This window comes from Anticarsia gemmatalis, chromosome 4, assembly GCF_050436995.1.
Source record: "Anticarsia gemmatalis isolate Benzon Research Colony breed Stoneville strain chromosome 4, ilAntGemm2 primary, whole genome shotgun sequence".
In the NCBI taxonomy this organism is placed as follows: domain Eukaryota; kingdom Metazoa; phylum Arthropoda; class Insecta; order Lepidoptera; family Erebidae; genus Anticarsia; species Anticarsia gemmatalis.
In genome coordinates, this window is record NC_134748.1 from 5,881,728 (window position 1) to 6,006,398 (window position 124,671).

At 35.0% G+C, this 124,671-nt stretch overlaps 4 protein-coding genes across 4 annotated transcripts; 3 read left to right on the forward strand and 1 right to left on the reverse strand.

The window, feature by feature from the left end:
* Positions 1–14,617: 14,617 nt before the first annotated feature.
* cv-2 (crosveinless 2-secreting protein) lies at positions 14,618–61,697 on the forward strand. Its single transcript, XM_076113283.1, has 8 exons — positions 14,618–15,095; positions 34,771–34,966; positions 39,468–39,553; positions 53,432–53,696; positions 57,621–57,830; positions 58,133–58,374; positions 58,499–59,642; positions 59,918–61,697. The coding sequence occupies exons 2-7, from the start codon at positions 34,855–34,857 to the stop codon at positions 59,588–59,590; spliced, it is 2,007 nt and encodes a 668-aa protein (XP_075969398.1). The 5' UTR covers positions 14,618–15,095; positions 34,771–34,854; the 3' UTR covers positions 59,591–59,642; positions 59,918–61,697.
* A 335-nt stretch (positions 61,698–62,032) lies between these two features.
* On the reverse strand, positions 62,033–70,700 carry LOC142972296 (troponin C-like). The gene is made up of 6 exons (XM_076113284.1): positions 70,551–70,700; positions 68,931–68,961; positions 63,813–63,956; positions 63,242–63,361; positions 62,677–62,808; positions 62,033–62,328 (listed from the first exon to the last, which is right to left on the reverse strand). Exons 1-6 carry the CDS (start codon positions 70,572–70,574, stop codon positions 62,300–62,302), a joined length of 480 nt encoding a protein of 159 aa, XP_075969399.1. The 5' UTR covers positions 70,575–70,700; the 3' UTR covers positions 62,033–62,299.
* Positions 70,701–77,617: 6,917 nt separating this feature from the next.
* On the forward strand, positions 77,618–86,540 carry fu (STKc_STK36 domain-containing protein fused). Its single transcript, XM_076113285.1, has 11 exons — positions 77,618–77,895; positions 78,031–78,290; positions 78,575–78,743; positions 79,076–79,231; positions 79,513–79,700; positions 79,982–80,817; positions 80,896–81,002; positions 81,652–81,792; positions 81,993–82,087; positions 82,343–82,476; positions 84,024–86,540. The coding sequence occupies exons 1-11, from the start codon at positions 77,785–77,787 to the stop codon at positions 84,374–84,376; spliced, it is 2,550 nt and encodes an 849-aa protein (XP_075969400.1). The 5' UTR covers positions 77,618–77,784; the 3' UTR covers positions 84,377–86,540.
* A 12,062-nt stretch (positions 86,541–98,602) lies between these two features.
* Positions 98,603–103,956, forward strand: LOC142972674 (cytochrome P450 18a1-like). The gene is made up of 7 exons (XM_076113964.1): positions 98,603–99,011; positions 99,114–99,341; positions 99,426–99,541; positions 99,773–99,997; positions 100,843–101,056; positions 101,271–101,535; positions 103,035–103,956. Exons 1-7 carry the CDS (start codon positions 98,858–98,860, stop codon positions 103,387–103,389), a joined length of 1,557 nt encoding a protein of 518 aa, XP_075970079.1. The 5' UTR covers positions 98,603–98,857; the 3' UTR covers positions 103,390–103,956.
* Positions 103,957–124,671: the final 20,715 nt, after the last annotated feature.

The following is a 124,671-nucleotide window of genomic DNA, read 5'->3' on the forward strand; positions in this document are numbered from 1 at the left end:
AAATGAAAAGAAAACAATGACTAAACGGTATTCTTGTCTAATTATTGGTTGAGTCAATGACTTTTTAATTTCCTTCTAATTAGTATTGATTAGCAAGGAAAATTTTTAAGTATGTATTAGTTTAGTTTACGGAAAAATGGAATATCTCAGAAAAATTGTAAATACTGCAATCTCTGAAATTAACGTTAAAATATTATCTTTCTTAAACTACAGAGTTTTACAAAACTGCTTTTAAATACATCTGTTCAACTATTTATATTGTAAACCCTGCAACATTTCTAAGTATTATCCTAGGTGAGTTGACCTAACGCAGAGGTGTTTAATTTTTTTCACACAATATTACATCTGCAAATCGGTCATAAAAGTGCTTAACACATTTTGTATCGAATTCCGCACTTGTTAAGATCACTATCGCGTCCTTATAAGGCAACGTGCTCTACTGGATGATTTTAAATGTGTCTAATTACTGACAGATTGCTACAACGTCATTTAAATTCTTTGTAAAATTAATTAGTTTTTGTAGAAGTTGTAGTATTCTTGTTGCTAGAACAAACTAGCTCTTGTATGGGACAAAAATAAACAGTGTCCTTGTTACTCTAGGTAACAAACTAACTGTCTACCAAAATTGTACCAAATTCATTCAGTAGTTTTTGCTTAACAAACAAACATTTATCCTAACTAATGTTATAATATAAGTAGCAATAGGGGAAAACCACTTAATTGTGGTTTTTCAGAGATTAATCTCTACAAATATACAAACATTATCTATTTGTAATACTATTACAGATTGAAGAAAAACAAATATTGATTGCATAACTATATATCAGGTTGCGTAACCCTATTTTACTAACCTCGAGTTTTTGTCGTAGTGACTCCCGACATGACTCAGGTGCTCCTCGGCGCAAGTGGACAGAACGTGAAATATATTGAATACTGAACAAGGAGACATTACAATCTAGTTAATTTCATTATTGCAAGAATAAGAAAAATGCTATTGGAGTTGAAAGAGTGAAAGTTTTAAAGATATGATGTTTGAAAGGACTTTTCTCTGCTCTTAATCTTTGCTGACAAATGTGGAAAGTGAATAGTTGAAATAAAATGTCTGGGTCTAGAAAAAACATACAAAGGATTTTGTTTCGAAGTAAGATCGCTAAATCGCATTTCTGTCGACAATACGTAGTGGAGTCCTCGCAAACAAACTTATTCCCCTCATTTAACTGTTACTACTTGTTCGGAATAGTAAGCAGCTGACACACAATACATTTCCACAAAGCAGCGAGGAAATAACTTGCAGAGCACTTTACTAAAAGCTGGGTTCACATACAAAAAAACCTCTGAATAATACCAATATGAATACTGTAATGACTTATCTGAAAGTCATGTAGATAATCTATTGGCTGTGTGCCAAACAAAAATTGAACGCGCCCATAAACGCACGTTACTTTTATTATATTAGGCACAACTTAATTATATTAAAAGAAACTTTATTTGATGCCCTTCACACGAATGATTCATAACACTAGTTTTTGCGTTGAGTCTAGCTCACTAATTAGACGCTATGTGGGTTAGGCTAACTTTTAAATTTATGTCATATTAGTTGGTGTATCTGTGTCATATTTCGCATAAACAATTTATCGCGTGAATAAATTGTAGTCGGGAGCTTAACGTGAAGAAATCCGAGATAATCTTGATATAGTGACCGCTGGTTGCGATGTATGAGGGTCTCTTGATTAAGTGTGTATTTGTAATTATGCAGCAATAATTTAAGTAATATATGTAATTAACAACCTCCTGTGCGGATAATCGATCTGCGTGATTAAGCGATCGCTGTTTACATATATTATTGTCAAGACTGACTAGTTATATTATAACGATGCTCTGAGGATGTGGTGATCTGGTTTAAGGTTCTGGTTTAAGTAGTGGCTACTGGAATTAGCTGTTTAACGCGAAGTATTCAAATAAAAATGTGATTATTCCCGTTTTGGTCAATCCATATTACGGTATAAAACCTCCCATATGAATATTACTATAATAATTGATTCAAAATACGCTGTCTTTTTCTTCAAATTTAAACTATTTATGTTTCAATGGACATTACAGTTTTTGGATAAATTATGGTTTTCAATGGGTATTTATATTTAGACATTTCAAAGTATCTGAATCACAATAATGAATAATATAATTGAAACAAAGTTCATGGTCCAGATTTCCTGCTAAATTGTACAGATTTCCTTAAGCGAACGTGGATTGATAAAGAATTATTCATAATACCAGTATTTCCAAATCTTCCCTATGTTATTTGTACCAAGAAGGTATATTTATACAAATGGATGAATGATTTCCTTACCAACTGTGAACTAATTCAATTAGTTCATGCTGATACGTAAATTAGATCGTTTTAGGTTAGTTTTAGGCGATAAATTGTGCACAAATTTCGCACAAAATAACCTAATAGTGTCATATCTAATAGATAACATGTGTGTTGGTGTAACACCGGCCCTAAATAATAAATTGAGATTCATTGAGTATCTGGCACAAGTGCACGAACCGTCTACGCTATGTTCAGCGGTCTAGTCTGCGGGTACTTGATGATAACCTCATTATGCCGTTATTTATTCATTATGTAATTTTCCAGTGCTATTTTGTTATGTAATTCATTTTGGAAGCTTGAATTCAGAGTTACGTTTATTTGATTTTCACTCGATTTTATACTGTCTACGCAAAGAAGTAAGTATCTAATTTGAATCGTTGTTAGAATCTCTCGATTAAGGACCAGTGTTTGAAATTAAATTACTGGAAGTTACTTTTTACTTCCAAGGAAAATGTCTGAATAAAGGGAAGTGGTCGGTTTCCACGAATTTAGGCTGAGCTTTCTTTTGCTCAGTCTAATTATTCTAATTGCATTTTCAACAAAATCACAAAAAACAACAGATGTTTTTTTGTGATTTTATCATTATCACCAACTGTCATCATATAAAACGAATGAGTGGTCAAAGGATTCATTTTCTCTTTTTTATGAAAATAAACTATGCTAAAAACTATGTATCTGTAATAAACCAGTAAATAATTTATGCCATCAAAAACATTCTGTAAAAACCTCAAGTCTCGCCGTAAAAAGTTGTGAGATCTATATAATACCAAGTCGATTAATCTATTTAGTCTCTACTTAAAGGACCTTCTGTCTTAAGTTATTACGTATGTTATTATCATGCCAATTTAAAAAAAAATACCTTTAAAACAAATAGACCGACCTGGCCATCGCATGATTTGATTATTAGTATGTATCACACTACACAGCACGACGAGAAGTTAATGCTCCTGAAATGTTAATGGCGAATTTGTGTTTTCTTGCGATGACCAAGTCGATCTATTTGTTTTAAAGGTATTTTTTTTTTAAATTGGCATGATAATAACATACGTAATAACTTAAGACAGAAGGTCCTTTAAGTAGAGACTAAATAGATTAATCGACTTGGTATTATATAGATCTCACAACTTTTTACGGCGAGACTTGAGGTTTTTACAGAATGTTTTTGATGGCATCTCACTTCTTTTTGTAGAGCGAATAGAGCAAACATAAGTCCAATTTGTATGGAAAGCCGTATTTTTTTCATAATTCAACATATTTTCCTATGGGAATGTTGTTCAGTTTCATGGGCTAAACACCCTTACCCACCCTATACCCCCTCCCGTTATGTCTCATATAGTAGATACATATTTACACCTATTTATTTTATTTTCTACAGAAATAATAATTTAATTCATTAACTGCAAATGTAACCTTGTAATCTTATACATTTATATGGGATTACAAAGTTATTGTTGCAGTTAGTGTATTTAGAAAACTTGACCGAAATTAGAAAATATTGAATTTTTCCCATGATTAAGACACTAAACCCTATTTGTATTCTAAATTTTAAGCTTCTAAGTCTGCTAGAAGTACCTTAGACTTTTGATGATCGGTGAGTCAGTGAGTCAGTGAATCAGTGAGTGACAAAATTCAAAATTTTAACAAGTTGTCATTTTTAAACTACTGGTTCAAATTGACTGAAATTTTAAATATACCGTGTTTATACAATGACTGATTAGTTGCTGAAAATCCAGGCTTCTTGTTTTATCCACTACGAAATTATAGGGGTGTCAAAAATAGCCCGAATTGCTTCGAGAAAAGGATGTTACGGCCGTGCCGCTTTTTTTTTGCTCGACTTGCGGGGGCACTTCCGTGCCCCCAGATTACAATAATAGAATTTAGCACAATAGGTCAATGATATCAAAACGATTTAGTTTAATAATACATCATTTATCGTACGACTCGTCTGAATTCCTGTAAGGACATGTTCTACAATTGCACAATCTTTTTAGTTTATTGTTAAAAGATGACTAGTACCTGTAGCTTTATCAAACCTTTTGAAACGATAAGACGATATTATATTTTAAGGTCACATAATAATATAAAAAAAAACGAACACTTTTTTTTATTCTTTAGTTTTCCATTAATTTGTATGCCATCGATAAGTCGACGCACAAACTTTTATACTACATTGTTCAAAGATAAGACAAGAGACCTATCGTGACTTATTGTATTCGCTACAGATATGATATTCTATCTAGAAATATACCTGAGCTTTTAGGTCATCGGAGTAAGATCCCATAGCAATCAAATTCGAACGTCTAGGAGTGTAAAGGTGATGTAATAAGTGGCTAGCAACACACGGGTAACCCACTGTTATTAGGCATTTTGTATGTGAGACGCACTCTAAATTGGCGAGTGGGTACATACTCGGCCCATGTATTACACCCATACAAACATGTAGACGTTCTGGCCATGATCACCTGTGAACGCACCTGCGAAACGGTTTTTGATGATTTGTTTAATATGTATGTCTGCACCTTCGGTCCATAAGTCTCGGATTAGGGAAATACAGACGACTGGTTACGAAAACTATCATAACTTCTAGTAATATACACAGGATTAATTCTATTGCTAATTGTGGGGAATAACCACAAATAATAATATGCAATGTACATATAAATAGAAAAGGAAATAAAGCTATGAATATCGAACGTCTCTGTTTTATTTTAGGAAGATGTGACTCCTCTAATTTGCTATTTCCGTTATGCCCAACAGTTTAAGATAAAACTTTGCACCAATTAGCATTTTACATTATTCAATGTGGGTTTTTGTCTATAGCGTTTGGTTATTTTTCAAGGTAGAGCAGTTACCAAAGAAATCAGAATATCAGATATCTATCTATAGCTGTAAGCTAAAGTTACTGGCTCTACCAGCGCTAGTGCAGTAACATCTTCGGAAAAAATATTTATGTAGACTTAGGACTCGTTAGTTTATGTTTGATTATTTGTAAAGTACTACAATAAGTCACGATAGGTCTGTACGGCGGTTATCAAATATTATATTGTGATAAGATCCTAAAATTACATTCTCGCACGTGTCGCAAATCGGCCGCGTGAACCTAATGATTGATTGATGCCATAGACACAAGTTGAATATTCAACAATTTATAAGCCGTTCTACAGACGAAAAATGTATTTCATACTGGACACCGGACAGTTGATAGTGGCTGATGTATTAGCATAAACGTTCTTTATACAAAGCCGACGGCGCTGGCGCCGCGTCGCGTCGATCATATTAGATAGAACACGGGAAAATTACATACCTCGTCGAGATACTGCAAATAAACAACTATTTGCTACATAATTGCCCTCGTTTACCTATTTGAAGTATATTAACACGGTGTATTTTTATTCGCCGCCTATCATTATTTTGTTTATTTTCCGTCGCGTGCATTATTAATCAGAACCTAAGGACATGATTGCTCTCAAGGTGTATATTTTCAAGCGTAATTGCTTGTATTGTACGAGTGGTAATGCGTTACTTTGTTTAAATCATTGTAGTGTGGTTCGCTTGTTATGTGTTATTATTTATCGATTTACACAATTTAACCGGGATTCGTTAGGTATGAACTATGAACAGCGGTAATTTACTCAACGAGTCGGTATCAAAGCATACTTGTGTTAGCTAGGTCGGTTATTACCGGCGCCATTATCACTTTACTATAGTAAATCACATAGATCGATAATGTCAGATAATAATCTGCGCGTTACAAGGATCGAGTGTGAATTGAGAAACCGCAAGCTCGGCGTAGCATGCGTGCATACGTCTGGCAGTAATATTTTAATAGATATTTATGTACCAGTTGTATTGATGTGTTGTGTCGACTCTGAATAAATTATACTCGTGTCGCAATAAGCAATTAATGGCCAATTTCGGGAAGATGAGTTGCCTGTGTATTAATAACACTATATCATAGCGAGATGACTAAACGGAGTGTTGAATTGTGATCTCAGGTCATTTACACTGTCTGTGGGGAACCACCTCGAGAATGAACACTCATATTTTTCAGTGTAAACATCAACTAGCCATCGATCAACTGTCAATTAACTGATTGATCGATCAGATTAGCCGTGTCATGTATTAAATATAGTTTACTATCATCATGTCAAAGTAAAATGATGATAAATTAATGACAATAATGAGTTACAATAATACATGTTATGATACGTAATGAGATGGGTATGTAGAAAATCCGAAGGAAAACATTAACTTCTTTACCTTTTATTATTTTTTATCATAATATCATGCCTTTTTCTCGTAAGGGTAGGTTAGAGAGACTAAAAACGCCACTTGATACGATCATTACAAACTTCCCCCGCCTTTATTCTCATCCCTACATCATTACCATTCATCTATGTACCTTTTAAATCCATATCAACTTTTATTTATTCACAATATTATTAAATTAAGCTTTTATAACACCAAATACTTAAACAAAACTAGGTTCTGATTACTAAGAGCGCGTGATATTAGCGTTGTGCTTACGAAAACACAAGCGTTTCCTTTGATAGCGGATTATATTAATCAAATGTTTGCCATTCATTACTACGTGGAGAACGTAAACACGGCTAGATAGGCTAAGGACGTAAGTGTTACGTACAGGCGACTATTCATATATTCGTTGTTGAAATATGACGTTTAATTAAACGTAAATCTAGTATTACATTGTACTAATTTTCGCAGGTAATTTGTTAGTAGTCATTAGCCAATCCTCTAAAGGTACAAGCCGTACGTTTAGTGATATTTGATCGCATAGAGAGTCAGAATTATGAGCAAAAAAAATTAAAATTGTTATGAGAATCTAATTTGGATGCGTAAACGAATTCTGAAACATAAAACGAGTAACTTCTTTTTTGGTTATAGGGGACAAAAAAGGACATATACTGGTGTCCAATATGTTGGGATATGTGTTACAACGACTATACCAGCTCTCCTGTGCGTTTGTATCAAAGATCGATTGTACGAAAATGCATTGAATGTGCATGCGCCGTACCTTCAAGTTATTAGATTCCTTCTATCGCCTTTATGTTACAACACGATACTTTACGTCTCCCATTAGTATCCTACCTTAGCTAACCTACATACTTACTAGTAATAATCAATTTTAAAAATATACGCGTGCTTTATGCATTATTTATCAGACGCAATCAGTATTCGTTACTGATATAACTTCTATAATGTGATGTTTTTGTATGTAGCTATTGACACTAATTGGTAGCCACATTGATCTACAGTCATCCGTAGATCGATAGATAGAGCGTGTTACGTTGATTTTCATGGAAACCGACTTTGTTAGATTTTCCAAGAATTATTTAAAGCCGGTATTATGTTATTCGTGTTATGTAATTCTTAGCTGATCATGAATTCCCAACATAATAGATGTCTTACAGAATACTAAGGTACCTAAGGTAAACACTAAATCTATTACCAGAATCATAATCGCATATTGATTTCAGAAGTGTGTAGTAATACAAATATAAAACTAAATTAGAGTGATTGAATAATAAAAAAGAAAAGATTTCGAAGCATGACGCCTTGTATTTGCTACGAGACTTTTTGAGTAAAGCTTTGCCTACGAAGTTAAAAAAACTGCATTAAATCACATTTTATTGCCCAGGAATTCTCGCTAGGCTGTTGCATTAGCAGGTAACCATAAGCTATGGATATTGAGGTAGGTTTTTTCTAGATATTTTCTTTGTCAGACAAATCCAAACGCGAATTACTAACTCCAACAAGTTATTAGTCAATTGTATCATATTACAGCTATTATTAGTTACTTTTATCGGGCAAACGGTGACAGGACGAGATCTATTTCGAACTCAGACCACACACCGAGTGACACGATTGGTTTATACTTCTGCAAATAGTATCACAAAAATATTATCATAACCTTTGAATAAGATGCCAAAGAAATATATTATAATGTTCAACAAAATATGTACAAACAGCTGATAGATCTAATATTTTGATATAATTGCTCACAATTCACATTGGTATAACATTAGAGATATCGTTAAAAATTATATTTTCCTATCAATTTATATGATTTATTGTTTTGTTTGCTGTGCGTGTGAAGACAAGTCTACAAGTCTTCACCACATTGGCTAGTGACTACGGTGTAAATAAAACATTTTGTATTCTTTTTATATTGGCTTTCCGGCTTATTGTTATCAGACCAATAGGTTTTCAAGTAGGGATTAGCACTTCCGTTTGATAAAGCCGACTTGCATGTTAGATTAATTTCGGTTATTGATTTTTGATGATCAGTAAGTATTTATGGCACCATTAAGATTTAATGATGAAGTCTATACTCATATAAAGACTGAGATAAGAGTATAATAATAAACAACTTATTTATAGCCGAGATAGTGAATAATTTCATTCCTATATAATTATGTTTAGCCGCAGTATGCGTGTTGATGACTAAAAATAGAGACGAGTTTTGTTACAAGATAGAATAGGCTTTTACTATAAGCTTAGCTCATTTAGCTTATATTTACAAGGCAAGGAGGATAAGCATTGTCTTAAAACATCAATACTGATGCCAGCATTTTTTTGCATAAACAAACACAAAAAACCGTATATGCACAGTTATACACAGTTGTCAAATATGCACAGTTGAAAAATTGTACTTACTATAATTTTATTGTTTTGATAAATTACATAAACACTAAAATTTTAAAAAAGTAATTAATTTAAAAATATTTTTTAATTTATAATTTTCTTTAACTTGCAAAACATTTGTCTTATAAATTGATAACCATGCTCATGCAAGCGAATTATGAATGTATTATTTATTTAGTGTTGTCAGAAGTAATCTAAAGCTGCAATAAACAGATAATTGTGAACATACCTGGAGATGCATATCGGTCTTTAACGAGTTATCCAAAAAGCATTACCAATTCGCACGATCGATTTAGCGATACTGAGAAATTTGTAACATAAAGATATGAACCGTAAGACAACGACAAGAAAGGTGAAAATATATTTATTTTTTTAAAACGGTAACGAGAGTCAACAGAAAAGTATACCGCGATTAAGCATCTGCTATTACTTATTTTTCTTAGGTTGTTTAAGTGTCCTAATTCTTGCCAAGGCCTCAAAAATTGCCAATATAAAAAACGAGATTGCAAGATGAAACACTATTCTTAATTGCTTCCAGACTAATGTCGTAAAACACTCATATTTTCAGCGAATTTGGTCCTAACTGAACCTATGTAGATGTCGAGGGCTATTTCATTAGAAATATGTGCATTGTTCAGGTAGACCTTATTGCTAAATACTATCTGCGGATTAAGTTCTCCGTAGTAACTTAATCCTATATTTAGTTAATTTGTATGAGCATTTACGAGAATTTACGTCATTCGTTATCATGGTGACGTAGACACAGTTCCCGTGGGCAATACGTTGCATCGCGATGAATAACAGAACTAAAAACAGCTCTCAATATGTTTAAAACGCAATATATATATTGAAAATGTATATTAAATTATTATGATCCTGTCTCTAGGCAGCAACGCATCTTTTCTTTCTTTATACGGCCACTTAAAGTTTCTGAGTTTTTCTTTACGCGCTAAAGCAAACGAAACGACTAAGTAATACCATTTTCCTTATTTTTAATAGACTTTGTAAAACAATATCTTATCTGCAAACAGAGATTCAGAATCCGATAGTCGGTAATCGCTGCAGCGTGTTTACAAAATCAAATTTATCTAAAGATCGTTAGATTATCATAGGCAATGTAAAACAATAGTTATTTTGATGTTTTCGTTTATAGACATGAGTTTCAAAATCTAACATAATGACTAATGTACGCAATTGTATAAAGCACATATCTATAAACTATAGATTGCACAAGTGCAACAGTACGTTTTGCATTTGCAGTGACACATTCACGGCAGACTAGAGTCCCTTTGTCTCGCAATACAACAATACATTTTTTTTCTTCATCGTTACGGCTTACTCAGCAGGTGAACTCAAGCTTTTGCGGCCTACTCTTTTTGATATTATCGCCATAATTTGCATGGAGTTTGTAGTGAGTCAGAACCTCCTATGACTAGTTAGGAAGATCCAAAAGGCACTACACAACTTCGTGTGACAAATGTGTATTGAATACTGATTAAATGCACGTGAATTCCTGAACAAGTGCATGAGTCACAGAGTTTACGTTCAAGTATCAAAATAATATTTATCTTTGCAAACGGATACGGTATCTTAGCGGATATCCGTATTTATGTGAAGAAATTAGATAGTGATCGAGAGCGATCAATGCTCAATCTCTTTTGTGTGTCAAGTTCATTAAAATTATATGGGAGTGTTTGACAAATATATTAGTAATTTTTTTTAACGTTCAAGTATTTAGTAACTAATAACGCTACGCCAAAAGACTAACATAATGGGAGAGACCTTTTAGGCGACATCTTCGATGTCAATTCGTCATAATCTTTTCGCTTGGAAAACTTATAAACAACCTTGTTAAAATATCAAATTGAAAAGATTTGACATATGATAATAAAACGATGTCAGAATTCTTAAGATAAGACAATAGTTCAACTTGCTTGGTAACCCAGTAAATAGTAGAAACAATTCACACGTCTTTAGAGAAATAAAGTGGACTAAAACTGGAATCTTTGAATAGTACAAAAGACGTAGGAAAAACGTAACATCGGCTGAGCTGATTACGTATCGGTAATTGACGTTGTTTGTCGTCTGTCAGTGCGCTGTGACGTTGACTAATGTCATATCTACACTACAGTAAGAACTGCACCAGACATGTGTACATGCGCTTTTATAAACCTTTTTACTTGTATTGTTTACATTTTTTATCTGTCGCTGCTGATGTAGTAGTGTTTCACAGGTAAAAAAGCAATATAACATATTTTTTTGATACAGATTGGCCATAAACAACATTATTGTACTTTTTTGTTCCCATTTTCTCATCTCATCTTCTTTACTCAGGAGCAGTACTAAGCTCTGGCTGGGCTGAACCTTTAGATCTTGTCATCATTAAGGATGTCGAGATGCCAAACAAACAATCTCCAATAAATGAATATTGGGACGGCATAAGTTCCACGCTACTGTATCGAAAGTTCGCGATCGGGCAACTGATAGCGACTTGCCTAAATAACTTAGCAGTTGACCCCTCGTTTTATCTACAATGTGCAATTTCTTCGAACATCGTTACCGAACGTCTGATACCAGCCTAAAGCCAACATTGATTGGAATTGAATCAGCACATATTATATGAAGTTGTTATCTTCAACAGGAAAAAAATGTACAAGGTATTGAACTGCAAGTGCCTTTCATTCAATATTCCGTCTTTGTTGAATTCTTATTATGTTATTCATACTGCGGCGTGCCTCTGAGCTCTTATCTAACTTTATTGAAGAATTTTGTACGTGATGGATAAATATTTTATGTCTTATTAATTTGATATTGATATATTTTTTAAGAGTATCGGTGCTCAGTATCTATCTAAATAATTGTGACTGTTTTTAAAGTGAGTTATTTCCCGTAAAAGCGCTTACTGACTCGCGCTGAAAGTTTCGACTAAACTTAAAATAACAATACCTACATATTTATTTTTTTAAAACATCGGGTAACGAAATATGTCACCTATTTATTTATGATTTTTATATTAGTTTTGGTCATTTATCGTTGATTAATCATTGATTGAAGGTGTCTAAATTCGGCAGAAGTCCGCTAAAGATTGACAAAAGAATTCACGATTGTCGACCAGACAGTACAGCTGCTTTGGATATTTAAGACCAAGCTTATTAGGTCAGTGAACTTGAGAAGTAATGATGCAAATATAGGTCACTCCATGACATGACGGTCGCAGATTCACATAAACTTGCCTGTCACCTCGCCAGGCGTAATATGACTAAGAAGAATCGGTATTTTAATTCGGTTAAATAAGTTCATGCTGGTTCAGGTCATAGACCTGTGAGAATGTGTCTCTTCTGATAAGACATACCAACGTTTAATTTAGTGAATAAGTGACCTCAGTAAGTCAAGGCCTTGTGTAATTATTATAATAATATTTTGTATAACAGAATTCTTCGCAAAAGGTCAGATTTTGTCGTTGACATACTGATTGCTGTTTTCATTAGTCTTCTGAATGAAGAACTCTGAATTATTACCATTATTAATTATGTTTTGGGAAATATAATACGGAGCATAACTATGTTATTATAATTTACGCAAACGTAATTGATTTTGCCCCTCTTTCAGTGTAATTGTAAAAGTATTTCTTTTCGTATCGATTAAATGAGGCTAGCTGTCAAGAACCTGGTCTGTTCCTGAAAACAAACCTCATCACGTCTAATATCCCTTTAGATCTTTGAAACAACAAATCTGAGATACTGCCACAATTAAAGCGTTTTAATATAATAGACTTTATCGGCACAGAATTAGTATAGATGACACTGAAAAAGGGTATACAATAGGTACCAATATAAATGCACAAATGAATTGTAAGCTACATAACCATATCGGGGTTTCATTTTAGTTTTTATTAAAACTGGCAATTATTTAACTTGTAAGCTTATTTTGATTGCGTAATCTTAAAGCCTTATTCAGGATGCGCCAAAAAGCTACCTAAATCTTAAGAATTTGTATTTCTTGATGGGCGTCATTTATAACTAAAAGATTTGCATGATAATTCAGTGGGAAATCCAATAGATAAATGAATTAATAGCAATTTATCAAAATGTAACGAATTATCGTTGTTATTTTTACAATGTTTTATACTTTGAACAAACTAAACATCTAACAACTTGAAAAAATGAATGATATGATGATCGACCCAAATACTCGCGCGATAACAAAAGCCAATTAGTCATTAAATAAGCGTATGAATGATAATGAAATTTCCGAACAAGCAAATAGCAACAACCTATTATGCCCAAAGCAGAGCAAAGGTCACCCTATTTGTAGTTTATCAGTGGAATGGTATCTTGTAAGTAACTAAATTTGTTTTTCTTCAAGTTGATTAGACCACGTTTAAAAATCTGAAGGTTTCAACACTGGAAGCTGGGGCATAGTCCTGTAGAAAACTGTTGTGGAAAAAGTTTGTGCGCTTAGTTAAAAAAATAACCTTTTCGTAGCATCTTAAAAGAGAAGTACTTGGTCGTAAATTAGAAAAAGTGTATTAACATCCGGGATTTATTTTCATATATGTATGTACGTTGCGTATTACATAAGGCAGCTTTTAACAGGTCGTCACGTGAAGCCAAAAGCTCTGTGTTTAAATAACGACGATAGTTATAACCTTCCTTTTTATATTACTCAACAAGCGCATGTTTGGTTTGTAGATATCGTTCAGCGAATTCATTGAGCGCTTATATTTAGTTCGCAAACTAACTGATAATTTGCACAAAATCTGTATTACACATCAAAAAGCACGATGGCGCTTACAGATGAGGCATTTCCGCAAGTTTTTAATACTTCAGCGACTATATGTTTCACATCTCATATGTATTGAGGAATATGTCTTTATATCTGACTAAATTGGTAAATCTGTGATATTCAGAAATACATTTTATTTATTGAGCTTCACGTGTCATTAATTTCAATGCGATAATACAATCGTTAGGCGTTTCCTCCATGTTATCCATCGTATTTACATGTTAAAATGTTTCATTCAATAAATTCATACTGTAGCTATTGCCACGCTGCGTAATATAGAGGATTTAAATAGGTATTATTGACGTCAAAATTACAAGCCCGGGTATTACACGGATGTTGATTAACATAAATTAATGGTCAACATCATTTGTCTTCAGATACATTACACAAACTGAACATTATAATTTATATTGTTGAACTGAGACTGGTTATCTGCCTTCCCTCTACAATCTACATTCATTGGTCAAGCGGCTACGGGATACATAAAGTGGAAATTGTGAACACGGGAACCATAAAGTGCAGGAAATCAGCGCAGAAAACTGATTTCCTAAGTGAGTTGAACGAATTATGTACCACTGTGATATTTGCTCCCTGCTCCACTTGTGAGATAAGGGCATCTGGGCCCATTAGTGGATATTTATTGCTTCGATATGTAAACTATCTGACGACATCCTCGTAAGTTCGATTGACAAGTGATATTTAGTGGCGCTGATTTGTGAGTTCCTTAGTACGTTTATCGTAGTATATACGGGCAGTGTGGTGGCGTGGCGTGGCGCGCTAGGTAGGTGGTGCGGTGGAGCGGTGCAGCGGTGGCGCGCGCGGTGCACGCGGTGCAGTGGTGGTGCGCGGCCTGCAGGCTGGTGGGCGCGGGAGGCTGCTCGGAACTGGTCCGGCGCACGCGCGGGGCAGAGTCTCGCGGCGGCCGGCAGCGACGCGCCACCGGCCACGGATCGCCACTCAGTGCACGCGCTGCCTCGCCGCCGCCAGTCTGCGTGGCCGGTCCGCTCGGCTACGATCGTACTCCGCTGTCGACGTATCCGACGCACACGCGACATACACGTTAATTACATCTGCCACTAATAAAAACGCAACTATTTTAACGACCTACGAAAACTTCGCATATATTCCGCACACGTGAGTTTCGCCACAGCCGCTTCTGTTTACATTTTCCAAAGGTGCTATTTTTTTGTATTACCGAGTTACTTCTGAGTGCATCGCAAGTGAAGTTAATATTTTTGACGGTGCCGGAGAGACCGCGAATTTTTATTTTGAGGTAAGAAAAAAATTAATAATAAATTATCTGACTATTGAAAGCCTTCAATAGGATATGTTTGTGTGGTATGCTCATTATGAAAATATTTTATGTTATATTAGAAAGTCACTTGCACAGCAACGAAACAAGTTAACGTACTATAAGTAAGCAAGTAGGTACTCGAGTTGATGTAACCTCGTTATGTTGGGGCAAGTTAAATAATGTCCGATTCTTCAAACACATTTACATATTTGGCTAGTTCGGAATCTCAAATATATTTGAATCAATCATCGTTTTCCTTGTTGATAATACCTAGCATTTTTTACTTCATTATAAACAATCAGTAACGTACTCGCACATATAATAACAAAAGTGTTGGGAACTCGTCTCGTCGATTTGTACGTGAAATTCCGTTAAACTTATATAATGTTTGGAAGCGCAGTAGTGTCGGTCGTAGTTCGGCTATTACTAAGGTAACACAACTATAAACCAGTTAATGATGTGGTAACTTTAATATAATATTCATCTACTACTAACACGAGTAGGTACGTATACGACACGCGCATATTGCCACGAAGTTATTCGAATGCCACTTATCATACAAGTCGAATAAATTTAGAAAGCTATCAACAGAAATTAAAATATAGGCAATAACAAATAAAAATCAGTTGTCGCGGATATAGTCGTAACTCAAGCTGACTTTAATTGATTAAATTTATTTTTAATTGGCTTATTATAATTATAATTCAAACGTATTTGGAGTTAAGTTCGTTATTCTCATAAATTCATATTTTTTATGTTCCGGAATTTGAGTTAGCCGGACACCACGTTGTTGTTGTCAACATTGAGAAAGAAAACATTGAAGTGTACAAGTGTTGCGCGCGACAGTACCGGCTAACAAATATTTAATTTGTTTGTTTGTAACGTAACGCTAAGTTATGTGTAACTATTGTTATAACTGCTTAGTTGTTTTACGACATCTACGTAAAGTCATATCATGAAATCATTTGTGTTCAAGAGAGTTGCATCACATTATGAAAAGGGTCGATGAAATGTCTCACTGAAACGTGTAATTAATTAGCTTAAGTACATGTCTGGACATGAAATATAATTGTCGCTTAGGTATCAGCTGCTTATAAACAATATATAATACTAGCTGCCCCGCGCAACTTCGCTTGCGTCACATAAGAGAATCATAATTTTTCCCGTTTTTTGTAACATTTTTCACTGGTACTCTGCTCCTATTAGTCGTAGCGTGATGATACATAGCCTTCCTCGATAAATGGGCTATCTAACACTGAAAAAATTTTTCAAATCGGACCAGTAGTTCCCGAGATTAGCGCGTTCAAACAAACAAACAAACAAACAAACAAACTCTTCAGCTTTATAATATTAGTATAGATTCATTCGTGAGGTTATCATTACCAACTTGTCGCGATGGTATACTTTAACGATCTTTATGCTTGGTTGCTGAAAAGGTTACATACATATACTCGGTGGCCACCCGATTATCTCCATTCAGTTTTTATTATAATTAACAGGGTTGTTAATATAAAACATGTATAAGTGTGAAAAAAAAATCTAAAAAATATTCTTAGTTTTCCGAATTTCGCTCACCCCAAATTATAAACTTTCCTGAACAAACAAAGAAAATATACTTACTTCAGTTGTTATTTCTTTTCTGCATTTTTTAGCCTTAGTTAGTTTTCTTAACAACTTTTACCAATTGGTTTATCACTTTGAATTAAAGATTTTTTTTGTGTGTCTCTATTCCTAGGGTTTAAGGAAAAAGTAGGCGTCGTATGGTATTAAGATTTAAATTTATTTAAAAATTTCCCTAGGTGTTAACAAAGACATTTTAGGAAAAAGTTTTATACTTAAGGTAAAAATATTTAGGAAAAATAGTTTATAACCATTAATCAAATAAATTTCTTCTTCTCGCAAATATGTAATTTTAAAGTTATAATACGCTTCACTTATAAATTCAAAAAAATGAAGCGTATAACAGTTATTCATGATTATTGTAAGATTCATATTTTTACACAATTATTCCAATTATGTTAATTTATAGAAGAACTAACCTGCACAAATTCGCAGAGATAGACGAGCCTTTATTTTAGTAACAGGTATCCCATCGTTTTACAATTTTAAAAGTACAAATCTTATGAGCTAAAGGCCCAGGAAATAAAATGAACCCAGCCATACCGCCGATGTCAAATAGTACTATATTCTGTTTAATTCAAGTACTTACATAGAGTTGCGAAATATCATACTTAAAAAAATCACTTCCTACACATCATGATCATCCGCTATATAAAAGCAGATTTCTCCACTATTGAAAAACTCACTCAAGTCCTTTGTTCTGAGTTTTTTATCCATATGATTCACGTCGCAGACAAGAGGCTATAAACATAGATACATTAACTGCGACTAGAAGTACTGCCTGTGACGACACACATGTTTCATCGCTTCAGCGAAAGATTGTGACTAAGCAATCATTCATACGTCGCCTGTAGTATTACACTCGTATCTTAGTACTACGACTGTTACTGTTACATATTTATCATATGTATTACGGGTATAAGTGTACTTACATAAAGAGCAAGACTGTAACATAATGTAATGTCACGTTTATTATCTACATGAAATATTGTCAAGCAAGTGTTGAGCTAATGAATACGTAATAAGACGAATTATTATAACTAAGACTGTTAGAGAGTAATTAGTATCAAGCAGTTTCTCCTTGTCTATACGGATATGGGTATCTCAGGCAGATAACAATTTTCAGCAGTCTCTTCCGCTACCGCCGAAGTACAGACACAATCTAAGAATAATTTTACAACCTCAATTCACATAAAGTATGGATTAGAGAGTAATCTTTTGAGCCCTGCTAATTACAGCAGTTTTATCTCTTGAGTTTATCAACAAAGCTTAGGTCAAATTTAGGGTACCTGTATTTCTACTCTTTCTATAATTGTTATAACTATGAATGGTAGAAGTTACACGGTAAATTGGGTGGGAAATTTGGTAAAAAAAGAATTTTACAAAATTTCACGATAATGTACGAGTATGAATGTTATATTATCATTTCAGCTAATTTGTATTTTATGATCTCAACGTTTTTTATTCTGTAAATGCTAGCCTCTAAATTTTATCAGCCTATTATAAAAAATTGCAATGCCTCTTGTCAGCGTGATTGTAAACGTTTGGAATGTAACTTACTGTAAAAATACGCAAATATTAATCACTAATTTATATAGTTGCCGGTATAATGAGTCATGTTAGTATAAGTTTAGAATAGATTAGGTGACGATATCTCAAGTCTCAAAGGTTGCTTTCTTCGTAAAAGGCTTTTAAAAAGTCGTGAAGTTTTAAGTGTTCGTGCAACTTTTGAGACTTCGTAGCGTGCTACGAAAGGCGGCAGCATTTTGTAGATATCAAAAATATTTGGGTTAGACATGAGATAATTCCGATTTTTTAATGGTTGTTCAATGGGTAATTCATATTAAGTATGAAAATCTTTGACAAAAATTGTTTTATGGCTTGAGGAAGTTTTCTTAAGATATCATGTATTTTGAGTACCTACCTATTTATTTCCTATGTAATTCAATCTACAATGCTAGTATGTACACCGTAACCATAGGATATATATATTATACAGGACTACATACATTCTGTTGTATAGGACAACAGTGACTTCTTTGTTGAAAACTGACGTCTTACACTATCAGAACAAAGTTTACACAGCGTTACTAAAGGAACCTCTTTTGCGCGAATTTCAATCCGTTTTTAATATTTGCCATACGGAGTGGCCTCCGCTATGACTATTAATATCCGTGTTGACTCATCATATCCCACGGGAGCCGTAAGAGGTGACTAATATGTCTTATTCATCTACGGTTCGAATGAATAGTCATGAGATATAAATTCCTTAAAAACAGTGTCATTCATCTCCTTCATATCAATATCAACCTAGTAAGATACGGTATCCGATATGAACTAAATCCATACCGGAATCTAGATTTGGATCACAAAAAATGGTAATTACCGTGTGCAATTTTCAATTGTTTGCTCTCGTTTACAGAAAACAATTTTAATTGCGTAGTTATTATTGTATTGCAAAAAATGCAGAATGGAAGCGTATTAAACAATAAAAGTCATCGAAACGTACAAAAATGACTATTTTCTTATTGTTCTGTACGTCTTAGTAAACTTTATTAATGTTTTAAAAAGCCCTTTGTCTGCTAATACGCAACTCATACCTACTTATTACCATTCTTGGCTCGGCAATGTAAATTGAGGCAAAATTGTCTTGGTAAAAACTTATGCCATCAAAAACATTCTGTAAAAACTTCAAGTCTCGCCGTAAAAAGTTGTGAGATCTATATAATACCAAGTCGATTAATCTATTTAGTCTCTACTTAAAGGACCTTCTGTCTTAAGTTATTACGTATGTTATTAACATGCCAATTTTTAAAAAATACCTCTAAAACAAATAGACTGACCTGGCCATCGCATGATTTGATTATTAGTATGTATCACACTACACAGCACGACAAGAAGTTAATGCTCCTGAAATGTTAATAATGGCGAATTTGTGTTTTCTTGCGATGACCAAGTCGATCTATTTGTTTTAAAGGTATTTTTTAAAAATTGGCATGATAATAACATACGTAATAACTTAAGACAGAAGGTCCTTTAAGTAGAGACTAAATAGATTAATCGACTTGGTATTATATAGATCTCACAACTTTTTACGGCGAGACTTGAAGTTTTTACAGAATGTTTTTGATGGCATCTCACTTCTTTTTGTAGAGCGAACATAAGTCAAATTTGTATGGAAAGACGTTTTTTTTTCATAATTCAACATATTTTCTTATGGGAATGTTGTTCAGTTTCATGGGCTAAACACCCTTACCCACCCTTTACCCCCTCCCGTTATGCCTCATATAGTAGGTACCTATTTACACCTATTTATTTTATTTTCTACAGTAATAATAATTCATTAACTGCAAATGTAACCTTGTAATCTTATAAATTTATATGGGATTACAAAGTTATTGTTGCAGTTGGTGTATTTAGAAAACTGGACCGAAATTAGAAAATATTAAATTTTTCCCATGATTAAGACACTAAACCCTATTTGTATTCTAAATTTTAAGCTTCTAAGTCTGCTAGAAGTACCTTAGACTTTTGATGATCGGTGAGTCAGTGAGTCAGTGAATCAGTGAGTGACAAAATTCAAAATTTTAACAAGTTGTCATTCTTAAACTACTGGTTCAAATTGACTGAAATTTTAAATATACCGTGTTTATACAATGACTGATTAGTTGCTGGAAATCCAGGCTTCTTGTTTTATCCACAAAGAAATTATAGGGGTGTCAAAAATAGCCCGAATTGCTTCGAGAAAAGGATGTCACGGCCGTGCCGCTTTTTTTTTTGCTCGACTTGCGGGGGCACTTCCGTGCCCCCAGATACTTCATTGTAACGGCTTTGTCTCATGTAACACAAAGACTGGGATTTACCAACATTTATAGATTATCATAAAGGATTCACAGACCATTGTCTTTCTTCATAAATAGTTTGAGCGTTATTATTTATCGGTGACACCAAAAATAATACCAGACTCTTTTTAGATTTTAGCGTCTAGTGTCGCGCGGTCAAATTTGGCCTGTGTAGGTTTTAACAATAGTAGGATGTTTAATTAATACAAAGTGTTGGAGATAACCTTTTAAACTGAAAGATAAAGCGAGCAATTTCACTGAGCGTTTCTCACGAACACCCGGCTAATTAAAGTTTACTCGAGTACGTGTAAGTTAAGACTATCCTGTTGAGCGTGTACGAGTACGACGCAGTTAATACTTACAGACATGTTTACTACTTTCTTGTTGAACGAACCTTTTGAAAACCTCGTACAGTTATAGTCACAATTTAGTTTGAGCTTAGACTGTATTCGCCGACAATAATTATTACCTTTCAGCCATCCGTTTGCTTAACTGACCGCCTTTCGACTTATCCTAATTATGTGCCTCGCTAGTTGCATAGACGGTGGGGCTAAATGTTGCCTTTATGCGATGTCAGCGCTACAAAGTAAGAAGATGCAATGAAAAGGAAACTTATCGTGTAAAATAATGACTACCTATTAGATTTAGTAAGCTTCGATTAATTTTAAGGAACTTGAGAATGTATAAGAGAGAAGTATAGGTAAGTTCAGATAGGTTCAGATTGTAGGATCTAGGGAAAATATATTATACCTGTCTACAGTGTCTACACTAAGCACTAACATAACGAAAGATCCTTGTGTATGTTTCTAGGAGGTAGTCTTTTTAACTACTATCTATACTAAATCGATTTTAAAAATCTTTAGCAACAAGAAAAGTAATAATATTTTAATAGGCATTATGAGTCTAGATTTCTAGAAGCTTTACGATCCGAATATCGTTTTTTTAGGAAGCGTTTCATATTTTTTTGGCATAGACAGTAAGTAGATGTCAGCAGAGAATAATGAACTAGATACATGATAGATTATAGTAGTTAGCCATTAACCACATTTTTGCTAATCATCGTATTAGTCGAACTTATTATTATTATCTGTGTTCTTGTGTAATATTCTGGTAATAAAAGGTCAATTAGATTCTATGTACAGTCGGAATTATAAGACGAAATAACAAATTTCAAGTTCTTTCAACTTTTTATGATGCAATAAGTACACGATGTAATATCACCACGTACCTATAAGGTATTAAAAGATTCTATTTTTCCACCGATTTTTGTTCTTGCCTGATCCGATAATCCGTCTTAATGGCTTATGTGCACAGTGTACTGAACATAATCTAGTTGCTACAGAATACTGATTTGTGCAACAGATCCTGGTCGTGCAGAACAATACATCTACCTTTATCACACGTGGAACAGATTATGACAGGTGTACCTTTATGTCAACAGAATACGATGATGAAATACCCAAGCAATTCAATTGGCAAAATACTACTTATCGATTCACGTCAGTGCTTAGGCGACGTAATCATATCATAATCAGTAAACATTTAAAGAATTTGCTTATCGTTTAGTCACCCTGATGAGGAAATGATCACAAATAAGTACAATTGTTTTAATAATCTTAATTGCTTGATTATTGAATTCCATACAATAATGTCTCCTAGTGATGTAACCCCAGATAACATTATTTATAATACAGGTAAATAATGCTATGACATATCGGTATATAACATTCCTACATATTACTTTTAATCTGTGTTGTATCGATATTTTATTGGTGATATTAGTTTAAAGGTTTACATCATGTATAAATCATATTGTTACCTACTTTTGGATGAGCAATGAACTGTTGTTATGTCTTTCTTCTGTATTAAGTAGCACGTGAATGTCACTAAAAATGTAATAAAAGCGCATTCTTAAATAATATTATGAAGAAGATTACGGTATTGATCCTAAATCTGTAAACATGGTTTGCACATACTAACACTATGTTAGTTTAACGTTGTCTGACCTAAAAACAGTATTTCACTGTTAATGTCATCGACAAGTAGACGAGTATACAAAGATCACGAGGACCCATCGAATTCGACGCTCCTATAGATAAATCGTCAAGTCCCACGGCCTTTGGCTCTTCATGCGGCGAATACTTTTCAGCGCCTCATTAAGCATTATCGAGGCCATCTCGCGTTTATCGCGAGTACATCGAACAACATGCCCACTACACTGACGTAGCAATATGTTCACACTACTTCATACAGACCAGACCGTCCTCTCCCGGACCTTTGCCAACTTGAAATATAATAATGCATTACTTGTCCACTTGTCCCATTTAAAATATTTACGACGTTTTAGATATACTTCATGATTAATACACTTTATTCATAAGAAGTTTCGAACATAAGTCATTCATTTTATTTTAATTACAACTTGAATGAATAGTCGGCGACCCCCCTTATCAGGAGTCAGAGTGGCGAGTGTTGGGCTCAATCCGAGTTTATGAAGTTGTGCAACTGTAGGTACTGCCGCTACGTAAATACGTATGTATTGATAATTATAGTGGAATATTACAACGAATTTTTCATTCAGAATCATTCCAGATTAATGACTTTGTGTATGTTAATTATTTTTGTTGAAGGATAAAATAATGACGTTTTAAATATAGCCAGAGTTAACCTTAATTAATTAATTACAAAAGGAAAATCAGTTGAGGATATAATTTGTTATCGTTTCGTAGAATGAAGGAGGCCCACTTCCCCATAATAATATTTTATTTATACCTACCGACAAAACAAATTTAATACAATTGTATTAATAAAAAAAATACGCACATGAACTTCATTAAGGATGAATAGGTACAGGAATTTCCCTATAATTTATTATAGAGGTATTACAAAAAATAATAATATTATTATAGTAACCCAAATATTTCAATGCGGTTTATTACTAGCTTTTTTGAGGTTTATACCAGAAGAACCTAAAGATATAACCCTTGTTAAAACCGAAATTGTCAATGTAAAGCATTACACATAATTTACGTATTGTCTTCATTTTGTCTACATCTCTTTTTCTTTGGTAAGTAAATGATCGCGAGTTCAAACTTATGAGAACAGTGGTCGTTACTTAAACACAGTTTATCATAGCTAGTATCTATTAGCACAAACAGAGGTAATCTTGTAATCTGCATTACCCAACAGATTTACAGTACAATTCATTGTGGTTACATGTTTTAATATTTCAACAAGTCAAACAATTGATAAAAGAATGTTAACTCGGCGTGTAATTATCGTTCAATCTGTAGTGCGTTATGTTTAGCGATACATATTACACTAAACTAACGCGTTTAAAATGTAGGTATTAGGATAGGGTTGTTCAAGCTGAGTTCTAAAAAAATTCATTATAGTTCTTTGTGATTTGAAAATCGTATCTACCTATATCAATAAAAATGAATCGCCGTATGTGTTGCTAAGCGCAAATCTCAATAGCAGCTCAATCATTTCGTATTATCGTATTTGTAAAATTTTCTTTAAGACACGGGAAAGGATTTTATGGAGAGAAATGACCAAAAAAAATTGCAAAGGAAATATGTGAGCGTATTTGTGTGTGCTGAAGTTGAGTACTATTATATAAATGATTAGGAATTGTGGAACAAAAATATAATTTTGAATAAATAGGGTCCTATATGCTATGCATGGTAAGAGACCCGTGTTATGTCATGACACAGGTGACGCCATAGTCAACTGTGGTGGCTATTATATGGTTGCTTTTAAACTGAGATCATAGAAGGATAGATACATTGTATTCTCAATTACAGTCACAATCAAGACATAAATACAGATTACTGAATACATCATCTAAATTAACATACAATAACAAATCATTCAACACAAAGTTCAGTTATAAGAAATGTATTTTCTTCTATTATACATACAACTACTTATATGCTACACACAAGAGGAATTGTTGCAGCACTATTGCGGTAACACACCGCGATATTGGTATGGTGAGACTCGGTGAGAGTGACAGCCCTGGTTTCGGGTAGCTGGCGACAATCAGGCTGCGTGGGCACTATCGCACGGCGCGAGGTCGACTCGCTCACCCCGATATCGTCGCCCGCCTCATTAGCTCTATTAATAATTCAACTCATATCTCAACCCTATTGTTCTGCCAGATTATTTTCCATTCGTTAACTATACGGTATATGCTATGCAACTTTATTATCTCTTGTTACATTTTGTTGCTCGCTCTCTGCAACTTCTTTGTTTTCGTATACAAAGGTATTGCCTTTTTTGGATGTGGTCGCGTGAATGGACGGCCGGTGGATTGCGATAGACCTTTATAGGAGATGTGACAAGTGTTTACTACTCGTACGTATCGTGCAGTGTCTGGCTTTGTGTTGCACACGATACTTTTATGTAGAGACTCTTGTCTTGCATTCTTTACTGCTGTATTCATACAGTTTCTCTTTTTACAATTGAAAGTTGTTGTTATATCATGCTTTTAGTTTGCACTTACAAATTCATAAATCGATATATTTTGTTTTTGGAGAGATAAATGTTTGTGTGAGAGATAAACGTAAATAATGAATAATACCTCTTAGCGACTCATCGAATGCTCTTGACATTACAAAAATGTGTCCGAATAATAAGCGTTGTTACATAATGCTGGGTAGGTATAGACTATGTAGATGTCAGGTGATAGGCTAGGTAGGCGTGACCAGGTGAGAGGGCGTGGCAGCACACCCCACACCCGCCACTCCCACTCCTGAACAAATCGATGACGACTTTCTCAATAACCTCCCATATTTGACCTCTACATCATCTTAGCTACATATCTACATTATGTACCCCATATTAAATTCCATATAATAAAATGCTTTTATTATGTTCATAAAAAATAAATGCATTAAGAATATCAAAAATGTATTTGTTGTTATCACGCAGTCAATTTTATTTATTTACTATTTACATGAATACAAAACAATCAAAAGGAACTTTTATTTCGTTACCTTATTGGGCTAATCTGTATAGAAAATCTATTAAAATAGATTTAATAGATTATTAATTATATCGTATTGTAGGGATTTATTATAACAATTAAGCCTGACGCTTATTTATGTTCCATTTCAAAAGTACTTCTCTGCTCTCGTAATTTATTAATTTTATTACTTAATATTTTAATAATTAATAACAGGTCGTTAGATCTAAGACACTAAACATTTTGCTTTGCGAGACATTAATATTACTGCTTGAATATGCAATTGAAATTAGTCGTAATAAATGTAATTGGTTCTGTGACAAATACTTTGCATGGCATTTAAGGAACTTTATAATGGACTCACTGGACTAAATGTCACGATAAAACGCGTTCGTAAACAAAACTTGTAAAAGTAGTAGAGGATAAAAGAAATACGAAGTAAATGAATCAGATGCGAAAGGCGGAATGACAGTCGCAATGCAACTTGATATAAAGCAACGTCCAATGCATTTAATATGCCATATTCATTGAATGCAACAATCACTGTTCCAATCAATCAGCATACAAACAATATGTTTATATCCATAGGACTTTATTTCTCTAATTCAATGTAAATAACTTGAATTCTATGTAGATTTTTACAACTTCCGCATTCAACGCGAATTCCAAAAGCCTGATTGAACAATGAAGAATGGCAAACCGTTTTATTACTTACTTATTTGATGGTTTGATGTTTCAATAATAATTAACGAGGCGAATTATTAAAATAATAAACAATTGACCTTTGATTTTAAGTATGTTTGTAATTTAAATTCTTCGCGTGATGTCTACTGGTTCTAATAAAAATATAGGTACTCATTAGTTTGGAGAGTACTAAAAAATATGCTTCCGCATAGTTGGCAGTATATTGACCACTTGTTTGTCTATTTTCGAATTCTGATGCCTAATAAAAACAAACATTAAATCATTTTAGATTTGGATGAAACAGCCTTGTCATTGTCAACAGATTGACCGTTAACAAACGGCTTTGTCTAATTTTCGGTATCTTATTTCTAGATTAATCTAACCAAAGTGCTTCGCACACTTATATGAGAATAAATTTAAGGTGATTTTTGCCTCAAAGCTTGAACCTCGTCCTGAAAGTATATAAGAAGAATAAATTTCTATGCTGTAGTATCTAAAAATTTGCCATAATAGATACTACTATAGATTGAATTGATTGGTTGTTGAAAAGCACACTACCGACTGAATGATCAGAGAAGTACAAGGCTTCAGATGTTTAAACTTTTAATGCATAAGTAGGTACACCAAATCAGACCTTATTTCTATGAGTTGGAACCTCTTTGCTACGATCCCTGCACCTGACAAAATATAACATTACGTTCATGCGTAACATAAGGTTATATTAATAGGTGGGATATAATACACGTAAGACCTTAATGTTAACCCCTCACACATAATAGCATTGATCTATACAATCATATGAATTAACTAGTAGTATAATAGTATTATGTTCATTGTTAATGTCTGCTTCTAACAAATGACGTACACACGTATAAGTAATTTGTAATAGGCTTTACGTTCAATGCGACAATAGAATCTACCAACAACGTGGAGTATTTCCTTGTGTAAATCACTACTACGAGTTCCTGATCATATCATAATTATTGGGTAAAGTATGAAATGTACTACTATTACAACAACGCATAATGGGTCTATCCCACTAGTCCCGTTGAGTTGTCCCGTGACGGGACAACTGGCACTATTTTGTCCCAGTTGTCCCGTGGCGGGACAAGTGACACTGTTTTGGTGCCAGTTGTCCCGTTGCAGAAAAATCACGGGACTAATGGGACAGACGGAAGGGTCAAAACAACTGGTTCCACTGAGTTGTTGTGTGACAACAGGTAGATACTTGGTACTTCGGTAAGATAGCAGATGATAAATTGTACGCTACTCTATGTAAACTTTAAATTCACAAGAAGTTTTTTTACCATTTGGGCTTTTCACTTTATAATTAAATTGACAAGAGTGTCTATATCTATGACCTTCCATACCATAAATTTAAAATGCATATCCGAAATTCCCTACTTGAAAAAACATAATATAAGGAAACTAAAAATATATTGTTAACAGCCCCTGAAACAGCTCAAACACTCAAGTCAATTCAACATGTACCTAATGTAATTTCAACTTATCTACTAGAAATTAAGTAAAAATGTACTACAACACAACGTATAACGTCTGCTATCTTACCAAAGTACCAAGTACCTGTTGTCACACAACAACTCAATGGAACCAGTTGTTTTGACCCTTCCGTCTGTCCCATTAGTCCCGTGATTTTTCTGCAACGGGACAACTGGCACCAAAACAGTGTCACTTGTCCCGCCACGGGACAAGTGGGACAAAAAAGTGCCAGTTGTCCCGTCACGGGACAACTCAACGGGACTAGTGGGATAGACCCCGCATAATGTGTACCTGTAGACCTTCTAACTGGAAAATCACTTCACACCAGCTTGTATCTCATATTTTATTGTGGAAATTTTGCAATGAAAAATAGAAGTTATTAGCTTCCATCGGAATTGTAACCACAAACATACGTTTTTCGGGACATAAAAGTATCATGATCGTTTTTCGTATTTTTGAGCTGAAGAATGTGACATACAATATAATTACTACTCTTTATTCCCATAGGACCAGACTGACTCTACATACTGCTTTAAACAAATATTCTAAATCCTTTTACCACGGTGATGAATGGAATGTATACTTGTAAATGGTAATGAAATACAGCGAACGTAATGACTAATAGTGATCTCCGTGAGCGCGGTACTTAATTGTCATTGTATTGTATTAAAGTCGTGAGTATGATGACCTGTCTCAGTAATGTGGTCTCGAGACTGCAGTCAACACATCCCGGTGTTTGTAGACCCACTTAATGGACATGTTGTGTTTCGGCTGTTAATTCAATTAGTGTCCATCCCGCCTCGCCAATCAACGGTACTCATTGTTTTTACACCACAATGAAATCTTGTGCTACACCGAATAGTCCATGATTTCTATTTTAGGGCCGCTCGTAAATTAGGTTCTTGGAGTGTAAAATTGAAACAGATATGCATAGCCTCTCAGGAAATACCCATTCGCACGTAGGTACGAACCAAATTTATCTTAGATCTACAAACAAAAGGTAATTACGGATTCACCTTCAATATTTGCTGAAGATAAATCGCAGCACAGTGGCATAATGATAATCGCAGTATTAATGAGAGTATAAATAACTTGGCCACAGTACGGGTTCTATGAACGCGAACATTACGAACCTATGCGAGTGGAGTTTTTGGACGCATTAGTAACAGGCGGTCAGGTGAGTTTTTCAGACTTTGCTTTAAAAATAATGTCTGTTCGTGATAAGCGAGATTATAGAGCTTATTAAGGCAAACACGATATTTATACACGTAGAACTGGTATCGGTTCTTTAGAAATATGGAACCACATACGTAGGTACATTGTTGTCGTATTATTTGTCTTATTAAATTGTCGTCACTACTTTGTGTACTTAATGTACATAGAGATTATTATCGCGTCATTAGGAGATATTCAAACAAAAATACAAAGGATTATGTAAAGAGCGTTATATCAGGTTAACGTCTTTGGAGAGTTGCAGACGCGTCAGGCTTGATTGGTATACGACTTACGAGGCAAAATGAGGTTACGATGACGTTTTCCTGCTACGGAGTGTATGTAGGTGTAGGTATTATTTTACCGAGTACTGCACCCTGGAAGTGTCGCCCTGCGATCATCGAACCTGCTAAGAAAAAACCTGATCTTGTTTCTCTCCGCTTGTACAGTTAGCCGCGGAGCATTAAGTAATCGGAGCCGAGAGCGACGAGATAATGTTGCGCACGCGTGAAATATATCCGAGCGTTTTTATTGCGACCGCGTTCCGCTCCCGGACTGGTATGCGCGTGTCTCTGCGCCGAAGAAATTCTGTCGACGAGTGGTTTGCCTCACGGCGACCTTGTCGCGCACACGCAGCCTCCGCCCCCCTCCCGCGCGGTCCCCGCCAGCCAGCGCCTGCGTCGCCGAGCCGGGCGCTCCTCCGTTGCTGCCTCTGTGAAAGTAGGTGACGGAGCTCGCCGCCTGCTGCGGTGCCACCCGTCTTCACACTCGCTCGCGGCACTTGCGGGCCCTACGCCCGATTTTAAAAGCGGCTTTCTAAATGTTCTCGTATGTTTGTACCTGTATGTTACTGCGTTAAATATATGGTCAGTCTACACAGCTGTCACAGAATGTTATGTTGATAGAGTCACTCGGCTCTCTTGACTTTATTTGCACGTACGGCAACTTTACACCAATCTTATCGAGTTAAGACGTGACGGATAAGCTAAGAACATTTGTATAATTGGTCTAGTACCATTAATAGTCATAATATTGGACTACTCTTATAGGTATGACAGACTTTCAGCCATAGCTTAGTATAACTTGGTGACATCGATTTGAATTGAGAGTTCCTAATAAGTTTTTCACAAGATGTCATGAAATAGTAGTTAAAAGTCAGTTTTGTTTAGTTAAGCTTGAGGAATTCTAGTCTGTACTAAGACTGAATACATACAATACAAACCATCTCTCTTAAAATAAGCTTCTGGACATCGTGAAAGCTACCAATGATAGAGCCGAATATGCGAGTTAAAGGGAAACAACCAATTTCGAGTAGCAACCTCATAACACGATTAAGAAATGTGTATGTTCTTGTGACGAACAACATACGAAATGTTCAAGGTATTTTTATCATGGATAGATAGATAATATAATTGATATAATTATGTACATTACGTCGTCGTCGTCTGGTCGGAATATGGCGAGGGTTGTTTGTTCACCTTGTTATTAAGTAGGTGATTCAGGCCTGATTGCTCTTATTTAATGTCTAATCAAACCTCAATAGTTCTTGAGATCGAGTCGGTAATGTAACACAGTTATTACCTTATAGGGGCACAATGTCGTGGAAAAATAGCATTTTAATTAGGTATATTTATTCGCTAATACTAGTCTCATGAATTATAAATGCAATTAACCGTAATCCCTAGCTTGTAGAGATTGTAGGATTTGTAGGTTAGTCAGACTTTACATGTCGCATGTAAAATTTATTTTAATTCTGCCCGTTTATAGGTACTCGTATGACTTTATGTTCTTAGTTATGATGTTATCAGTAGCACAGAGTAGAAAGGACCAATATTGAAGAAGGACGATAAAAAATAACTAGTTAGGATTGTTCATCTTAAAGAATTAAAAAGCGCTTTATTTACACGTGAAAAGGATGAGCAATATTTCCAATGAAAACGAAAATATTTGAGAGTCAACAGTCGATAAACGTCTCGCATTGTGCTCACAATATTGAATATGAATAGAATGCAGTTATTAAGAAGTGGGACATATTTGTTGATAAGTTCTGAATTCAGGTCACAATAACAAACATCAATCATTTTGGACAGTTATTAGGGAAAAGATTAGGGTCTACGCGACTAACAATTGCTGTTGAACTGATGGACTATACAGAATTCATCATTGGGAAATAAGTTTTTGTTTTGTGTCATCAAGAGAAAATTATAATAATGAGTTACAACTCAGAGTCAAAGTCACGGGAAGATGATGTTATAATCGGTTACAACGAAATAAAATGTGGGACTTTCTTTTTGCAACAGTTATCGGTAAGCTGGTTGCACAACGTGTTCGGAGAAACATTCCATTGTGAATAAAGTCCGCGTATGACAGTAAACAAATTCAATCAAGTGCTTAGCACGGGCTTCCAGGATTCCTTGCGCTTACTTACTCGACATCTCTTCGTAGAACCTGTGGTCTCTCAGCCTTTTAGTCAGTTGTCTTTACATTTCTTGCGCGACTGGTCGACGGCTCTCTGTGATGCTTTCCAACACACAGCTACGTGCCATGTCTACAGATTTGAAAGTTAGTACCACTATTATAACATATAATATCAATATACATGTGACGAACAACATGCGGCTGTACAAAACCCAAAGTCTAGTCAACAACCGAGCTCATACAATTTATCGTACGTATTATCTATGATTAATGTAAGTTAAACTGTGAGCAGTCATTAAGTAACAAAGCATCAGCGATAACATTATACTCGCTAGTATGCTAATAATGTGTTTGTTATTCTTATATCAACTTAAACTTTTTATCGCTTCTATTGTCCGATCGGTATTTTCTCGATTAACAACGGGATGATTGACATGTTGGACAAAAAATAAAACAATACTAGTAGCGTATGCGGTCGCTACCGGCTTTTATCTGAGATTCTCGGAGACTGTTGCCATTGATGTGTTTTGTTGGCTGATCTCCTCGACTCTTCGCAGAAACTACTGATTAATATTGTCGTCACTTGTTCTAGTTTCTTAGAAAACTAGCTTCATTCTTAAGCTTCAATCGAATAAAATGCTACTTATTGCACCTCTACGATTTTTTACATGACAATTTTTTCTGTCGCGTGAGTTCCTGAAACGGTAATACTGCTGAGTTATGACGGAGTTAATCAAAGTTTTTTGTAATTAGCTGAGGTATGCAACATTCAGCTTTTATAAGTTTAGATTATAATCCGAGCCGAATGAATATTACCGGTGCGTTTTCTTTATCATTTCAATTAGGATTCGTTAACTCGTTCCGTGTTAATAAAGCGTAGCCATGTTTTATTTGCATTCTACAAAAAGTATACTCGTGTTAAGCGATTCAATTACGTTTTTATGTATTCTTTTTGTAAAGTGTGCCTAAAACGCATTACCGAGGAGGATCTGGAACCGGAACTAGCGTAATTGACAATAAAGCTGTGACGAGATTCTCTGGGCGAAGGCGAGCGTCGATCGGCGTGGCCACTCGACTCACTCGAGCGCCGTGTAAACGCACTTAATATGAACCACTTTTTGCTTCACTGTGTTATTATTAATGAATAAATGCTATATGTCCGAGTACTCGAGGTCAACGTACGTGCGGAATGCTGTAAAAAATGCGTTAAGGACATCAGCCCGGCATTCTATCAACTGTAAAACCGATGTTCCACTATGCGCGGGGTCATTAATTCTCTCATTAGCTACGAATAATTAATTAGTCCGTGATTGGCGGTATATATTTGCTGTGATGTAATGTTTTGTGTTTCGGGAATTCCGCGTAGCAACAAACACGTAATACTTGATCATGTTGACAATACACGATATTCAAATATTTCTAGTACTTACTTGTGTGGAATTCCTAATCTCTCTTTATCTTCTCAGACAGTTAGAAATGGAGATAAAAATATGTAATTTAATGCACATTATTATTTGTATTATCAGAGCTTAAAATATTAATCTAACGATATTATTACATAATATATTTACACTAGGAGATTACCTTGGACTTATAGAATTATTAAGATTGTCTCATAAATATTAGGTTATTTATTGAAAATAATAAGGCATTTATTGATTACATATCTTTGCAATTACATTCCTTACAGTACGAGTACGTTCCACGTGTCTAAGTGGTGTGTCGTGACGTACAACAGTAAATAAACATTCAATCAACAGTCATGAAGGAAAATATAGTTGATGTGTTCTATGAATTTGTCGTCTAAAGTTAAACATAATGCCATCAAAAACATTCTGTAAAAACCTCAAGTCTCGCCGTAAAAAGTTGTGAGATCGATATAATACCAAGTCGATTAATCTATTTAGTCTCTACTTAAAGGACCTTCTGTCTTAAGTTATTACGTATGTTATTATCATGCCAATTTAAAAAAAAATACCTTTAAAACAAAAAGACCGACCTGGCCATCGCATGATTTAATTATTAGTATGTATCACACTACACAGCACGACGAGAAGTTAATGCTCCTGAAATGTTAATGGCGAATTTGTGTTTTCTTGCGATGACCAAGTCGATGTAATTGTTTTAAAGGTATTTTTTTTTAAATTGGCATGATAATAACATACGTAATAACTTAAGACAGAAGGTCCTTTAAGTAGAGACTAAATAGATTAATCGACTTGGTATTATATCGATCTCACAACTTTTTACGGCGAGACTTGAGGTTTTTACAGAATGTTTTTGATGGCATCTCACTTCTTTTTGTAGAGCGAACATAAGTCCAATTTGTATGGAAAGACGTTTTTTTTTCATAATTCAACATATTTTCCTATGGGAATGTTGTTCAGTTTCATGGGCTAAACACCCTTATCCACCCTATACCCCCTCCCCCGTTATGTCTCATATAGTAGGTAACTATTTACACCTATTTATTTTATTTTCTACTGTAATAATAATTCATTAACTGCAAATGTAACCTTGTAATCTTATACATTTATATGGGATTACAAAGTTATTGTTGCAGTTGGTGTATTTAGCAAACTGGACCGAAATTAGAAAATATTAAATTTTTCCCATGATTAAGACACTAAACCCTATTTGTATTCTAAATTTTAAGCTTCTAAGTCTGCTAGAAGTACCTTAGACTTTTGATGATCGGTGAGTCAGTGAGTCAGTGAATCAGTGAGTGACAAAATTCAAAATTTTAACAAGTTGTCATTCCTAAACTACTGGTTCAAATTGACTGAAATTTTAAATATACCGTGTTTATACAATGACTAATTAGTTGCTGAAAATCCAGGCTTCTTGTTTTATCCACAACGAAATTATAGGGGTGTCAAAAATAGCCCGAATTGCTTCGAGAAAAGGATGTTACGGCCGTGCCGCTTTTTTTTTGCTCGACTTGCGGGGGCACTTCCGTGCCCCCAGATAGAACATTTCTGAGGAATTTCCTTATAAATGTTTACTTTAATGTCTTAAAAGCTCATGGATAATACAAATAGAAACATCGGTGTTGTTCTTAGGAAAACCTACACTCTTATGATGTTTCGCCTGCTCTAGGAAGTCGATTGATTTTTGCAAGTTGATAGCAATTTTTTTCTATTAAATATTTTGCAGAGCTAACTGAAATTACACTGAGCTTATACTTACTATATTAAAAGTACGACTTCGTCATTGTTATTTACTTCAAAAACGTAGCCAACGCGGAAAGCGTTCGAAGCAACATGGTGCTGCAGAGTTTAAACCATTTCATCCTATTCTCAATAGATGATACTTATGTAACATATGATCAACGATAATTATATTTTTTGTTAGGTCAATCCTGAAAATGGAGGAGATTGTATAAATGATGTTGTTTGTTTTGTTGTAGGTGTTGCGCTCGTGTGGCGTGGCGCGAGAGTGTGATGCGCTGCGGGCGGGGGTCAGGTCGCCGGCGCCGCGAGTAGCCGCGACCATGCGGGACCTGCGCACTGCCCGCACACCCGCCGCCGCCTTACTGCCGCTACTGCCATTACTGCTCATCACTGCCACACTCTCCGGTGCTGACTCCACCTCCTCTGTGCTCAGTATGTACCATCTTATATCCGTGGCTAAATCCGCATTAGTGCTTTTTGTATAAAATAGTACCCTCTGTCTTTTCTCCAGCATATACGAGTACCCTCACCCTACCAAACAATCAAGTATTTTAGGGGTTTATTTCTGTAATAGCAGCTTGACATATTTGCCCGTGTTTATGAAAGCCTGGGCCGGTGTACACTGATACCTATGTAGACAACACACCGTATAGGCATGAGTAGAGTCTAGCCTACTCCTTAAAAGGTAGACAAACTCACTTGAGAGTTGTAAGAGATTAGACCACTTCAGAATCATGTAAGTAGTCATTGTCACTAATACCAATAAGTTTCAAGTGTATCCCAGTGACGTATCTTGCGAAGGTTAATTGATTACCTCAAACTCCATAGTTGCAGCTGAAAGTAAGCTACAATCCAGGATTGATTGATATAGCTCAATTTTCACGGTACCTACACTTTACCTGAAAACACATACAAGTAGAAGTTGTACTGAGTAGGTAGTTTACACAAATATAACTTATTAATTTAAATTAAAAGTATGTTTAAATATACTTATATGCCAATGCAAACGTAGTTGCAGGTATAAGCTTCTTTATGATTGAAAAGTCAAAACTATGGAAACCAAATTCCGATCATTGGAATACTACAAAATTGTGCAAATTAAGTTATAAAGTAAATTTTTTAAATTTGTAGTTGACAGGTGTACCTACAATTCAGCTCAATAAGTTATATTGAACTGTTTGTTTTGATTGTAAATAAGAACGTTTATAACAATGTATAAGGTAACAATAAGGTTCGACAGGTCGGTTGCATAAGGCACGACAATCGGTCCGTTGTGAAACCGCGGCCGTACACCGTTCTCACATAGATCACACATTCGTTCGCCTCTCTATAATGTGCACATGTTCTTTATTGCTCGACTAAAACCTATCAACTACAAATACTTGTATTTTCAAACAATCTTCGTGTTGGCTTAAAACTTAAGAATGTTGTTTCATTACGATTTTCTTGAGAACTTTAAGAACTACTTTGAGTAAGGATTATTTTATCGTTATAAATAATACAATTTACCTACCTATCTTTAGTAACACAAGGAATTTGCTTCGGTTAAAACGAATCGTTACACACTTTAATAATAAACCACTTGGCAACAAGAGCTTTCTGCTTCTATGATATATTACGAAGCAAAGATTTATTGACAAAAAATTTAAATTGACCCACGAAATGAAATGAGTCTTAGTGAAATAGAAAAACAAAATTATATGAGAGAGAAGATTGCGGGCTATTTGTCATGAATAGTTTATTATTTACGTAATATACCTCCACAAGTTCATTAGGCTTATATTCAGAAGCCATTGAGATCAAATTGATAATGATAGTCGCTTTCAGGGCGAGTCGCCGGGAGCTTACATGAATAGGTGCTTACGTTATTATCCTGAGGCTTAGTTACTATCTGCGATCGCTGGCAGGAACAACTTTCTAAAAATTATTCTCATCTAGTCACCATTATCAGAATGATCGATAAATGCAGTTTAATAATTATAATCAGACGTGACTGCTTAGGTATCGCGATTATTTAAATACCTGAAACGGGGCAATTAAATTTCACGTAAAATGTTAAAATTACGGTATATTTTCGTTATTTGCATAATTTCTTGCCACTTTCCGGTAATAATATCACTTACTGGTAATCGAATTCCGCTTAACTTCTCGCTAAACATAAACTTCAAGAATCATGATCGCACCAAAATTTATAAGGAAAATTAAAAAGTAATATTAATTTTAACAGATTTTATGATTACTTAATCTGGTTTATTTATATTATTAGCACTTAATGTTTTTATTTATGCTACTTGGGAACACCTTTCGGTTATATAAAACTTATATATCATCAAGAAACCACGAAGCTTTAAAATTTAAATGACCAGAAGTAAAAAAAAAACGTTTTTCATAACTTGAAACACATGAACATACAAAAAGGTAATTTACGTAATGGACTTACAACAATTTCGTAAATCAGAAGACCATTTTTCTTTCATTGATTGTCATTGAACCCAATTCGAAAAGTTTTATTTCATCACAAAGATCAATATAATTGCAGTATAGCATTACATTGAGAACTCAAGTCTGTATAAACAGTGAGTAGCGCCGCTATCCTATTAATCCATCGACGTTGATACAGATCAATGGAGCAATTATCCCGACATACACATGAACAAGCTGATTAAGGAAGAGCCGAGGACAAGTTCAGTGTCAGACCACGACATTGCGCCACGACATTGATGCGCGATTAATATTGCTTATCTATCAATCGTTATCTACACTCATCTAATACATACTGAGGACAGTCGTGACGAGCATTCGACTTTGTTTCAATCGATTGAAGTGTTTCTATCAATTATATCATCAACCGCTTGCCTTCTTATATGGAAGACGTCCAGACCAAACGTGAATATTATGGACAAAATGATTGTAATTCACTTTCATCCTCTAAAACCTTTAGATCACGTTTTTTATATGTTCCTTATGTGTAAACAAATCAAAGCCTTACAGCAAGTAAGCTTTTGAAACTGTATTAATTAGTTATTTAGCATAGACCCTATGTTGAAAAGTATCCTTTGGAAGTGCTAGTATTTTTTTATGCCTTAAAGATTATTGCACGATTAATTAGTTGAATATTTATTTGTTACTAAAGGTTTAACAATTATTTAACTACATACTTGAATTATCTTCTTAATTAGTTAATTTATAGTTTAGCGAATATTTATAAAACAGTTTACCTTGAGAACTGATCGTTGCCATGAGATGTGATGAAATGTATATAAGTACATACAGTTTACGCTCACGAAAATCTATAAGGCATAGTTGAATGTGTCGTACACACACAATTGGGTAGAATGGATGATTCATTAGTTCTTAATGAAGACGATATTTAGAAACAATGCAGCGATATCTCTGGATTAGACGAACATATTCTGTTAAAAAATAAAGCACATTTAAATATTAGCGATGATCGTAGTCGAGGACGAGTAAACATTTGGTGTGGAATTCTCACTCGTAGACGAGCATATATTAATTACCTACAAAAATATTTACGCGGGCCGCAGGACAGTGCGACCGGTGGCGCCCGAAATGGCTACGTAATAAGAATGCGGATCCGTGGATCTAAATCAAGGTAACATGTGATCAGACGGCCACGACACCGACACTGAGACGCAATGTCGATGTCATCTATACGAAATTTGACGCGATGATACGATATTTTGTGACGATATCGTTAGATTACTACGGAGGCTCAAGGGACTTTGTTATCTCTAACATCTAACTGATTCGGTAAATAACATAAATATCTATGATTGTATTGTATACTTATCGTTATATCGACATCAGTTCAAACGTATGTTATTGACGAAAAAAAATGTATTTTCTCAACATTTCGTTTATTTGTGTTATCGTCATTGTCATGCTGCGGTGTGTTAGATGCATTCAGATAATTATATGCAAGAATTATAGTCGTAAGAGCACCGTTGTTATAGGTTCCGATTCCGTAGACAGTATTTTTATATCGCTGTTTCAATAATAGCTCTCCAATTACATTGGAATTTGGCATCACGAAGGACGACAACATTTGATTAAGCTGCTCTATCAATTTATCTCTTCTTTGCTATTTATATTATTTACAATTATAATCAATTTGCTTGTCGTATAGTTTATGGCAGTGATTCGGTTGTATCCTTATTTGTATTGTTGTACTTGTTAAATGTGTGATACTGATTAAATATACACAGAATAACATACATATTATGTAACTATAACGGTACCAATTTTGATAACGTAATATAAAATAGTTCGTAGTATCGCAAGGCCACTTTAGTTTATATCATTGCTCTGATTCTCCTTTTCTGCATTATCATTGCCTACACCCGTAAATTGAATTGGTAGTTACCTCCAATACAGTTGTAAAATAAACTTGCTTTGAATAACAACCATTCTACTAGGTTTGAATTGCAGCATATCTATTATAGCGAATAAATTGGCATGTATACAATGGTCAGTGCAACTCGGTGCATTGCTATATAGGACAGTCGTTTCCCACGCGAGTTGCTTAAACCGCAGCCTCCTCCGCACGGCTCGTGGTCATTCGTACGACACTTGGCACTACTTGGCAGGTACAACGTGCGTGGATCGCAATCATTCGCCTATATTCCTACTCATTATATTACACGTTTGTCACCGGCATGGGCAGGTGCGACGTGTTTACGACCATCTAATGCTTCATATTGTTCATTATTATTATCAACTACGCACAGTTTTCCGGGTTTGTCTGTTTTTAATTATCGATTGGCTTCTAGTTTAACTTCTAATTACGGCGCATCTTATGTTATGTGGTTTGATGTGGACTTTGCCTAATTAATTCCTACTACCAGTATTTGCCTCAATAACTTTATTCCGTGATATGACTAGCTTGTTACAAAGATTGTTATTGTAATTACAGAAGGGGCGAGACAGCAGTGCACTAACGAGGGAGAGCCTGTGGCGTTGGAGCAAGTACGGAGCAGCTGCTTCCACTGCGTCTGTAAGGTAAGATAAAGACAATAATCGTAACATTTTATATCTTTAGACATTCACCTCGAATACGATGCAGTGCACGGACTTAGATACCTATAAATTATACGACGAACTGTCAATAACATAACAATAAAGGTTAATATGAGACTTGTAATCAAACTATCGAGAACATATCTTGTCAATAACCTTTTGTATTTTCTATAATAGGCTGACTTGTCCTTGATATCTGTCAATGACGGTCGTTTACCTATAGTTGCGAGCCATGTGGCATATAACCATGTTGTCTAAGTGTAGAGTTACCTATATTTTTATACAATTCTCATCACGCGCTCGAAGGGTCCGAAAAACCAACGACCATTAAACCGAAGGTTAGTCTATTTGCGATTTGCCACCTTTGATTTATTCAAATTCCAACGTGATTGTCGGCGTGTGTTGCTTACAGATAGTTCTCAATTGAGTGTGCTATACGCGCGAAGAAATATAATCGTGTTTGATTGTTAGCAGCTGTAGCAACTGCCATATTTGTGCTTATCTTACAGTTAAAGATGAGACATCGAACTATTACATACTTTGTAGATATGATCCCGCGGAAGTCGTAAAAGTTGATTGAAGTTGGAGGCACCCAGCCCTAAACCTATAGGTAGATGTATTAATGTTCAATTGATTGGCCACCCGTGATTTTATTCTATTATCGTCGTCCTACTTTACTCGTAACGATCCCTTTCGTGCTTGAAATACGGTTGATTTGTATTTATTTAATTATATTTGACGTTTTCTAACATGTTTCTGATAATGAGCATTAGCATCAGTGCCGTTATGATAAAACTCATTGGCTCTACATTTCCATAAGATAGAGTTAAACAATAAAAGTTGCAAATATATTTCAATAATCACGAACGACTTATTTTCTTATTTATTTATTCATATGGGGTCATGGCATAAGTAAGAATCACACTTATCTTATGTATATTAATCTTGAATTAATATATTCCTGTTTCAACAGCCAATCATTTGAGTTCGATGGTAATTGGAATCGGTATTATTTGACATTTGAAACGTGAAGGAAAAGTTTAATGAAACCAATCCGATTAACATAGAATTTACATGATTAGGCCGTCCATTAGAAAACTCAGTCCGACTTAATAAGGTATATTAGTAATACACGCAACACCGCGAGGAACTTCGAAGGTACTCTTATACGTTTAACAGTTTTAAATTGCTTATATAGATTAATAATAGATAACTGGTTATAGTTCCTACTGTGTTAATGTGAGTCAAAGTTGAAGTGTGACGAACACTACCTATATTGTTTGTTTTGCTTTTTCAAAAGTCTACGCTTAAGCTTGCTACACATGCTACACATTCTCTGATTTTGGACGTATGAATATATTTTATTCACTTAAAGGTATTATTTCAATCTTTAGATAGATAAGCATGATTGTATGTATTTAGGTAGCTACGTATCGATAATAGAAATTACACCAAAGCATGCAGGGCAACATTTTGCGTATATATAAAGAATGAACTACAAGTCATTTGAAGAAATTATCGCTCCAATACATAAAAATTCTCCGAGCCGTAGTTAGTAACAGTACAATAATCTAAACGAGTTACGCACTTATCGATAAATGTTTAAATAAATGTGAGGTGTGAAATACAGTGTATGAGACTCGTAATTGTCTCTGGCTCATACTTATGGGACGTTTGTATGCCCACACAGTGACCACTGTCACCAAATCAATTTATCACGCACCAAGTTTAGAATAATAATTCAAAGGCGCGCGTGCTACAAGCTCACACCTAGACAATAACTAGTAATTTGATTAGCGTACATTTCTTGGAATTTCTAAACGAATAGTGATGTGCTTTTCATGGTTTGAAAACAGCGTGTTAGGGCCTCTACACAAAACAGTAACTAATTAAAAACTTTATCAAATATACCTTGATATTTGAGCAGATAATTCATTTCACCCGCTTCTATTTTTTAAATAAATCAAAAATGTAATCGTGGGAGATATGAATCGACTGTGATTGTGTTTTTTTTTTATCGTTGATGTCATCTGCTAATCTAAGGAATGATAATTTAAATTACACTAAGGTTCGTTTACCTTTTCTTAGATGCCTTCTTCTAGGTAGGTACTTAAGATATTATATGTACATTGTAGTGGAATATTGTACAGACTTTGTATAGAGAGTTATCGGGTGTTATGTAAGTGTTAATCATTATTGTTACTTATAATTTGACGTATGGAATGCGAATAACATACATACATACGTATAAGCAGATAAGCTTAAATCTCATGCAGGTAGAGTCTGTTAGAATGAATGAAAACTTCTTTTAATCAACTGAAATTGAGACCCTTTTTATGTTTTACACCTAAGAACACGGTAGTATTTATAGAAAAAGGTGTTAAAATTCCATATCTAAGAAAAAATATTCCGTACCTAAGAGAAATTATTCCTGGAAAAGCGCCTCATTTGAAACAAAGACCAGACATTTTACAGCAAGCCAGACTAATAGCCGTAACCGGTAAATAGTCTTAATAAGCTTTAAAACAAAAGCTAGACGTCGAGGCATCTTAATCGTTGAGTGCTAATTGCTTGTTGGAAATGAGCGATGACGTCACTATGACGTCATGATGCGAGGGAGACGCGTGCCGGCGCTGTCCCGGCCCGGCGACCGGACGACGGATGGCCCGCTCGGCGCCTGCGACTACGTTGCGCAAAAACTACCAATGCGGAACCTCTTGACAAGCACTGCGAGCACAGGAATCCGACGCAACTGTTCCTAACATACCATTATTATTTATCCTCGACCGCATTCCTCAATTTAGGTTTTTATTTCTAATAATTACTCAGAGATCCGCCTTCGATTTAATAACGTACCGACTCTCAATAAAAGTCAAACTGTTTGGTATTTTATAAAAGAACAAAAAATATAATAAATTTGTTATCGTTGCACAGCTGTTGGCGTCGACACGACATCAGTATGTATGTAGGAATACCGCGTACGTAGAGGTAGATATATAATGGTATTTCCCAGCCGATCTCACCTCGTCGGATGACTTGCGCGGAATTCGAAAGCCCATCGCGAGATTTATCGCTTATTCTGAATTAAAATATACATTTGCTTACTTAATGGGAGTTTTTTGTCACGTGTCACGTAGCGACTATGGAACACCATGGTATTTTTTATGATTTATCAATGTTTTTGACATTGAAATGTGCACAGTGAAGCCGTGTGAAGATAAGTAGTTAATAGTGTGGTTTTTTGAGTCGGATTTAACAATGTCAATGTTCCGTATGGTGCGGGCGTCGTGTTGACCCGAGGGTGCCATTAGTCTTGGTTTTTATACAACCAGTAGCCGGTTGATAGCATCTCGCAGCTCCCGCGCACCGCTTACTTTAATGACCGATGCCATTTATCGACTCACGGATTATTATAAGCGCATGCCTCACCGTTGTACCAAACGAAACTTAACATCACTACGATTTAAGGAAGTACATACATATACTAAATCATTCGATATCACTTACGCAATGACACGGCCATATATGGCACATAACATTCTACATGTATTATGATAGAAAAGGCAATAAATTAACGACATACCAAACTTGTGATCCAGTTTTACTATTAGCATACGAGATGTTGGATAGGTATATGTTTGAATTGCTAAACTTTGTTTAATTAATAAGTCTATTATAATTTATTTAGTTTTGACATACATTCCAACATGTAAAATGCAGATAGTGGGACCCGAAATAAGATCGTAGCACATACAAACATGAAGGTAAGTATACAATTTTATAAGTTGGCGGTCATTACTGTACCTATGTTGTGGTTGAAGGGAAAACATCATTTGATTAATCAGCTTTGTTAGTAAACGCAATTAATACAGCCAAGTTGTTGCTGTCTGCGGTTAACGCTGTGTTGTGTATGACACACCTTGTAGCCTACTTACACCGCTTTCTGTACATATAATGACGAAGGTAAATAAAGAAGTTCACATGAAACGTGAATTGTAAATTTCAGGATACCATTATATCAGGCTGCAAAGCCGTTTCTGTAGAGAAAAGTAATCAATTGAAACAAGAGTCTATTGCAATTAAAGCATCCATAACAATATTGTGTTGTACCCTTTTTTTTTTTTTTTTTTTTTTTACTTGGTTAATGCATGAAATTGCATCCCCAACGCCCGGGGGAGCGCTGGGGTATGTGGGGCTCTCCGAACCAGAAGGGCAAGGCCTACCCACTAAACCACCAAGGTGTTGCCTCCTCGCCGCTTAGTGCCGAGGCCACGGGAACGCCTTAAGGCACACGTCCGCGGCCCCGACGCGGCCGTCCACAATGTGGACCCGTCCACAGTGTGGGACGACACCCCAACACACGGGTGCCGTCCCCCCACATGCCCCCTAGTGCAGTGGCCAGAAAACTCCCCCGAGTTCGCCAGCCAGGGGGCCTTCGGAAGCCGGGACAGGCCTCGCACAGATGCGCAGCTTGTCCCGGCCGCCGGCGGCGGAAAGGTGTGTAGGCCGCCGCCACCTCCTCGTCGACCAACGAGCCCGAAAGTGGTAGTCTGCCCACTCCCAGGCCTTGCGGTCCCACCACCAGCCGCCATGGGTTAAGAGCCGGGTCCGACCGCCCGACCCCCGACTCCCCACGGCAGCCCCACCATTGCCGCATCACGCGGTGCGGCCCCGCCCAGTCGCGGAGGATAGGGTGCCCAGCAACGACACACTAGAACACCTCTTCCTCCGCGACTAGCCCCTCCAAAACCAGCCGGACCTACGTCGCCTCGGCCCAGCCGGACCTACGTCGAATCGGCCCAGCCGGCCGGCCGCTTTGGTCCCAGACAGGGAAGCGGCCTCTCCAATGGGTCTCTCTTCGCTTCACCGCGGCCGAAGTGCGCCCTCACCTCAAGGCTCGCGGCTACTAAGCCCCCCCACCACAGCAAGGTGGAGACCCGTCGGGGGAGATTGTGTTGTACCCTGTAACAGCAACACCCGGGTCTACACACTAACAGCTAGAACGTGTCCTAAATAAACAGTAAAATACTCACAACCGTAATGATAGCTGTAGATTTTCTTCTTGACAGTATAATTGAATCATGCCTAGTAAATTCCTAACGTTGCAGTTGGCAGGGTGTAGCGTTGGCTACCCGCTCTGTTGCCTGATAATTAAGTAATGTTACATGAGTGGCTATTTTTGTCCCAGCCCTGCAATCTATTAATATCTCGTAAATTGTATTTTATAGTTACAAGTAAATTACCAACTCAAGTACCTGTAATGATCTCGCCGCGCTCGACTCGAGCCAGCGACGGCGGTACCCGAGTACCCGACCATCCACAGATAACAGGGGGATATTTTAAGACTATTGCTCATAACTTCAAATCCGCGTTATCTCATATCTGATTCATAAGTTATTTACAACACTTACGATTAGTTGGAATTATTTTATGAGGTGTCTGAGGTAGCAACTGAAGCAGATGCTGGTGGCTGTTTCGGTGTTCACTGTTTAGGGATAAGTAGAGGTAGGTTCGTGATGTGTACGCATTACTAGTGAGCTGTATTTAAATGTGAAAGTGGGTGTAAGCGATGGCGGTGGCGGTGGCGGAGGCGGTCGCGAGCGGGGCGCACGCGCAGGTGCCGCCGCGCGCCGCTCGGCGAGGCCTTGCCGCGAGCGCGCGCGCGGTATGCGGTCGCACCGGTTCTTCTAGCAACGCGTATTTTTTACACGCCACACATCATCGACATTGTTGTTATGTTTTGCTATGATGCAAAAAAAATCAAGTTTAATTCAGTTGCAGATATTTACACGGACTTTGAGCCGTTATACTGAGAATTAAGAAGACGATTTTGTTCTATATCCGCCTCTATAATTATTATAATATTTACAGTTAGTTGCTAAGTCAAAATTTCGTGTTTAATATGTGCTAAGCTTTTAGTGCATACTTGCTGCATGAGTCATGTTAGTTTTTGTTTGTGAATTTATTTTTGCGTTACTTAAATTTAAGTACAGTTGTAGAGAAGTTAAAATTTAAGTACGACGAAATGTGGTATTTTATACTAAATTCCTCAATCAATAGGATGATGTTTTTTTTTCTTTTCTACCCTAATAGCTATTCAGTTGTGCAATTAAAAGTCAACGCGAGCACAACAGGTTAATATCAGATAACGTAGCTCATATCAAATGAGTATATCAAAGCGTAGAGGAGGCGCGTGTCGCGTGCAAAAACTGTTGGTGGACGTCGGACGAAGGCGCCGGCGCGACAGCGCACGCGCAGCCCACACTCGGCCTTCGCTGTCGCCGCCCCGGGATCATTTACTCGCCTAGATACTATTACAGCCTCTAAGTACCTGCCTTTAAATGTGTATAATTAGCACTCCATTCTAAACTAGATAAATCTACATAAAAATAATTATATCAAGGATTTTGTTCTGATTACATTGGCACTCTACTTAGCTAACCTTTTAATAATACCTGATTTTATGTGGTAGATGTTTTATCTTTTTTATACCAATATTAATTAGGCGACGTGATTCTGACACGAAACAAATTGAAAAGAAAACCAAATTACTAAGTTTTTCTGTCCGGAATTTAGTAATAATATTAAAATAAACATATACTTGTAAAACCTGTTCGATATCATTTAGGAGGATTTTCCAAAATAAGTTTATTTCATAAGGATACCGTGATTCAAACCGTTAATTTCGGGAAAGTTTTGGCGCGGTAACTGGCTGCTTTCTTCGTAGTGCTGTTGTTGACGTGACCTGCCTGGGAGTACCCAAATGTACCTTTAGTTTCAAGAATCTACGTCACAGAGTTAGTAATACTAACAAGTTTGCGGTTTCTGCATGCACCGTAAGCACGTTATATTCAGTCCGACACACTGTTTCTATTAGGATTAGTTGGTCTTGAAAATGTAGAGTTCAAATAAAAATCCTGTCCTGAAAGTACCACAGATTTTTACAAAATTCTCGCGTTTCATATAACTTAATGTATTATTGTTTAACTAAATTATATTATGGTGATTAGTTAGTGGAAGTATGTCGCAGTATTTCGGTGGCCACTTCCCGTTATTGATAGCGGAGGCAATGACTATCCATCGCTTCCTGGATATTTGCGTAGTGACCTTACAAATCATGGAATTATATAGGTAATATCGCGTATGAGCGGAAATTCCGTCAAATACCACAATCTCAAATTGGACGCAAATTATCGGATTTTGATATTTAGACTTTGTACCTTTTGAGAGAGTATAAATAAGTGGTTTTATTTTTTTCATTAACATGATAAAAAAACGCTTATGTTGTAGGGGCCCAGCCGACAGTCACATACCAGCTATGTTACAAAGTTCCAGGTAGTTAGAAAACGTGATGATCATTAGCATACATTTGTGTACAGTAAGTACTACACAGCAGAAGCTCGGACCACAGAGGTAGTCAAATTGTTATGCAAAGTGTCGATCGCTATACAGACATACGTGTATTATTCTGTAATATTTTAATTGGAAACTCTGTTTCTATGTTTTTTAGAATGTAATATTGTGGTGAAGATTTTACTACGTGTCTGCATTTATTTCAAGCCATAAACCATAATTACGAAGTATATAAATACTACTTGACTTCGTAAAAGTATAATATTTTTGCTAAGAAAGAAAATACATGGCATGTTTACTGTCTGTTTAAACAAAAGCCATCAACTGATTCGATGAATCTATGCACAAGACGAAATGATCACAAGTAAATATTTCCTACATCTCAAAAAGCAATAAACAAAAATATTATTTAATGATATGCAGTTGCTAGCTTATTATAGATACTTTATATTACGTTATTACATATTAAAAATACCTGCGTCGTAGACTTCCTTCCCCCGCGATACACCTGCCCGAGTGCGATGTGATTAAATCGAAGCGTAATTTCTGTGCTTGATAATTTCAATCCGCAGCTTTAGTAGTTATATTACAAGAAATACTGGATGTGCTGTATAAAATGTGGACGTTAACATTCATTTAAAATGTTTATCTCTTAATTTACATAATGGAGTCGCGCTCCACACAGACTGCTCGGGGACGATCCACACGATGATTCTCGTTTAAATTTATGTTAAGCACCTATTTGGTGGCTGTTTTGCGATATCCATATAAGCACATAACATACATTTTATGCTCGGATTAAATATTTCTCCTCCTTCTGGCAGATATTTTACGTAAAATAAAAAATAGTATTTGTATCAATTTGTACCTAACTCTATCTGAGAAAAGGAGCTTATAATTATGTTTAAATCTTTGTTTAATAAGAGTGAAAGCTTTACATACTACACTTCAAGTTGTATTAAAATTTGAAGCATTGCGTAGACAGTAATTGTCTTTGTTCGTAATCAGTGCGATCTCGTAGAGGCTCGTAGCGTTATCGTAGATGCTATCTTAATGGTCAGTGTGGTAATAAATACATTATAGTATTGTTATTTCTATATGTTTTTGGTACTGTCTACATTACACGATATGCTACTTATATGAAAACTATTAATACTACGTATAACGACCAGTCTATGCTATCTGCCTCTAACCAAATTCTTTCTACTACGAATGCATTCCAAATCTATTTTCGATAAGAAAATATTTTTAGAATTCCTTGAAAATTCAGTTAATCAGTATGACGTCGAACTAAACTATGTTTGTTAAATTCTATGCCATCAAAAACATTCTGTAAAAACTTCAAGTCTCGCCGTAAAAAGTTGTGAGATCGATATAATACCAAGTCGATTAATCTATTTAGTCTCTACTTAAAGGACCTTCTGTCTTAAGTTATTACGTATGTTATTATCATGCCAATTTAAAAAAAAATACCTTTAAAACAAATAGACCGACCTGGCCATCGCATGATTTCATTATTAGTATGTATCACACTACACAGCACGACGAGAAGTTACCTGAAATGTTAATGGCGAATTTGTGTTTTCTTGCGATGACCAAGTCGATCTTTTTGTTTTAAAGGTATTTTTTTTTTAATTGGCATGATAATAACATACGTAATAACTTAAGACAGAAGGTCCTTTAAGTAGAGACTAAATAGATTAATCGACTTGGTATTATATCGATCTCACAACTTTTTACGGCGAGACTTGAAGTTTTTACAGAATGTTTTTGATGGCATCTCACTTCTTTTTGTAGAGCGAACATAAGTCCAATTTGTATGGACAGACGTTATTTTTTCATAATTCAACATATTTTCCTATGGGAATGTTGTTCAGTTTCATGGGCTAAACACCCTTGCCCACCCTATACCCCCTTCCGTTATGCCTCATATAGTATGTACCCATTTACACCTATTTATTTTATTTTCTACAGTAATAATAATTCATTAACTGCAAATGTAACCTTGTAATCTTATACATTTATATGGGATTACAAAGTTATTGTTGCAGTTGGTGTATTTAGAAAACTGGACCGAAATTAGAAAATATTAAAATTTTCCCATGATTAAGACACTAAACCCTATTTGTATTCTTAATTTTAAGCTTCTAAGTCTGCTAGAAGTACCTTAGACTTTTGATGATCGGTGAGTCAGTGAGTCAGTGAATCAGTGAGTGACAAAATTCAAAATTTTAACAAGTTGTCATTCTTAAACTACTGGTTCAAATTGACTGAAATTTTAAATATACCGTGTTTATACAATGACTGATTAGTTGCTGAAAATCCAGGCTTCTTGTTTTATCCACAACGAAATTATAGGGGTGTCAAAAATAGCCCGAACTGCTTCGAGAAAAGGATGTTACGGCCGTGCCGCTTTTTTTTTGCTCGACTTGCGGGGGCACTTCCGTGCCCCCAGATCACGTAATTTTCAAAGTGAATCACCTGACTGGAAAAGCGTCTAGAAGCATTAATTAACCTATTTTTTCAGTCTAGTCTTTCAACAAGTCTAGTGAGTAACGTAATCAGCTGTTACATGCTCATTTATCTCTTATTTCTGGATCACTATTTAAATAATTCTTTACAGTTAGAAACAACTTCAGTATAAGTTTATATTGAGATAGGTTCGTGAGAAAAAGTATACCGTATGGTATCGAATAATTGATTCTAAGTCATACAATAAATTAACCTACATTAAGTAGAATATTGAGCTGTGAAATATTCGTGTGTTATATGTATTATAAACCGTCGTGTTCTACCGAGAATCATGACTGAGAATTCTTTAAACATCATGGATACGTTGATTGATACTGACTGTGCCTCCGAATTCTCGAAAATATGAAACCATGTGAGTAATTCACTCATCGTGTGAGCGAAGTATATCTATAATATAGACTTTTCCAGTGAACCGCACAATTTTCACGTTAGTTACGTACCTCAATTTGTCTGACCAAATTTGTATTCATAATCTGTTCTATTTTGTTCGGTGCCTACACATTATTTATAACAAGTAATGGCCAGTCGACAGACTTACTGTTATTATACAACGTCTAACGTAAATATTACGCTATTTGAGGGTGATTTCAAAGAGAGCCGCACGTGAAATTCGGCCGAAGTATTGAAAAGCAATAAACAACAGAGTTCCCGCGACCTCGTGTTTTAGTCCGTTATATTGAAGTTAAGAATTACAAAAAAAAAGGAAATCAAGATACCTATTCCTAACATCCTATTTGCTTTCCATTAGTGCATCTACATAGACCATGTCGGTTGGTGTCTAAATCTACATCGAAATTACGTACAAATAAACACAAGTGTTGATCAATATTGAAGAAGATAATATTTTGCTAGAGGTCTTAAAAACATTTTTTTGCAAACCAGCTAAAGTATATATTCATTTCATCTTTCATTATTTGTTGTCATTTTGGTTAGAAAATACTCAACGGGCACTCATGGATAAAATGTATGGTTTTTGTCAAACTTTTAGTATGTCTGGCATTTATTTTACTTATTGTAATACGATTGTGCTGTTGGCAGTCTGCCCTAAAGATCTACAGTGGAAGCCTTTTTGCTTTCAAGTTTTTCATTATTATTTTTTTCTTTGATCTACAAACGCATCCTTGTAGAACGGTTTCAGGCGTTGTTCCAACTAGAGTATTACAACAAAAAAGGAATAGTGACTTATTTTACTTTTTTTATTCTTTTAAGTATTCTTATAATAGTACAATATATCTAGCAGTTATAATAGTAGATTGAACTATTGTTAGCGTTACTATTGTAAAGGCTTGTTGAAATTTTCTTTTTCAATTGTCTTCTGTACTTTAGACCTATACAGAACGCGGAAAGATGTTGGCGTTGAGTTCTCATTAGTAATGCTTACTTACTTGATAATTGGCTTTTAAATACATAAGTTTATACGTCATGACAAAACTCTTCTACGTCAGTCAAATTACGCACAGAACATTTTCACTAGAAACACACTATTTCAATTAACCTAAAGCCAAATAGGATTTTATATTTATTGACGTACATCGTGTCCTCCTGCACACCTCTTGAAGATAAGTAGATATCAATGCCGGCTGTATTTCCGCGCTCCACTCCCGCGCAGCCCCGAGCTGTACAAATTAGGACGCCATAATGTTTGGTGTTAAAACGTTTGATAAGTTTACAGATTTGTGCAAATATTAGCCTCTAATATTGATCATGTCTGCGAGCTCAGATGCTAATAAGTTGCTTGACTTCTTTGATTGTTAAATAGTTATTATTAACTATTCATTTCCTAGTTCGCGCTTAGTGCTCTCATAGTTGAAGAATTTTTAAGCCACTTGTTACTAAGCACAGATGTTAGTTCCACTTCACTTAAAAGTCAATAAATATGCCAAGGTTTAAACTGGATCGTGATTTTACAATCGTCTATAGATATTCCTTTGGTTAGTCAACTAGGGTTCAGAATTTGTATTCCAAACTGCGTCCACATGGGGATCTATAGTACCTACAACATATATTGCAGGAATTCTTGTCAGGTTGTTAGCCTACGAATACAATAATAACCTGTTTTCCTTCAGTTAACCTTAGTAGTTACCGCTATCGTATGAACATACGGTTACAATACTCGTTGTGTTTCAGTTATTTTCCTATTTTTATCAGTTACGCGTAGAATTATTTGTATTTGATCAACTTACCTATTTCGGTAGTTGTTAACAATATTAGGTAAATAAGTAATAAAAATATGTGGGACATATTTATACCTTGTTACATTGTAAAACTAAACTAAGATCGTAACTGAAACCATTGTAAATTATATTATTCTTACATAGATATGACTGTTATGTATTATGCAATTATATGCGTCAGATCTAGAGAGCAATAAAGAGAATTTATTTCATCCATAATTGTCCCTATACAAAAGTACGTCGACGAACATAGTTGTAACAGTGGTACTCGAACCTACCTACTGACGAGTTATTATGTAGAAAAGCAATTAACATTGACTTCGAGTAAGCCACGTGCTCATGCAAATGCACTATAGAACAAAGAGCCGTAAAATAACGCATACAATAATTATGAGAATGCTTTTTGATCTTATTATGGACGAACACGGTTCGTAGTGCTAGTGTCGGTACTTTGTCATAAATTACCGTTACATGAGATAACATTAATTAGTCTTATAGCTTTATGTTCGTCTACTAGTTCCGTTTGTATCGTCGAGTGACGATTTTAATTGTACTCGTGCAATGTCGGATGAATCATTGCATTCCTTTGCTTGGACTGGATATGACCACAACCGTGCAATATGTGGCTAGCTACAAAAATTACGTAAAAGTGTTGACATTTTTTAAGTGTAATAGATAAATTTTGCATAGTTGGAACTCGACATTAATTGTATGATGTAAATGAATCAGAACTCCAACCAGAAAAGTTCTTAGATACCACATTGAATTTTTGGTATGTCATCAAAGTTATATGACGTCAACGTATACATTTCCCAATATTGCAAATTGTGGGTATGTTTGTAATATCGTTCTCGAACATTAAAAAAACATAAAGTAAACCAATCAGGCTGAGAATTCTTATTGCTTACTCGAGAATATAAGTAGTAGACGTATTTAATGGATTTGTTCATTTCTAATTGAACAAAGCAGCGTCATAAAAGATAAAACAAATAAAATAAAGTATCAATAAAATGCCGAATACATCCATGGTGGATTAAAATTGTAAAAAAAAAATACAAACAAGGAGAGAACAAGGAAAAAATACGCGGAAATCTCATCCGGAACAACAATATCAACCGTGTGGCTTATACGTACTCCTATTCGAACATTAAAATATTTTGTCAGTAATAAAAATATTTGGTTTTACCCGATACCATCATTCGTTTATTTTACTGCTTAATTTTAATCAAGCTAGCGTATAATTGGTAAAACAAAACGATTGTACCGAAGGTATATACCCGACGTTGTTTCATGTCGTGCTTTGGCCTTAATTGTAATTGCTTATCCTATCAAAGATCATAAAGTGTGGTGTTTAACATGTTGAATTTAATCACCATTAGTTGGTCTTTATGTCACTTCGTTGTTTGTTTGTAAAATATTGTGAGTATAAATTTATTCGCCATTGTCACTGACTGACGACAATCTAAGAGTTATGTTATTTATATAGCAGACCTACAGCGAGGAATGCTTATGTGTGCCTGTGATGAATGCTGACATAAATGCGAATACTGAAACAATTAGTATAAGTTTATTCGGGCCATTTTCTACAACGGTATGCTAGTAGCTCCATTCATTATTGTAACAAATAGATACTGGGAGGGCTTGGCTTATCTTTAAATTAGTCGGAAATAGATTTGTATTCCACAGCGTCCGCTTCGTCTTTTGTTGACTTTGTCTAACTGCAGTATTTATTTAGCTATTGTAAGCTATTTATATGTATTTTGAAACTCATGTTTTAAATTCGTACTCTTTATATTTCTAGAACGGCTTCGTGGATTGCCGGAGCGAAGAGTGCGGGCAGATGGGTGACTGTGCGGTTCTTATGCCAAGAGAGGGTTGTTGCGCCAAATGCAAGGGATGTTGGTACAACGGTACTGAAATTGCGTCCCATACTGAATGGAACGAAGATAACCGAGTGTTAAGATGTGAAGCTGGAGTGATCACGATTACCAAGCCGGAGTGCTACGTGCCCTGCGAGAGGCCGAAACATCAGAGACACACTCATTTTAACTGCCCTGTCTGTGATGGTGAGTAATACATAGGTTCTTGCAAATTTTGCCATTTATGGATTACATTCGCAATATGTTATAAGTACATGGGTGTTACAATATTTTGTGATATTTAATTAAATACGAATTACCGAAGCATTTGACCTGACAAAAAGTTTAGATAAACAAGAATGTAATATTTTACAGAAAATTGACTCTTATTTATTTATTTACTTAGCTATTATTTTCGAATTATTCGAAGTCATGTCTTTGTTACCAAAAATAATTGAGAGGAAATAATTCAGCAGGTTCATGCTATATTTTCCCACAATAATTTAGGAGCATCCACGTTATTCAACATATTATAATTGGTGAGCGGTCGAGGCGCGCTGGCGCAGCCGTGTCTCGGAGTGCGCCCACCCAGACGCGCGCGCGGCAAAAAACAACCACCATAATCCCATACAAAAACAAACACAGGCCGCCACGCGAACTTAATAAAACCATAACGGCAAGCAATTTACCTGTGCTTCCAAACCTTAACAAGTTTATTAAATTCCATAACAAATAATAGTAATTTACAAGATGACGACTCGATATTGCTTTTGAATATTGCCGACACATTCCAAACTATCGTTTTATTGCCCGTGTTTATATTTTATTAATTACTCGCCAGTCGCTAAGCGGAGAGATCAAGGGAGCATCGGACATTGCACTGCGCCTTCAAAATAGAGATATTATAAGGTGTTAAAAGTTTCTCCTTTAAGTCGTATGGAAGCAGCAGAGTAATGCATGCTTGGTCCCTCGATTCGCCCACACACCGCACGATGTCAACCGACAGCGGAAAACATAACATAATATGTAACGTGACATAGCAACGTGATAGACAATGGACCGCTCTGCCATAATTCCAATCCCGTTTCTTGCTCCATACCGAGTCAAAGATGACTATTACAACAACAGAATAATTTAGTCATCTACTGAATGTAATTTAATATATCACATATTGAAGGTTACATGCTACAAAAAAAACTTGTTATACAATTATTTGCTATTCAATAAGCCGTCTATAAAAGGCTTGCCATGTGGTATGTACACAGAGGTGGCGCCAAAGAGTAATTACTCTGAACGTAGATGTTGTATAAACAACAAAAGCATTTAAAGTCTACATGCAATAAAATCCTCGATGAAGCGCGAACGCGTATTATAGAGCGTTGATTGTTCATCAACATTTTATTTGTAACGAAAATGAACACAGATTTTTAATTGTACTTTCGTAATGAAGGGCTCAGAAATAATTCTGAAATTTAATTCTGCAAATCGGACCACCCGTGAAGCGTATTTCGCGAAACCGCTTCCTCTATCGGAAGCCTACTCTATAACTAGAGATAAAGAAATTGACAACGAAATGAGGTCTTATTATAGTCGGCGGGGGTTCGTTAAAATTATATTTGTGGTGGTCTGTGAGTCTCCCACGGCGTTGCGTCTCTATTATTGTCCATAAATCAAAAAGTTAACAACCTACTTAAAAGGTTGGGGCGGGTGGGTTTTTGTGCGGTGGTCAAAGCGCCGCCGCCGCCGCGGCTGCGGGGCCTCGACGTGTGCCCTCTGTTTGTTTGTTTTACGATCCCAACAGTGCATTAGATTTTTTTCTTTCAACTTGTTAATTCTTCACGATTCTTGTCTTATCAACATGGGAATTGTTTTTATTGAGCTTAAGTGAAATGTGGCCATTAGGAGATTTGGACCGTGGACACTTTTGTCTATTATAGCTATGCATTGCTATGCTATCTAGCTGTGCATTTTGCTGACGAATGATTTAAATTGAAGACTATTCGTTGTTGGACTGTATTTTTAATAAAAAAATGGAATAAACACTCAAATCTCTTCTAGCTAATCTAAATTCACGTGTGGTTTCAAGCTGACCACGTATTATCAGGTATGCCAGCGGCAGCAACCTGAGAAAATGAAATAATTAACTGTGATGTACTAGCAACGCGTGATATGAATGTGTAAATCTTTTATAGCCATATTAAAGCGTTTTAAGCCGAAATTCAAACGAATATATTCTTGCTAAGTGCATGGGCGTGTCTGTTTAACATTCAAGCACAATGTTTGTAAGATAACACATCCTTGTGGCACTTTGAAAAAAAAACTGTATCTTTCTTTTTATAGAGCTTACAAAAAAGGCTCTCATTACATTATAGACTATTAGTGTAAATATAAGAAGAAGTGGAACGTACACGGCTCAACAAGTATTTAGTATAACATAAACCTTCGCAGCTCTACTAAGCCGATCCAAGAGCGTATGACTGTGTTGGGGTATATTGTATGACAAAGCACATCGCTCATATAAACGGCGCGCACTGACGATGAATACTTAATTGTTTGCCTACAAAAGGACAGCCTACTTTGTGTAGTCGTCTCTAGTTTTACGACAGACACTTGACCGTTTTCATTGTCACAATTATGCGCCGACGCGGCGGTCCGCGCGAACGGCGCGCAGTGAATTGAGTGTCCGTGACTGTTGAATGAAACGCATTCTATTCTAACATGGTCACAAAATAAATACAAATATTACAGTATACACTGAAGCTCTAAACACTTTATCATTTTAAGTGACACGCCGAGTACTGCACAGTTTGTCAAAGCATTACGTTATTTTATATGGGAAGAATAATATTATCTACGCTCAAGAGCGACTTTATATTCTCTTCCCATTGGAATACCCAACTGGTTAATGCGAGCTGTTCGTATATTCTACTGTCGTATATTATTGTATTCTACTCACAAATAAATGAATAGTAAATATGGCATCACGTTCTATTATGACAACGATTGCAACACTTGAAGAAGTAGAGCTCTGGCACTCTATTGCTATAGAATAAAATACCAGTTGGAAATGTATTCAAAAAATCAAACGTTTGTCTAGTGTCGCAATAGTTGTAGTACGAAGCCTTTAAAGCGGAGTTGCTAATGTCGGTATACATTCGGGTCGGGTACAGGTGGCGAAGGCTGCGGCGCAGTGGTGGGCCGCGGCGGACTTGCGAGTTGCGCCTGCGCCGCGGCCGCCGTCCACGCCGCGCCGTGTGCGGCCGTCCGCACTACGTCATTCATTAGCCCCTGATTGATTCATCGTCTACCCGCACTAATTTATGGAGTTTGCGCTTTGCCGCAGTCACTTCGCCGCCAGAGGCCTCTTTCCCATTTAGCGAACAATGGCTTTGATTTTTGTTTTAAGCTTTTACTAATCTACAGAGTATGTTGCCCCTAAATGGAATCTCTTTTGTATTCGCATTCATTTATTTGCTAAAAGGAACTAAGAGACTCTCGATATTTTACGTTGCCATAAATTAATGATAATGAATTCGTGTATAAAATCTTAAACCTGTAGAGTTTAATGTTTAGTTTAAGGGACGCTTCGCTTACAATTTAAAGCTCTACAATTTTAATAAAGATGAATTTTATCCGGTTTATTCGTTGCGGATTTACATACAATTAGCATTATTATTGATTCCACGTTATCTACTCTACATTAATTAAACATTCACAATCAATTAGTTTGTAGCGCATTGAATGTCAATGTGTCAAAGGTACTTTGTAATGTAGCAGTAGGTGAGAGGGGTCGGACATCAAACAAGAAATCGACTATCCGCCTAATGATTACTACCTAATAATATATGTTTAACTAATTAATTTACTTTAAGATAGTACTAGTAGTCTGCATGTAATCAATTGTAAATAGATAATAAATTTAACCATATACTAAGTTAAAATTTTATGAGCTTGGGTAAAACGGTCCATAATTTTCTTTGAAGCTATATCTACAATATAATAGCATATGTTATATTATACTGTATTACTTAATTTATCGTTTTAAAGGCATATCTATTGTCAGAAGGTCCGTTAAGAACTTTGAATATAATACTTATATAAATATTAAAATGCTTTGTCTGTCTTTTTCAGAATGCGTGATCAATGGTCAGCGAGTGTGGGAGGGTAGAGATGTGCGTATTCCTGAAGAGCCTTGTTTGTCATGTCGGTGCGTGCGCGGTGCCCTGTCGTGCGCCAAGCGCGCCTGCCCTGTGCTGCCGTGCACCCGCGTCCAACAATATACGCCACCGGGAGACTGCTGTCCTCGGTGCATGCATCCCACAGCCGATAAGCTGTTACCAAGTAAGCATTTTACTGTTATGAACACATTACCCAGTTTGCGAGGTCTGCTCCTGGAGGTAGAGAGTCCAAGACTTGTTCGTATATTATGTATATTCACGTTGTCAAATAACAATACACCTAGGTGGATTAGGTGTGCATTCAAGTCATAAATTTTATACAAATACTTTTCCTTTCCTTTTTAATTTCAAGGGATAACTGACAAAGTATTGTGTTTCAAAGTAAATAAATATACTTAGGTTGAATATTACACATACGTCGATTTTATTTTCTTTGGATATTAATAATATATTTTTATTCACCAGTTTCACGCAACATGCCATGTGTGATTGGCAAAGAATACCACGCACACCTGAGCCCCTTCCGAGTAGATCCTTGTACGGACTGCACGTGTCTAAATGGTACAGCAGTGTGTACCAGACACACGTGTCCCGTCCTCACGTGCGGTGCTCGAGCTCTGCCGCCCGCGCCAGGAAAGTGTTGTCCCGAATGCCCACAAGTTGAAGAGGCTAAAGCAGCTTGTGTCATCGGCAGGAAAACGTATCAGGTGAGTTTTCGCTCAATTTAATAGTTCTTGACAGTATTGTTAAGATTGCCATATATCAAACCTGTTTACTGAAATCAGGAGTTTTTGATAACCCATAAGACTTAAGATCGTCTTATTTTTTCAGGATGGTGAAACGTGGCAACTGGACGCATGTAAATCATGTGAATGCCACGGTGGCGAACCTCGATGTGCCATGGAACGATGTCCAGTGATCACCTGCCCTCCCGATCAAACCCTACAGCAGTTACCCGGCCAATGTTGTCAGAAATGTGTCGATATTGATGGAATTTGTACCGTGTTTGGCGATCCCCACTATAAAACATTCGATGGGAAATTTTATAGCTTCCAAGGTCCTTGCAAATATCAACTGGCTTCAGACTGCGTTAATGGCACTTTCTCGATAAGAATATCAAATGACGCGAGGAACACTTCGCATTCATCTTGGACGAGAACGGCTACTCTACGTATCGGCGCTACTAAAATTAACATGGGGAAAAGAATGCGAATAAAAGTGAATGGACATAGAGTACAAGTTCCACATAAAATAAATGGAATTGCCGAGATAGCTCGTAGCAATGGCTCTGTTCTGTTAAAAGCAGATATTGGCATACAGATGCTCTGGGATGGTGATGGTTTTCTGGAAGTGACTGTTTCAAGTGTGTATAAAGGGAAACTGTGTGGTCTATGTGGTAACTTTAATTCAGTAGCTAGAGACGATTTAAAAACTCGCGACGGTAGATTACTGAATGATACGTGGAGGTTTGGATCCTCATGGCGGGTTGGCGGGAAGCGTGCATGTACGCGGCGCCAGAAGCCCCCGGGTGTGAACGCCAAGTATCGACAATCAAAGGTGCTGAAGGCTCGTCGACTGTGCCGTGGATTTTTGCGATACGATGCGTTTACAGAATGTACAACCAAAGTCAATCCTCACAACTATAAAGAGGCTTGCGAGGTAGATGCGCGAAGTTGTTCGGGGACACGCTGTCATTGCGCGGCTTATAGAGCGTACGCCCGCGAGTGCTCGCGAGTCGGTGCAGAGCCGCGAGACTGGGCGAAGGTTGCGTGGTGTGAAGGTCCTCCGCCGCCGTGGCTAAGCCGTCATCGTAAAGGCCCAGGGCGTCAACAGAACTCGCAAGAAAATAAATTATTTGACCCCAGCGTGATACCGAAACCGAACAATAGCCGCTCCAGGCCCCCGCCGCCCATACTCCAATAAAAATGTTTGCGGCGATACTTCTACTAGTCAAAAGCCAGTATGGCGACGTGAGGTAAATATACAAATATTTTATACCAATAAATTCCAATGATATGAAGTAGACTCGCATCACACAGCTTAAAATAACCGCGATATTTACACTTCCATCCAATTAATATGTTTATAAGTTTGAATACATTTTATTTATTTGTATCCGTTGGTATATCAAAATAGAATATGTTTTGGAATATCTTGCATTGTTGCAGCTGTTGCCAAGGTTTAACATAATATAATAAATAATTGTAATTTGTAAGGATTCTTGTTAATATATTGCTCGTTTTGTTTCAGAGTATTATGAATATTTCGCAACTGGACTGTACGTGGGTTGCGTCTGAAAGACACAGCCAGCTTTAAAGGAATGAAGATCTATCTACTTAAACAGTATTCATAAAACTATATGTAGTTAGGTAAACAAGAATATTATAACTAAGACCACCTGTAAGCTCACTATTGCCTCGCCGATTCCGACCAGCGTTCTCTTACTCATTCCTCTAGAATTTATAATGTTTATTTAGATCGGGACACCGTACTCCCATAGCGCTGCAGGGCCTCTACGGCTGTATTATATTATACAAATTGAATCGCTTTAAAGGCTCGATATGTTCAATTTATTGTTTTTGTGCCTTCTTTGTGCTGGTCGTTAATTAAGTGATAGGCAAGCACTATGTTTTCGTTTATGAAGATAAATTAGTAATTTATTGCATTGTAATACTAAACGTTTCTGCAAAATGTGATAATTAGCTTTGAATATTCAGGCAAGAGGGGACGTTTGGTAAAACATAGTTCAAATTGAGATCTCATCTGTAGGTAGTTCTTTACGAAATCTTAGATAAATCTAGCTATCCGAAGCCAAGATGCTAAAGAGATTGTGAGAGATATGTATAGATGTACAATGTACATACATAACAAGTAGTGCATTACACTCTAACACTAAGGAAGAATAGCTGTTATGTTTTAATCGAAGACTCTTTGTAAAGCTTAGTTGTTAAATACGTTACCAATGAATTTTTAATATTTGACTTTGATGTATGTAAAATAATTATATAGCTGGAGAAATGTAAATGTGTGTTGTAAGGTATGTCCAGAATGTCCACGGTTCGCTCGGACGTGAGACGCCGCGGCGCGAGCGAATGCGTCACGTGGAGTTTATGTTTCTTGTGAATGTGCAGAGTGCCATCAAACGGCGGCTAAAATCTACTAAATTGTGATAATGATATCTATCATTGCCTCATTGTTCTACGATAATAACTTACTTATACAATATTTACTATATTTATATGTATGTGAATGTCCCTCAAATTATGCTCGTAATAATATGATGATATATTCCACAATATTGTATATAGGGTGCTTCATGTTAGTGTTCTAAGCGTTAATGTTGTCTCGTGCACGTCTCCTTATACTTCACGGTATAGTGACAAGACAGCTTCCTTCATGTTATATTATCGTACACGTTATTTATTTAGTAGATACTTACTCGTATAACAGTTGTAAAAAGCCGCTAAACTGTTAATTCTCTCTTCTCTTATATTATTTAAACTGAATAATTCACCAAGACTCCTTTATAATAACTATTACGAACTACTTATTTTGTATTATTAAGCAGGGTCTACGTTTTATGTAGGCTTTTAAGTTATTTAAGAGATTTATTTGATATAATTAATTTGATAAGAAAATTTTATGTTCAGCAAATGTGTCCATTGTTATTTAACTTACCTACCATGGGAATGAGTTCAATGAATCTTATTGATTAATTTGTAATGTCATATTAACAATGTAAAAGAGTTGCATTTAAATGAGAAAAAATATTCTTCTAGGCCTATGTCCTACATGGTAGGTAAAGATGAAAGCCATACAAAACTATTTTATATTAATGTCAAAGAATATGTTGAAATCTATAATGTGGTATTTGTAACTGTGTCATAAAGTAGTGAATAATCCTCATTCTGTGCGTATATTGTACACGTTCTGACCCAAGATACGATAACGTTATGAATGTTATTTACTTACTTGGCGATCCCGATTGAATGAAATCGATGAACAAAGAGTTACGTAATAAATAATAATTATTATCGAAATGTGTTTTAATTTGCCTCACTAATGTTAAAATCTTAAATATAACTGTTAGAATCGTAGTGTTATCTTCAATGGTCCCATTACTTGTCTCTGGCTAACCGCCAAATATCTTAAAGTTTTATGTCATCAAAATTATCTAGGACAATTTGGCGTCCGCTTTAAAAACAGGGGAGTCATTATATTTATCTTGAATAGAAATCTTAAGAAATGAAAATGATATCTCAACATTCTCGACACGAATATTATTTTAAGAGTTAGCGTTCTTACACCACGTTGCGTTCTATATCGGTCGAGTGTAGTGGTTTGTGCACCTCATTCAAACATAGGTAATAGAATAAAAGATTTATTAATATAAAGTAAATATAAACATTATACGCAATCACACACATCAATTAAACAAGAACAAAATATTATTTTGTACAATACATACATAATACTTTAATGATTGATCAATGAAATAGGTGTGATGTTTTCATTCCATCATAATGAAGTGATCTCGTCCAATGTTCCCAAGACTCGAAAGTTGAAGTACCGAAACGTAGATGCCTTATTATTAGATCATATAAATATATAAAAATGAATACATATAGATATTTATTCTCCTGTCATCATCTCCATGAACTCTGAAACAAGCACAGAAGATCGGTCAAACATTATAAGCATATACAAATTATTACTATTGGTTGAATGTCGATTAATATGCGCTAATGTTCAGCTCTACATAGAATTGGCTGATATCCACCCGCGGGTGAGTCACAGATAATATTTATCATGTATGGAATATACTACACTGATCTAGAAAGAGAAAAGGATTATAGGACAAATCTACTGCAAACGTGTAAAGAAGAATCTAAATGAAGAACTACTATAGTGTTTGATAACACAGCTGTAAACGATTTTTTAGATCTATCTAGATCGAGAAGGAAACGATTTTTTGTTGTTGTAGAAATTGTGCATAAATTAGGTAATACCATCGAAGTCCACAGTTCCGCTGCCGTCAGTATCGATCTCCTGGATGAGTCCGTCGAGCTCGTCCTCGGTCAGCTGCTCGTCCAACTCGCGGAGGATCTCGCGTAAGCTTGATGTGGGAATGTAACCGTTGCCTGAAAATAATTCCTTATGTTAATAATCAATTTTCGTAAAAACTGTACGTAGCTGTAGGCCTTAATGATAGTTTTCATACGTCCAACTATGAGTTTATTCAGTTTCCCGTGGAATGAGTCTTAGGATCAATGAAAGATCATCGGTTGTATAAAGAAGATTTTTTTTATAAGCTGTGAATATTGATTTTGCAAGTAAAATGTCTGGAGTAGAATGACATTGAATGTTTTTGAGATCATGTTACAGTAAAAATAAATTGATGATTCGATTGACATTGGCCTACCGTTTTGAAATTAATTGAGACTACTTTAAACAATCACGACTTTTATTGAGCATCTGGCATCTTCGCGCAGTAACTGTATGTAACATATACCTAAGTGGAAAATATTCAATCCAGTTGTTAGAGTAATGATGATCTGTGTTAGTTAGTCTCACCTTCCTTGTCGTATAATCTGAAAGCTTCCCTAAGCTCCTTCTGCATGGCTTCCGCGTCCTCTTCAACGATGAACTTAGCGGCCAGCGTCACGAACTCGCCAAACTCAAGACGGCCAGACTCTGGAAATATCACAACAAATATTATTTATATTCTCAAGTACAGTTGCAAAAATACTTATTTTACGAATCTCATTAATAACAGTAGTAAAAACTGCCTGCACTGCGTAAAGTAATTTTTGCTACGACGTCATTCGCTAGACTGCGTAGGTTTGGAACCTAAAATTGGACTTTACTGACCTAGAATCGTCGACATTTTGTTCTTATTCGATTTTTGTTCACATTTCGTTTTGTTTATAACTGCAATTCGTGGTACGCAATTTATTATTAGCCAAATTTTTTTAACGTGCACGAAATGTAGATATCATGAGTATTACATATTTAGATATTTTATTGATTTTATTATATCTTATAGCGCGGGGGCAAAAACACGGGATGTAGTTTCTGATTCAATTACAAAAACTAATTGAATTAACTAACATGAAATAAATATTATACAAGATATAAAACTCACTGTCAGCATCGACCTCTTCGATGAGTTCTTCAAGGATTTTCTTGTTGAATGGCTGCCCCATCATCCGAAGGATATCCGCGACAAAGTCGCATGGGATGCTGCCAGAGCGGTTGTGGTCGAAGCCATCGAACGCCTTGCGAAGGACTGGAACAAACGAATCTTGCTATAACCAATCCACTGGAACATTACGTAACCGATGTTTAGATTAAACGGCTGGCTATCAGCACCTTCGATATTGAGCATATGATGTGCCATGCTGTCGCTTGATACACTAGATTTGGAAGGTTTGAGGTAACTTTTTGGTACAAAATGCAGGTGGAGACTAGAAATGCAGTGTTGCACTGGCAATAAAACTAGTTAAACTGATCGTTCGACTGGGCGGTTAGCGATGAGATTAGGACATCGGTTCAATGCACTGAGATGTGGTGCGAATAAGTTGTGCAATGCAGCTATTTCGGTGCAGGAGCATGGTGCATCGAGCCGCCGCCGCCGCCGGCCGCCGCGTGGCGCATGGCTAGTATGTAGGACGACAATAAATAACAAAAACAACAGCAAGATACGGCTGCAGCATGCCATCGTATCAAACGTGATGCTCGAAACGATTAAAATAAACTATCATCAAAATATTCATTATTATTAATACGCGATACATTTGGTTGAACAAAACTTTCCAGTTCAAAAATAATCTTCAGGAAAATAGAATATATTATGTAACTATTCTGAGATTTTTCAAATAATTAGTAAATATTCACATAGAGTTTCCATTTCAGTAAATTGATTTGCTTGAGTTTTGCCTATACTAACAAAGAAAAAAAGTTTTTCTATTTCTAATTAAAAGATAGCTTGAGAAAGTTCCTTTAGTGATGTTAAATGGAACTTATGCATATTGAAAGTAAACGTAAACTCAGTTCGTTTCAGATTCAGAATGTAGAGACTGATAGAAGTATGCGTGTAATGTCGAGGTGCGTAATCACCGAGCAGTCACATCGCAATTAATCTTTCATCCATTCATGTTTACATTAGCGCCGCTTGCACAAACTACTTACCGTTCTTTACACTTACATATTTCGGCACAAGGTTTACGAGTATGACCCTAAACTATATATATTTCTGACGTCGATACTCTTCAAACTGATAATATGTACCTACCTCGTGATATAAGTAATAATCATTTCCTATGACTAAACGACTGTAATAAATTTTTCATCATAATTTTCTTGACTTTTAGTTTGATAGCCGTAATAACGCACTTGCGTCATCAAATTTCATATAAATATATCAAATGTTAGGTGGTTCACAGAAATAAATTCTTTCAGTGTTTTAATGACTCGCTTGAGTGATAAATAGAGGAGGTAATTTTTTGCTCTTGCTTTACGAGATGATACCAAAGGCTATATCTGTCACTTCAAAGTATACAATGGGATTGAAGTATGTTCATTGTCTTATAAAACACTATACTTCCATTTTTACGATTGATATTGATATGTTGACTTTTGATGTAAGGTGCGTCGGAGCTGCGCAAGCTCTCATAGAACGTTGCGGTGCGATGCGGCAGCGCGCCTGCCGTGCGTGGTTGAATTTTATGCGCAACCGTTTTAGACATGACATACTGAACGCAGCGCACGGCTACTCTGTTGCCCATATAACTGCTTCGTATCTGCACTGGGTTCTGTACTCGTCTTAATGATAAAACTCGCTTGAGTGAAACGAAGCAACACTCCATATAATTACGCAAACACGCAACTACGAAATCGTTAATCTTATTTGTATTGAGAATTACCTAAACTTTGCAAAGTATTTATGCGTCGCTTTCAATTATCAAATTAGTATAAAAACGCCAAGTGCATGAATCATAACACTCCTTTCAACTTGTTACAAGACGTAACATCCGTTGCGACGGGCTAATAAATCTAAATCCGTGGACGAAGCACATCTCACCGGAATAAGTTTCCTCAATTATTCTGAATGACGCGAGTTGTTTTGTGACAGGCGCAATTAGAATCAAGGGCAGAAGCGACAGTAAAACATTTTATAATCTTCTAATTACCGTTGCATCTTAAATAGTTCTTTATAACTGTTTTTTATTATCAGTAGACCGCGATAGCGCAGTTTCGACAACATTGTGCAGCTGTTCCATGATATTTTGGCAACAAAATAGTTTTAAAAACATGATTTTTATTTTTGCCAGTGTTAATTTTAATAGTCAAGAGTTCTTGGCAGTTGTCTCAAAGTCCCATGAGTTTTATTACATTTTTTCTAGATTTTAGCTGTTTATTAATTACCCACCCACGACCGTTGCTTGCGAAATCGCTACAAAGTGCTACGAACTCGCTACTGGTATATTGCAATCTACTGCATAGTCATTTGTGATTTAACTTTTTATTAATGGTATTATTATGGTTCTAGTTTGTTTTAAATAAATACTGTTGAAGATAATGAATGAGACCTTGTGCAGCTTCCACGAAAAGGTAAAGATCTAATATCGTAATGATATTCAATTAGAAAAGTTATATTATTAGAAGCAACAAATGTAATACATTACAATGATAAACAACAGGAGCGTGTTCTTAAAACGATGTGCCTATTTACTAAATTGGGAGTTACATGGGACAGCTATAAATCACAGTAACAAATTGCATTTAACAATATTTCGTGCTCTTGGCTAGTAATGTTCACGTCCACCGCTGGACTCGCATGATTTAGCTTCGTTGGCAGATACGTTTAAAATAACGTTTGTGTACTGTTAATTCCACCCATTTAAACTTTAATACGAGTATAACAGACGTAACCGAGTAGGCGGTACTCATAGAAGACCGAAATATTTAAAATATTAACTTACTTAATTTCACTTCTGAAAGAACTATTTATAACTGTGGAAATTCGTAACAGGAAAAAGTTATAATTATATTTTATACAAGATTTTCCAGCAACTCGAAAATAAGGGCATTGATATTAACCCAAATGACGCTAACCCAGTCAGAATTTACGCTTCAAATTAATGTAGTATATGATTTGTTTTCAGCATTTCATATTTTGGAGCGCAGAATGACATTTTATTATAGTATTATTTATTATTCCATTTAGTACCTACTCATCTAAGACATTTTCCCCGAACGCCAACAGTTTTCAGTTTGTGTATCGCAATGTCATATTGTTTATGTTACAGTGGATGTAAACAATGTGTGTTGTGTGTGCAAGCGGTTGTAAACATTACAAATAGCAGCAACTGCTCAAGAACACTGAAATAATTTTATTCGTAATAAACATTAAAGCGGCGGCACAGCGTTAGCATTCAATTAGTCATCGTTGGAAATATCGATAATAACTTGGGTACAAACTAGATATTTCGGAGTTCGTTGGATATTGGTTCCACGTTATTGGTTAAACAATGACGATAGCACGTTCTATCTGATTTCCACGGTACATTGGCCGGCTTCCAAGCGTGTTGCCACGCTGCCGCGCCCGCCCGCCCGACCAAACACCCAGCCGATTTTATGATACGCTCAATAAACAGCATTATGTTGCACTCTCTGATGTGTCAAGCAAGTTTCGATAACTTACGAACAGAGCGAAACCAATTAATTACATCGTCTAAATATGAATTCTATCATATTTAGTTGGGTTAAGGTTGATTTTATTTTATTTTCGAAAGCTTTGATTTGCTTATGTTTTGTATACGTGACTTCAGTTGAAATAACTCTATAACTAATGCGTTAAGTAGTATCAAATAAAATGTAAAATCTAATTTCGGGAGACAAACAAAAAGATTAGTTTATTTAAAGAAGAAGTATGACCCCCGATAGAAGTTGTGGATAATCTTTTATAATCTCAAAGAACATTAAAACGATTTAAAACATTCTTAGCGTTTGCGAAACAAACACTGTTAGAGAATCTTTATTTTTTCAGACGTTTGCTCAGAGAAAAAAATCTATTTTCTTATAATAACACAAACAGAGAGAGCATCCGTCTGTCTATGTTTACATAAGAAAACGGTTTCATTTCTCTCAGACAAGTTATTATCAATGCTTGTGAATTTCCAACCGCAATTTAACTTTATTTTATTTACGACATTTACTAGTTGGCAATGATACTACATTAAATAATTATTCTGTGTATGTAACATGTAGCGAAACACATTCACACTAGTACTGAAATTGTTTTTAACATTAAATTAATTAATAGGTATAATTTCTTATTAAATCTCAGTTGGCTGGCTGCGAAAGTGGACGTGTTATAATTAATTTATTACTATAAAATGAAACTCGTAGATCAAGCTGTTCACTGTTCGTCGGCGTCACTGTAATTATGAATAATGAATTGCTTTGTCGTCATATAATTGATATCGAGTATGGATCTTAATAGCCCTTGTTAAACATCAATAGGCTGCTTAGAACAAAGTATGCCCTTAATCAATATGTATTTTGTAGTATAATGTTGAATTTATTTGTTGATAATTGAAAATAATGAAAATGTATGAATGAGAGTCACGCATGGTGTATTTTTATGATAAAGATTTTATGCAGATATTGTTCGTTAATGATTGGAAAATAACAGTATTCATTTTGCACTAGTGAAAATAAAGCAAGAAACATTCTGTACTCAATTGTAACCATTTTAACACGGGTTCGTGAGATTATTTTATTCATGTGTAAAAAGAAAAGCGTATTTAACTATTATATGTAAGAACAATTCCGAAATGATTTATCGCTAATGAATTTTCGAGTCGAAATTCGATGTCTAACAATCCAGAACGACACAAGACAGTTTACAAGATAGAGTAATTTTATATAGGTATTTATGAAACTTTACAAATGTTTTAGGTTAAAGCCTGGATATTTTGGAGTCTACATTGTAGTAATTTTCCTTCCTCTATTTATATCTTGTTAATTAAAAACACATGCAAATTTTGAATAATTAATTTCTTTCGGCGCAAGCGTTCACTTTTATAAACTTTATCCTCTATTGTAGCGCTGGCTCTACGCCAAAACTGAGCTTGCGTTTTTTCATCATCTATGTAAACATTATAGCATTCACATTTTCATGTTTTATTTTAAAAAATCTTTATTTATTAGATGGTTCGGATTAAAAATATCTCCGGTATAAGGTTAGTGAACTTACCGGCAATTTGTTCTGCGGGGAGCTCATCAGCCTGAAAATAAAAACATAAATATAAAACATGACCAAGTGTTTAATTCATCGTAATAAAATTGTAGACAAATAATAGCCGCTATAAAGTTACGCGCATCTCAATGTCTGTCTGCATTCTTTCATTCAGTAATGTTTCATTAACTATACGCCCGCTGAACATAATGTAAATAGAAAATCTTTTCTAGATTACCTACGCGGTGGAAAATTATCGAGATGTCAAGTATCTATGCTAATAAATAGAGGTGATAGTCGCAAGTTTGTCCGTGGGATTGCGTTACTAAAGCATAATAAATTTATTTTATGTGCAATTGAAACCAAAATAGATGCGTTGCTCTTGCGTACTTGATACTCAGTTGAATCTGAGCGACGCGGAATTTTTTAAACATTTGCATATCAAATTGTGATGTTGTTCTAGTTTGTTGCATACCAACATCTTTAAAATATGTGATGTGCGCCACGTTAATGTCATTCCAACATGATGTTTATTAACATATTCTGAATTAACTTGTAGGTATTTACACGAACTAACGCAATAACTCAATGTTTTATCGTTAATACTGTTGGTGAATTACTAAAGAATTGTAAGTATAAGTCATACGCTACTTTTATGTTAGCTTCATCAAATATTATAAAAACATTAATTAACCAACAGGTAACTTATAATTATATGTGTTAAAGATTTATTTAGTAAAAAGATTATTATAAAAGCAGGAGAGTCTTTTCCCGTACTGTGAAAACCTGATTGCATTCAATTGGTGAGTATGGTTCAAGAAAATAAATAAATAAATCCATTAAATTATTAATTGCCAATTTTCTGTGCACATTACCCGAGGACGGCGATGCTTTAATATTTTTTCTTTGTATATTGTATAGTTTGATTAAAAATTTAAATTTTGAAAAATGCAATAAATGTAAATATTTAAAATTATGGTAACAATAAAATATTGATGTTAAAAATTAAATAAGTAATAGAACTGTAATATAGAGATTCAATTTGAACTTGTAATTAATAAGAAAAAACACTGAAGCAAAAAGCATGTCGTTCGGAATGCTCTATAATTTTGTTAAATAAGCATGGACTTGGGTTATATATACTTATTTTCTTTTTTTATTCACATTCTATCTGTTTACTTATTGTGTACAGATGCAATAACAATTTGAAACTCTATTTTAATTCCTAAATAGTTATCAATCCAGAAATGTTCAGCTCTATCAAACAACTTTCAATGTACCAAAAAAAAATGTTTGAAAGACATACTTAGACATATGGACAATGTTACTTGTCTTGAATACGACAATACGTCCATTAAAATGTTAGAAAAATAAAAAAATAATAACGCTAAGTTAGTTGTCAGTCCCGCGACTGGTGTCAATCAACCGCGATATTGTTCGGGTATTTACTACGAACACACGCCCGCAGTGACAGCACCTGTTAGCGTCCACTCATCAGCTTTCACTATTTGTTTTCTTCTCAAATATCCATTCATATTTCATTTCCGAAAATTAGTAACGTATTCAAACGCACGCATTTTTTGTTTATTATTTAAATAATGTTAAACTGATTTTATTTCATTCTTTGGAGACACCTACCCAGTCTTCAGTATCCAGAACCATGTTTGATGTCACTAGTTAACACTATGAGACGCACAACACGACTGCCCGCTAGTCTGAAGTTTCCAGCGTTCAGGGTTATTTCTGCTGCCTCACGGGTTAGGCTGGCCTTTCTGATACTTTCATATATACGGGCGGGAGAGCGGCGGGCGGGGGGCGCCGGCGGCCCCTTTGGCCCCCGAGTCCTCCCCGGTTTCCTGCGCCGACGCCGACCAATCGCGTGAGCCTCAAACGGCAGGATGCTAAAGTATTTTTAGTAGAAACGTGGTTATGAAAAACGTAAACAAGCGGTGCGTGCGATGCCGGAGCGTGTAATGTACCGCCCGCCCCCCATAACCTCGCCGCCCGCCTAAATGAGCCCGCTACAGTTCTGTCATAAATGAGAATAATTAGGTATAATTTTAAAGCCGTTTTTCATGTGTAGGACGTGTGTTATTATGATGTAAAGGAAATTGCAGTATTTCTTTTATCGACTGCGCTGTTATTAATTATTATAGAAATAAATTCTATTAGTACCGGCTCACTTTGTTACTACCTCTACCTACGTATTTCTGAGAACCGAGAAATATTTTCTGAGTTTTGTTAGTGCAGTTATTTTACTTTTCTGCGAAATTTGCAAGAAACAATGTGTTTTTGCAGTCGTTACTACCTTAGGAGAGAGTATATAAATCATTCTATCAGTAGGAATTAGTCACCACGGCTGTACGTGTTAATTGGACAAGTGAGTAATTATAATGTAGGTACGTGAATTAATTCGAGCCCACGCAATGAGTGGTCTATTTTATTTAGTGGCGTCAATTGTTACGGGATATCATTTCTGCGCTATAAAAATTGAGACTAGAGTAAAAAATTACATCACTATCCCGGTTCGAGAGTAGACGGGACATTGTATGAAGATATCGATGGCTACTACTAGCTACTGGCTGTTGAAAATCTTTACACACAACGTACACCTGCTCATGGTACCTAGTTTGTTTTCATGTGCCGCAAAGAAACAAGTTATTTACGGAGTTTACCAGAATTTCTGTACGTGTATGTTTTTAAGTTAAACAATCCGGGATGATTTGGAACGAAGGACAAACAAACAATCATGGATCATGAGATAAACGAACGTCAAGTCTATGATTAAGACAAATTAAAAAGTTTTAAGATTAGTATTTAAGGATAGTTTCATGCTGATAAAATAAGCACTGGACAACACACCAAAAATACATATATATATATATATATATATATACATATATATACATAATATATATATATACATATTTGTACATATTTTTAGAAATTCAAATACTTATCTATGCACTGTTATTCGAATGTAGTTCATGCAGATCTTATGAAATAATAAAATGAAAATCCATCAGTAAATGTCTGAGATTAAAAAACTAGAAGTCTTTATAACTGCAAACAGAAAACCAGTGTTTGCAGTTTAAAAGAAAACGGACTCTACCTAGGTAATGCTAAACATTCTACTAAAGTAATAGTTTCGGTAAATAGGTAACGCTGTAGTGTCTTCTGTAAGTAAATAACAAAGCCTCATGATTTTACTGCATAAATTCATGATCACCTTGCTATTTCTCTATAAGATTAACAGTCAAATCATGGTTGATAACCAATACTTTGTCCGTCGCATTAGATACACAGCGAAAACTAGATCTATAGATTATAATCGTGTGTGACAAATGTAAATCTGTCGGCTCCAATTTGTCTCGGAAATGTATGAAAAATCCTCAGTATTTTATTGGAAAGATTTTTTTTGATATAGAGATATTACGATGTAGGTATAAATACATTTATGTAGGAAACACAAGTATTGCTTTACTATCTTCGGGAAAATATGAACATTTTTGAGTTTCTATGATAGTTTGAAAGGGCCATTGATAAACTTGTGATCTTGAGAATTACTTTAAATACTAATATATTATATTCTGTTCGTAGAAGCCAAAACATTGAGAAGAGAAGTTAACACTTCAATGACAAGGTATTTTGGTTGAACTTCGTTTTAGGTAGTTTATCAATAAAAAATAATAAATGTGACACGAAAACACATTTGAAAAGTGACAATCCATCATCACGCAGATGATGCATATATGTTAAAGTGAATGGAGAATTGGCACAAAATTAGTTGGTGGCAATAACGTCCTTTCGACCCTCGAGCGTTCACCTGGAGCGCACCAGAAAAAGTATTTGGAACAATGACGTATTTCTTGTATTTACTTATTTTTTTGTTAATAAATCCTTGTCCCGCGTAATGCACAGCTATTTATATTTTTCCGTGTATTTTGGTACGATTTCACTCTGATTCATTTCGTTTGTATTTTCTTACTCCATAAATTTTTCAAAGTCTCATTTCTGCGGAGGAAAAGTTTGTATAAGAAGTGCGTTTCAGTCCACAGTGATTGATTTATGATGAGTCTAAAAGTAGGGAAATACTCAGCAATGATATATTTTCCAAATTAATTACTTATGATGTATGATTAGAAAATTATCAAAATGATTCTGAAATTCTTAAGTCAATATTATCTTACTAACATGTCCGCGATAAAAAATGTGATTCGAAGAAGTGTTTTTATACACAACATGTGGGCTATGTAACATTAAGGAGAATGTTGCCAAACATTAGTCTGCCTATCCGTCATCAGTTGATTGTTTAACTAAACGTTTGCGCAAATATACACTATATTTATTTTGGATTCCTAAACTCGAATTTACAATGTCATCGTGGATGGAGACGGACATATAATTTACATTTTATCTGGTCAATGCAGAGACGAGACCAGTATACACCGTAAAATATAATAATAATATTAATACAACTGTGACAGTGCCTCTTATTCTTCTATGTATTAATAACTCTGTGATATTTCAACAGGTTCAAATCCAGATAACATAATTTATTCGTAATAGTGTAGAAATTAAATAATGTTATATAAATTTATAGCTTGTGTGTGCAAGAGAGTAACGTTATTCAGTGGTGTAATGTAATGGGCGGGTGCCAATACAAATGTACTGACCATAAATCAATCCCATTTTTATGAGTACTGGAAAACTCGAGACAGGTTATTTTGAGCAACAGTTATGAAGTCCGCAGTTCGTAAAACAATTTGAATTCAGGACGATCGTAACTACGTGTTCAATGGAAGAATTATACGCATGTGGAAATAATTTGGCGAGTTTATGGATAATATGTTTACTGTCGGCTCCCTGTCTCTGTAAAGGGAACAAATTGTGGAATTGACGATACTTGGTAGGTCTTCGCAAGTATCGTTAAATAAATACGGTTCATATAAAGTATAAATTATAAGGATGTCGCACTAAATGTCTTAGCAATCTTGGCACCCTTGTAGTAGAGTGTATTAATCTCTATCGATGCTAACTATTCATGTAAACTGTGGACAAAAAAAATCCAAAACACGTATCTATTTCTTTTAAGAGCGAGCGATTAAAAATCCTCTAAACAAATAAGAATGCCGTGAATATAAAATAGGTACAATCATATTTTTCGCTATTTTCCGATTTGATTTCTAATTTCGTTAATCTGAACGAAAGCAAGCCACTGAAATGTTTCATAGTGGTTCAATGACCCATGTAATAATTTTGTCTCATGTGAGCTTAAATTCAAAGGGTCATAAAATTTCTTATTCACAAATTAATTTTGACTTCACCAACAGATCGTGTCGTCTCTTACAGTAAAAACAATTTTAACACATATTATTTATATTTTATCACTTATTTTAACGCGTGGTTTTTATTTTAATGAAGTAATTTTCGATATCATTAAAATCAAATGAAAGTTATTGAAAACTGTTATAGACTTTTAATAGCGGCTATAATATATTCGTGGGGTTTCATTCGTTGACTTCGAGCGGGATTGGCAACCGCAACCTCAGACCGTCACGATCATAAATATTCTAGTAGAGTCTCATACCCAGTTTATACAAGCGATTGCTCGACACAGGATGTAAAGTGCGTCTGTGACAGCCCTAGCTACTTGTGCATTGTACCGCTATTCTTAACCCTGAGAAGGTAATGTAGATAAAGGAAATTGCCTCTGTAAGGATTTATGTTAAGGATCGTAACAACTGTAATTTATCCGTGACCGACCATTATGCTCGTTCTACAATATTGCGAAAACATGGCGCAGTAGGTATGTACTTACATATCTACCACTGTACTTACTTTAGTAGTACAGTAATCAAAATACAGAACATCTGACACATGATTCTGCGTAAAAATAAAAATATTTTATTATTACAGTAACATCATACGGTGAGACGTCTAGAGTGACAAGCTGACAGACAGCCGTGCTCACTATTTAATGTAACATCTTGATTTCTCGAACTAGAGCGGTAGAGCCGGTAGATAGAGCAATGAATAAAATATATATCTTTCTAGGAATATAAACAGGCATCTTATTAAAGGGAATTTAATTTGTACAAAAATATATTGAAATTATAGCATTACACTACTTTATACCAATACCATGAAGGTTGAAGGTTGTCTCGTCGTTAACGTTTTAACATTAAATAAAGTTTAAAAAATAAATAACATTATTACACATTAATGTCTAATAAATATACATGGCAACAGTTTTTCTTAATAAACTGACAACGTGCACCTGTTATTATTTGAAACTAGTTTTACATTTTATTTCCCGGATCTTATTTAACTTTTACACATTTTTCTGACATTAATACTTTTAGTGTGCTGTATAGTGTACTCATTCATGGCTCAAATTATAGTCCGGCTAGTAAAAATCTAATAATTTTGCTTTTCACTGCCATCATTTTATAATCCGGGTAAATTTCCACGATACAAAACCTTTTTAACGATCTTAACATAACACAAACACTCGGTTCATTCGAGTTGAAAGACTTGGCTCGCTATTGTGTTGTTATTTGTCATCGACAATGAGCTCACGAGATGTGAAAACTTAATGGTGATAATGTGTGCGTATTATTGAAAGTATTTCCACTTGTGTGGCTGCCACTTTTAGCTACCATAAAAATAAAGAAGGAAATCAATTTCCCTACCTAGGTACCTACCTAATTTTGGTAACTTTTTCTTTAAAACTTTTAACATCAAGTTGTAAACACATATTGAAAACGGACGCTAGTTTATTTTTTGTCTCATTTGTAAACAAAGAGGATATTTTAATTTGAGCGTTCAGTTCTGAGCATATTTCTTTCAACGTATCACATATCATAGTTACTGTAAAAAAATATTAATAAAGGGCTCACAAGTGAACGTTAATAAACGACATGATTAATATATTAACCACTGATTTGTGTTGACACAGTATGATTTATGTATTGGCAGCAGTGAACCCTTTAAACTGCCCAGTTACATAGATAAATGTGTGCCAGACCTTTTAGCTTTATATTTGCGTTCGTTTGTAAATCATTCATAATATTTTGTTCGCGCCTACGTTTTATTTTAATGTGAATTATGATTTAGCAGTTAGGTACCTACATGTAAAAGATTAAGGCGGAGACGTAAATATATTGATTGATATTGCTTGGTGGGCTTTTTAGTTTAATGGCATCATCCGTTTAATGGTATTTATATTTTCGTTAAAATAATTTACACGAAGTTGGAAGTGAAAAGGGTTATTACATTTTAAATTTTAGGTAGGTACAATCCCTACCATTTGCGTCGTCCTAATAAGTCGGTAGATACAGTTTTTAATTAAACGCAACGTAGAAAGCTTGTGTCTGCGTATATTCTGAACATTGTATAACTAATATTGTATATTATTATGCCTATGAACTAGAAAATTACACATTTTAAAATATACTTGATCACACAGCGAATTCGATATTCGCTTAATCTTCAGCAGCCAAGATTTCAGTTTAGATGTGCCTATCTCAAAAAATGCACTTTCAGAGTTGATGTCACTGCTAAAAAACTAAGCAATAAAGAAAATCAACATGCGATTGTGCCAAGTTGTGTGTGTTGGTGATGTATATCTATTTTGTTTTCTTAGCTATTATACAATCATGTAGATAGGCAGATTTGAAAACCGAGGCTATCCGAAACAATTAAAGTAGATTTATTACCACTACATTGTATTTTTAATTTCCAATCTTGCGAAATGAAAAATAAAGATTGATTAGACAAAACAGCGAGTTACTAAAATCCCTAATGTACACATCCGCCCACACGGCTCGGTCTCATTTGTTTATAGAATTGTGCACGTCCGTGGATTGCGGAATGATATGTTCTGCGTGAAATAATGCTCGCGTCCGAACTTTAGCCCACTTGGTGTTTTATTGTGTGTACGCGATTCAGAGTTTTATCTCGTACAGCTGGTTGCCGGATAATCAGAGTAAAAATAGCCTTTAGACAACAAAGCATCAACAAATCCAACTCGTATCGAATACCGCCGTCGCTGTCGAACGGTCGGCGTTGCGCCGTGCGGTGTGCCGTAACAATTTTATGATCGTTCTAAATTATTAAAATAAATATTGTTCTATTTCCAGAGTAATTTTTATTTTTACTCAAAATGGCAGATGACTTTGTACTATATCTATCGTAAATTGCTGTAAAAATATGTAAGTCTAAGTTTATATGTGTGCCTGGATAGACTTTTAAATGGTACCTAGGTATAACAGCGAAAGTTAGATACTTGTGCTTCTAAAACTTTATTTTTTAATTATAAAAAGAAAACCTGCGTAGTGAACTTTACAAACAATTATAAAATTACTGTAAAGCTCAGTAGAGTAGTTGGGTAACTGTCGTGGTAGTAATCAAACTAACAAATTGAAATCCTGGATCGATAATGGTATGGTCGAACACTGTCTATTAGTACCATCCTACCTGTCTATTTTGTACCATAACAGTTGATCAAAAACGCATTTAACTATAAACTTCAAACAATTTTGTATCAAGAGTAAAGCCATTATACAATAATATATTAAGCGACTACAAATTAAGCTTATAATATTCTTCCTATTTTTTAATAATAGAATTTCTGAACGAATACAATTTGACAATTTATTGTTTACATGTCAACGTCAACTTTGACACTGACAGCTCTATGTTTCTTCGCTCGCTTCAGCGTTCGAAATGTTTGTTTCAAGCTTTGTAACTTGTTTACGAATTGATTTGAATTTTGTCTTGGATAAACTCAACTTTGATTGTTAATTACTTGTATTTTTGTATTGTACTAAAAATATGAAATCATTTGAGTACTAATTAAAAAAACAATATGGAGAGCTACGTTGTGATATCCTTTATTGGGGAAGGATCTTTTGGTCGTGTATTTAAGGCTAAACACAAGGAGACAGATGCAGTAGTGGCTTTAAAAGTAATAAGAAAGGTGTGTACGATATAACCTACTCTTACGTTAACCTATTTAGCAAGCACATATTCTTACCAGTAACTGGACAACTTACTGTATGTACATGTTATAATATATTCAGTATTTGTATCTCTTTTGTGCTTATTATTTCAGAAAGGGAGATCGGTAAAAGACTTGAAAAACTTGAGGCAGGAATGTGACATACAACGGCAGCTTAAACATCCGAACATAATTCGTATGATAGACAGCTTTGACACTGAATCAGAGCTGGTTGTGGTGACAGAGTATGCTGAGAAGGAGCTACACAGTATACTAGCTAAAGAAGGCTGTCTCAATGAGGAACAGGTTAAGAAGATAACATGGGATCTTGTGTCTGCTTTGTATTATTTGCATTCACATAGAGTGCTTCATAGGTGAGTTACTGAAATATCTTGTATAGACAGGTCTTGTTATAGATAGGACTAACTTACCTTGGACTGATGTAGTTTTTTAACTACTATGGTTTTTAAACAATATAATCCCTTGTACATATAATACTAAATTGCTAACAGGTCCTAAACACAATGAGAATGTTATGGTTTATGATAATCAATTTAAAATCACTCTAAAATGATTATATCCACTCTTATCCACTTGTTATGTAGTAATTCCGATTCTTTACTTTTCTAACAAAATTTTGATTTTCCTACTTTAACAGGGATTTGAAACCACAGAATGTGTTATTGGACAATACTGGATGTGCCAAATTGTGTGATTTTGGATTAGCCAGGATCATGACGAATGCAACTCACATACTCACTTCCATCAAAGGCACTCCACTATACATGGCACCAGAACTGATTGAGGAAAAGCCTTATGATCATCAGGTAACTTAGACATAAGTTGAATATTATTAAATTGATAATGCAGTCTTCGAAATGTTTCCCAAAACACAAAGACAATAAATAAAGTAAACTAGCCCTGTTAAATAATTAATAGTTACTGCCATTTAATATTGTGTTAACTGTCCAATTGTGGAACATAGCTTACTTACAGATGGACAGGCAGAAATCCTACCAAATTCAATTCGAATTTGTTGATCTATTCTGAAATGAAAAAAGGACACACAAAATGAAACACTTTTTATAAATAAAATAAAATGGAATTAGCAATGATTGTTTAAAACAATTTTTGTAACTGAAGTGTTTTATATTTTCAGGCTGATCTTTGGTCTTTAGGATGTATAGTGTATGAGCTAATAGCCGGCCAGCCACCCTTCTGTACAATGTCAATATGGCAGCTAGTGAGGATGATCAGACACAAGCCTGTGCAGTGGCCCAGCTTCATCAGCACTGATGCTAGGTCTTTTCTACAGGTATGTATACTTTCCAAATAAAGCTGCACTATATTGAATTAGTTGACTACATCGTTGTTTACCTCCAAAATGCTCTTTGAATAATAAGACTTAACATTGTTTTTTTATCATCATCCAAAAGTGAAAACTGTATGAAAGGTATGATTTTATATAACTGAATATTATAAAAAATATGGCTAAAAAAGTATAATATACATAATAGAACTTTTTCACAGAATAATGTCACAATGATACAGATGCTTTCATGATTACTTATACACAATTGTGTTTTCTTCTTATAGGGGCTACTCCACAAAGATCCAATGAAAAGAATGACTTGGCCAGAGATATTAGAACACCCATTTGTTGCTGGTCATGTGACAATACTTCCAGAAGATGTACAGAGTGAATCCCCATTCACAAAACCTTTGACTCATAGCCAACAAGAAGCTAAACAACTTCAGAGAGAGAAAGTTAGCAGTAATACTAGGTAAGAGCTTTATGTAAAATAATTTTGACATTTTATTTAAGTAAGTAGTTATGTCACATAGTAAAAAAAATATTCTTTAAAAATATCTCTGCAACTGATAGTGGCTAGGGTAGCCAGTTTAATTAAGATAAATCATCTGCCACTCTTTATGTGTTCAATGACACAAACTTTCCAATTTGGATAAATCCACTGATAATTACTTGGTGGAAAAAAATCGGACATGATTTTTGCCCGATTTGGCACTAGATGTATACTAATGGACCTACATATGGTATTTGCAGAACAATACCAGAAACAAAACCCGAACCTAAAGAACATGACCTACGGAATGTTCGAGTGATGCAAGCAATGGAATGTGTACCGATGTCTGACGACGACAGTGTCAGAGCCACCAGTGCATTCAGCGTTCGAGATAGTCTTAAAACTGATGACGAAGACCAATCCCTCCCCATCACAGCTGCCAACGCCAAACTACTGCGACATGAGTACAATGTACTCAATAACTCAAATCTCGTTGTATGCAATCTAGAGAACAATATGGCTCAGCTAATGGCAACCAACAAAAAACAAACAGATCGTAATAAAATGGACAAAATCGATGAAGAAAAACCTAACACCGAAAAAGAAAAACCAGTTGAAGAAGCTAAACCTCTAAGTGCCAGTGATTCTAAGAAACAAGAAATTCTAGAAATTAAACAGAAAGCGAAGTCTGTAGATACGGCGTCACAAAGTTTGGAGAATCCTAAGAGTTCTACAAAGTGTAGCAGTGATGTTAGTTCTGGTCTCAGCAAAAGTGTCCCGCCTTCATATAAGCAGAAGATTCTACAATTTTCTCGCGACAAACTCCGATTTGGCAGTGGAGGGAACAAATTAACTCGAAGTATTAAAAGATCGTTCCACTTCAGCCGAAGTTGGGATAAGAATAAGAATGATAGTCAAAGAAGGACCAGTGAGCCTACTATTGAGGTGCCAAGTATTATAGATGATAAGGAAAAAATATGTTCTAAAGAAGAGAAAGACGAGGATGTGGAGAAATGTGAAGTTATTGAGGAGACGTCTGATGACAAAGACGTTGCTGACAATGACAGGATCCTAAGATCTGAAGACAAAAGTGACGGTAAATAACCCTTTGCAAAATGTAAAACCTATTAATTTTTCTTAATGACATTTAACGTACATGTCTCTCTCTTTCCAGTTAAAGAACCATCATCAATCGAATTAGAAGAATGGGAGGCATTCCTCAACTCCAACATCAGTGAAGTAATGGACGGCGATGTGGAATCTCTTACTCAACTCAATATGGTACGTAAACATCTTCTCTAAATAATACACAACATTGTTTATTCGGTTAAGTTTATATTACGTTCAGCCTCGCGTATGCGTCATACAATCCGGCTTGGGTTTAATTCGAGGCGAATGTTATCGCACATTATAGCAGTTTGCTAAGTTTAGCCGTAATGAGTCATAATAAACTTTCATTTAGAATATCAGAGGCAGGGCAGACACGTACGCCCCGTACTGATGTTTGTTTGGGCGTAGACGGTAAAATGTAGCCAGTGACGCACGTCCTGAACGTTCATGCTATTTGAATGCCAAATGTTGATCTGGAATAGTTATAGCGTTTGCAGACTTTATGAACCTTGATGAACGTGCCGTGGTAAGGTCACGGAAATATCGTATGAACTTTTTGTTACATTGCATCTACAACAAAATGAATGATAAGTTCTGAACATGCCCAATTATTAGTACTAAGTGTTCTAGATTCAGTTTTCTACTGATTGCCTAAAGGTCTGTGGTCCTGTAGGTTCGTAAGTGCACATATGAACATTTAATTGTGAGAGAAAGTTTTGTTCAGCCGAATAAACTGATAACTGGTTGAGATACTCTAGGGGACATTATAGAGCTTTTGAAATTAAATGTATATATTAAGATGTAGCACGTATATTTGCAGGTGAGCATGGTGATAGGCGTAGTGGAGAGCGCGGCGCGGGCACGCGGTGGTGGCCGGGTGTGCGGCGCCGTGGCCGCGCTGCTGGCGCTGCCGGCGCTCGCGCACACCCTGCCACGACACACGCTGCTCAACATACAGGATGTTAGTGCTTTAGTTGTTACTATAGATAACAACATAAATATTGTAACGGTTCTTTTTGACCTTACTCATTTGAGATTTACAAAACTTGTTCTTTGAACCGCTTTATTGATCCCAGAGGTTTTGTAAGAATTAAATTTTTAAAGGCAATAGTGTGAATTTTATATGAATAGTTATCACCTTTGTGCTATATTTGTCTTCAGGTATACCTGGAAGCCAAAGTGGTGTACAACTTCGTGGCAGCTATAAATTCGCTCATGAAAGACAGCAAAGACAATGACGATGAAGCTGAAGATAGGTAAAAAAATGCACTTATACCTACTACTAATTAAAAAAAAAGAACTTTAGAAGTTGTCTGCGCAAAATACTTCATTTGAAAGCAATGTGCTCCATTTTTTTCATATTTATCATTTTTATAACATCTCACAGCTTGTTTAATGCTAGACAAGCGACTTTCAGTTCAATATTTCTCTTTATACGGGATTTCATACAAAGAATCGAAGGATCTTGCCTCAATGATCTATAATCTGAGTTATAATAATGCATGTTGCAGGTTGCAGGGCGTGGGTCGCATGCTGGAGGTGTGCGCGTGGCTGTGCGTGCGCTCGTGCCGCGGCGTGCGCCAGCTGGCCACGGCGCTCAGCGCATACAACGCGCATCCCGTGTTCACCACCTTCCTGACACACTGTGAGTACCCGCCTGTCCTCGTCGAATAACCTTATCAATAAACGCTTGCAATATTATAACAATATTTTGCTTTAAGCGGATATAATGCAAGTCTTCTCTCTGTGGGTTCATTGAAATTTGTCAATGGCCAGAGACTTCTGTACAGTTTAGGTGAGAAGGAATGGTTGGAAATATTTCTCGCGTACAGCTGTTTATTGACAGAAGAGTTTTACATCCTAATGCAAATCTTCGTAGCCAAATACCTATAGGTTTAATTCTCATTGAACTTTGATTGACTATCACCCTATATTTTACATGATTGTTAGCACTGCCATTCAATAGAAGTATTTTTTTAATATTTATGCTACAAAATAAAATATTAATAATATTCAAAGAAGCAATGACGTCCTAATGTAACTTTCACATAAAGGTCAGTCATAAACAAATTAGCGTCGGCGGTACACATGATACGCACGACGCACGTCTCACGTCGCCAAATTACAACTGACGGCTTGACATAATGTAATGTATGATATTATTTAAACCGAATTATGTCACTTCGCTTTCGGATCTCCAATTAATTTCGACTTCCTGTCTGGCGGAGAGTAATATCGTTAGTTTTATTTATAAATTAACCGAAGTCCCGAACGACCTCCTGCTTTTTTCCCCTTCAATGAAGGATTCTCAAGTTTATAGATATTATTAAACACCTACGTCAATATTAAAGGTTAAAGTGGTCGCCATGGTAGTTGCCGTCGCACCGGATTTATTGGTTCATTGGTTCATGGATCAGATAATAATATTTAATGAGTTTTGAGGTGCAAAGATTATGAATCGAAACTAAATTCGTAGTTGGTTGTACTTTTTATGTCTTAGTGTGCTTTTTGCTGTGTCTTATTACGCCATAAAGCCTTTGAAACGGTGTAGACGACTGAGAGCACGCAAGACGTACCTATGGATGTAAATGAAGCAAGGGAAGTTAGGGATTGTATTTAGAGGCATTGTTTGATCTCTGTATACCCCTACGGCAAATAGGCATTGTTTTATGTATGTAATAGTGCAACCTATGTGGCTTCTAACATTAGTGATCTAGTTTCAGTATCAGTTGTTTAGATACATATCAGATCGTTGTAGCGATTAGCCTAAAGAAACACTTGCATTAGTCTTATCGTTTTGATTAGAAGTAACCTAAATAAAGTTCTTTTGCACGTAACCTCGTGTGCAATTCTAAATCGGTATCTTCTATGCATTGTTCTTAAACGGTGTCAATAGAATATGTGGTATAAAACAAAAAATATTGATACGTTAGAAGACTATTTTGCTGAAGTGATGTCTGTTATGGGTCCGATAACCGCACGCAGAATCATTCTATTGATCTAAGAATTCGAATCAAGGTGCAGTAGCGCACATTACTTATGTAAAAACCCGTGCCACACGCACATGAGTTATTCCTGATTAAGCGAGTATAGTGAACTACCCTAAAAATTTCAACATTGCTTATTTATTATGTTGTTACCTACATAATTGTACCCTAAGCCAAAATATTGATCTTTTTCTTTTATTTCCAGATTCAAAATCACCGCGAATAGTGCTAAACGTGGTGGGGCTCCTCATAACCGTTCTACAAGACTTGCCGGAACACGCCGATGTTGTGGAAAAAATACTGTTCGAAACAGAGAACTTTAACTTCATGTCTCTCCTCGAACAGCCCAGTGATGCCTTAAGAATGAGAGTTTGTATTCTCATCAGTTTATTATGTACTTTCTCCTGTACGGCCTTTTCAGTGGCGATGGAATCTAAGTGGAGTAAGAAAGAATCTGATCGTTTAGAAGCTCTGCATACGCATTGCAATGTAACTTTGAATAGAGCTGCTAGACTAGCTACTAAGGAATTGAGTAATATGCCTTTTTATATTAGCTAGTGTTTAAAGAATAAAGTCGGTAAAAAGCAGTAAAGGTACAAAATGTATGTCCTTAGGAGGTGGTTTACCGACTTACGAAGAGGGTTTTTCTCTAAATCGTGCCAATCATTATATTGAATCTTTTATGCAGCTAGATCCCGGATGAGAGACTTATTTAGAGCCTGTATTTTTTATTGAAGGAAAAACGGAATAAATAAGAAATATCTTATTCTTAATTAAGAAAAGTTCTTGGGGTTTATAAAAATTGCTAATACTATGAAAATCCTATTGTTTTCATTCCTAACATTAAGCTTAGCAGTAATTTGACCAATGGCAGGAAAAAGTCGTTTAGATTATAATTTTTGACATTATTCATCGAATATTACTTGTATAGTAGGTAGTACTTTCCGAAATCAATATTTTTAAGGAAATCTGAGTAGTATAAGAGTTGAAGAATAAGTAATGTATCATATTATGATAGAATCTCACCCGTCCTTTATGAGTTGGTTGTACTACTTAAAGACTTCAAACAGCATGGCTGCTCTTTAGTTAAATCGCTATAAAATCCTAGATTTCATAAAGCTAGTTTAGCACTTATATCTTTACTGCCAATTTGTAATCTCATTTTGTAATCTTGATAGTTAGATTCGAATTTTACTGATAATTCATTTCATTTTTACTAGATATACTTATCAAAGCATTTTGATTTGTGTAATTTCAAAATAAGTGATCCAAGCGCAAAATCAGTAGTTTAAGCATTTATAATAATAACATGTATAATGTATAAAGGTGGCCCACTATTTTATGGCAAAACAGTATAACAAGCGTGATATGTATGTATGGAATAGGATGGATGTATAAAAGTGCCAATACTTTGGATTAGACATTATATTGGACAGTTATATTATGCCGTAGTTAATAGTTATAACAAACAATTCCTTATTGAAAAATAACATGGAGATTATTCGCAGTAAGTAATTATGAATGACACGGTAACACCACCACAGTGTACAATGGACTCGACACCACAATTCTTAGTAACCCTGTAATCGCATCGACCTGTATCTGTTAGCCATTGAAATGACTCATTGGAGTCATTGGTGGCTTGAGGTACACGCCTGCATCATCACGTCTTCACATTGGCATTTTACTACGAGTTATATTGTGGTTAGAGTAATAAATAAATGCTTAGAAAATTCTTGATCTTTAAATGTAGTTATCAGGAATTCTTTACGACTAGTTTACAGTAGACACTGATCGTAACGGTAGTGATCAAAATATCGTTTCTCGAATCAAGTCTTTGAGATTTTTTGGACATGCAACATGTATTTTAACTTAGTTAAAATACCCTTAATAACACCCCTTGTATAGGAAAGACCTTAGAAGTAATAAGGAGTAAATATTAAATTTTAACGAATTTGTTTGGAAAGTTATCTTATCGAATGATGTGACACTGCCCGTTAGATTATTAAATTTTCTCTACAATAGACATGTACGTTGTACAACTGTACATATTAGTGTAGGTAGGTACATAATATTCAGATTTTCCAGCATAAATTCTAAATTATTCTAGCTAACATTATGAACAGAGTATGAATTATTAAATGAACTTAATAAACTAACTTAAAACGTTCTTTATCTAAATTGTATTCGTGATATTGGAACGAGAGATTAGAGTAGGTAGGTACGACTTGCAGTTGACCAGCCGTGAACCACACCGCATACAAATCAATGAAGGGCCAAAGACTTCGCAAGGTTAGATAACATTACCAAATTTAAAATTGGAATTGTTCTCGAACGTTTTAACCATTGATCAATAGAACGGTCACACGGTTCATGGCAGGTCAAATATGGTACGAACTTTTAAATAAGGTTCTATTGTAAAGGTACAAGTTAGAAGTTTGTTTCGTTTTAGTAAGCTACTTGGAACAGGATTTTTTATGCCTGTAATTCTTTTGTATTGTATCTATACCGAAATTCAGTTTAGAAATTGAATTTCGATTTAAGGTAACATTTTGTATTATGCATCAACATCATTACGGGAGGAGCCCTTTGCCCAGCCGTGGGACATTAATGGGTTAAATTTATTTATTATTTATTAATCATCATGTTGTGGCAATAAAAATAAAAATAAAACTGGGATGTAAAAGACTAAAAATTGTGAAATAAAAACGAGAGAGAAAGAGTTGGTGTTATTATTGCATGCAGCATTAAGGACTGGCTAAATATGTCGGTAAAACTGGTAAAGAACTAAATAGCCTTTTTTACTTAGTTAGCTGATACTCAACAATCTAGGCTTTGTTCTATTTCAATCAATTAAACAATATTTTGAATGGAATATTGAATAATTTGAACAAATTGAATATTAACTTATACCATCCATAAAAACAACGATGATCATTTAATTCCTATACTTCTGCATGTATCCTGTGATTTGAAAATAAGACTGGATTTATTTTGAGTGTGATCTTGTAAACTGGAGGCCAATTTTACTGAACTAAGCTCGATGGATTTTGAAAGTAGATCGATATCATCGAAGTAACATTTATGAACCAGCGGCGTTATCACGTATCTCAGTTGACAACTATAATTAATAGTAACTATTCAGTGCATTGCTGCTTTGACAAACCGTGTTAATCCATATAATCTAAGAGAGAAAACAATGCACAGCATAGTGGCTTTCAAATAGTCGTTAACTGAAACTTGATAGCCCCCTGTTCAAATTATGAGAATAGGCCCTCTGATTGGATCAGATTGATATATTTATTATTAAAATAAAATATATGTAGTTGTAGAGGTAAATATAGTGAGTAAAATTATTACATTATCTTGCAGGCCAGTGCCACAGTAGGACTAGCGCTGATAGGTATACTGACTGTAGTTGTACGCAGCGATTTGTGAGTACATTTTCTTATTCATATTTTGAATTGTATCGCTGATGTTTAAGGTACCTATTGTATAATATGTATTATAAAAAAAATATTTTCTCTGAATATTGAATCTGTGCATCTTTTTATAACGTAGTGAATATTATAGGGTAATACAATTTATCATTGTAAAGGTGTGTTGAGATTTCAGAAAACAATAATTATTGAGTTGTGATCTTCTAATGACTTGTTTAAATCCTATAGAGAAACTAGAGAAAAATAGAAAGATCTTTGAGATTTTTTTAATATCGTAATAGTTTTATAAACTGGTTAATCAGAATATTTAATTAGAAAATGCGCCCAGTAGACCACAAACACCTTTTTCTGTTTTCCAATAAAATGCTTAAATCTGAACACGCCTGTATTTTATTATTGGTAGGGTAAAGCACCCAGTAGTCAGCCCCCAACCAGTAGTCAGCCTTTACAGGCTTTATATCCATATAATTAGTGTAGAAAATAGTAAAGACCAATAAAATAATCATTAATCGAATCTGTATAATCTTATTGACTAATATGCACAATTACGATTCGATAGCATGGCAGGTTGACGTGTTACACTCATTCTTATGAACTGCCATGAAAGACATGGGCAAAAACGTCGCCATTGCTATTTTTTTGTTAAGGATTCGTGTTTTAGTTTTTGGCATGTTTTTAAATGAATTTGATGCAATATGGAACGAATTGATATTTTATGCTAGTATTTAATAGTTTATCTTCGATAAAATCATGCATTGCAGGCGTTTTATTTGTCTTTTGTATTATAAATTAACGTGGCCGACTATTGGGTTTGCAAAATATGAGGTTGATCCAGTACTCGGCCATGAGTGGCTGACTACTGGTTTTTTTGCAATTCTCATATATGTGGTTGAAATTAACAGGGCGAATACTTCTCAACATAACTATTGCGTTGAGCTAAACTCTTCTAAGACAAAAATAGTATTTTACCAGTAGTCGGCCGCATATAAAGTCAGTGAATTTCATGAGGCCGACCATTGGACCTACATATCCCATAGTCGGCCGTCAGTTTTGCTAAATGAAATTGGGTCTTAAATCCTTTCATTAAGGTTCAAATTTGTGGACGGCTATGTTGGCACAAAACTTAGTTACTTGTTTTCGAATAGTATCATATCAAAAAGACCAAAAGATCTGTATAAAAAGGAATAATTGTCATGTGCTATGGTGGCGATCAGAAATGTTATGAAAATCATGGAAACGAGTCGAGTACTTGGCATTTCACACATTATTATGACACTACAAGTCCGAAATCGTTTAATAGTCGCACAAATGCCCCGTACCATACGGGGCTTTGTAAGCTAGACTAAGTGCACTCCCAAAAACAAATGACTGCCTTAAGAAACTGGTCACGATATGCTGGAATCAGCTTCCAGTTTCACCGGATGCAGCTGAATAGCAGTGTTTTACATGGAGCAACTGCCTATATGACTTCCACAACCCAGTTACCTGGGCTATACCACGATTACCATAAGACTGGTTATCAGATTTTCAAGCTTCTGACTAATGGCAACGATTGCCAGAGATCCTTGAATGCCCGCCGGGACCTACAATTTACCATGCCTTCCGAAACACGAAGGAATTTTGGGAAATGAGAAAAGAAAGGAATGATACCAGTCACTTCTATCATCTACCTTCTATTTCCTAGCCTACCATTGACTTATGTTTCAACACATCAAGAAAGCTAAAATAGTTTTATAGAAGAGAGCATCTTTTGTAGATTGGGGAGAGTTGAAAAACAGAAGGAATAAAGGAACAGAAAATAAACTTTTATCGCTGTGAACCGTGTGAAGAAAGATTGACTAGAAAACATTTAGAAATCAATTACCTAAGTGCTAATAATATAAATTAAAATCTTGAAAACCCCCGATTTCACAATATATTTTTTTATTTCATACTTTTATAGGTTGGTGGTTAGGTTAAGCCATTCTGACTTTCCCACCACCAGCTTTCTCAGCATGCGAAGCCATTTGAGACCCCGTCCGAGTAAATTGGCAGACATTCGGTTAATCTCCCCACTTTAACCCACTACAACTTTTAAACGGCTCCACCGATTTTCATCAAACATGTCTAAAAACACTCGCACATATGTCACCTTTAATTTAAAAAAAAACTAAATTGAAATCACTGCATCCTTTCGGGAGTTATGATGCCATAGACAGACAGACACGTCGAACCTTATAACACCCCTCTTTTTGCGTCGGGGGTTAAAAATTAATGGATGCATAAATTGTACTGCATGGTATTATTGCAAATGTGCTTTATTTCCTGGAGATTTCAATAAAAATATATTTAAAATAGAACATTTGTATTGAGTAAGTAAGAGGCTGACTACTGGGTAAGACATGGCTGACTACTGGCGAAATGGGGCTGACTACTGGTAAAAAGTGCCATATTTTGTTTAATGTGGATTTTTTCCATAATAATCTTATAAATATGGTATTTTTTTTTTTTCTTAAAGTTTAATAAATTACCTTTCATACAATGACTAATGATTTTACATCTAGTAGTAAATGTTAAAAATATGGCTAAATCAAATTGACATTTTCACTAAAAGGCTGACTACTGGGTGGTTTACCCTAAGTATAAAATAATAAAGTAGTTATTTATATACCTTTTAATGTTTTAACTTTTTATTGATATGCATTTATAGCAAGTTACGTAATTCGTCCTACATAAATTATCTCCTCGTTTACATTGAATGTGCGAAAATTTTAGGCTGTTCCACATAGTGCCATGTTAAAAATAATATTTTTGAAAATAAATTCCTTATTATATTACATTGTGTATGATTGTTTTGTTTGTTTACCACTGACCGTGATTGTAAAAACAAATTATAGTGAAGCAGTGATGTTTACGTCGTGTCTGTAATTAGATACTCCACTACCTACCTCAAAGTGTTAATGAACTCGTCAGTCGAATGCGATGACATTATTTATAAATAAATCGAATATTATCGAGCATGGGTGTTGTGATCGAAGATCAAAGACCCGCGTGTTCGGTTCGTGTTATAGTCGTTTGTTTTGAGTGCATTTTATGGCAGATTACATAAGGGAGGTGATCGGCCGGCCTCGCCCGGTGCGCGCGTGCATTCACCGATCATGCACATTCAAATTCACAAATAAGCATTTAATACCTTAGTCGTCGGCCACGCAACACTCGAGATGTGTTCTACGACTGCACTTTTAAAAGATCAAAGTCCGATTAAGTGCATACATAAGCACTTACAACTATAAGATGAGTGGGTATTTCCTAGTAATTAATAGTTATCTGATAAAAACTGGTAATTGAAGTAATTTGACGTCAATTTGCTTCATATTAAAAAGGCATTAACGCCACTGATTTCTAATTAATCATAACTATAGTTCATTGAACTATGATTGAACTCGATGATGCATTTCTAAAACGTCATCGATGACTAATAAATCTATGCAGATAGACAACTAGTCCTGTCCTGCACTCTATACTCGGCAACGGGATCGCCCCCTTTTATATGCAACTTGACGAGAGAAATGTGGGTGCGAGATAGGTACTTAGATACTAATAGGTACCTCTGCTTCTATTTAGAACCATTCCGTACCCATGTGCGATGTCCGTGCAAACGTGCGTGTCGTCCAAAAAAAGCAGTTTGTTAGAGGTGTTTTAACCTTTGTAAAATTTATTTTCCGTTAGGTAGGTACGTTATTGGCACGCATAGACCACTTATGAAAAGCAATAAGAACTGGAGTATGCCTTTAGCTGCGTACTTTTAATCAGTTATTCCCATCTGTACTTATTAGTATACTTATTCTAAATAATGCTTTAGTTATAAACTTTGTCATGACGACGAAAACTGAAAGAAAATAGGGGGATTTTGTTAGGAGAGGCGGTGCATTTTTGCAGAGAAATTGATTTCTTTTACCGAATCAACTGCAAACAAACGTTTAGTAAATATTTTTAGAATAAAACACTAGATATTTGTTTTATTTTTATAGCATTAGCAAAACTTAAAGCTGACAGCGACAGATTTTGGAAACAGTCGTAAAATATAACTTCCAAATGTGAAGATAAATGTTTACGTCTAGAGTCCAGTCTGTAACTCACAATCATTAATTAGATTGCGAAGCCATAAATTCATCTACGAGCTCCTACTTTCACCAGTCAACACAGAACTATTAGGAAATCCTGAGTCACTCGTCGTATAAATAAGTGCTATCGTTCAATCACGAAAACAACAAACAAGGTATTTGTGACAACAAAGTAATGTAGGTACCCGGTAGATTAGCCTCAATGGTAAGCTCCAGCTCACAATGAGAGCGTCTGTCTATGTATTGTGTGTTGATGAACTCTAGTCCAATTCCATTGCACTATTGACGTCAACACAATTGTTCCGGAATAACAATCACCCGTATCTGGTAGCATCCTAGATGGAAACATCCCTTTGCAGAATTTACTGCCGCATTTGTCGTTATCAATGCGATTTACAAGGAAATTTCCATTCACATCTATTCATGGGAAAAAACCGGCTACAATGTAGTAAACCACCTACCTAATGCGTGTCTACGAATGTTGAAACTTGTCGAAAAAATGACTGAAAACGTTGTTTGTTCAGTTTGAGATATTGGATTTCGTTCGAGATGAATAAAAGCTTGTCTAATAATGATTGATGGCTACGATAAATGGTCCACCACATAAGTATACTGAGTAAGTTATTTGTTAGCTACGACCAAAACAATAGCAAAATTTTTCGAAGGCAAAATAATATTAGCATGGCAATAGCCTCTACCCAAAACCAATCAATCACATGTTAGGCTGTGCTCAGATAACTCAGTTAAAAAGGTGGTGTATCAGAATTTAAAAATCCGCACTGATTCTGCTGATTGCTTACAATCCTTATACCACTGGTACCTAAGTAGACAAGTTTCAGTCTCTCGGACTCTTTGAGAGACTGCACTTAACTGCACCTACAGATTTAATGTCGAATTACAAACACGATGAATAGTTTCACTAATGAGTTTTAACTAATAATGATTATAGTAACAAGTGTTTTTAGAAAAATATATAAGTACATGGAAAGCCCTATTTACACATTCTTCTCAAAAAAGATAGAGACTGGTACCAATTTTTGCAACCAACATTATCTATGACTAAAATATCGTTTACTGAAAATTCTCATCCATCATTTTTGATCTTTGATAGCGACTCCCTATCAAGATTATAAAAATAGAAAGGCTCTAGAAGTGTATATTTTGGAAAGAGCAAGAAAATAATTCTGTCAAATTTCTTCTAAGAAAAAGTAAGAAAAACAAAAGTTTCCCACTGCCATAAAAGCTTTGAAGATTGTTTCGATCGTCCTACGGTTAACTGAAATATATATTCCCGGCGCCGATAGTCCGTTTGGATAAAAGGCGAAATAAAGTTGCGAAATCTCGAATCTAGTAAGGAGATAAAGAGAAATGAGAACAAATTCGATATCTCGACCATTTTATTAGATGTTATCGTTCTCTTAGAAGTTTCGAGATGCCTTCGGGGCTTGCACCGACGGGCTACTGTATATAAAATTTATTGCGGTGTGAAAGCGTTCACGTCTTTTCCTGCCTGGTTAATTTTGCTAAAAAGAAAATTATTTTATTACCAAATTTCGTCTTCATAAAGCCCGATTCCTAGAACTTGGTTAAAATAATAATATTATTACATATTAGGTAACTACCCGAGTGAATATGTGGACCAACTTTTGTTTTATATAATCAATTTACGTTGTCACATCAAAATTAGGCTAAACTGATAAGTAATCTTTTAAAACATCGACAGGTACGATTAACTCTCGAGGTCAAAATATTATCGACCGATAGCGTTTTTTATCGTAAGAAAACACACAAAAACTCTGATCACGTATGTATTTGCGCGATGGCAGCGAGTTCATCAACCTCCGCTCACTGTACCATTGGGTCACGAGTATTTTGACAACGCACCGCGGAAATTATCTAATCGGCACGCGGCCGCGAGGACACCGGGTCAACGACTCCCGACCGTTTGCAGCGGCTCTTGTACCGCCTCGTCGAAAGTGAAATGTGATGTACCGATACAGACAATTAGGATGGCCGAATTTGTTTATTGACGGGTGGGTGGTCGCCAGTGGTCACTGGACACTTGCCACAGCTGTGCGCCTAACCAAATATGGAATTATTTTTGAGTTTTTACTTGCTTTCAGTTACACAACGTACTGTTTAAGAAATCGCACTTGAGACACTCAAGTCAACAATACACAACTGTTGTTTGTGTACGTCGGGGTAGAACTTATTGAGATTCAAGATGGACGGTCTACGGCAACTGCCAACGTAGAAGCTTCGTAGCAGTTGGAAGATGTTGGGAACGAACGGTATTTTTTGTTGTTAAACCGATTCTTCCGTGTCTTCTATACTATTTACTGTTGAATATTGATTAACTGTATAAACCTGAAATCATAAGAAATTACAGAATTGAGGCTATATTCACGACGACGGGTCTTTTAGACATTCGAATATCGACAATGAAATATGAATTCTTAAAGTAGTTGAGGTACTACAAAGATTTTTATGTGTTTTGTTATAAATACAGGTGAGAGCTTCAATTAAAAAGTGAGATGATTGTCTTATAATTCGTGCAATTTTACGCGTGAATATGCCAACAAAAATACAACTAGTTCTTGTGTCTTAGCCTTAAGAAAAATATACGTAATATAGGTTAGTGCCATTTGGGGTCGATGACACTTCAATACTTCGTCGACAGATTTGTAGGCATAACATAATACAGTCGTAAGAATTGATGACCCACATTAATGCTGTACTAGAATTTAAATGTATGTATGTACGTAGTTGTTGAATGTCCCGCGGTAATGCCTGCCACAACGTTAGCAGTCATTCCTTTTGTGCTTCGATTATAACAGCAAGGGTTAAAAAAATACATGTAATATGAATAAATGTGGCTCAATAAATAAGGTCGTTTTACAATGTTGGATAGTTCAAAATTCTTGGATTGTATGATTTGAAAGACCAACGACAGAACTACACCACGCCATTATAATTTGGTTTATCGTTCGTTGATATTTGATCACAGATCACCAAAAATGATTTAGGATTTTTTCAGAAATTAAGCCTTGCGGTGAACAAACTTAATCACTTCTAAAAATTATATATATATAATAGACCTACTTTTATTTAAAATTGTATTTATTTGTTAAATATTTAATGTCTATTTGTCAAAATAAACAAATTAATTATTACGATATGTTTTTTTATAATCAGTCGAATTGCGTATTTTACGTAACGGCTTGAATTTGTAATTATATTTTTTCGCCTATAACAAGTATCTATACATGTAAGATTTTGTAAGTTTTGGTACAGTGCAACGGTTAAGAAATCGAAGTCAAATAAATTGATCTTTGTTTTAGAAAGAATGATCGCGAATATTGTTCTTTATACATATTTTCTATACATTCGAAGTATGTTACATTTCATAGACTCATTTGAGATTTGGAACATAAGATAATTTTATGACATGACTGATTTCACCTTTATAATGACTTCGAAACATTTTCTATCAATTCTTACTTTAACCATCCTATTTGCCTAACTAAAGAGCTACCTAAAGCGATAAAATCAAGCTTTGTGTAATGTGAATTGCCTCAAAATTCTCTAACGGAATTCGGAAAATTAACATTTTTCAAACATTAAGATGCTGTTTAGTATAAAAGGTTTTTCGTTTATTGCTTCTGAAATAAAAGTTTCAGGTTTACAGAACCTAATATCATCATGTAGTAAATGATCATAGAGGTTACGATGCAATATATGTATGTACATATAAGTTAATGGGTGTTTTAAGCCGTGCATATATTCAATTTGTTTATACAGGCTTTCGAACACTTACGAACTTCGTCGGTAAAACAAATGGTCCTTACTATCCCTAGGTCAATATCATATTAACTCGTTGAGCAAACGAGATACGTCAAAGGGAATAAATAATTTCTCTTATATAAATGTAATTGGCAGGACGTCAGTAAGTTATAAATAAATCGCTTAGCAGACTATTTTATCTTAACAAAAGCTTGGTAAACGTCTAGAGAGTTTATTTTTATCGCTAATTAAAGATGAGTGAACTGTGTACAAGCGGTTATTGATCATTCAAATGACGTATTATAGTGCGTAATCGGCTTTGTTTGTATCAAACGTCACTACAATGATTACCCAGAAAAATATTAAGTTGATATTAGTATTGGAAAACAAAGGTTATGTAATGTAAACCTCACTGCGTTATGTGTTGGGAAGTAACGCATCTCGTCATATACTGCATATCGTGTTGGAATATCGATCAAAGCAGCCCTTTTCTTGAGATTGAAATTTATATTATATCTGCTGCAATAACTACGAAATTAGAATTATCTCTTTATCTTCTAAGTATTTTCAAAACAAATCTAATAATTTATAGACCGATAGTAGCCATATAATTGCACAACATTTCTCAATTCCTATGTCTTCGATTAATGATAATAATTATTTGATCGGTTATTCACCCCGTCCACCGCGTGCGCTGATGCATATTTATTATCATATTAGTTAATTGCCACTCTATTCTAGAGATGGGAAACAATAGAAGCTAGTGAATCGATTTATGGGCTTAATTTTTGTGTAGTCTTTATTTGAGCAATTCTCATCGGTGTACGAATCATTCAATTGAGTTCAATTTAGCACGGGCTCGTATTAAATATCAAACAAGTGTGTTTTTATTGCAGAATTCTCTACTTCCTTGTTACCTTGCATCAACAACACGGAGTACTTATAAGTCTATTTATGGAGATTGAAACATGAAGTCGAATTATAACGATTATACGTAATTTTGGAAAATATTTGAATCAACCACAGTTCTGAGCCAACATTAACATTTGTAAACTCCATTATAGTTAAAGATAGTTACGTAATCACAGCGCTTCATGATACCCCACCGTAGCCCCAAAATTTCCTGTAGCTGATTAATATGGTATCGAATATTATCATCGTATACTGCCTGCTAAAATCTATGTCATATTACATACACACATAGGTATACAATATACTTATCACTTTTTATCAGAACGACACACTAAGAATTAGTTGTTCACCTACTGCCGAGGATCAATGCAAGCAAAACAAATAGCCGATTGTTTTCATAAAATAATCGCACATCAGGGCGATGACTTATTCATTACACCTGTCAGAGTTCAAAGAACTGAGTCAGTGGTACGAGTTAGGTCATACAGTCAGGAAACACGGCGGCAAGGTCGCCGGCTCATCGACTTAACACACTGCATCTCATCTAGTACAGGTCGATGGCCGATACCTAATTACTACTAGTAGTAAAATTTCTATCAAACTATGATAGTATATCGTTCGAATCGATGCACGAAAATAAACTTTATCTCTATAAACAGTAAGTATATAGTGAAATAACAAAATTACCACGTGTTTAATTTGCTGAGCATAACACACGAACACACGAATGAACGTCCTTGCGAGCACGTTGAACCCGGAATACTATCGTTGCGATAAAGGTCAATAAACTGTTATCCAATCTCGACAGCTGCTTATGTAAGTCCTTCATACAGTATAACGAGGTGACCTTCGTGGTTAATGCCCCCTACATTATCTCGAGCGGACGTCAACCGACTTAGCCTATGTTACGCTAAGCTGCCGGTGCAGCATGATTCACTAATGCATTTTTGTTTTGTACTTCTACAGTAGGTCAATGGGATTAGGTTCAATCAATACAATAAGTTTCGATGTTTAAACAACTTTTCCCTTGTAGAGTCGATGACAGCGTCGCCGCAATGAAACAGAAGACAGAGAAAGCAAGCAGCACTTGACTCAGAACTGCACGCTAGAGAAAGCTTAATAGGATATCAACGATAAGTACGACCTGTAACCAGACCTTTGACCTTTTGTGAGTATATAAACAGGGATATGAACTGGATACTGACAGAGATATCCAAGCATTTCATTTATTAAGTTGTGTCTCCTCATTCTTATTTTAAGACACGAAAAAAAATTAGAAGATTTAGACCTAGCACGTATATAGGCAACTGCTTACACATAACAATTGCTTAGACAAAAAAAATTGCAAGATTTTAAAATTATACACCTGAGAAGTACTTTCGACAAAATTTTAGGATGTCAAATTCGAAAATCTTATTTATACAAATGAATGCCTTCCTTAACAAGTATTGCCTTATTCAGTTGCCACAGTTTTACTGGTTTTTTGCCACAAAAAAGGTTCTGTGAATGGTCACCCATTAAGTAAGGCGTGGAGAATTAATGACGACTTACCTGGTCATAGACCTCAAAGTATTTAGTCTCTATACATTTAAACAGATGACGTTTACACGCTTTAGTCACAGTAAATCACTTCAGGTACAATACGTGGCGTGAACGACCGACATTGAAGGCTCGTGCGAGTGTGATTCTCTGAATAAGATAAAATATAATACTACGTAGAGTATGTAGTATAGAAGCGTGTTTGACACACTTCATGGAAATTTAAATTTTCTATAGAAAATGAAATTAGAAATACATAAGATGTTATCAAATAGGTTTAAAACATGTCATTGGACTATTACACCACTTTGTACTCGTTGAATTAAACACTTAAGTAAATAAACTAAAGTTACTTAATGGTTTTTATATTACTGAGACACTTTAACTGCATTTTAAATACAACGACTCATTAGCGTTTTGATTTATTACTTATTTATATATTGATAACATAAATATTATATTTAGGACCCATGTAATGATTTGAAATTAGTCCATTAAATTAAGAGCCTTATTTGGCGTAATATGAATATTAGTATCTCCAATATAAGAACTCCATTTGACGCTTTCGCGTCAATCACTTTGGTAATCAAATATTAAAGTTAAGAATATATTATACAATGCATAAGTAATAAAAACATGATACAAGCTGTCCACTAATGCATTACATAATTTTAATTTTACAGTAACACGATAAAGAAATCAGCCTACTTTATAATTAGACCAGTAAAGAAATACCTAGTATTTATTTTCAGTAATTATGTAACGCCTTGAACAAATATGATTACAATATTACGACGAATGAATGATAAGGTCAACGAACTCTTATACAACCATCCAAACAACCGATAAATGTATATCAAAAATATACGCTAGCAAAGTCAAGTTGCATTATTATCAGCGAATATATGCGAAAACGTGATATCACGACGCGCTCTTCACTGGCCCAATCACCTATATATAAGAGGATATTTATCTAAGCGCTTCACACACAAACCAGTATTCTTTTCCGCAAGTTCATTTTTGCAACGCTCTTCTTATAAATCACATTATATTTCCTTGTTAATAGTTCTTTGAACTCGTTGAGACTAACCCTCAAAATAACCAGTAAAAAATATTTTGCCAATTAGTATTTGATTTATGGTAGTATTCTGTACGCAATTAGCTTCATAGCTTTTGAATTTTTTGTCAAATCACGAGTTGTTTTTCAAAATATTTTAGGAACGTGTTTTTGACCTTTCCCCTATTTACTTCAATTCAAAATAATGGTAGAGTCATTTACTAAAGAGCTTAAATATTTCCCTATATTAGTAGCAGTCCTGTTACTGACAAATACAATGTTGCAATTTTTTGCTATTTCTACGTTTCTATTTTGGGCTATCATAAAAATAGGCCTCTACTACAAACGGCTCCCGCCAGGTAAGCTTTTTATATTAAGAAAATATTGTTATGACAGCGGGTTATTAATTCGCTTATTACTTTAATTACTACATCATGTTATAATATTCTACTTTTTTCTAGGACCATGGGGTGTACCATTGCTGGGTTATTTACCGTTCATGAGTAACAAACTCCCGCACAAGCTCTACATAGACATGTGTCATAAGTACGGAGACGTTTTCTCCCTGCAGTTGGGCACCAACTTGGTTGTCGGCATCGGATCCGCTAAATTACTTAAAGACTTATTCAACAGACCAGATTCTACAGATAGACCTAAAACTCCTCTAAGCTCACTTTTAGGCGGACTCGGTAAATGTCATAATAATAATAGTATTCATATTTATTACAGATTTTTCTTGCTTTACATTATTTAACTGAGTATTTCTTTTCCAGGGATAATAACGAGTGATGGATGTCTGTGGAAGCGTCAAAGAACATTCCTGCATGAAAAGTTCCGATCTCTCGGCGTTAAGCTGTGTGCAAATGATCGCTTCGAAAAATTTGTTATCGTAAGTTTACATTCTAAAGTTTTAATGGTCCGTTGCATTCTTACAACTCTTATGTATTATACATACATACATACATAAAATCACGCCTTCTTTCCATAGGGATAGGTAGAGACCAGAGAACGCCACTTGGTACGATCCGTACTAACTTCCTTTGCTTCATTCTCATCCATACATATTGTCATGTAGTATTAGCTTAATTGTTATGTAATATTTAAAATTTATGAATTTTAGGGTGAAGTGGAAGAATTATTCACTATCTTGGACAAGACCAAAGGAGAGCCAGTAAATCCACATTTTATTTTCGGAAGACACATTCACAATGTCATCTGTCAGTTGATGATGAGCTTTCGTTTCGAGAATAGCGACGAGGAGTTCGTAATGTTCAATGAGAGAGTGACTAGAGGCATGAAGTTATTCGGGATGGTGCACATGGGAGACCACTTCAAACCTTACTTGGTAAGTTCAAGGCAGCATATAAAGTGGCTTATAACGAAGCAACCACATCCCTATTATAGAAAACTAGCTGACCCGCGCAACTTCGTTTGCGTCACATAAGAGAGAATGGGTCAGAATTTTCCACGTTTTTGTAACACTTTTTACTGTTACTCTGCTCCTATTGGTCGTAGTGTGATGATATAAAATATACTTTTTTTCACGAAAAATATTCTCAAAATTATTTATGTCTCTTAATATAACGAAGTCGCGCTAAGGCATATCCGCCATTAAAACAGTTGCCATGACAACAGAATTTTGTTAATTCAATGTCATTATAATATTGATTATTCACGACTTTGTTCGCCACCTTAATTTTCCCGGGAAATGCGTCATTTTCCCGGGGAAAAAGTAGCCTATGTCCTTTCTCGGGTATCAAAATATCTCCATACCAAATTTCAAGCAAATTGGTTCAGTAGTTTAGGCGTGATTGAGTAGCAGACAGACAGACAGACAGACAGATAGACAGACAGACAGACAGACAGACAGACAGACAGACAGACAGACAGAGTTACTTTCGCATTTATAATATTAGTATGGATAATTCCTTAACAAGTTGGACTCTGGAACTTGTAACAATTGTCATACATAAATATTCCAGAATACATCTATTATATTTTGTTGTTGTCCTAATCGCTGGGGAACATTTTAGCAAACTTTGGGCTCATAATAAAAACGTAATTCGCAGAACAGTTACTTCACAAACTAGGTTATAGCCATGAAGAATGTTACATTTCTTCCTTTTTCCAGCGCGCTTAATTGAATTACTCCGTGACAACTTCGCGCTTATAATTTAATTTTGTTTTTAGCACCTTCCAGGGAAACAAGCAATAATAAAAGAGATTAAACGGAATTTGGTTGATATTAGCCAGTTTCACGCCAACCATTTGAAGCAGAGAGTAAAGGAACGCAAAGAAACAGCTGGATATTCTGAACCTGCCGATTTGTTAGACTGCTACCTTGATGCTATTGAAAAACAAAAGACGGAGAATAAGTCGCAGATTTTTCCTGATGTTGATCCAGGTGCTTGTTCAATGAATTTTTTTGCAAATTAATAAGCCTCCAATTATTTTATTAGTAATCGATTTCATAATATAATGGTTGTGATATTTACGGAACATAATAATATGTATGTATTTTTCGACTTGAAAGCAGGTCATTAAATAGATCCTTGCAGTTTTTATTATGACTGTCACGTTTTTCGCTAACATGTACTAATTTCCTCACTATTTTCCAGTTGACCAAATTATTCAAGTAATGAACGACTTATTCTCTGCTGGCATGGACACATCGCTTTCTACTTTACTTTGGTGTATGGTGATGATGTTGAGGGAGCCGGAGGTTGCAGCCAAGATACGAGAGGAGTTACGGAGAGTAGTTGCTCCTGGTCAACTAATCACTGTAGAACATCGCTTGCTTATGCCGTATACCGAAGCCGCCATTTTTGAAACAATGCGCATATCGTCTGTGGTTCCTCTAGGCACCATACATGTAAACAAAACGTAAGTAATTTCATTTAATTATCTTGACTCTGGTTTCTGAGTGCATTAAGCGGTAGTTTATCTATTCAATCCCGTTTTCTATATGATTTAAACGCTATTGAATAAATAAACTACCGCTAAATGTACCTCAGAAACCGGGAGTAAAAAGTTCTAAACCGAAGTAAAGAACTTTTAATTACTTTCCTACACTTTTCTTTATTGAAATTCGTGCGATCCCGTGCCAACGTTGGCTATGTTCCAAAGAGGCAAGGTTTCTACCACTGAAGAACTACGATGGTCACAGCTTGACATTTGTGCCGGCAAGACTCGGAATAAAATAGAAAGAAAACAACACTAAAATTATGTTTTGTACTTACTTATCTGTCGGGGCTTATAAAATTAAAACGTATTTACTATAAATTATACGTCTAATATTCTAGTACGGTTATCTAAGTATTACTCCGATAAAAGTTAGACGTGTCTGTAGATATAGTAGAATTAGCGTAGGATTATTTTGATTTACAACATTTCATTCTTCAATGAAATAGTTAAATTAAAAGTAGTTGCTAATTTCATTCAAAATGCATTATAAGTAAGAAAAACTATTACGTTCGTCTCAATACTAGCCTTTTGTACCTCGTTAGATTGTCGTAATCTTTATTATTAAACCTTCATAGATAAAATATATGCATCCATTTGCTCAAAAATCGATTAACATAGTCGTTTTTGCCATATTTTTTGTCCGGAAATATATCAAGATGCCAATTTTAGATAGAGCGCGAACTGTTTTCATATCAAATAATATTTGTTAATCGGAACACGAAACCGGTTTATTGCGAATGATTTTAATTGGTAGCTATTGCCACCTGTCACAACAAGAATTATGAACTGTAATTAATGACTATTGAATCATTACATGAACTTGTCACTCCTATTTGAAGCTGAATAACATTGAAACCGATCGATATGTTTTGCACACAATGTTTTATTACATCTATAATTTATTAGTATATAGTAATATCACGATATACATATTTTTCTGAGCGTTGTTTAATCTAGATCAGTGGTTCTCAACCATTGATCTGCGGACCACCAGTGGTCCGTGGAAGTCAAAATATGGTCCGCGAAAGATTTTAAAATTTAAAATTTTCTGGATGATTATTAGACTTTATTTTTATGCTTACATATATGTATGCTGCAGGGACCACTATGTATGCTTACATAGTGGTCCCTGCTAACAAGAATAATATAAAAGAGGTCCCGGACTAAGAAAAGGTTGGGAACCCCTGATCTACATCAACGGTATACCCTTTGTTAGTACACTATAACCCGAACAATGGATACGAGAGTAACATACTTAATTACTGACGGATTAGACAACTGTATTTTTCCTAGTTCGTGAATCTTATCTAATTTAATATAATCCAATCTAATGTTTCTGTTTCACGGGTTATATTATCTTTTTAACTATGAAAATTTGATCTGGCTGGTCTTCAACATCAACGTTTAATTTATTTCAGAGCTTGGCAAGTTGAAGGTCACACTATACCAGCTGGGACCCACATAATTCCCTTGATCAACAAAATAAACATGGACCCTGAGATATACCCAGAACCAGAGAAATTTAAACCAGAACGTTTTATCAAAAACGGGAAATGCCACGCGACAGAGTTCTACCAATTTGGAGTTGGTCAGCGAATGTGTTTGGGGAGTCTATTAGCTAGAATGGAACTATTTTTGTTTTTTGCTAATCTAATGCATTCGTATGAGTTCTCCTTACCTTTAGGAGACGATATGCCTGGATTGGACGGTGTTCTAGGAACCACACATTCACCTGTGCCGTATAAACTATCTTTCACGAAGAGAGACCAGTGATGTGATCAACCTTTAGTGTATGTGTTATTTTAAGAAGTCATACTTCTTGCCTACTTACCCGCCACTTTGTACCTTCATTTTTATTATGTTTTAAGTTTTAAATATTAATTTAGAATATTGCTGATGAAATCAGTTATATTAGATAACCTATTAAGAAGCAATAAAGACAAATATTTGTGATATTGCTACCAGTTTCCGGTCCAAAATGATGGTACAGGTCTAATCAGAAATACTTTACGACAAAACTTAATTACTTATGTACCTACTATATTATAACGAAATCTTTCGCGCGCTTTATACCTGCAACATACCTAGTTTAATATCTTATTTATTTTTAAAGTAAAACGAGTAGATATTGTTTTATTATTGATTGCATTAGAGCTTTGTAGAAGTGTATTAATTTATATTAAAGTCCTTCAAGGCGAAAGAATATACAGGGATGTTAAGATTAGACGAAAATATTGTAGTATTTTGATGTAATATGTTTGGTGTTGGGGAATAGTTATTTGTATTTTTTTGAGTAATTAAGGTTAAAATAAGGCTTTATACAATTGTTGAATATTTATAGTTCCTATTTTAATAAATTTCGTCCACAATAAATATTTCGATTTTTATTCGCAAGATTTAAAAATGCCATTAATATTCCAAAATTATTTTATTCTGAAGCATTAAAATAAGATTTTAAATAAATCAAAGTCTTAACAAACTTTCACCGACATACACTTCCTAGGAAAGCATTGTTAATATCTAGAACGAAACTATTGTTCATTCGCAAACGGCAAATACTCAGATTAATTTCAGGGAAGTGAAATTGATTGTGCACTTGCATAACATTAACTCATGAAACAGAATGAAATACAATAAGGCTTTAAACCAGTAAGGTATCAAAACACCTAGTGATTTAAAAAAGCTTATCTTTTCTTATACTGTCTTATTTTAGGGAGCCAAGACTACTCCAACGGTCTCTATCATCAGCCTTTTCCTGACAGCCACCAGAAACCTTTAATAAAAAAAAAAGTTTTTTTTTTATACATTGTTCATATTTGTAAGTGCTTCCCTAAAATTATATTCACTAGATTTTTGCTAGGTTCCTCTAATTAGGTTTGCCTTGAAAATATTTTCGAAATTATCGAACATATTGCTGAAAACTAAAGTTTCACAGTATTATTGTCATGATTTGTATTAAGTCTAGCCACGAACTAAAACACACATACTTGAACCCTACGTGCTTGCTTCTTGAGAAAAGTTCTACAGTTTGAAACGAAAAATAAATTTATTTTGCAGATTCATAACTAAGTTAGGTATTTTAAAAAAGTTTAGTGCTGATGCCACTTTTATTTTCAATGAAATTCATCGATTATGGTTGATAATAGAGAATGTTAATCATCTATAATTAATTTCTCATAATTTTCCATTAAGGAGTAATCGGCGTGTTTTGAGTTTATTTTAATCATAATTATTTTACATTTACGCTAAGATTGTGATAAATACTTTTTAATCAAATGACTAATCGTTCAAAATATAACTAAGGTCGTTGGAGTCAACAAAATGATAATTACAAACATTACATAATATAAATAATGAAAGTCGCTTTTTTATCTAAATATACATAAACAATTATTCTTGATTAAACTGGACACACAAGAGATAGTAATTGTTTTGTAATAGTGAGATATGTAGCAAAACATTTATATTCAGTACATTCTAATTTGATAACAAGTTCGATTAATTACCTTCCGTCTTTCCCCGCACTCTCTTACATTGTAGTGAATTAAATAACTGATTAAAGGCTATCGTTTAACGTGACTTAGTTCAAAGGTATACAAACAGAATTAGCAGAAAGATATAACATTATTTGTGCGGCATTTCTTTGATAAGATATGTATTATGTTGCACTCAAAGTTGTATCTACGTGCAAATGCTTGCATAAAATATGATATGACGTAGCTATATTGTCGCATGATTGCATATCAATAGAATTAAGATATTATCTTGTTTGTCCAAAAAATACCTACTGTATTCACACAAACAAATGTTTCAATCTTTCTTTCTATATTTTGAGCAGTGGCAACAGTTCAATGCAATATACTTTGATGCAGCTTTTCAGTACATAGACGCTTTGGCTTTCAGGACAGACGTTAAGGGTACTTAATAGTCGATAGGAACGGCGTTGATTAATTAGCCATTTACTAATATGATACTTCTGTACTTACTAACTACACAAACATTCGGACAGTAGGGTCATATGTCTAAATCAACGGTATTTTCCACACACCGGTACTTTATTGTTGACAATGGCCTTTTAATTTCATCCTTTGACATCATATCATACTACTAATAGCGATTTGACATTGACAGTGGAAGTTAATAAAGAAGAATTCGGTTTCGTTTAGTTTAAATTAAACGGACGGCCCAAGGGCACTTCCTTGTGGTACTACAGTTTAATTAGCACGGGAGTAAACAAATTGAAACGTATGAAATAAATAGCCACGTCAGATTGTATTGGACAATATTATTAACCGCATACTATTTCTTATAAGAGATGATTACAGCCTCAGTCGGTAATTCCCAGTCCACAGTCTTACCACGTAGTCTTCCTAACAGATTGGTACTTATGGTATTTCTGCTATGAAAAATATTCTCTGATTCGTTTTTGTCTCCTCCTGTATTATATTTTTGCTAATATTTCAACGTATAAATCCGTTAACGACATTTTGAGTCGTAACAAGCTTTTGCATTTATATCAGCCCCAGCTCAATACTCAAAAGCTCCCTGTATTCTATTGAATTGTAAAGCCCCTAAATTATATTGTATAAGAAGTATTTATCGTGTTCTATACAGATCCGTACTGAATGGATTTTATAACTCTGCGTAAGAGATTTGCATAACTAACGTTTATTGTGTGCTTCAACATTCAATTCCGACATTTATGGTTCTTGCCATAAGATCCAATAGGGGTGTACGTTCGCAGTTATGTGCACATAAATATTGTTCGTATTATATAATGCCTATTTTGATAAAACTTGTCGTCCCTTTTATGATGTTGACCTCGTAATTTTAAATGAATTCAAAGGTCGGAAGGGAGAACCTATTGAATGTTTTCATAATCACGTGTCGCTTGACCTCACAATACAAGTTCAAGGTTTTAAGGTTGTGTTCCATCACGACGGACGTAACGAGTAGGCAATGAGATAATGAGACGAGTGTATTGCGCCTTCGTACGTTCATTACTACATATGAGCGCACAGATTTCAGTTTAATCTCGTGTTTGATACACTTTGTTTGTTATTCATTACGAAATGATTGGGTAAGTATATCGTTTGTTATGTTTTAAAATAAATAACAAAACAAATACTCGTTTTAGTCAGAGCCGATATGACGTATTATTCTGTTAATTCCCGTTTGTTAACGAAACAGTTTTTAACACAAATCATGAACTACTACCGCCTACTTTGGAGTGCCCACAATTCATAAAAAAAAAATATTTCATTGAATTTTGCGGTAGATGTTATAGGTTATTATAGCTCAAAATATTAGGAAAAATCTTAACTTAGATTCGCACTTCAATGCTATGCTCTTATGACTCGGTAATTAGCACGTCTGAAGATTTTAAATGCCTAGTGATAGAGTCTGCTGTTTGTAAAAACTTACTAAGGAATGATTCGCGCGTACTTCTGCATCTGTCAAGTAAACGAAGGTCTAATTATAATTAATTTAATAATCAACCATAAAATTAAAATGATCACTACGCACTTTTTGTAATTTATGATTTAGGAATATTTTTCTCGGGTGTCCCTTTTTTTGCTAGGTACAAATGCGGGACTGAAAAAAGGAATGTATTTTTTTATTTCCCTATTTTTAACGCAAATAATTAGATTAAAAAACCGTTTTTGCGTACTAAAAAAAATCGCAATAAGACTAGTCGCAACATTGGGGCATACCCTTAAATCCTCCACGTGTAACTCGTCACCCGAGCCCAATCGTCAAGGTTGAAGGGGATGAACAATCACGAGACGGGGACTTGCGCCCGCGCACCGCTCAATGGCCGCCATTCATTGTGGCCTTGATGTTTCACTTCGAGCCTATTATTATTTAAAAAAAATATTGCACATTTCAAAGTTGAATTTGAATTGAAAAATGATTTTTTTTATTTTTATTTGGCAGTCCCAGCTGTGGCTAACGGCCGGTCCTTAGATTGACATAGGTTTGTAATGCTTCTGAGTAAAATAAACTGGCTAACCAAATATTACAGATTTTCACAAAATAGTATTTATTAGAACCCACCCGGACTTAGCCAGCGTTGCAGCATTGTGGACTCAAGGTCTATTCCCTCACTAATACCGAAAGGAGATAAGGAGACCCGTACCCAGAAGTGAGAGTGAGTAATAGTTTAAATTTGTTAGACGGGTTAGTAAACAGACATAATAAAGGGTATAGATACAGAAAACAGTGTTACCGAAATATATTATTTACTAGCTGACCCGCGCAACTTCGCTTGCGTCACATAAGAGAGAATGGGTCGAAATTTTCCCCGTTTTTGTAACATTTTTTACTGGTACTCTGCTCCTATTGGTCGTAGCGTGATGATATATAGCCTATAACCTTTCTCGATAAATGGGCTATCTAACACTGAAATAATTTTTCAAATCGGACCAGTAGTTCCTGAGATTAGCGCGTTCAAAGAAACAAACAAACAAACAAACTCTTCAGCTTTATAATATTAGTATAGATACTTTTTCTCATTTGGACAGCTTAAGTAGTGTTATTTGTTATGTAAAAGAATACAGTACGTTATATTATCTCCAAATCCCGAATGTGTAGTCGTAAGGCCCCTAGCGAGTATTTTTTCGTGTTCGAAGAAAGCTCACAGTCATAAATTAGCAGTCTCATTTCGCTCGACATCCGGAATAAATTCCCCACTCTATTGCTTCCAGATTTATACTCGAGAAGTATCTTGTGTATCGACAAAATAACGTAATACCTACTAGGCTGCTGAATATACTTACTTGAATTCTCAAATTCTTCTTATTCAATGTACCTACCTATCAATATTTTTAACCAGATGCTTGTGATTAGTGTTCGTAATAACCTCTAAATATTAAACACCGTATCTTAAAGCAGAATTATTTAAATATAACTTTAGCATTTAGCACGTTTTCGAAATAATTAAATGGTGACAAATAGCTTACCTAGTTGGGTTTAACTTTTAATGATATATGAGAGAATATGCTTTTATATTTTTATAGCAACCAGAAACACTAATTTCGGAAAACTGGCTAAATGGAAATGTTCAGAACGGAGACCTAAAATAACAAAAACTCTCGTTTTAATAATAAGTAGTCTATCTTTCATTAATTTTATACGTTTGTTACTTAAAGCTTTATCATTACGCCCATACTATACCTATCATGTTGTTTGTTCAGTGCGGATCAGGATGTTGGCAGCAATGTCATTGTATAATGAATAGTGTAGGTGTGGGTGGAGTGACTATAATTGCTTGTTACCTCGCTGTTAATTAATACGACTGTCCTGCTCATTCATAAAAAACAATGATTGAAATACCTACCGCGGACATGTTACCTACTATGTATGTAATTCAGTCATATGCATATACATTTATTTGTGGAGCTGTTGTATAGCAATATGCGCAATTTTTAATATTTATGTGTTCTTCAAAATCTTCTACTGAAAGATCATAAAAATAAATAATCATAAAAATATCTAAGTTTATTTCATAATATTCCGATCTACGCAGCTCTGCTCGCGCAAGAATTTCACACAGTCTTGCGTGTTAAACATTAGGTAATAATAAGGATACATATTCTGAAAGCTCCGCATATTCAAACATTTTATGGCATATTCTGAACATAGTTCTGCTACATGTTGTCGGTATAGGAACTATGCAATGAGATTCGTTTCTTTCCGTGGCTAGAGGCCAAAACATAACGCGGTATTGTTTAGCGAAATTAGTTTTTGTGTAGACAGAAGGAATATTATAGAAGCATGCAATTTTCACTCCGGTAGCGGATAACTCGATATCTTTAGGATATAGTGGCCATTAGACTACATTAATAATACTTACTACAGCTAAGCGAAGGAAATAGGTAAGGCTACACTACCGTATAAGATGAACAACAGGGAAGAGAGAGGTTATTTAACAACATTATACGTGTTGTAAAAGGCAAACTTAGTTTCTAATAATAATAGTCTTAGAAATCAAACAATTTGCGAGATTTGGAACACTTATTTATTAGTTATTCAATCCCATTTTCACAAAAACATTAAGTCTAAAAGAAAAGCAATCAAAACTTGAGAAGAGTGTCCTTTTTTACTGGTAAATCGTAATAAAAGTAAACGCAACAAATTAGTTGCGTCCACAGTTTAGGCATTCAGCGAAACGTCTCATTACCGCATCTACTCGTAACATACATATAAGTTTAGATTGCATGATATTACATGACAAGTCGGAATGAATTGTTTTCAGTGATAGCTTATCACCGCACGGTACAAAACAAGTACTATACGAGTGACATTGAAACGTGTGTAACTATCTCACATAGTAATATAACAAATGTTTATAAACGAAATAATCTCTTTTTCGTCTTTCACGACATCAGAAAATACTGGCTTTAGGTATAGGCAACCGTATTGTAGCGTTCGGTTCTGATAATGTAATAAAAGCAATTGTTATTCATTAAGATGATTATCTTATGACGACTTTGAGAATACTGAATAACGTAATGTTTGCCTATTCATAATACCTACAAGACTGTAGAGACAAAATTATGGACAAAGTCTCTTTATCTTACGCGGTCTTTGTCAACGCACATTTCATGGTTACAAATAATGAGAACCACAAAATACTATCATGATCGAGATCCGTACCATTTGTAAGTTAGTATATAGGGTATTACTTTCACAGAGAGTTACACGTGTAGTCCCAAAATTTAGGGCATTTTTTGTGCACGTCTCTCATAACAAAACCAAATGCATGCGTCAACTGATATTCGGACATAAATATTGTAGAACAATAACTGATTCCGACAACTGGTCTAACTTCACTGCGGATGCCAGACAGTAAATCAGGTTAGACTGGAAACCGACCCCAATGTGCTGTACACTCAAATATTTAGCGAATATCACTAACTTGTATCCAAGGTAACTGAGAACCAATTTTGTACGAAAATAAAAATACATTTTCATCGTTTTATTTCAGTGTGGTATCCATAAATGGTAAGAGTTACAATTGAAGCTTTAGACAACTCGGCCTAGTATATTCGTTGCGTGATTCAGGTAGCACTTAGGACTAATTTATGTCATATTTATGTTCATAAAGTCAGTTTGTATGATAATGTCTCACCTAAACGAATTCCGAAAGTTATGTACATAATTATATCCTGTGCAGGGCTATAATTTTGCCCAGTTTTACACTACTATTATTTTACCTAGCTTTACTTAAAAGTAAGTAAACTTGCATCATGCTGCAAGTTCATCAAAATTTTGAATGATATAGATAAGATGCAGCCGACACACGCATGGTTAATGTGTGCAACACAGCATAAGCTATCAGTAGAACACTCTACTCTTTAACGAGCGAATTTCCCAAAACTATATCTCCTTCATTGAGATAACGTGATGCACTCATGCCTCAACACTTCTAGATAGCAATTTTGACAGTTGTTTTCATATATTTACTTTCACATTATCAAACAAATTGGTTATAGACGAGTGTATAAGTAGGTATATAGTTAGTTTTAGTTATATTACAGTTACTTTTCCACGAGCTGTGAAATTGGGCCTTTTTTTCCTAAGCCTGTTTGAGTGCCCTAATACTGGGCACCGCCCTCCCCCCTTTTCTTCCAAATTACCGAATAGATGGCAAGCTGTATCTTGGAAATAAGAGAAAGAGATGTAATAATGTAATAGTAAGTCTATATTGCGTTATTGAAGCTGTTTGCAAGTTGCATTTCCTGTGCAAGAGCTTATCATAAATGTGTTACATAATGTCGGGCACGCGCAGACGCGCGCGGGCGCCATGCTGACATTAGCCTAAGGTCAAGGTGAACACTATTATCCTTGCGATGTGACGTCATGCAATTGCGCAACGCGATGCACATCAATTATTGTGACATTCGCTCGTTTACAATACTCATAAACATATACGGAAATATCAACGTTTGTTTGTTCGTTGTACATATCGATGTGTTCTGCGCCAAAATATCAGTTCCCAATGTGATTTTATTTAGCACAAGTTAAAATATACAACTACAATATAGAAATTTCTAAGTATTTTCCTGGGTAAGACGATTTTTCTACAGACATCCTTTCCTTAATACTTAACTGTATACTTTAAGTTATAGCAAAAGAAGGGAGGAAAAGCTCTTCAGGGAATTTATCCACCAAGATAAAAGGTCACTCTCTTAAAAGTTGAATCGAATCACGTTGTACAAAGAAAAATAAATTAAGCAAGAATGTATTTTCCTCAACAAAAATCGAAATCAAAAAAGGAAAAGCTTCGGTCGTGTTCGTAGAAATGTGCCAATGTCAAAACTGTAATCAACTCTTTTGTACCTTTTTATATAAGCTGTACTTACTTTTTTTTTTATTCGTTAACCACAACTTTGTCAGCATGTAGATATTAAATCAAAAAATTATAAACGTATACTTATACAATTAAGTAGTAACATAGTTCTACAATTAGGTAAGTACTATTTTCATTGAAGTTTCTATGTCGTTGCAAACAATAATGTGCATTTTCCATAAAATGAATCAATTAAAAAATAAACTATTTTATGGCCTACAAATACATTGTACACTTTTTGTGAAGTTCATTATTATAGACTTGTAAATCGATCTTCATCAATCGAGTTTATATCAGTCCCATTAAACAAAAGAAAAAATAGAGTAGAAATTGATCTCTAAACAAATTATGGATGAAACTAAACTGTAACATAGTATATTGAATATCGTATTAAACCTGAAAGATAACGAATTACGTAAAGCGTTCATTGAAAAGCCCTGAATCGGGCCGGACCCGCGTCACGTGATCATGCTATTGATAATTATACGCCATTGACCCCATTGTCACTCGTATACATAAACAATGGCTATACATTGTGTTATCTGGTCTAAGTGTCTATGAGAGCCACTTACTGCTGAAACGCTACTGCGGCAAACAACCTATAGTGCTATTGCAAACTTTCGATTCGAAACGTGGATAATACATGAAACGTTTGAAAAACCTTTTTCTATTTTCTTTAAGAATTATGCTGCCGAGTATTTTTATCCTATTGCTTCTATTCTAATCGAAGATCATGGAAAGGCTGTGGTTGTCAATGTCGGCTTGTAACCTTGGTTCCTGAGCTGCAAAGATAGGATACTACTATCGTGAACAATCTTGGGTCTTGTTATAAAGTCGGTCTTACGGTCTTCAGATAGAAAAAAAAATCCTCCTTGGTTTGCACCAATCAATGCTACATATAAAAACGTTTATTTAATAGACTTGCAAAAGAACCGTGATCGGCCCTTTGATAAAAGAGTCTATTGAGAGCTAGTCACGTGTAGAAGCGCATGCGCAACTGCGACGAACAACCTGTTCTAGGATTGTTTAATGGTGCATTTGTTAATGCAAGCTTCTGAATGACTGGAACCGGTTATAGTGCATATTTATATCATTATTAATTAAAACCTATTATATACCCGACTCTGTAAACATTCTCTATATAATGTTATATACGGCAGACTTTGATTTTTCGCGTGCCTGAAAACTAAGCACAAAGACACAAATAGTACTCATTGCTGCTCTATTTTACAATAAAAGGTTTTTTATGACCAATGGATGCTTTACAAGAAAATAAGACAGGAAAATCTAAGTAGGTACAATAATAGCTGTGTCTTTTTCAGAAATAAGGTCTTATTCTAGTAACATTACGGTTAAGAAAAACTCATCAGAAGCAATGAAAAAAATACTGTGACGTGTTTCTACTATTTTTACATACAAATATAAAAGACAAACTTAACAGGAATGCCAGCATTCTATGGGTCCCATCATGATACTTTTAAAAAGTTGAATAATAATCAAACTACCTATCGTTTTGTTATTGCTTGTTCAATAACACACAAGTGTCGGTACTTTTGCTTGTTAAGCAAAACCCCTCACAAGAAATATCATATTTGTATTCAATATTTATAGCTATATCTTGCGCCGGTTTCTTTGAAGTGAGCGAACATAAATTATGCAGGCACGAACTACGTGATAACTATGTATTTACAAACAAGTAGGGAATATATCTTACTCTTTGGTTTTACCAATACATTGTGATATTATTTATACTCATTTCTTTCCTAGTAAGCAAACGATATTGAATATTAATATTGGGAATTTGGACTAACGAAATTCCTCAATATTTTTTTTTAGCAAGTGTCTTAAATAAGGCTACTTAGAGCCTTAGTTTAATGTTATTAGATAATGATGTAAAAAAGAGAGGTTATCAATTTGATTCATCAAAAGTTCCTGCTTAGTTCTAAATGTTTGGTAGTTACAGAACATTTTGAAATGAAATAAAAATGTTTTGTCAGTAATGAGAGAGTCGGTTCACAAAGTAAGATCAACTAATTGATATTTTATGAATATTTGCAATCATTCCTACTACAATAAGCAATAAGCAATTTTATTGTTTAAGTAATATATTATATACAATAATGTACATATATGCGCTCTTTTTGCAGTTATTAGTCTGTACAGAAATTTTATCACATTACCTGTTTTTGTTGTACAAATATGTCTGATTAAGTTAAGTAGGCATGATCGTTTAATTAATTTGCGGAGCTAATATTAGTAACAATACCTATCAATAACAAACTGCAAATAAAACAATAGGAATAAACTCTGATAGTAGAAGGAAAAATCAAACGAAAGTCCGACAAGTCAAAGTTTAAATATGATAAATGATGCGTACGTGTAAAATACACAGTAGTAATGACATTGATACATCTTATCATATATAATAATTATAGCCGGCTAGCTGCAAATGCATTATTTTCCTCATTAGTGTATCAATGTCAGCGTCGAGTTGCGCCCTGCTAATGCTTTTACTACCATCTACATAATTGTATTACTACATTTACTACTGGCGTGTGAATAAACCGAATGAGGAAACATATAATAGCGACACTGTATTCTGACTCATCTCAACTAAAAACTATAAAACTAATGTCAGTAAACTCTACGGCCATATTTCACACTATGTAAAAAAGCCTGACATATTATAAATCCGGTCTGTCTCGCGAAATGTTCAGCTAGTTAATTCAAGGAATTTGCTTAGTAATATTGACGATTTTCGGTAAGCAATTTTATTATATAGGTATAACCTGTTTATAAACATAATTCTCGAGATCTTATCCTATACATGGAAATAACACAATAAATAAAACAAGCACAAACATGACTATGTAAAATTGACGTCAGGATAGACGTAAAAATCATAAACACCTGCCATATGTGTTCGGTTTCGCGACAACATTTGTATTTAGCCTTTTCATACAATCGAACGTATGGCGAAGGCCTCGTATACTTTTCTATGCAAATAGAGGCATTTTGCGTAATGAACACGCCCATTATGACGCGGAGATGTTAATTAGGTGTAAAATATTAAATAACCATATTCTGAATTCTCTCCGACCATATGCTGCCGCTACACGGTAGCTAAGATGTTCTAGCTATTGTTTAATATTTTCTAGTAACTTTCGTTGTGAAAATATGCAAATTTCCCGAAAACCACGAGGTTACATGATCTCAATAAGCGAGTTGGGGACGGCTGCGGACGGCATGACAGCGGGCGGCACAAGACATTGGGTAATGGCGGTGGAGCTGGGAGCTGGTTGCGTAACGATTGCGGTGCGTAAGGTCACTAACATCATCTAATTTTGCACGCTTTCGTAACATAAATTTAAAGTAAAAATCGAGCACGCCACTAATATTATTCCTTACATCAAGGCAACCAGAACGATAAATAAATAAGATTCTTAAACAGATGTTAAACTGCCGACGGCTGTACTGAATTATAGATTGCGGAAAATTTGTGTCCTTGATCTAAATACCCAAATGAATATGTTTTGTTTTGGCAATACATCACGTTTGTGAATTCGCAACTCTTGCTGAACATCATGTATACCGATCGGATACAGTTGTGTAAGCAGGAATAATGAAACTACATTATCTATTGTATGGTATAAATAACATTCAAGGTATAACACACATTTCATATGACGACGCCGGCAGTTATGTAGCCAATGATGAATTCCGAATAAGATGCTAGTGATAAAAAACATAATATCTATGGTTTAACCCAAGACCATCCTTTACTCTGTAATAAAGGGAATCCCTATAATAGGGTACTACAATTCTCATAACCAATTTAATAAATAATTAATCACTTTAACCAATTAGATACTGACTGCTGCATCGTAAATCGTAATATAACTAACAACTATTTTATATGTATAAGTAATCAAATATGCAAAAATATGTGTATACTAACGAATTGCATATTTGTATGGTATGTCTTAATTGAAACAAGTTAACACGCTCCTGCGTGAAATGAAGCACGCTTATACGTGACAAGATATGAAGAACATTTCAATACTTACTATATTATAATCTTGACACGGACCTGGATTATGAGATACGAGGGAATAAGATAGCAGCCTCTTTATTCAAATCGCTTTCAAACGTTTGCGATTTTTTTTTATTTATAGACTTTCAATTTGAATTTCATGAGTCTATGTTTAAAGTATCCATTGGTTTCGACATAGAGCACGTGTTTTCAGGTTTTGCTTAACACTAACTATATTTTAATTAAGTAGATTAGATCAAATATAATCATTAGCTTAATAATATATGAACATTTAGAATTTAACTTTTCATTTACCTATTGATTAACGTTCATATTTATCCAATGTTTTTAAAACTTGCTATATTCCCCGTTGTTTATCCTGTCTCTAAGAACTCAAAGATAAAAAAGGTCCACGTCCTTAGTTTACATCACTATTAATTTTTATCCTATTTTTTATTTGTTTGTTTTTCTTCGTTTAGCTGGAACAAACAAATGGTTGTTTGGAACTAAAATACCTACTCGATATTCTTAGAAAACAACGCTTTTTGCGGCCACTAGTTGTATTTCAACTTTCTGGTTCGATGTTTATTTGCACAATAATTTTAGATTCCCTTTAAAGTTACATCGTAAGTTATAGATTACAATAACAATATAAACTCCCTGTTATGGTACATATCCTATCTAAATACACTTAGATTCTATTTAATGTGTCATTATCACGGGTGGCCCACTGACTCTATCGAGCCGTGCTAACTGCTCATGGAATAAGGCTTTATGGTGTCATGAAGATTTGAAATGTGCTGATTAGGTACTCAATGAGCTGCAAAATTATATTTTTTACAAGTTTGGCCTCACGTTCCTTTGTAGTTATGTAACTAACCATATTGTGTAAAATAATTTTGAATATTTTTTACTTCAAGAACTTTTTTTTAAAACGTCTCAGTGTTCATTAATTTTCAATAGTGGAGTTGACACTCGAGGTACCTACAGAATCTGCTAATATTGCGTAAACATAAGCTTTTATTCGCGATGACATCATGCTTCTACATTTGTACCAGTTATTCAACGATTAAGCTAATATTCAATACGTTACGCATATTTAATAGATACGCTACATAAAATATTTAACCAACAGAAACCAGTAGATGTGTATTTCATTCAAATTACTACATAATTTTTTGTGAGTTTAGTACTACAGAATGATATCCGATATAATAACTTAAAATTAAAATAAATTTGTAGATAAATTAAAATCATACAAAATGAGCTTCAGACACGTTCCCATGAACCTTATCATGAATGTACTACAACATACAAGTATAATAACACACCAACATAAGATCTTTCGTGAGATTACAACTATAATTGGTGAAATGTGTAGAACCAATGCCGTAGCTTCGTGTGCAGTGGTTCAGTAGTAAACATTTAAATAGGTGATCGTATTAATGGAAAGTAAATTATGTCATGTGTTATATAGTAACCCGATTGGCGAAAGCTTTTACTTTTAGCGCTACAACAGGTTTGGCTGTGATCAGACGGGTCAAGGTCGTGCCTCACAAAAAGCTGTTTGGCGCCGCGAGCACATTCTTAAATCGGACGGAACCAATAAATTGTCTGCACAAAATCCATTATGCGACATACGTACGTTTTTTAACGTGAAATTATATAGAAAAACACCTTTATTTAACATGTTTGTCTGTTGTTGACTCCCACTCGCACAGGTGTCTTCTCGCCTGATCTTCAGCAAACAGCCTCAAGTGTAAATGTTCGCTACATGAGACAGCCGGCTCTATGACGCGATTGGTTTCGCGTCTACGAACCATATATTACGTCTAGTCACACTATATTATCTTTATGTCGGTAATTAAATAAATTTTGAATAGTTAATTTCCTCACGTCCTGTTCCTATAGTATTATAATGAGCTTACAAACTTGCTTGTCTCATAGCCTTGAGAATTGCTTAAAATCCATATAGGTCGATAACATTTGATGAAAATAACATTTACATTTCCGAGAATAATTCAATGAAAATCAAGTAATAAGACAAATTTATGTAAATCAGATATGAATATTTTCAGGCGTTGGTAACAAAAGAGTATGTGGTAATTTTCACATTATCTCGATGTTAGACAACCTTTCAGCAAGGGTACGATGTGATAATGCAAACTGATACATACAATGTGTAATTCTGAGGTTATTACAGGAGCATAAAATTAGCATTGTATATGTGTAGGTAAGACAGCCGAAAAATGAGTGCGGCGCCTTCCCACCCTTGACCTGAGTGTTGCGCAACGATCCCCGAAGGTGTGCACCACGAAGGTCGACGTCGCGAATTGGTCATCTTTTTCCTCGCCAAAGTAAACTTACTCTTTGTGATTTATTTGTTTGTACGCTTCCATTGTGCAGGGTCAGGAGCCAATCAATTAGTATAGATAGTCGTAAATTTTCCGACGCTGTAATGTTGTTTAGGAAAATTACGCGAACGTTTTCTGAGAAGTAAACCGGAAAATGTAGCGTTACTTAATCCAATTTATCGTTTCTACAACATTAGCCTTATATCCAGCTGATTGTGCTACATTTATTTTATGTATGGGTCAATAAAAATATCAAATTAACTTATCACTAAAATTGCTTAGCGAAATATTATGTTTCAATTAAAATTCTTGATAATTACTATCGATTATTTTTATGTGTCAATTAAAATAAATTGTGAGTGATAGCGCACTAATGATTTGTTTTAGTTTTTTTACTTCCTATACATTTTTGTGAGAGTAACACAGTTCTTATCTTCCTAATTATAGCATTTCATGACGGCACTGAAATATACTTAACAGTTTCAGATAGTAGGTGTTAAATAAACCGTACGTCACTGATTTTGCAGTGCCATTAAATTGAGTTACAAACTCGTCTGAGTTATAAAAGTGTAGCCGGCTGAAGTGTAGCCGTACCAAGCTTTTAGTGGCACCGCGTTAATTTCTACTTGTGCACCAACTAGAAGGCTATACTTTGATTCATATCTGTACTTGCCTACTCTATGAACCTATGACGTGTGTATTATATAGAAGTAGTCGTTCGTTCGACTTCACCTCGGTACACAGCGCATCCTTCAGGAATTCCGCTTGTTATTATCGAACAAAAAGTACCGCTAAACGATCATTTATTAAATGATTTGGAGACCTTGGACAAAACATAGTATTGCGTAACCACTTCTGGTTCATCTTGTTTACAATGTACTCGTGTTTACGTTGTATCTGCCGGGTTCAGCCACCGGCCGTGATCTATCATCACCTACACGCACACGCGATACAATACGAAAATACGCACATTAGTAGCGGTCATCGTTATAACAAATGATCGCGAGTGTATCAAAGTCTTACGTGCCAGTCCCCTGTTACAAGCAGATCGATAACTACCCTCAGCAATTTTCATAATAGCCAGCGATTACTTCCTCCTTGCATAGAAGCCTTATCGATCCACTGAGTGCAATTTCCTACTGAATAATTCCCTGTGCTTTGTATTGAATATTTTTAGAAAAGCGATCGTGAGCCCGTTAGGTGGTTTGAATAATAAAAGAACAAGCAGTCAAAGACGGCCAGTCAGACACTCAAGGCATATTCTATTTTCAAAATTCTGAGCTTTATTTTAGATTACTTCAGACATCGGACAACCCAACCAATGAATATAACTTTTCAAAGAATCGTGTACATATTTTCAATTCAGTTTGTAATAACCTGTACCTATTACAAAACTCTAAAAAAACGGTTCTAAGTACACCAACATTTAAAAACCAATAAAAGTTTGTTTGTGAGCTTTACACCAGTAAGAGACACGTTTTTCATTCTGCACTCGGCACCTGGGTATATCATATTCTAAAAGTTACTTCAGACTCATCGTCGAGTTATTGATTTTATAATAAATGTTAATATGCATACAGTTTCTAACCCAACCCATATTCATATACGTATCCATTATGTTACTGTGTCAAGGGTAATAACGATGTCATTAAAAACTGCAACTTTTTAGTGTTCCGGCATAAAATTGGCAAAACGGAACGATAATTTTGGCAAACAGTTGTATTATTCTCACGCGATTTTTTTGATTTTATAATCAGTTGGGAAGTACTTAAGTAATCAGCTAAATTAAACTTCTTCCAATTAGACATACAGAACAATGTGTTTTTGCCGATGGCATTTTTAATATTTGATATAATTCATACTGTTTAATCTTAAAACAAGAAAGTAGCCCATTTGTTTCATGTACTTCGTTTATTTTCTGCTGGAAAAGTGTTAATATTCTGTAGAGCTTGTGACAATAGATCTTCCACGGTCGCGGTGACATCGGTAAGCCTACCAGGATCGCTACATTATTCTTGCCGTACACTTTTATTACTTTTTAACTTCACATGCAAAGTTAATTTCATAATGAGATCGTAAATATCAACGGTTTGTAATCTTTGAGTGACGCAACTCGGCTTGTCACTACTAGGTTATGGGAAAATACTACAGCCATTAAGTCATCCGCACTGCGGCTTTTATTACATTTAAATCGACTCTAATTTTTATTTATAAATTTCTCATATCTAGATCTAGCTACTATAAAGTCAGGCCATCGAAATCTAGTCTTCATGACAACGGAACTAGATTTTTCAAAAATATAAAACTGGATTCAAAATCTCGAAATTCTTCGAACACCGAAAGGAGACAAACAATACTTTCATTTAAATTTATGTATTTTATTAAGATTAATAAGATTAATTTACATATTACATAACTCTTAAAACTTGTTTCAAAAGCAGAAAGGAATATTACGCAGAGTTCGCATAGTGCCCACGAGAGTAACTTAATACGTTGTAGGTGTGACGCCGTAGTCTGTAACAACATCGTAAAATATACAGACTCATTTGAGCCGTGAGTAATCCGAAGGTACAGCGCAATATGCTTTACGAAGCCTCACTGAGTTTTCATTAATGACCAAAATCTACGCAGATGTGCTCGTCTCAACAAAATTAATTATTTAATTTAAAACGAGATTATGTAAACGTTTTAATAACAAATTGTTATTTGCACGCGCGGAAACATTAAATATACAAGACTAATAGCTTAAATGACAAGCTGCTTTTATCCTTTCCTGTTGTATGACTTAGTTGAAGGAGATTAGTTTACATAGAATGACGCAAATATAATTGGATATTGGTAGGAGACAGTATTGCGAAATACTAATTAAAACGGTGCAACTTGTCAACCACAAATTAATTTTGCCTTTTATAATAATATGATATTATTTAAACGCCTTAAGTTATTGGCTATCCGTTTCTTTGGCTGTGGTTATACTTACATTGGCATTTCACACTTAAGTGTTTGCTTTCCGGTTTTTTTATAAAGAATTCCATAGACGTGAAACATTCACTCATTCGGGCCAACCCGCAAAACCGCAATACAAAAGGTATTAAAATATTGTAGTTAATTATATTATTTCAATGGCAGCCACTTTCTTACTAACTATATTTTTCTAAGCAAGTATTTTTGGCACAGTTGGCCAGAACTGTTGTTGTGATTGTTTTGACCCAAACATAAACTCGTTAGTCTGACCTAAACAGGTGTGACTATAAAAAAGTCGATTTTAAAATTTGATAATAATATTCTCTGGTCAAACGGGACCGAAGTGCTGTTGAGAGAAACAAACATTTAAAATTTTATCGTTCTTTCTTATGTACTGATTTAATTAAACTCCAGGCCATTCACGTTTACAAACTATTAACGCTTAACTTTTGGCTATTTGAATAGTTTTTACCTAAATGGCAAAAATAAACATTTCGGTAAAAATAGCAAAATTCTTTTCAAGTTATCTGACAAGTTTGACTTACACTTGACCCGATTTTTATTTTGTTTACTATCTAGCTACGTACCTATAAAAATAATGTTATCCAATTCAAAATAAGCTCTTACGTCGTCACTTTAATCTTTCATAATACTTTTATCGTAGTAGGAGCTTTTTACTACGATCACTATCGGTTTCTTAGTAGTTCTCATAAAATATTCCCATGTTATCCTTGACTTTGAGATACAGAATGAATCATAACTAGCAGTAAGTATTCCCCAGACACGCGAAGTGCACGTGTACTTGACACTCGCAACTACAGACCACTTGCGCTCCTGGACGGCGTTATCAACTAATTAATTGACACTTATTTAATTTATTGCAATAGTATGCTGTTATTATTAACTCCATTCTATGTCACTTCGTTTGTAGACTGCAAATATAAGTTATGTCCTCATTATTACTTACGCTGGATAAAGTAAAGAACCTTAGTACACTGTGTTGTATCACGCGTGAGTTAACTCTCAGTGTGAAGTCATTTAAATCTTGGAAGTTATGTTTATGGGAAACATAGTCAATAACCGGGCGAGGCCATAACAATTATAATTTCTAAATATAAATTCGTAAAAAATAAATGAGTGTATGTATTTAGAACGGCCGTGAGTATTGTTCCTACTACGACGCCAATTAGCATAATGTGGCTACGAGAACTAATCGTATCTGTAGTGACGCACGTGTTCGTACAAAATTGTTTAAATATTCCGTATAGATAAATACGAAACGTGTTCAGTGATCAAGTGTTGGCCCTGAACTCGGCGACCTCCTTACTGCCGGCTATTAGAATCAATTGCTACCGTTGCTTGTCTGCCGTTCCTCTAAATAGAATCATCAAACAGCCGCTGTACCTGAATTGTCTTTATTGCACTTCCCTGTAGCCAACTGCGCATTTACCGTTGCATAAGCACATCCAATATTGTTGCAAAATTTTATCTCACATTTAACAACAGGAACAATGTTCCTTCTTGATTTAATATGTATTCGGTATCATAAATTATCTAGTAGATGCTTACACAATGCAAAGATACGTTAAATTTATAACGATGCAAAAAATAAATACTATGTTACGCTACTGCGTGAAATAGAGATATGCAAATATATATGCAGATTAGTTTTTTACGTATTGTTTCTGTGATTTAAGATTTTTTATTTTTTTTTTTTTTTTTTTTTTAAAAGACAACTCCCGCACTAAGAATTGCTCTTGTGTCGCGGGGACTTTTACAAACATACAAACAACGGACACAAAGCACAACCAGACCCGAAACAATTATTTGTGGATCGCACAAATAATTGTCCCGTGTGGGAATCGAACCCACGACCTCCCGTTGCAGTGGTATCGGCGTGGCGACCTAAACCACTGCGCCACAGAGGCAGTCAAATTAAAATCAAAATATTTGCTTAATTTATCTCTATTATTTATAGCTATTCGATAGATTTATTGGCGTAGCGATCACCATGTCGAGAGTAAAGAGTAAATAGGAAATAACCTATACGATTCTATTGTATTCTTGTTGTAAATACACAAAAATAGATAAAGTCTATGGATTCTGCTAATTACTAAATTAAAAACGTGCGTATCAACGGAAATAAAAGAAGCGCAATCTGAAAACCTGAAAATTTTGGCTTTGCAAACTACCTATTGAAAATTGCATCGTAACGTAATGAAACCACAAAAGCTTAATTCATATATTATAAGTCATTTTATTATAGAGATAATAATATTGCATCTCGTTGAATAAGTATTTTGAAACAAAATCACTGTGGGTTTTTTATATTACTTTTAATTCACAGAATTTCTTTTGCATTTTGTCTTTATAGGATGTTATGTTTCACACAATTGCACAAAAAATTAACTATAAAATAAAATACAAAACGGTAATTCACCTTCTCAGCTAGTAAATAAATAATAGTATTTAAAAACATCTTGCAAGCTTTTTAAAACTAGATGTCCGCGTAGATTCCTTGTTTATAAACTTCTTAAACATCTAATGAAAAGGATATAGCAGCATAATGATTGACAGAATTTGATGTCCGCTAATTCCTCATTCATTAAGACAAGAAGGTATTTTAATTAATGACTAGTTCTTCCGTGTAATTAGCCACATAACAATATGCATGTCACTGTATCTTTTTTACTAGTTTTTAACAAGGTCGTACAAGATGACACACACAATCCAATATGTAATAATTAATGTTATGTTTAAAGGTTAAACCAAAGTACTCTGGATTTCCGTATCATTGTCATAATCGGTAGTGACGGATCTAAAAGCCCTTGAACTTTGACATAGACAGTGCTTACATTGTGTAAAAAGATACATAATATAATACTGTCTACATAGATATCGAATGTATATTTCAAAGAACCGAAGTCATTACATAAATGCATCGTTAGTATATTATGATAGTACATTCGACGAGGTTATTGCTCTATCGTAGTTCGGAATAGGATTTACAAGGAATGTTGTAAACAAGTATATTAAATTACTTATATAATGTCAATAAACTATAATTAATACTGTGAATGACGTGAATCATGAGTTAGCTGCATCGAAATCCCTTCAGTGGCGTAAAATAAACCCACAGAAGTTGATTCATATCCTGTGACCATTCGAGCATTTAGGCACGGTTTCGTTCAGTGATGTAATTTGTTTATTTATTACTTTCGAACTTTGAATGACCAAATGAGTATGAATAAAATTATATATTTTCAATCACAATTATTCGTGAGTCCTTTGTTTGTTTTGATTTGTTATATTTAGCTGTTTGTGGTTTTACGATTCATTATAAATTATGA

Excerpts from the sequence above, each read along its gene's own strand:
- cv-2 (XM_076113283.1), top strand. The coding sequence starts at position 34,855 with ATGCGGGACCTGCGCACTGCCCGCACACCCGCCGCCGCCTTACTGCCG. Across the intron at positions 39,554-53,431 it reads GCTTCCACTGCGTCTGTAAG|AACGGCTTCGTGGATTGCCG; the intron begins GTAAGATAAAGA and ends TTATATTTCTAG. Across the intron at positions 57,831-58,132 it reads AGCCGATAAGCTGTTACCAA|TTTCACGCAACATGCCATGT; the intron begins GTAAGCATTTTA and ends TTTATTCACCAG.
- LOC142972296 (XM_076113284.1), bottom strand. The coding sequence starts at position 70,574 with ATGGTTCTGGATACTGAAGACTGG. Across the intron at positions 62,809-63,241 it reads CAGATTATACGACAAGGAAG|GCAACGGTTACATTCCCACA; the intron begins GTGAGACTAACT and ends AATTATTTTCAG. Across the intron at positions 62,329-62,676 it reads CGGAACTGTGGACTTCGATG|AGTTCATGGAGATGATGACA; the intron begins GTATTACCTAAT and ends TGCTTGTTTCAG.
- fu (XM_076113285.1), top strand. The coding sequence starts at position 77,785 with ATGGAGAGCTACGTTGTGATATCCTTTATTGGGGAAGGATCTTTTGGT. Across the intron at positions 77,896-78,030 it reads CTTTAAAAGTAATAAGAAAG|AAAGGGAGATCGGTAAAAGA; the intron begins GTGTGTACGATA and ends TTATTATTTCAG. Across the intron at positions 78,291-78,574 it reads TCACATAGAGTGCTTCATAG|GGATTTGAAACCACAGAATG; the intron begins GTGAGTTACTGA and ends CTACTTTAACAG.
- LOC142972674 (XM_076113964.1), top strand. The coding sequence starts at position 98,858 with ATGGTAGAGTCATTTACTAAAGAGCTTAAATATTTCCCTATATTAGTA. Across the intron at positions 99,342-99,425 it reads CTCACTTTTAGGCGGACTCG|GGATAATAACGAGTGATGGA; the intron begins GTAAATGTCATA and ends TTTCTTTTCCAG. Across the intron at positions 101,057-101,270 it reads TTTTCCTGATGTTGATCCAG|TTGACCAAATTATTCAAGTA; the intron begins GTGCTTGTTCAA and ends ACTATTTTCCAG.